Consider the following 120,896-nt stretch of genomic DNA (forward strand, 5'->3'; position numbering starts at 1 on the left):
ATTCAGCACCAGCACAACAGCTGGAAGGGCACCAGTTGCATACAGGGAGTACATGAAGTGACTGGAAACAAGGTGAGAGCTGGACAAACACCCAGAAGCCAGGCAGAGGCACTGTCCCCTCTCTGAACCCTTTCCCCACATAGAGCCACAAAAAGGTGAAGTGGGTTGCCCTACCCTGGCAATTCCCTAAGCCTCCTGCCCACACAACATACAGGTACCTTTTCCACAATAGGCCATGCAACTAAGACAGGGAGTCAAAGCAGATCCACCTATGACACAGAAACAAACCGAGGGAGGCTGCCAAATTGAGGAGAAAAAGAAATATGGCCCAAATAAAAGAACAGAATAAACCCCCAGAAAAAGAACTAAATGAAATGGAGATAACCAATCTAACAGATAACTACAGTTCAAAACACTAGTTATCACTGAACATCCTGATACTAGTTATCAGGATGTTCAAAGAAGTCATTGAGTATGACAACAGCTTAAAAAAAAAAAACAAGGAAGAAATGAAGGTTACATTGAGTGCAATACAGAAAAATCTACAGGGAACCAACAATGGAGGGGATGATGATGAGACTCAAATCAATGATTTGGAACATTAGAAAGAAAGAAGCATTTAACCAGAATAGCAATAAGGAAAAAGAATTAAAAAAACAAAACAAAACCAATCATAGTATAAGGAGCCATTGGGACATCTCCAAACATAGCAACATCTGAATCATAGGGATGCCAGAAGGAGAAGAGAAAGAGCAAGAAAATGAAAATTTACTTGAAAAAATAAGGAAAAAACAAACAAACAAACAACCAAAAAAACAAAAACCACCTTCCCTAATTTGGCAAAGGAAATAGACATACAAGTCCAGGAAGCACAGAAGAGTCCCAAACAAGTTTGATCCAAAGAGGACCACACCAAGACACATCATAATTAAAATGCTAAAGGTAAAGATAAAGAGAGAATCTTAAAAGCAGCAAGAGACAAGCAGAGAGTTACCTACAAGGGAGTTCCCATAAGACTGTCAGCTGATTTCTCAAAAGAAACTTTGTATGCTAGAAGGGACTGGCAAAAAGTATCCAAAGTGATGAAAAGCAAGAACCTACAGCCTAGATCACCCTATCCAGCAAAGCTAACATTTAGAATGGAAGAGCAGATGCAGTGATTCCCAGACAAAGTGAAGCTAAAGGAGTTCATCATCACCAAGCCATTATTACATGAAATACTAAAGGGACTTATTTAAGAAAAATAAGACCAAAACTATGAACATTAAAATGGCAACAAATACACAACTATCAACAACTGACTCTAAAAAACAAACTAAGCAAACAACCAGAACAGGAATAGAATCATAGGTATGGAGATGATTAGGAGGGTTATTAGCTGGGAGGGGGAAAGGCGAGAGTGGGGGAAAAGGAGCAGGGATTAAGAAGCACAAATGGTAGGTATAAAATAGATGGGGGTTGTTAGGAATAGTATAGGGAATAGAGTAGCCAAAGAATTTATATGTATGACCCGTGGACCTGAACTAAGAGGGGCATAGCTGGGGGGAATGGTGGTACCAGGAGGAAGGGGACAAAGAGGGAAAAATTAGGACAACTCTAATAGCATACTCAATAAAACATATTTCAAAAAAACAACTTGCTAACATGGCTCTGGCTGGGTAGCTCAGCTGGTTAGAGCATTGTCCCACTATGCCAAGGTTGTGGGTTTGATCCTTGGTCAGGGCACATACAAGAATCAACCAATGAATGCACAAACAAGTGGAACAACAAATCAATGTTTCTCTCTCCCTGCCTTTCTCTCTCTCCATTTTGAAAATTTATTTATTGCATTTAGAGAAACATCAATTTGTTGTGTCACTTATTTACTTATTTATGCTGATATTCTTTATAAAAATTAAAAAATATTCTATTTATTTTAGATGGAGGGGAAGGGAGGGAAAAAGAGAGGGAAAGAAACATCAATGTATGGTTGCCTGTCATGTGCCCCCTACTGGGGACCTGGCCCACAACCCAGGCATGTGCCCTGACTGGGAATCAAACTGCAACCCTTTGGTTCTCAGGCCAGTGCTCAGCCAATGAGCCACACCAGCCAGGGCTATGCTGACATTTTTTAAAGCCTCAACATTCAGAGGCTGACGGCAAAAATGCAAAAAATGCTCGTTACTGTCCGGTTTTATTTTTTTTTTAGAGAGTCAGTATTTCATGTCAGTTCAAAAATATAGGCAGGGTATAAAGGGGAGACATGGTAATGGAAAAAATACTATAAACTATTAAAAATAAATAAAATATCCACTCATTTACTGATGGGCACTTAGGCTGTTTCTAGCACTTGGCTATTGTAAATAATGCTGCTATGATCATTAGCGTCCATAGGTTCTTTTGAATTGGTGTTTCAGGAACTGTGGTGCATTTACACAATGGAATACTATGCAGCAGAAAGAAAGGAGCTCTTACCCTTTGTGACAGCATGGATGGAACTAGAGAGCATTATGCTAAGTGAAAAAAGCCAGGCAGTGAAAGAAAAATACCATATGACCTCACCTATAAGTGGAACCTCATTGACAAAACAAATAAGTGAGCAAAACAGAACCAGAGACATGGAAATAAAGAACAAACTGATAGTGACCAGAGGGGATGAGGAGAATAGGAGAAAGAAAGGGAAGGGTCAAGTCAAGGAACATGTATAAAGGACCCCTGGACAAAGACAAAGGGTGGGGCCGGGTGAGGAGGAGGACTGAATGTGAGGTGGAGGTGGGTAGGGCAGGGGAGAGTAATGGGGACAACTATAATTGAATAACAATAAAAAAAGAAAAATAAAAAATGGGAACTAAAATATATATATATATACTTATAAAAGCAGCCCCAGAGAGATCACTTGCCTCTTCTGCCATGTGAGACACAGTGAAAAGATAGCTTAAACCAGGAAGAGGGCCCTTATCAGACACAATTTGATTTATACTTCCTAGTCTCCAGAACTGTAAGAAATAAATTTGCTTTATATATGTGGGTGTATAAACACACATATACTCATATTTATGTGTAATATATATACACATATATTATGCAGATACATATGTACATATAAAAATATATACATATATGCATATACATATATACATTCCTGATTACTTGGGGAGGAACAGTAGGACCTTCTTAACCCAATATCTGTTTAGCCAACAGAAAAATCAGCTACACCATTATATAATCTGTTCAGCAGGCTAATAAACTTTGCACTTGACTTTTGTCTACTTACAAAAATTAAGACCCTGACCCATTAACTCAGTTGGTTGGAGCATTGGATACACCAACACTGCAGGTTTGATCCCCTGTCAGGGCATATGCAAAAATCAACCAATGGTTGCACGAATAAGTGGAACAACAAATAGATGCTTCTCTCTCTCTCTCCCCCACCTCTAAAAATCAATCAATAAATACAAAAATTAAAAACTCATTTGGTCACTAACAAATACAAATCCAGTTAACATTGTATTTAAATATAAACTGTTTTCCCTCTCCCCAAGAAGGATCCATTGTCCAATATAACATACCTTCTTATACTCTCTGTATGGGATGAAGAAACATGTAGAAAGTTATTACATTCTTTCCTGAATCTGAATGACTTAAATACAAAGGAAGGCAGTTCTGTCTACCAAGATTCGCCTTGAACAGCTCTTCTCCAGCTGCATTTGAGAGTAAATCTTGAAGAAAATACCAACCCTTGCTGCTGAATATGCAAGCTGGAAACACTGGCTGGAAATGCTTTTAAGAAAATTACTTGTATAGGCCTCTTATAGGTCCATTCTCTATGAGAACACAAGCCTCTGCTTACACCTAAAAAAAAGGGTGTGTGTATTGGGGTGGGATGGGAAAAGGGTAAAGGAGATGGAAGGCAAACAGAGCAACTTTTCTTCTACGCTCATGGCCTAAACTTATTCATATACTGATCAGCTACTATTTTCATAGTTGGTTTAAATTTTAGCTCTCATTAGGCACAAACTTAATTCCTAGTCAAATCTGGCCTTCCCTTTATTTATGCTAAGAGTTACAATTTATGAGCAAGTTGGTTGCCCTGGCCAGGTAGCTAAGTTGGTTTGAACATCCTCTGATAGCCAAGGTTAGGTTTCTGTCCCAGTCAGGGCACATACAAGAATTAACCAATGAATTCATAAATAAGTGGAACAATAAATCCATATTTCTCACTCTCTAAAAAAATCAGTTAAAAAAAAAGGTTTTTTTTTCCTTGTAAAATTCCTAAGGCCGCACCTAGGGCAACACCAAGAAAGAACGACAGAAGCTGGAAACAAGATACGAAAAAATTCGTGAGTTGTGAATTCCTTAAAACTTGTCGGGCTCCTTTTCCTTTAGAAAAGAGGCAGGCGAGAAAGAAAAACCAAACGAGTTGAAAATTGTAAGACTACGTGCCATTGTAAGTAGCGATGGCGAGGGGCGGGCAAGCGGCAGCCAGCTCCCGCAGCAGGGGTTGGGAGACTTTACGTAACCTCTCGAGTGGGAGGGCCAGAACCCAGGGCAGCCGCCAGCTTTTCTCGCGCGCCCGCACCCGCCTAGACTACGCCGGACGGTTCCGGTCCACGTGGCCGGCGCAGGCTCAAAGTCCAATGGCGTCTCGGGGCGTCGGCTGCCACACAGCGGCGGGAGTGAAGAACTGGACAATCACTCTCCTGCCGTCGGCACCCTTCTTCCCCAGCCCTTCAGGGGCATCGGTCGGGTACCTACACTCCAGGATCTCAACTGGCCCAACGCACCACCGGAATCCAACTGAGGGACGTCTCGCGAGATCTCGGAAAGGAAGAAGGTTGGACGAGCGGTGGGGACATGGCCAATGAGAGACTGGGAAATGTGTGATGGACGGTCCTCGGGGCACCTCCTTCGAGCCCCGCCCGGCTGCGGAGGTCCGGGTCACCGCCCGCCTGCCCCTCCTCGTATTGCCCCGCTCTTCTTTTTCCGCCTAGGTTGGCGGCTCGCCTCCCTCTTTTCCAGCTCCGCTTTACCTCTGCTCCTGACTTCCCCTTGGTCTCGGGGTCTGAAACCGGCCTGAGGTGCTCCCCCCGCATCCACGGAGTGGCCCCATAACTACTGGCCCCTAGCATCCTGTGCTTTCTCCTTTCTCTGGGCTTCTGTCTGCGCCTGGCCCGCCATGAATGAGGAGTACGACGTGATCGTGCTGGGCACCGGCCTGACGGTGAGTCCAGAGTTTCTGGCGGCGGCGGCGGCGACAACAGCGAAGGAGCCGGGGAGGGCGTGCAGGCCTGGTGCGAGGGAGGGGTGGCTGGGGACCGGGCCGCGTGAACCCCGGTCTGCTCCTCAGGGTCCTCTGGTGGGTATAGTATCTCCCCGTCTTTTCTTGTGTGTTTGGAGGGGAGTCGGGGAAGAGCGTTGGACTGGGTGCGAGAGGCATGTTGCACGGCGTATGGGCCTGCGGGACGAGTGGGTGATCTTTAACTGTGGAAGGAAAGACGAGGAGATGCAAAACCAAGTCAAGTATGTGACTTATTGAGCAGCGACGGTGAAATAAAGTGGATGGAAAATGAGTTTCACTCTGCTACAGAAAAGACCCAAAAAGCCAGGTTTGAGGAATTGCTCTTCCACCTTCCTTATGGGTTGATGATGGCCTCTCCCGTTTCCCGAGTGGAAACGGAAAAGGCAGAGTGGGGGAGGGTGGAAGCCACACTCAGTTGCATTTCCTATTTAGCCATCAACCACTACTAGTCAGTCTTTGGCTGCCAAAGATAGACGATTTTGTGACAAGTCTTGGATAATTATTGTATTGTAATTGTTAGAGTTTGAGTAACTTGAATTTTTGAAGAACCTTAGTGTTCCTATCCCCCTCCCCCACTCCAAATGAGAAGCATTATCCATTTTTTTTAACCACCCTCCAATTTCACTTACTGAGCATCAGCAAAATTGGAAATGAGTTTTTCTCAAAACTTGCCTATCAAATGTTTTCTCACCTAAACTTTGCCATCTTCTTTTGTTTGGTCTATTACTTGCCTCCATTGTCTCCTCTCAATACTGTCCCCTAAGAAATGATTGGTGATGGATTGCTAGAGGTCAAGTTCTCTACTACTTTGCTCACTTCAGGGAGTTAGAAGTTAAATCAGTAACAGCAGAGAATATAAGCAGAATGTGAATGGCGCGTATTCCTAATACCGTGGTAAATTTATTTTCTTGGGTGTCTGCTTAGAGACCTTATGAGATAATAGTATTCTGCAAATAGTGCAGGGAGGTGTGTTGTAGCTTGTACTTCTCTCTCTTAAAAAAAAAGACAAGACTAAGACTATTCATCTTGTAAAAGAATTCCATTTTGAAGAGAGGACCATTTTCATTATCTTTTTTTTTTTTTTGAAATTTGTCCTGACTTTGGGCTACTTCATTTTAACAAGATTAACACTGATGTTTATCTTGTCTATCATATATAATCTGACTTCAAAGTCCTGAATCATTTAATGTAACCCACCACTTCAAATTTGATGAAATATGTTATGTCTCAGGATCAAATTTATATATATATATATATATATATATATATATATATATATATATATTTTTTTTAGGTAACACCCCAAATTAACTGTGTTATGTTTCTCTAGACAAGAGAAAACCATTGAACTTCTATTTGGCTAATTTTTTAAGAGAAAGTTGTTAGGAACCAGAATGGCACTTGTCTGGCCTGTCATTCCTCTGTTTATAGTGATTTGTGGTGATTGTTGGAGAATATTCAATTCTGAATGCTTCATTATGTTTGACCAGTCCAGAAACAGATTTGTGCTGGCTAGTAGCTAGTACCAAATAGATAAGGTTACATACCTAGAAAGCTATTTAGTCATTTTAAATGTGAGATACTAGGTTGAATTTCAGTTTTGGTGGTGAGTTGGAAGACTGTTGAATGCCTAACTGGATAGGCCTAACCACTGCAGGGTTTTGCTTTTTGCTTTTTTTAAGTGCATAATTGGGATTTTGAGCTGAGTTTAGTAGTTTGTGATGGCTCTTGCCCATTGGCAGTATATTGTAAGAGCCAGTTAGTTCCACAGTTTTTCTACAGTATTGCTGATATTTCAGATTTGCTTTTGATTAAGGTCAGTTGAATGTGAACAAATGAGTGCAGATTCATCGTCATGCAGGCTTCTACATGCCTAGTTAAGAACTATTACTTTGGATCAAAGGTGCACAGTCTTATTGTGCAACAACCAAATTAAGACAATGCACTTTATTTAGATTTCCATTTGGATTAATTGATGAGTGGTAGATGCATACTTAACTAGAAATTAGACCAACGTTTTTCTGTCACTTTATAGCTGCTATGATATTGATATTAATATTAACCCCTATAAACCTTTCTAGATTGTTTTAGGAGATATTCTTTGAGAATTGTATCAATTCAGAACAATCACATTATTATCATCATGGGTGGGAGTAGTGGTGATAGGATGATTTTGATAAGTCTTTACCTTCATTTCTACTAATAGAAGGACTCTGATTACTTAATGATAAATTAAGAAACCAAGTTAAAAACCCTCAATTTAAAATTACTTTGCATGTTTGAAGTGAACATACTGTTTACTTTTACTAATTTTTATTTTATAAATATTTAGTGCCTGAGGTTTACGAATCTAAAAACAGACATATGCTCTCAGTTATGAGTACCAAATAGTACATGCTAATAGCATGTCAACTACTTTAATGCAGTTAACTTGTTACTTTTAAAATAAAATGTAAGGAAGTATGGAAATTTTTTTATTTTGCCTAGTGTTATGGCTTTGTACTGGTTGTTAGGTAAAAAATAAGGAAACATTATTCCACAGATATTGATAGGAAGTTTAATGAAGAAAGCATAAAACAATTTGGTATAAATTAGAGCAAAATTTTTATTTTCTGTCTAGGAGAAATGAAATATTGTGTAGAGTAATTGAATTTTCTAAGGAATTGAGGATTATCCCTTTAAAAAACCACAACTTTTAGATAAAAGCTTTTCCAAATGATATCACGACGGTTTTTGACCAAACTGAGGAACATAATTTACTTGATAACTAAGATTTCACACCAGGAGGATTAATCACTGTGTTAAGCTGGAACAGTGATTTTCAACCTTTTTTATCTCATGGCACACATACACCAAAAAATATATTTTTTGCCAATTAACAACAGTGAAAGAAGAGTATAATTTTGATTCATTCACACCAGATGGCTTTTGTTGTGCTGGCTGTTGACATATTTTTTTGTTTGATAATCTAAGGAAAAAGAGGTCAGGTATTGCATGTTTTAAAAATCCTGTGGCACACCGGTTGGAAACCCACTGTGCTACAACATAAAGAAGCCACTGAGATCCAGTGAGGAACTTGCCCTCCTTAGTAGTCTCAGATTGCTTGGCTTTATGAATTCTTCAGTCTGCTGTTCATTTCCTTCTTTGCTTACTTTGCTGTTAGGCTGGCAACTTTCACTCTTCTTTGATTTCAGTGTGTACAGACAGCCTCTGAATAGCTTAATTTGCTACTTCTGATTGACTTGGGGCTTGGCAGTAAGTTCATGAATTTTCTTACAAATAGTATATAAAGTAAGGGTAACTAGCTTCACAGCTATTTGTGCTCTCCAGAAGTATTTGTTCTACATAGTAATTCTAGTAAGGAGTTTTGAATAGAAACGTACACTTTAGTGATATTTAGCTGTGTTAATCTCAGCATTATGTTTGAAAAATTGTGTTACATCTCAGACATACTTTTCCCCCTTCCTCTTCATTAAAATTTTGTGATTTCCAAGAAGATTTTTTTTCTTGATTTAAAAATCAGGTTAAAAACCCCTGTAAAAACCCTGTAAATTGCTTTTTAGATTTGCTTCTTGAAAATCCTTGACATTGCTGTGTTAGACTTCAGTAGGCAAAGGACTTTATCCGTTGTGTTAGTGATCTGAGCCTTTATGTAAAAATGTCTTACTTTTGGAAGGTATAAAATATCTGTAGGTAGTCTGTATTTTTAATCAATCAACCTTATGCGTAATGTCCCCAAAGAAGAGAAGTAAAATCAGACATTTTAGCATAGGTAGTAGTGAGACATTTAGTTTGAAGGACCACTTGGTAAATGTTTTGGCTCACATACATTATACTCTGTAATATAGGCATACCTCAGAGATATTGCAGGTGGATGGTCTTTTTGCCTTCTATTTGTAAAAAATGCACCATCTGCGAAGCACAATGAAATGAGGTATGTCTGTATCACTATCTCCCTTCTTATATTTAGTGACTGATTAAAGATTCTTGCTGGAGTAATGACTTCCCCAAATTGAATTATTTAAAATACCTGTGGTTTTTGTGATCCTTTATGGGCAATAAAAAGGTAAGCACACCGTTCTGTAAGTGGCTCTTCTTGTAGGGGATTTACTATAATGAATTAATATGAGAAAATACTAAGAGCCATTGGAGAGATACACATGTGAAAATTCAGACTAGGGAATCAGGAAAACCTTCATAAAGAAAGGGAGCTGGCTTTTAAAAATATTGGTAAACTCTGAATGTGAGGAGGAATGATTTTTTAGGCAGAGAGCAGTGTAAGTCTGCGTGTGTATAGGTACATAAAATAGGGGTTTATTTTGCCTGAAACAGGAGGTATGAAGAGGCATAATGGGAAATAGGGTTGGAAAGAAGGCATTTCACAAGAATGTTGGAAATACCAGGGTAAGAAATTTGAATTTTTATCTTATAGGCAGTGGGAGAGGATTTTGAGCAGGAAAAATATAATCAGCCAAATTTCAAGAAGTTATCTTTTGACAGTTTTTAATGAGATGCATTAGAGCAGGGGTGTCAAACTCATTTTCACGGGGTTGGTGGGGGGCGGGGGGCACAAAAAGGGCCGAATGTAATTTTAGGACTGTATAAATGTAACTACTTAACAAGGGGCAAAGAGCTTGGCGATGCCGCCAGGTAGAAACAAAGTGCCAGCTGGAAAAACAAGGTGGGGGGCTGAATCCACAGGGCTTAGCCACCTGTGCATTAGAGGAACAGAGACATTTAAACAAACACTTATTCTGCTGAAAACTAAGTCATTTTTTATGATGTTATTGTTGTAAGACAGTGGTATGAGATAAGCTGATTTAAATTTTTTCTATTAATAGTTAATACATTTTCCTCATATTTCTAGATAAGTAGCTTTAAAAAGGCACTTTTGTTTAATATTAGTTATTATGCACTTTGTCTTCTTAGTCACATTCTTTCTGCATTTACCTTTTTTCTTATAACCAAATTTAAAAATGAAGTAGACAGCATGGATGGACAGATGAGTGTATTATCTTCTGCTGGGTAAAGTCAGTCAGAGAAAGATATCATGTGATTTCTCTTATGTGGACTCTAAACAAAAATAAAACAAAATGAAACAAAGTTGAAACAGACACAGCTGGTGGTTGTCAGAGCAGAGTTGGGTTGGGGGAGGTGGGTGATGAATGGATTAAAAAGTATATATTGGTAGTTATAAAGTGTTGACGGGGCTCCAGGGCTCCGGCTGGTGTGGCTCAGTGGATTGAGCACCAGCCTGTAAACCAAAAAGGGTCAAGGTTTGACTCCCAGTCAGGGCACATGCCTGGGGTGTAGGCCAGGTCCCCAGTAGGGGGTGTCCTGGAGGCAATCACACACTGATGCTTATCTTCCTCTCTGTCCCTCCCTTCCCCTGTCTTAAAAATAAATAAATAATTAAAATCTTCAAAAAAAAAAAAGTCACAGGGATGTAAAGCAAAGGGAATATAGTCAATAATATTGATACAACTATGTATGGTGCTAGTTGGGTACTAGGTATATCGAAGGGAATGCTGTGTAAAGTATATGATTGTCTAACCACCAAGCTCTACACCTGCAATCAATACAAAATAAAACTGAAAGTAAATTTGTTAAAAAAAAAAAAAGCTACCATATGATGCATTAAAAAAAGAAGAAGAAAGTGGATTGAGCTCCAGCCTGTGAGCCAAAGGGTTGTGGGTTCGATTCCCAGTCAGGGCACATGCCTGGGTTGCTGGCCAGGTCCCCAGTTGGGGAGTGCACAGGGGGTACACATTGATGGTTCTTTCCTTCTCTTTCTCCCTCCCTTTCCTTCATCTAAAATATTAAAAATATATTTTTTAAAAAGGCGTATGCTGCCTCCACTTTCCACTGTTCAGTTTTTGATGTTGACAAATCTCTAAGATTCTTTTTAAAATTACAGTAGAATTTAGAGTTTTAATGGGTGTTTAGTTTGGTCACTTGGAAGATTTATCAGAATATTAATGTATGCTGGCTTTATTCTCTCCCATGTCTAAGTTGCTCTCTAAGTAGGAAAAGTGTGGTCATTAACCCTCGGAATACTATAGTGTGCTGTTTAGTGCCATTGGACTTAGAAACACCATCAGGTCACTTTAGTACATAAGAGATATTTGGTCTAATGTGTTTAGGTGCTGTCCAAATGAGCTATTATTTGATTATTGCAATTCTAGTGTTATGTGTAGGATGCTAAAGGGAAGTGAATTTAAAAGTTATCACTGATAATGGTCCTCCCCCCTTCTCCACATATCTGTACCTGAGCTTGAAACATTTTATCTGGTTACTTCTTTTTTTGTTTTTTAAGATTTTATTTATTTATTTTTAGAGAGAGGGGAAGGTAGGGAGAAAGAGGAGAGAAACATCAATGTGTTGTTGCCTCTCTTGTGGCCCCCACTGTGGACCTGGCCCACAACCCAGGCATGTGCCCTGATGGAATTGAACTGGTGACCCTTTGGTTTGCAGCCCACACTCAATCCACTGAGGTACACCAGTGAGGGCTAAACACACAATTTTTAATAAATAAATTACATTTTTAGGGGGATCCTCCCTCATTCATATGTTAGTGCTTCTTTAGATTTTTTAATTTATTTTTTGATCAAGTGAATTACTTTTTTTTTTTTTTAGATGGTATTAGAGTTGGTTTGTATAGGTAAAAATATATTCAGATGTTGATGGCGTATCAAGACCAATTAGTAAAGTGAAAAGGCAGGCCACACAATGGAAGAAGATATTTGTAAAACATGTAACCAATAAAGGACTTGTATATATTCAGAATATATAAAGAACTTTTATATAGCAGTAAGGAAAAAACCGAAAGCCCATATTAAACATGGGCAAATAATTTGAATAGACATTTAAAGAAGAAGATAAGTGTAATTATCAGTAAACTTTAAACAAGTTCTCTACCTCAGTAGTTGTCAGGAAATGCTAGTTAAACCACATCCTAATTAGAATGGCTAAAATTAAAAGGGTAACAATATTCGTCAAGGATTTGAAATAATAGGAACTTTCATACACTGTTGACAAAAGTGTAAATTGGTATAGCCCTTTTGGAAAGCTGTTTGACAGTGTGTCCTGAAGTTGGACATATTTATATATCTGTCCAGCAAATGCATACATAAAAGACATGTAGAGACTGTTTATAGAGCTATATGTAATAGTCAAAAACTGGAAACTGTCTAGATGCCCATCAATAGTAGAATGGATAAATTGTAGATTATCTGTGTGGTGTATGCATTCATCAGAAACCTCTGCAGGTCTACAGCCATACCACTCTGAACGCTCCTGATCTCGTCCGATCTTGCCTGATCTCGGAAGCTAAGCAGGGTCGGGCCTGGTTAGTACTTGGATGGGAGAAACCTCTACAGCTCTGTTAGTTACACAGTGTGTAGTCCCCTGATCAGCAGCTTCTGCAACACCTAGGAACTAGAAATTCAGGTTAGGTCTCACCCAGGATATATACTAAATCAAAATCCACATTTTAACATGATCTCCAGGTGATTCTTCTGTTGAAATAAGAGTTGAACAACACAGCTTTAGTAGTTCAGTGGTTCTTGATATTGGTCCTGCAGCAGCAGCACCTGGGAAGTGATGTGAAATGCAGATTCCCAGGTCCCATCCTCAGACCTGCTGTTGCAGGTGCTCTGGGGGACCTAGCAATCTCTTTTAACAGTCCTCCAGATGATGAGGATTCAAACTGAGGTTTGAGAGAATCTGTTTAGAATATATAGTTCCAAGAAGTTCATAGGCGATTCCAGCTGGAAAGCACAGTTTTGAGATTCACTGCTTGCAGGATTAGCCTAACCTTCTGTAAAGGTCTAGATAGAAAATATTTTAAGGTTTTGCAGGCCATACAACCTTAACTGCAGGCACAACTACTTCAAAAGCCATAGACAATATGTTAATAAGCGAGTGTGGGTGTTACCAGTAAAACCTAATTCACAAAAAGCCTGCAGGCTGGACTTGGCTCATGTACTTTGGGGACCTATGTTCTGTAGCAGTGATGATAAGATTTTTGAAATTTTTTGTATTTTATTTATTTATTTTTAAGTATTTTTATTGATTATGCTATTACAGTTTTCCCAATTTTTTCCCCTTTATCCCTTCTCCACCCTTCCACCCTGCCCGCCTAACTCTCCAGCATTCCTCCCCCCCTTAGTTCATGTCCATGGGTTGTACATACAAGTTCTTTGAGTCCTCTGTTTCCTATACCATTTTTTTTCTTTCCCCGTCTATTTTGTGCCTACCAGTTATGCTTCTTCTTCCCTGTACCTTTTCCCCCCATCCCTCTGTTCTCCCTCCCCACTGACCTCCCTCTGTGTGATGTCCATTTCTCTGATTCTGTTCCTCTTCTGGTTGTTTGCTTGGTTTTTGTTTTTGTTGTTTTTCTTTTCTTTTAGTTTCGTTTGTTAATAGTTGTGACTTTGTTGTCATTCTATTGTTCATATTTTTTATCGTCTTTTTCTTAGATAAGTACCTTTAATGTTTCATATAATAAAGGCTTGGTGATGATGAACTTCTTTAACTTGACCTTATCTGGGAAGCACTTTATCTGCCCTTCATTCTAAATGATAGCTTTACTGGATAGAGTAATTTTGGATGTAGGTCCTTGCCTTTCATGTCTTCAAATATTCTTTCCAGCCCCTTCTTACCTGTAAGGTTTCTTTTGAGAGATCAACTGATAGCCTTATCAGCATGCCTTTGTAAGTAACTATCTCCTTTTCTTTTGCTGCTTTTAGTATTCTTTCTTTACATTTAATCTTGGGTAAGTTAATGCTGATGTGCCTTGGTGTGTTCCTCTTTGGGTCTAACTTCTTTGGGACTCTGGGCTTCCTGGACTTCCTGGAAGTCTTTTTCCTTCGCCACATTGGGGAAGTTTTCCTTCATTAATTTGTTCAAGTAAGTTTTCAGTTTCTTGCTGTTGTTCTTCTGGCACCCCTGTAATTTGGATATTGGAACGTTTCAGGTTGTCCCAGAGAATCCTCAGCCTCTCTTCATTTTTTTGGATTCTTGTTTCTTTGTTCTGATCCAGTTGGATGTTTATGTCTTCCTTTTGTTCCAAATTGTGGCTTTGAGTCCTGGTTTCTTTCTTGTCACTGTTGATGCCCTAAATATTTTGCTTTATTTCATTTTGGGTATCTTTTATTTGTTTTTTCATTTTTCAACTAAGCTCAATCAGTTTTGTGAGCATTTTGAGTACCAGGGCTTTAAATTCTCCATCAGATAGGTTGGCAATCTCCTCATCGCTTAGTTCTGAGGTTTTGCTGTGTTCTTTCATTTGGGCCATATTCGTTGTCTTGGCGCACCAGTCTGGTTGTTCTGGTTGATTTTTTTTTTTTTTAATTACTTGGTTGTTGGAGTTCCATGCAGTTTGATTTTTTGGCATTTTTGGTTGTTTATTGATTTTAGATTGGTGGTTATCCTCCTTTTGGTTGTGCGAGGAAGCGAAGGGTTTCTACCTATGCCTCCATCTTGGCCAGAAACATGATAAATTTTTGACTACACACAAAACATGGATGAAGAGGATCCAAGATGGAGGCATAGGTGGTTGCACTGTACCTCCTCGCGCAACCAAAACTAAGGACAACAAGAATTTACAAACAACAAACAACCAGAACAGAGAAATGAACCGAATGGAAGTCTGAATACCATACATCCAGCCCGGTAAGGAGGGGTGGAATCGGAGGCCTACAGAGAAGGGTTGAGGGGTACCAGCAGGAAAAATCGGTGGTTGGCAGACGCGCGCAGACCGCAGTTGATGGACCGGTGTCAAACCCTGGGTGTGGAAGGCAACCAGCAGGCCCAGTGAGGCGCGCAAGGCAGCTGGCTGTCCACAGCTGCACATTCGCACACAGAACTAAGTGAAAACGGATAGCGCGACACAGACTGCGCATCCCAGGGACCCAGCGCCGGGAAACAAAGCCTGAAGGCACCGACTGAAAACACCCGTGGAAGTTGAGGCTGGGAGATTTTCTCAGCCTCACAGGAGGCTCCTTGGAGAAACCCACAGAGTCCGAGAGAGTGCACAAGCTCACCCGCCCAGGAGCCAGCACCAGAGGGGACAAATTTGCTGGTGGGAAGCGGCAAGCAGGACGCGAGTCCTGGTGAGAGCGGAGTGGGTGCCATTGTTCCCTCTCGGACCCCACCCCCACATACAACGTCACAACCCAGCCACTGAGGTGCTGCGCCCTGGTGAACACCTAAGGCTCCACCCTTCATATGTAACAGATGCAACCAGACCAAAGGAAAAAAAATAAAATAAAAAAGATGGCTCAAACAGAGTTAAAAGCCCCAGAGCCAATTTTTTTAAACAATCAAGAAATAGCCAACCTATCAGATGCACAGTTCAAAGCACTGGTGATCAGGATGCTCACAGAATTGGTGGACTTTGGTCATAAATTAGATGAAAAAATGCAGATTACAATAAGCGAAATGAAGAAAATGCACACGGAACCAATAGTGATGGAAAGAAAACTGGGTTTCAAATCAATGGAAGGGGACAGAAGGAGGAAAGGAACAACCAAACAGAAAAGAATGAAGAAACAAGAATTCAAAAAAATGAGGAGAGGCTTAGGGACCTCCAGGACACCTTTAAATGTTCCACTATCCGAATTATAGGGGTACCAGAAGGGGAAGAGGAAACACAACAAGTGGAAAAGTTATTTGAACAAATAATAAAAGAGAACTTTCCCAATCTGGCAAGGGAAATAGACTTCCAGGAAGTCCAGGAAGCTCAGAATCCCAAAGAGGGTGGACCCAAGGAGGAACACGCCAAGGCACATCATAATTACATTACCCAAGATAAAAATGAAGGAGAGAATTCTAGAAGCAGCAAGAGATAAGGGGACAGTTACCTACAAAGGAGTTCCCATCAGAATGTCAGCTGATTTCTCAAAAGAGACCTTGCAGGCAAGAAGGGGCTGGAAAGAAGTATTCCAAGTCATGAAAGGCAAGGCTCTACATCCAAGAATACTCTATCCAGCAAAGCTTTCATTTAGAATGAAGGGCAGATAAAGTGCTTCTCAGATAAGGCCAAGTTAAAGGAGTTCATCATCACCAAGCCCTTATTATATGAAATGTTAAAGGGACTTATCTAAGAAAAAAGAAGATAAAAAAATATGAACAGTAAAAAAAAGACATCAAACTCACAGTAATAAGCACACCTAAAACAAAAGCAAACTAAGCAAACAAAGAGAACAGGAGTGGAACCACAGAAATGGAGATCACAGGGAGGGTTAGCAACAGGGAAGTGGGAGAAGTGAGGGGGAAAAGATAATAGAGAATAAGTAGCATAGACAATAGGTAGAAAATAGGGGGAGGGCAGGAATGGTGTGGGAAATGTAGAAGTGAAAGAACTTATGACACATGGACATGAACTAAAGGGGGGAATGTGGGTGGGAGGGGGTGGGCAGGGAGGAGGGGAGTGAAGGGGGAGAATTGGACAACTGTAATAGCATAACCAGTCAAATATATTAAAAAACAAAAAACATGGATGAATATTGAATAAAAGGCATATACAAAAAGTATATATGTCATGAATCCATTAATTCTGAGTTCAAAAACAGGCAGAATAAATCTTTGCTCTCAGAAGTCATGAGAGTGGCTGGGGTTAGGGGTGATGATGACTGGAAGAGAGCACAAGGTTGCTTTGCAGGGTACTTACAGTGTTCTAAATGATTTAAAATCACTTAACATAAAAATGCTAAAATGAGTAGATAGGGTATGTGTGAATTTTAAAAATAAAGTTTCAAAGTCAGACTTCTAGGGGACAAGTGGATTGTTCTTCACCGTCTAGGGTCTTTAGGATAAATTTCAGAAGCACTAAGAATTTATAAAGATACATGCACTTTTCTTTGTCTTTTTTAAAAAAATAAAACTCTGATCCCCCAAAACCCTTTGGTATAACAGTGGTGAGTGAATGTGTATCCCAACTCTGTGTTTCTTCTGACTAATTGTATTCTTTCTTGTATTTTTCCTCCTATCTTGGTACATCTTAGTATATCCATGCATTGTTTACCTTTTTTCCTGAGAGTGGTTATTTATAATACTCTGTTGATTGTCAGTTTATTAGTGATTATCCTGGATGCTTTCTTTAGGGCTCTAGTTATCAAACTCTTTGGTGTCATGATCTGTTTACACTCTTAAAAACTGAGGACCCTGAAGAGCTTTTATTTGTATCTATGAGTATTTATTGTATTAATAATCAACACTGAGCAATTTTTAAAAACTTACTAATTCACTTAAAGATAACAGTGATGAACCCATTAGATGTTAACATGTATAACATTTGATGAAGTATAGCTATATTTCCCAAAACAATAACTTTATGAGAAGAGTATCCTTGTTTTCCATTTTCTGCACATCTCTTTAATGTCTGGCTTAAAAGATAGTTGGATTCTCTTATCTGCTTTGGTGTTCAGCCTTTGTGATATATTTTCTTAGCCGAAGTATATGAAGAATATCAGGCCTCATACAGATGTGTAGGTGGAAGAGGGAGAGAAGTGTTTTAGTAGCCTCTCAGATTGTGAATATTCTCCAATTCACACCAAAACACAAGCAACAGCTGTTTTTTTAATATAAATTGCACCAAAAAATCTGAAACCACATCAGCAACCATTTCCTATTCTATTACATTAAAGTCCATTAAACTAGCTTGTACTTTGAATTCCTCTTTTATCCCTCAGTGTGATTTTAAATATTATTTCATTGGTCATTTGGAAAATACTGGTTTACTAAGTAATGCAGACCTTCTGAATTGTTGACACATTTTATTATACAATACCAGCAACTCATATTTGTAGATATCATCACTGATATTTTTTAAGTATTGGGAATCTCACACATATAAGAATTAAAATTTTCATTCAAAATTTTGACTTTTTGTTTTTGGCAACAAGAAATACTGTTAGTTATGTCCTTGACATTAATATTTGAGAAAACGTTTAAGTCTGAGTAATCATAGTTTGTTGGTCCGTGGTTCTTTAAAATAAAAATGATGGTTCATAAAAAGAGTAGCTAGTTCAGCTTATAAATCAGCCATACAAAAGGTTTTCCTCTAGCCAGAGTGGCTTTGTGTGTACATACAATAGGGACCGTATTTTTTGGACTGTAAGATGCACTCCCACCATTTGGGAGGAAAATGGGGTATGCATCTTATAGCCCAAATGTAGCTTATGACTTGCTGTGGGCAGGGGCGGTGGAGCAGGGTCACAGGTTATTAAGTATGTTACCACATTTTTTGCTTCAAAAATTTTTCCCCTATTTTCCTCTAAAACCTCGGTGTGTCCTATGGTCCTACAAATATGGTAATTTGTAATGCTTCATCAAGGACATTAAGTGAAATTGGCCTTGTTGTTTGAAAGTGTGAGTACTTGGCAGTATAGAATATAATGGCTAGTGCAGTTAAGAGCCACTGCCTTAATCCATTTTATCCAGTAGTGATCTTTCTCTACCAGTGCTAATGTCAGCACAGTGGAAAGTTGTGTTATTATAAAAATAGTTTTAACATTGGGACCCACAGGGATCTATAGACTACACTTTGAACCCTGCTTTAGGGCTTTATCCTTAAAATACATCATATATTTCATCTACATGTGTTAGTTACTAAAATAATGTGTCATGAGAGGCTTTTTAAAAAAGCATCTGTTTGAAACATGCTTTAACACTTTCCTTCTTTTGAAGATGCTTATGCTTTCCTTGTAGGAATGTATCCTATCAGGTATAATGTCAGTGAATGGAAAAAAAGTTCTTCACATGGATAGAAACCCATATTATGGAGGAGAAAGTGCATCTATAACACCTCTGGAAGATGTAAGTATTAGAATAATTAATATGCCTTTTATACTTTGAATCTTTTATTCGTGAATCTCATCTTTACTCCTTAGAGGTAGTTTTAATTTTTAATTAACTGGAGTAGCTGTAGTATCATAATTTTTAGGAGCTCCTTATTTGGGGCTTGTAGAAATTGAAATTGTGCCCTTTGTTGCCATCTGGAGCAGTTATCTCTCAGAGTTAACAGAGGTACAGACTTTTGATGACAGACTTTTGATGACTGGGCCAGGCCCAGTACCAGTGCTTTCCGCATGGTCTAATTTATTTCCCCAGTCACTCAAAGAGAAGTTTTTATCCTCATTTTTTCAGACAAAGTAGTCTTGGTGGGGTTAAAAATGACAGAAGTGGGTTATGCACCTAGGTTGTATGACTACAAAGCTCAGTTCCATTTGCTGTACATGTGCTCTATTCCCTACTCTTTTAGAACATGAGCACATGAAGCATTTCCAAAGTGTGTTTTACTAAAGATATTTTTCTCTATGTAACATTTGTTCAACATGCACATGTATGGATATGAACTGTATTGTGTTTTTTAATAGGTGATATGTAGATATCAGTTATTTCTTAAATAATGACTTTGATGAAATAGATTAATATTTATATTAAAAAGTTTTTTTAATACTCAAGTATACCTAAATGTTAAAAGAATACTACTGAATCAGAAACTTACATCTGGATTTAACAGTTAACATTTTGCTGTATTTGCTTAATGTCTTTTTGTGTTACTAGTATTGAACCATTGACATTAATAGACAGCATGGTACTGATCGGAATATTTCAGATTTGATCTGCTAAGAATAACATTCTCTTATATAATACTGTTACAACATTTACGAAAATTAATAATATCCAGACCATATTCAAATTTTCCAGTGATTTCCAAGAATGTTATTGTTGTGTAGTAGTGTTACTGTTTTCAAACCAGTTTAAACATTGCCTTTGGGTTGTTTCTCCTTATTCTCTTAATCTACCGAAGTCTCTCCGCTTTATTTCTTTTTTCATTTGAAAAGTCCAGGCTAGTTTTTAATAAAATATTTGTGGGTACTTCACATTATATCACATCAGCATGGCACCACCGTTGATGATAGTAAGTTTGACCCAGGTAAGGTGATTACCATCAGAACTATTCATTGTGAGTAGTCTGTGGAGTAATATGTTCGTACCATTCCTTTCATGCCTCATGCATTTATTAGTTGATCTTGAGTAAGATGAGTAAGCTGTCTTCTTTTCCTTTCTTTTTTTCTTTTTTTTGTGAATATATGCAAGGACTTGGGGATTTTTATTAAGTAATATGTACCTACTTCACTTATTCTATTCCACCTTAGCAATATGTGAATTTGAATATTCTCAAATTTTAAATGACAAGCGTACACCTAGAGCTTCTACTTATCTCATACAAATTATAAATTATCTGGAACTAATTTTAATTATCTTTTCTGATATGAAGAATCCAAAATTTATTTTTAACTTCTTATATAACTACAGAAGCAAAACTAAGCCTTAAACTATTGAAGTTTTTGATAACTTTCTGTTCAGGGGAGAATGAGTTTAAATGATTTCTACAAATAATAAGGGAGGTATCTGCAGAACTGGTGTGTTACTGACAAATTGTTTCGTATTCTTGCTTTTCTGCTAGTAAAAACAAATACCACCTTTGCAATACTTACTTTAACATTCATTAATTTAGTATATGTACTATTTAGTTTACCTGTGTATTGTAACTTCACTGACACTTTTATATGATTAAAAATGAAATGCCCTTGTTATATTTTACCTCATGTAGTGGTATTATCATATCAAAATCATGTTATCAAAAAAACAGTTGCACAGTATATTGAAAATTAAATTTTGTTACATTATGGCTATTTTTTGTTTTGGTTTCAGTTATACAAAAGATTTAAAATACCAGGAGCACCACCAGCATCAATGGGGAGAGGAAGAGACTGGAATGTTGACTTAATTCCCAAGTTCCTTATGGCTAATGGTAAATCGTCCTAATTTAAATTTATGACAATCTGATTTAAAAGTAGAAACTAAGTCCTGATGGTATTATTCCAGGTATGTGGAGATGGATTTTTTTTTAATGGTTACAGCATGGTGAGTAGTATGGTGCATTAGAGGTGTCTGGAAGCAATAAAAATGGAGGGAGCCCTGGCTGGTATGGCTAAATTGGTTGGAGCGTTGCCCTGTAAACTGAAAGATTGTAGGTTTGGTCCCCAGTTGGGCGTATAGGGTATGTATGAGAGGAATCTCATCCGTGTTTCTCACATGTTTCTCTGTCTCTCCTTCCCCCCTCTTCCCATCTCTTTAAAATCAATAACTATGTCCTTAGTGAGGATTTAAAAAAATGGAGGGAAATGGGGTGACTTACTAATTATTGGTTCTCAAGAAAGAAAATTATGATGTGGCACAATACAACATATATATCAAAACTGTAAGGATTTATAACAGGGTTTCCTCTTGATGCTTTGGTGACACTTAGATAATTTGGCCTTCAGAAATAATGTCTTTCTAGTTTGTAGGCTTTTAAAATTGTTTTTTAAAATACTTTTTCCTCATTTTTAATCAGAGGAACTAAGTATCTTTTGAGATTGCTGTGATATTATATTGTTTGTTTCTGAGATAACATTGAAAAACTAAATTGTTAGTATAATGGCCACTAAAATAAAGTACATGCCATCACCTTTTCCTTTTTTTGAGTTTATATTCTGTAATTTAAAAAAAAATTGATTGATTTTTTTAGGGGGAAAAAGACAGCGAGAGAGAAAAAAAAAGACACTGATATGCTGTTTCACTTCTTTACGTACTCATTGGTTGATTCTTGTGTGTGCCCTGACCAGGGATCAAACTCGCAACCTTGGCATATTGGGATGACACTTTAACTTACTGAGCTACATGGCAAGGGCTGTAATTTGTTTTAATGCAGAGATCTTATTTGAATTTTTTCCGAAATAATTTAATGTTAACTAAATTGTTTTGAGGTGAATTGTAAACTCAAAATTTTTTAATGTAAGTAATAAAATTACTAAAATTAGAAAACATAGAGAAACAGAAAGGAAATAAAATTTATATAACTGGAATTCACAATCTAGAATTATGGTTAATATTTTGGCATATAACCTGCCAGGCCATATATATATTTCTTTTTGTTTTGTTTTTCTCTCTAATCAGTATGTTTTTCAACAGATGAACTGTGAATTTCTGAGGGAGAGTTTGTGTGATAAATCTCATTGTATACTCCTTGAAGTGTATTATAGAGGATAAAGGGAATGAATTCGTAAGGCTTTTCCTTTATATTGCTAATCACCAGTAGACTGAGATTGTCCCTTTCTCAGTATCTTTACCAAACCCAGATACTCAGTTTAGTTTTTGTCATTTTGTTGTACTGAAAGACAAAATAATGGGTTTTTAAAATATCTATTAGAGGGTAAAATGATTTCTAGATGTTTATTGGCTTTTATATTATTTTAGTGAACTGTTTAGCCCTGTGCTTTGCACATTTTTCTGTTGAAGTTTTGTGCTTTTTCTTACTGATGTAATGAGCTCTTTATAAAGGCTATTAAATCCCCTTTAAAAATATGTTGAAAATATTTTTTCCAGTTTGTGATCAGCTTTCTATATTACTGCTGTATTTGTGTGTGTGTGTGTACAAAAGCTTTTAAATTTCATGTAGTCATTTAGGTTGATCTTCCTTTCATTATTTTTGATTTGAAAGGCTAATGCTTAAAATTTTTCTCTTTACCTTAAGGTTATAAAGATACTAATATTTTGCTGTTTTAAATTATTATTGTCTTTTATTCCCATCCCAGCCCACCCCTCCAGAATACTTAGCTTTAAATAGTTTTATAGTTTTATTTTTTCACCTATTTTTTATTATAAATTATCTATTTTGTTTTCCTGTTTGAGACTGAATTTTTTCAAAATGGCAAGTCAGTTGTCCTTCAACACCATTTATATTTTCCACTTTGATTTAAACTTTTATAATGTATTAAATTCTTGCATGTGGGTCTGTATTGTTTTTCACTAATATGTGCACTAATAATATAACTGTACAGTATACTTTAACATCTGGCTGCATGAAGTTCTCATTATTTCATGTTCTTAAAGAACCTTTTTATTTTGACTAAGTGTTCTTTCAAATGAGCTTAAAATAATTTTATTTGGTTTTTAAAAGAATGCATAACTAAATGGAACAATAAATCAGTGTTTCTTCCTCCCCCTCTCTCTAAAATCAATTTTTAAGAAAAATAGAAATAAAAGTACATTTACTAATACTAATGGCTTACCAGTGTTTTCTTAACATTGTCCATAACTCCTACGAAAAGTCTCCAAAGTCTTATTTTATTATTTATTTATTTTTGTTTTATTTATTTATTTAACTTTTTTTGACCAGTACAAAAATTTATTTAACAAAAGTTCAATGTGAAAATGTATAAGACTCAATTTTTATATTGTAGTATAACAGATGTGGAGAGGGGATTTGGAAGCAGTTGGTTTCTCTGGTGAACACGCCCATTCTATAGACCCGTTCTAAGGCTTCTAACATGATGATATTGCTGCCTTGTGTTACCACCGTTCCAATATTGTTCTGTTGCCCACTAGGTGCCATCTCCACACATTCATCCATTACAAGATTCATAAAAGGGTCAAATTCCTACAAGATTCCTTGGATATGTCTGCCACTATTTAATTTCAGTGATAGCTTCTTGTCCATAAATTTTTTTAGCTCAGGGAGGGGGTGAACTTTGCTCATGGTGTCTATTCAGTAAGCTCAAAGATACCTCCAAAAGGTATTCTTCACCGCTTACCCAAAGTCTTATTTTAAATGAGGCAGTCAGAATGCATGCCTAGTTGTTAGCATATTTAGAAGTATTTTTTAATGTTTCAGTTTCAAGATTAATAACTTCATCAACTTGCTTTTGTAAAAGCCACACAATAATTATTACAGGTATGAGATTCAGAATTATAATACTACTTCACATAGGTTGGGTTTCTTTAAAGATTCCATTATATTTTAAAGAGAGGCAACTCAGGCAAAACTTTTGAGGAGTTTGTGCTCCCCTTTCTTTTCGTTCATTAAATCTTCACCCGAGGAATGTTTTTAAATTCATTTTTAGAGAGAAAGACAGAGAGGCAGAGAGAAACATCGATTAGTTGCTTTCTCTATGTACCCCAACCAGGGATCCAACCCACAGCATTTAGGTGGACAAGACAGTGCTTCAATCAGTGGAGCCACCTGGTCAGGGCTCTTTTTGACTTTAGAGAGGAAGGGAGAGGGAGGGAAAGAGAGATAGGAACATTGATTTGTTGTTCCACTTACTTCAACTCATTGGTTGATTCTTATATGTGCCCTGACCAGGGATTGACTCCACAACCCTGGCATATCAGGACAGCACTAACCAACTGAGCTACTCTGCCAGGATTATTTCTTCTAGTTTTTAAGGGTAGTAGGATATAGGTTACAGTTTGAATTGTGTGACTTTTATAGGTCAGCTGGTTAAGATGCTGCTTTATACAGAGGTCACTCGTTACCTGGACTTCAAAGTGACTGAAGGGAGCTTTGTCTATAAGGGAGGAAAAATCTACAAGGTTCCTTCCACTGAAGCAGAAGCCCTGGCATCTAGTAAGTAATTTTATTTTATTTTCTCAGAATGTTAAGATTTCACAACGGAAAATGAATCTTAGGGATTAAATTTAATGTGCCTTTATGTCACCCATCATCCACTCATTCAATCAACAAACACTAAATGTCTATTATGTGCCAGACAGCATTCTCGGCATTTGAGAATACTTCAATGAATGGGATGCTCAAAATTCTCTACTCTTTTGAAGTGTAAAGAGAGGTTAAATGACCATCTTTGTATCACGTAGCTTGTTGCTTGTGAATCGGAGCCTATCTAGGTCTAGAAATGCTCTTTTATTATTATTTATTATTTGTGTATTATAATAATTCATAAGAGCTTTTTTTGGTTTCCTGTGTGTTAGGCTTTGTGCCAAACACTTACTTGGCTTTTAAAACCACCTTATGAGGTAAGTTTTTATTTTAACAGAGGAGGAATCTGAAGCCTGAAATCACATAGGTGATTTAAGTAGAAGGATGGGAGTTGAAACCCTGGTAGGATTGCTCCAGAGCCCTGTATTTAATCACTGTGCTAAGCTGATCTCCTAGCCTATGTTATCCAACCTCCTGAGAAAGAAAAGACCTCTGGTCTGGCAAAACCCATCTTCTGATTGGTGGTGTTGTTATTTTCCAAAATCTCTATTTTTAGGAATTTCCAGTAAGTATGGAGTGACTTTATTTTTTGCCCTAAATATTTCCTCCACTGGGTCAACCAAAGATCCCTGGTTAACGTTTTCTATTCTGATCTCTCTTTTAAATAGCGAACACCCCTAGAAAAGACCTCTGCTCTTTAGAATGTTGTAGTTATTGTGCAGAGCATTTTGAGAAAGAGCAAATTTGTATAACTAAAGGGTAGATGAGTTTTATATACTAAATATTTTAGGAGTTTAGAGGAGGGAAAGGTTTGGTTGGGAGAATAGGAAAATAATTGATAAATTCCATTAATTTTATTTTGGCATAAGTATGGAAAAACGTTCTCATTTATTTTGGCAATTTTTCTAACTCCATTTATTTACTTTTTGCTATTAGGGGAGAAAATACTGGGCCTAAAATGTTGAAAGACACTATAGCTGGATAGTAAAAAAATCCTAGTAACAATTAGTTAGAATTGACAATTGGGGGAGGAAGGGAATGGTTCCTAATTAAATTGAAAGGAGTTAGTGGTGTAATCATGGGTTAGAAAATATTTTAAGTCTTTTAAATGACAGTGAATTTAATCCAATAAAATGTCATAGAAATAGTTCAAGAATTTGAATACAATCTTTTTAAACAAAGTTTATGCTCTTTCATTTTTTTCTCTTTGAGCTCTTATTTATATATCATTAAATTTATTTTTAATTATAGGTGACATGCAGTATTACCTTAGTTTTAGGTGTACAACAAATGATTAGACATTTATGTAACTTAAAAAGTGGTTACCACAGTAAGTCTAGTACCCATTGGGCACCGTACATGGTTATTGCAATATGATTGACTATATTCACTATGCTGTACATTATTTCCCCCTGACTTATAATTAGCAGTTTGTACTTCTTAATACCCTATACCTTTTTTGCCCACCCTCTACCCCCTTCTACCTGGCAACCATCAGTTAGTTCTCTGTATTTGTTTGTGTTTTATTTGTTTTTTTAGATTCCACATATAAGTGAAATCATAGAGTATTTGTCTGTCTTTGATGTATTTCACCTCTGGGTCTATCCATGTTGTAACATGGCAAAATGTTCTTTTTGATGGCTGAGTAATATTCCTATGAGTGTGTGTATGTGTGTATATGTGTGCATGTGTGTGAGGGTTAATCTGTCTTCCATATCTATTTATCTGTTAATGGATACCTAGCTCACTTTCTTGGCTGTAATGAACACAGGGTTACATATCTCTTCAGATTAGTGTTTTAAGTATCTTTGGATAAATACCCCAAAAGTGGGATTGCTGGGTCATATGGTAGGTCCTATATTAATAGTTTTAACTACTTCTTCAATTTAACAAAAATTGAAGGACTTAACTTTCGGCAGTTGTGGTTTTCCCTTTTTAATTTTTTCAAATATATGAAATATTTACATAACCTGAAAGTCAAAATTACATAAAAAGATATATTTAGAGTGTAATTCTTATTCTTACCTTTTTCACTCCATTCTTTCTAACCTGATAATCATTTTTACTTGTTTCTGGTTTATCCTTCCTTTTGCAAAAGTAAGCTAATATGTTAACGTATGTATTTTTAAACTTAGGTTTACTGAGGTATAGTATTCATACAGTAGAATTTACCAGTTTTAGTATACAGTTTTATGAATTGTTACCAATAGCCCACATTTACTGAACATTATGTGCCAGCATGTATGCACTAAGTACTTCATATGTGTTATCTAAATTTATTTTATATAGTCCTTTATTACAACTCTGGGAGATGTGGGTGCTATTATGTGTATTTTACAGTTGGGAAAACTGAGGTATGTTGGTGTGAAAGGAAAGCACAAAGTAGTGTTAACTGCTGATTGGTAGAACTGTTAGGAAGTCAGATTTATCTGACTCTAGACCCCTGTACTCTTACTACTGTACTGTATATAGTCTGGAAATACAGTTTTTTAAAAATGTGGGTTTTTTACAGATTTTATTAAATTTTTTTAGTGTGAAAAGGGAGGGAGAAAGAGGAAGAGCAACATCCACATATAAGAGACACATCAGCCAGTTGACTCACACACCCCCAACTGGGGACCTAGCCTTCGTTGCAACCCAGGCGTGTGCCCTGACTGGGAATTGAACTGGTGACCTTTCAGCTCACAGGCTGGCACTCAGCCCACTGAGCCATATCAGCCAGGATTTAGAAAATATTTTAACAAATCACATAGTTTGATTCTCTTTTTTTGTGCTAAACATTTCTAGTTACTGAGGTTGTTTTTCATATAATATGCTATCTTGATCTCTTGGCCACTTTTTTGGGGAAATTCTCTGATTTGCCAGACCAGACATAGTACTCCAAATGTTGTTTGGTTGGTATCAGTGGGACTATTACTTACTAGGAAAGTAATATAGACAATATATTTCTATTAATAAAGCTTGCTACTGTTGGCTTTTTTTTTTAGGAATGGTAGACACTATTACTTCGTGTGATAGATAGTTCATGGTACCAACTAAAACCCCAAGTCTCCGGTAAATATTTGTTTCTTGGGCAGATGTTATTTTTGTCAAATAAATGAGAGATGTATAATGACCTCTAGAGTAGTGTTAAAATCAAATAGTATGTTCAGAAATGTTTTGAGGCGTTTTCATGAGTAGCTTTGAAGTGTGCCCAGTAAAATTTTGTGTCTTTAAGTTAAATCTTTAGTTTGAGGCATCTATTTTATCTGGAGCACCTTGACATCAAGTCACCTTTGATAAAACAGATCCAAGTGAATCCCAGGGCTTGTGGCATTCTGAGGAGCTGTGTTTGCTGCAGCAGCCAGCTGCTCATCTGGAGTAGGTAATTTGGGTCCTTCATTAGAATTCTGTGTTATGTGTTGTGTTGTATCTTAGTTTTTGTATGATAATAATTCTACTCCAATTTTTAAAATTCTATGGTCAAATCTTATACCTGTTAGTTAATTGGAAAGCTTCTATCTGTTCTCTTACTGAAACTGCTCTGGATTTTGTAGGTTTTTTATTTCAAAAGTCTTGGTGTGTTTTTGTTTTGTTTTGTTTTGTTTTGTAAGTAAACCTCTGCAAGTGAATGAAGTAAAGTCAACCAATTTGCAGTGAAGGTAAGACTACTCAGGGGGCTATTCTGAAAAAGATTTTATTTCTAATTTTATTTAATTTGAATTTTTTCTTTCTATATGGTATATGCAGTATATGAATAAACTTATTTTATGTTTGTTTCTACCAGATGTTAATTATATGGATTGAATATTTATTGAGCACTTGCTATGTGCCAGGTACCCTTGTAGGTTTGGGAATAGGGAGGGTTCAACAGAAGGATGAAAGTAAACAAAAAATGCTTTCCTAATGAAGTTTACATTAGTGGGAGACAAGCTATAAATAAGGAAAAGTATGTCATGGTGGTAATAATACTGCGTAGAAAGTTGAGAGCAGGAGGGATTATGGGGGGGCAACAGTTTTCGATAGGAAGGCATAATTATAGAGGTAGCTGTTACAAAAATTATACAGTAGGAACAGTATAATTTGAACTCCTTCAAATATGACTTGCTGAATGAGCACTGGATCTCCAAAATGTTTGTAGTTGCAGTGGTTCTGTTTCTAATGCCATAAGCGCTAGTTGGTACCATGCATGGCAACATGAAAGGAGTAGAGAAGCTGCTGGAGCGTCTCTTTTTCTGTGAAACAGGTGTAACCAGCAGGGCTGATTCTGTCCATCAGGCATAAGGATGAGGGGCAGGAGGGAAGGAAATAAAGGAGAGGAAAGAGAAGGTTAAGAAAACATTAAAGATTTTTATTCTGACTTTTAAAAAAGTTACGCAGTAATCCCCAGTAAACTGTTGGTGGTAGCTGTAGGTTCCAACAGGCACTGTCCACATGATACCTGAGTTACAAGTGCATTGTAGTAGTGACTCATGTTTCTTTTTGACTGCCTTACTCGTACCACTGACAATTAAGCTTGTGTCTTAACTATGGTGCTGATGTGGTGATAGAATATTTAACCTTATGCCTTTTCCTGTGTGTACAGTCTGTCCATTTTTTAAAGCTGGGCTGTAAGTATTTTTTTAAATGCAGCCAGCTGTCATTAATAGCCTCCTGATCATTTGAATTTTCATTTTTGTTGGTTTCACTTACAGTCTTGGGAAATGTTAAAAATATCAAAACATTAAACCGTCAACAGATACAAAAGAAACGTTTGAGAGTTTGTTATTTTTAAAGCTATTGTTGTTTTTGGAAGTAGCTGTACAGTTTAGGAAAGGGGGAAGGAGGAGACTGTAAAACCAGAATAATTTCTTTTCCTTTGCCTGTGTCTTTCTGCCAGCTATATACCAGTTGTAGGAAAACTGACTAGTAGGAAGTGCTAAGGATTTATTGTGTGGTTGTTCATAGCTGTCTACTCATCTGCTTTTTAAGTGTGCAAAGCAGTGAACTGATTATTTAGGACTTCATTAAAGTAAGTGACTAGCAGCCTAATCAACTTCTAAATTTCTTTGAAATCAGTTTGTTTTGGTAGCTAAGTTTCTTTCCCATTAAATGCTGGAATGTATCTTAGTATACAGAAAAAAGAAAAGGAAGAGCATTTAGAATTTTAGGCAGTTGACTGATTATCGATCAGAGTAGTTAAAACAACATTCAGCTGGATGCCTTTATAAATAATAGTTTTGTAAAGTCATGTTTACCGTGTACCTAATAAGAGACATAATTAGATAGATATACTGCCTTTAATTACTTGTAATTATACTGTAAAATTGAAGACCTAACTGATCTTTTGTACTTATGTCAGTTTATTTTAAAGCTGCCCAGACTCTCATACCTTAAATTGCACATTGTGCTAGAAGAGCGTCAGACAATAATATGGCATATTTAAACTTTTTCTTTCACTCTTTTCTCCAGTGTCCTATTGTGAGTGTGTGCTTTTTGAAAAATTCTGTTTTAGGTTTAATGGGGCTGTTTGAAAAACGTCGCTTCAGAAAATTCCTAGTATATGTTGCTAACTTCGATGAAAACGATGCTAGAACTTTTGAGGGCATTGATCCTAAGAAGACTGCAATGCGAGAGGTGTATAAGAAATTTGACTTGGGCCAAGATGTTATAGATTTTACTGGTCATGCCCTGGCACTTTACAGAACTGATGAGTAAGTTTATTTTTAGATTTATATATTTTTTGGAATGCTAACTGAATTGGCTCATTTTCCAATGTGGAAATTCTAACTAAACAAATATATAGCACTGTTATGCAATGAAAGAAGAGGCTCTGGTTGCAAACTAATGTTAGAACTTTTTAAGTAAAATAAAAAGGTATTGAATTGAAATTACTTCAGAAACAGATTTTAAATAGAACACAAGAATGAAAACTGAAGCCCTTTTGTAATATTTATTTCCTCCTCTTCAGCTATTTAGATCAACCATGTTGTGAAACCATTAATAGGATTAAACTTTACAGTGAGTCTTTGGCAAGATATGGCAAAAGCCCATACCTTTATCCACTGTATGGTCTTGGAGAACTGCCACAAGGATTTGCAAGGTAGGAGTCCATATTTAACCTGTTTATAAAACCCCACTGATTTTGAATCTTACCTTCAGTGGCAGTATGAGATACAGTTGTGAAGAATGAGACAGGATATGCCTGTGAGTGATGTGATCTTTTTTATTTTTATTGAATACATTCAGTGAAGCCACAGATCCATAATAAAAATGTTGAGTTTGATAAATGTATAAACTTGTGTGATCAAAACTAGAATCAAGATACAGAACATTTTACTTTAGAAACTTCCCTTGTATGACCTCATAATCAACCATCCCCTACACCTGTCATTTCTTTGGGGTGTGGGAATCCAGGAGTGGGAAGTGTTTGCTGATATGGCAAGTGTTTAACTTCATAAGACACTGTGAAACAACTTGAGAGTGGTTGTACCATTTTACAGTCAGCAAAGTTTGAGAATTTTAGTCATTCCTCATCCTTGTCAAAACTTTGTGTCGTCAGTCTCTTTAACCACCCTAGTCGGTGTGAAATGCTATTTCATTAAATTGCATTTCTCGGGACTGATATTGATCACCTTTTCGTGAGCTTATTGGCTGTTTGTATAATTTCATGGTGTGATTATTCATGTCTTCTACACATTTTTAAAGATTGGGTTGTCTTTGTGAGTTTTAGGAGATCTGGATGTATCTTGGCAGCAAGTTTTTTGTCAGATATATTAATTATGTTTTTCTTCCAGTCTGTGACAGAAGTTTTATATTTTTATATCTTTTTTTACTTTTTTGTATGTTTAGTGCTTTGGGGGTCCTATCTATGAAAGCTTTGCCTACCTCAGGAGCACAGATGTTCTTTAATGTCTTCTTCTAGAAGCTTTATAGTTTTAGCTTTGTGTTTAAATCTGTGACTCATCTTGAAATAATATGCTAGTGTTTGGGGTGAGGTAGGGTTATTTACAGTGTCATAGTAAGTCTTGAAATCAGGTAGTGCAAGTCCTCAACTTTGTTCTTTTTCAAAATTGTTTTGGCTGAGGTCCTTTGCATTTCCATATACATTTTAGAACAGGTTGTCAGTTCCTAGAAAAACTTGCTTCCTGGGATTTTGATTGGGGTTGAGCTAAATCTATAGATCGGGGGGCAGGTAGCAAAGGTCAAAGGGAGCCAAATATATGGTGATGGAAGATTAGACTTTGGTTGGTGGGCACTCAATGCAGTGTACAAATTATGTGTCATAGAAATGTACACTTGAAACCTATGTGATCTTACTAACCAGTGTCACCCCAGTAAATTTAATGAGGACATCTATAGCTCATTTTGGGGGAGAATTTTCCAATCCGTGAATGTGCTCTATCCATATATTTAAATTTTCTTTGTCAGCAATATCTTGTAGCTGTCATTGTAGAGATCAAGCACTTTTTTTGTTCAAGTTTATTCAAAGTGTTTGGTTATTTTTATGTTAATGAAAGTTTGGTTTATCTCAGTCATTTGCTGTGAATATACACAAATAAACTGATTTGTGTATACTGAACTTACATCCTATGACCTTGTGCTTATTAGTTCTACTAGTTTTATAGATTTCTTAGAATTTTCCTTGTACACAATTACACAATTATTTCATCTCTGAGCAGAGAGATTAGCTTCTTACAACTTTCGTGTTCCCCGCCCTCCTAGCCTTCATGCACTGGCTAGGAGTAGCACAAAAATGATGAATAGAAGTGGTGAGAGTGGACATATATTTTATTATTAAATATTTTGTATTATGAAATATTTTTTCTTTGTGTTAATTGGTAATTCCTCTTTGGATCACATTTTCTTGTTTCTTCAACTTTTGATCATATATTGGACATAATGTACTGATACATTGTAGAGATGCTAGAGTCTTTCTCTGAAGAGTATTATTTCATTTGAATAGGCAGATAAGTTCACTTTGAACTTTGGAGGCTTGATTTTACACTTTTTCGGGGGGGGGGGGGTCTTGTTTTTGGCTAACTTCTTAGTCTTGGCACAATAGGTGTGTGGTCCTAGGGCTTTTGTGGGAAAGTCCAGGGTGTCTGCCAAGCTCAGCAAAATGAAGCAATTTCAAATTTCAGACTCCTTTGTCTTTATGACTGACTCGTACCTAGCTGTAAGCTCTGCTCAAGTCTTTTTGTTTTTCAGCTATTGCTTTTTGCCGGCTTCCTTGTAATCTTCCTCATGTACAAACTCTTCTGGAGTTAGTTAAGGATTGGAAGAGATTTTACAGCTTTGGTGGCTTCCACTTTAGGATTTCCTCTGGCAATTTTCATCTCTGTTAACAACCCCAAATTCTGTCCTATGTCATTTTAAGTCAGTAAGATCCCAGAGTTTTTGCTTCTTTTCTAGGTGCTCCATGTTCCCTCAGGGGAAGCAGCATCCATACAAATCACATAAAGATCTCATCCCCTTGTCTCCTTTCAAGTCTCTTCCCCAGTGCCCGACAGCCTTGGGTCACTCTGCAGTGCCTCCTGATAGTTTCGTTTATATGCAGGAGTCTATTAGACCCATTTAAAACTGTTCCTCCATTAGCAGTCTTTTTTTGGGGGGTGGGTAGATTTAATGTTAGTAACTGAATATGAGAATCACTTCATAGTTTTGATTTTGTTTTATAATTGATGTTTTAATGACTTAAACTAATGCTTTCTAGAAGGCAAATGCACAAATATATAATACCTGTAGCTCATTAAGATCTAAGAAAGGAGACTTTAATAGCTGAAACAATTATAAAGCACCAATTGTAATTTTAAAAATTTTCTAGGCTAAGTGCTATTTATGGAGGTACCTACATGCTGAATAAACCAATTGAAGAAATCATTGTGGAAAATGGCAAAGTGATTGGTGTTAAATCTGAAGGAGAGGTAAGTAGCTTCTACAACTTAAATGTACTGTGTTCGTGTGAAGAAAACTTTATTATCTAGTAAGTACTTTATTTGGTCTGGACATTGATGCTAGAATTCAGACTATATGTGATTTCTTATAGTAAACCGATATTCATTATGACTAAGGACTAGTTACCACAGCCCGGTTTTAAGAAAACACATAAATACTTTGTATAGTGTTGATTGTTGCTTCCTCTTAAGACTAAAATATGTAGTATTTTAGTTCTACATGGTATCCTGTATATACAGTGGGTTGGTGCCTGTTTCTCAAGTTTTCATTTAAATTTAGCTTTATTTGTACCACTTATAATTTACTGGTTGAAATTGGGCTTGGGCAATACTAACCATTTTGTTATTATTAATAAATTGTTAAAGATTAATGTTAATTATTAACGTTTAATTTGGGGTTTAGCTATGGAGCTGCCTAGGTGGAGTTTTGAACAGTGTTTCTCAAATTGGAATTGAATATAAATCATTGTTACTTTTGTTGAAGGGTATATTCTGATTCAGTAGTGGTCAGAGGCGAGGCTGCATTTTCTTGTAAGCTCTCAGGTGATGCCAGCGATGTTAGTCTGCAAAAACCAGATCATTTCTCTTCCATCAACTCTTAACAAATAGAACTGCTCAAAAAGAAACTCAAGAACTAAGTTTAAAAAAATATTTTGGTCTTTCTCATGCTACTCCATGAGTTAGGACTATATAAGCAACACTCACTAGTTGGCTTTCTGAACTTTCATTACTGTTGCAGATCTTTTGTAACTGCCTACTACTTTCAGCATAATGCATGTTTAGGAAATACAGATAAATGTTTTAATTTGATATCTCAAAGTCCTTTTTATTGCAGTTTTATCCCATTCTTTGTGTCACACACAACTGCTTCTCCTTAGGAAGTGTCAAGGCTTTGATATAACGAGGAAGAAGATTATTATGTATATTTTACAACTGAAGTTTTACTTAGAGACATAGTGTTAAAATGAGAATGGTGTTGGTTGGTTTGTAATACTGGTACTAATTATAGAACATTTTACTCTTTACTTGGTATATTCTCATATAATGACAGCCCTTAATTATAGGGTTTCATTTAAGGCTAAAAATTCTTTGAGATTGCATAGAGCTAGGATTTGAACTCTGGTCTTACTTAGTTCTGAACATTGTGCAACAGTTTTCCTAACACTTGAATAGGATTTAGAATTAATGGATCTGTTCCAGGGAAATTTGTGGAGATTGTTGGCAAAGCTAGTTTTAATAGTTACCTATAATTCAATAAATGCGGTTAACTTTATGAAAATTATATTATATTCAAGAGATGGTGGCTTCAGATACTGTCTAAAAACATCGTGGACACCGAAGATTATAAAGCCTTTAAAAATATTTTATTACAGATTGCTCGCTGTAAGCAGCTCATCTGTGACCCCAGCTATGTAAAAGATCGGGTAGAAAAAGTGGGTCAGGTGATCCGAGTTATCTGTATCCTTAGTCACCCCATCAAGAACACCAATGACGCCAATTCCTGTCAGATCATTATTCCGCAGAACCAGGTCAACAGGAAATCAGGTGAGTTTGGAAGATTGGCAGATGTTTATAGAATTTTGTTAGACATCATTTACGTTTTTGCTTGATCCCAAATTCCTAATTTTATCTGCTCTATTAAAGAGGCCTTAGTTTTTAACACACGGGAAACAAAGTGTGATAGATCCCTCTTAGCTGAGATCCTAGATCATCACATTGAATGGACAAATTAAATTAGCCTAGGAGTCCTGCCTCAGCCTTGCATCCACTGCTTTGGACCTCTAATCAGAGGTCATCTGTAGAACTCAAGAGTCTGAGCTAAGATGAGCAGCCCAGTCTCTCCTGGTTCCAACATTATGTGCCTGTGAATGTTTAGCTTATTAGTGACCTGACTTCACTATTTTGAAATGATGACAGTTATTTTTAATGTCATTATTTGTCAACTTAATACTTATATTTGATTTTAAAAGTGTGCTAGAATACAACTTAAATTTCTCTAAAGATCAGAATTTATCTTTAAAATGGTAATTCCTAATCTGTTTATTTTAACCAGTAGTTTTCATCTACAACCTCTTTCTGAAGTCCAAAAAACTTCAATCAAAAATTCAACTTAAAAGGGGGTATTGGCTTTTAAATAGTTAAAAGCTATCTGTATTTTTTTTCCCATATAGGAATCCAAATCCCCGATTATTACTAAAACAAGGGACTTGTACTATAGTAATATGTAAAAAGTTCCCAAGCAGACACCTGGGTGTGTGAAAGTCAAAAAGGGGAAAAGAGAACCCAGGAATTATTTTCTGTATTGGAAATGATGTGGTTACTTAGTGGTATACATGCAAGAGGAATCTATGGAATTATGAGTTTAGTACACCAACTCAAGAATAGTTTTTGCTGATTTGTAACTTTATATTAAATAAATGAAAAATTAGTACAGAAGGTTCCCACTTAATGATGGTTCGACTTGACTTACGAATTTTCAACTTTAGGATGGTATTAAGTGATGACAGTATAAGTGATGACCATCATATAACCATTACTTTTCACTTTCAGTACAGTGTTGAATTCAATGAGTTTTTGACCATCTGTAGGCTAATGTAAGTGTCCTGAGCTTATTTAAGGGGTGCTAGGGTAAACTATGATGTTTAGTAGGTTAAGTGTATTAAGTGCCTTTTGACTTAATGATGTCTACTATGGGCTTTTCAGGATATAATACCACCGTAAGTTGAGGAGGATCTGTACTTAATAAAACCTTTCTTAGTAATTCAAAACCTTTCTAAATGCAGAATTCAGACAGACAGAAGACCTCAGAACAGTTCATATGGTTTGCCAGGGTTCCATAGTTAGCTGTGACAGAGCTGGGAAGAGAAATCTCATTTTCAAGTCCAGCAGTTCAACTGCCTTCATCTCCAAAATGCTAAATGTTATTGAACATTTGCATATTCTATGTATGATCCTGTTTGCCTTCATAGACATAAAACTTAAAGCTTACAAGGTATTGTCTATTCCAATTAATTTTAATTCACATCTCAAAGAAATATGAGACTTGAATGTGCCCACAGGCCCAAGGTTTAAGACTTTGGCAGTGAGTTGGCATTATTTGTTCGCAGATATCTATGTCTGCATGATCTCCTCTGCACACAATGTGGCAGCACAGGGGAAGTACATCGCCATAGTCAGTACAACTGTGGAGACCAAGGAACCTGAGAAAGAAATCAAACCAGCTTTGGAGCTCTTGGAACCAATTGAACAGAAGTAAGTGATGTGTTCATTTTTATCAGCTAAGATCCTAGATTGATTTTGGCTCCATGGTGGGGCAAACTCCATGAGAACAAAGAAAGCAGCCATTGTGTCCACCAGTCTCATCCTTTAGGATCTGCACTTCAGGGGAAGCAGTGAGTGGGTGTGGGGTCAGCTCACCTGCTCACTGAATTCTTTTTCTCCTCCAGATTCATTAGTATCAGTGACCTGCTTGTACCAAAAGATTTGGGAACAGAAAGCCAGGTGAGTGTGGTGATCTGAAAAGGGTATTATCAGATTTTATTGGGAGACTTCCCTAGTTTCAAGTCTTTCTCATTTTTATTTCCAGATCTTTATTTCCCGTACATATGATGCTACAACTCACTTTGAGACAACCTGTGATGACATTAAAGACATCTATAAGAGGATGACAGGAACCGAGTTTGACTTTGAGGAAATGAAGCGCAAGAAAAATGACATCTATGGGGAAGACTAACAGCAGTCCGTGTTACCATTTAATTAGGACAAACTTTAAAATTTGGCAAATAATGCATATTGTATGAAATCAATATTGTAAGGCCTGCTTTTGTAATCCAAACTGAGAGATTGCAGAGCACTGCACCAGTAAATACAACTCCCCTTTCTAATATTGTGTATTAACTTGTTTTCATGGAGTGGCTATTCAGAATTGACAGGTGACCACATTCTGTACTGTTTAACCAATGCTCGCTTTTTTTCTAGTGAAGGGTAAGTTTTAAAACAACATTGTGATACTGATACAGAGAACTTGATACAGTATTTGTATCTTTTAATCAGTGTAGCCTTTGCAGTTACGTGCTTCTGCTGCTCAAGAGCTGGATCAATACAATTTGCGTGCCATCTGTCCTCTTGACATTAAGGAAATCTGAAATCAAATATTCCATAATTTGGGACAGCATCTCAAAGTTTTCCCTATAGCTTTACATTTTGTGTCTTGTCAAGTATTAGGATAGTGCCCATATAGCCTGGCCACAGAGATGGGTTTATGTGGGCCTAAAATTCTAACTGAACTCCAGACTTCATCATTTTGGAGGAAGCCTGTGTGTGGTGTTTTAACCTGATAAAACTGGTGAGAGCAAATGAAAAAGAAACCTATCATAAAGCAGGTAAATGTAGAAGCTTCTTTTGTATCCCAGGTATGGCTTCTTCAACGGACCAAGCTGCAATGAAATGCAGTATTGATTTGACAGAGCCTTTCATTCAATGATGTCTGCCTCAAAATGGCTCCAGATGATTTCTGTACTGCAAAATAAAGCCAAACTCGGGAAACCAATTCCCTCTCAATGAGTCTGTGTGTGTCCTGATGTTTAAGAGCTACAGAAGTACTGTGCCGGCTTCGACACAGCTGTTTATTTCCTTTGGCAGAGCTGAAACTGATGCTTAGGAGAGATGCTGGTGAAGTGTGTGCTTAGTCACTGACAGCTTGTGAGGATTCAAATGTGGATAAAAAGTCTGTTTACCTGGCTTCACTGTGAATAGACCCCAAATTACATTCTTTTGACTCAATATAACCAAAACTCTTAGAGATTCTTATTGGTGGTTTACAACAAGTATTGTTTTCCATACAAATGCAAGTTACTGGCTTTGATAATTTTACTTATAATATCATGAGAATAAGTGAATTGTCAGGTGGAATAGGAACTTCAATATTTTTGCATAATATAAATTTTAGTTAGACTGGTACCTCCTTTCCCTTTGATAGCATATACAGTGATAGCTGTCAGATGAATGAAGACAACCGTATTCTTGTAGGCTGAATATTGATTCTTACAGTTAAGCCTGAAGGGCAGATGACTAAGGTAATCTGTTAAAGCAATTAGGGTAATAATTTAGATTATTATTCAAATTGTCTGATTTACCTTATTATTCAAATTGTCTGATTTACCTTAGTTTCTAAATGTCATACTACCCATTTTTGGCCAGAAAGTTCTTTGTTGTGGGGGACTGTCCTATGCATTATATGTTTACTGGCATCTCTGACTTAGCCACTATATGCTAGGGACACCTCCCTAGCCCAAGAACCAGAAATGTCTCTGGATTTTATGTTTCCCAGGGGACAAAATTGCCCCAGGTGAGAACTTCCAGGCTTTATGTGAGAAGATGATCTAAAATCCCAGCAAGTCTTTTTCCCCTTCCCTACCTATATTTTAACTTGTCAACTATTCATGCAGGCGGATGTACATGCTGGACTAATAAGTAGAAAGAAAAAATACCAGCACTTTTGCATGTTCCTCATTTAATTATACTACTTCTGTCCCAGGCCAATGGGGTAAAGATGACGAAGGCACAAGTTCTGGAAGAGCCTATAGTCCAGATTAGACCCATTATTCTGTGGCTTGGTTAAGTGTTAAACTGTAGAAAAAGTGGTATGGAAACTGATGGCCTTGTGGGTAGAATGTTGGAAGGGTTTTCAAGCAAAGGGAGCTGAACATTTGAGGTACAACTTGAAACAGGTGTTGTTGGGCAGACAGCACCTGACAGGTGGTAGTACATACTCAGTAAATGTTTCCTCAGTGTACCAAATATGGTTATGGCCCTCTTATGAGAGTCTTATTCCTGGGGGTAAAAATAAAATGGGTTCCCAAGCGAAAGCCGTGTCAAATAAATGTTATTAGTTCGTCTTGTGAGAAAATAACAAAGAGTGAAACTGGTACTTTTGTTTGGGTAGGAAGTACACAAAGTAGATGAATGGCTTTTGAAAGAAGTTTCTGTACCTAACAGCCCCAGAAAAGGGCCAGGTGAAAACTCTTGTGGCCCCGGCTGGGCAGCTCAGTTGGTTAGAGAGCACTGTGTGACACACCTGGGTTGTGAGTGCGATGTCCAGTCAGGAGGATGCAGACAAGAAGCAACCAATGGATGCATAAAGGAGTGGAACAACAATGTTTCTCTCATCAATAAGTTTAACAACAACAAAAATTAGCTGAAAAGTCCTGTGAATGTCCTCTTTCTGTAGTTTCCTCCTCAGTGCACATAGGAACTGTAGGAGCAGAAGGCACTGGGCAGGTCTCTGGAATGAGACGGATCAAGGCCAAAGTGATAAATGTGGGAGGAATCCTCTGGAACCTAGTTGTTCCTGCCAAGTGGCCTAAAAAGTGCTAAAACTTCCCTGACAAACTCCAATTTTTGCTATAAAGTCATTGCAGAAACAGTTGGTTTTTTTTTTAGTTCTCTTTATTTAAAAATTAGTTACAAAAACCTTTGTTCCAAAGAGATGCTGTATCTTACAAATGTTTTTGCTTGGTTTTCATTTAAAGGTAATGAAGTTATTTCTAATGTCATAAATAAGTGATTATTTCTTCTTAGAGTTGATTTCGTAGTTCACTCTTTACAAAATAAGTGAAAAATGAGTTTATAAATTTGTATCATTTCGGAAAAAAGGTTAACTTTATGTAGTGTTGTTTGAGTAACAGCAAATAAAACATGGCTGTAGTTTTCACAAGGGTGGTAAAACCTTTAATAGACAAACATGCAGTGTCTTGCTGATATTAACATGCAAAAACAAAGCTATTGGTTCAGACTCATTTTTGCTACAGTTGAGTAAATTGTTTCTAATTATTTTAACAGTTCAATTAATAGCTTTAAATTAAAATAATTTAAAACAAAATATTTAACACCTCAACCCAAAGCTAATGGACAACTACTATGTCACTGTGAATGACGTCAGCTGTTTTAATACCAACCCCCCCCCCCCCCCAAAAAACAAAAAAGCAAGGAAAACTGTCCCGTAAGTTGCAGAACATTGATTTTTCAATTATAAGAAGGGAAGACTTATGTGTCTTGAAAGTTTTTTAAACAAAAGGGAAAATACTAATCTGTTGTTGGCATCATTGATGTCTAGGCAAGCTGCAGTTGAATCATCCGGGTAAACTCAAAATTGACCATTCTGTCTTTGAAACAAAATAACCAACAACTATTTTATAAATGGCATGCTACCTAATGGGGAACACTTCTGTGCATTCTAAGTTGCATCATCAAAAATGCACATTATAGAGAAAATGGGTAATTCAAAGGAGGTTGGTTATTTCATTCATTAATAAATACTTTACAACTTCCACCCCTAAGTTATTTTTAATTTACAGCATAATAACATGTAAAGAACAGTTTTGGACAACTGGTTCTCATAGACACAAATGTCAGAGCTATCAACCCTCAACTCCAGCTGACATGGGAGAGTTACAGAAAAAATGTGCTTACCAATAGCTACTCCTAAATGGAGCTGCTACTTTTTGTATATTTTCAATAAAGTTATTTACACCTGTAATGAGGATGCCACTATTTTCAAAGACTTCTCTGGAGACAGCAGGCTTTTCTGTAGAAAGAAAACTATCTTTTAGTGAAAAATTCATTAATGTACTTTTTAAAATGTGTAGTTGACATACAGTATTAGTCTCAAGTGTACAGTGGAGTCACTCAACATATTAAGGTACCTTTTTAAAAGTAGCAGATACTCCATTTAAAAAACTTTTCTGAAACTCATGGGGGGCAGGGGTGGTGGTGGTGCTGAAAACCACTGATAAATGACAATTATAGTTATTCCTTTAGTAATTTTTAAAGGTTTGGTGAAGATTCACATAAAACATTAAAAATTAGGGATAAGTACAAAACTAACTTAGTACTTGTAGGAGATGAAACTAGTAGCAACTGTGCTGGAGGACTATTAATTAGACAGTACCCCTCACCTAGCATTTATCAGGGTAACAGCTAATCTGGGATATATCCACATGTATCTTATGGCAGGGGTGTAAGCTCATTTTCGCCTGCACATCAGCTTCACAGTTGCCTTCAAAGGGCTGAAATAATTTTAGGAGTGTATAAATGTAACCTCCTTAACAGTTAAGGAATTGAAATTACATTCAGCCCTTTGAAGGCAATCACAAGGCTGATGTGGCCCCTGGTGAAAATAAGTTTGACACCCCTGTTTATGGTACCCAATGAATCCACTTGCAAGGACATTAATTTTAGAGTTAACCTATTTTGGCATTAACTGATGATGACATGAAACTGATGCAGAACTAAGGCTGTGTGACTTTACCTGTTAGGAAGACAGCAAACCTGGCATGGATATGCTGAATTTGCAGGTTTAGGAGACATTTTAAATGTTCTGCTTTTGTTGATGACCGAGAGTCACACTGGTGATAATGAAGCAACTCAATGATATTTGCACTCTGATATGACTTCAATATTAAGTTCTTCTTATATGCAATTGAGTCCACTCTGAAAATACATAAACGTTAAATTTAGGTTCAGTGTAAGTTTGTGAAAGTTTATTTTTAACTATCACTATCTTCATTTTGTTGTTTTATTTCTAGATCTTCTCTTGCCTTTACTTCTAGTTTATGCACTTCTGATAAAACCAACTCCCAAGATCCTTTGTTCCTGTTCTTTTCCACCATACACTTGCCTTCCCAGATGTCACTGTCCTGATGTGTTCCATCAAAACATAGGTGTACTGCTTTTGCAAATACAGATTTTTTAAAAGTAGCACCCTCGTTCCCAGAGGGACATTTACACATTCATCTACTACTACTTCTAACAATGTTGCTAGCAAGTGGCCCTCTAAACTGCAATGGCTCCAAACCTTTTAAGTCTCTTCAAAACCTCTATACTTCTGACTAAAACTATTTCATGGCTAGATTTTCCTTAATTTCTCACCTTCTTTTAAATCTTACTACCACCTTCTTCCTCTTTTAGAGGCAATTAATTGTTTAACATCTCTACTTCTGCTCTTGATTCCATTTCTCTAGTCTTCCCTAGCACGCACTTCTACCTTCCTCCAGCTTTCTGGAGAAAGCCAAAATTGTATGTCTCCCCGCCCATTCTAGTGAGTGACAAGTACTATTCATATCATGATGATGAATTTCCTTCCAGGCTTTACCTTTTGTACATTTCAATTTATGGTTGGCATCACACTGTACATAGTTTTAAGATACCAACTTTCCTGTTATAAGTTTCTACTTACTGTATTGTTTTGTATGGCATTACTTTGCAAATATTAAAGAATTAATAAAATTAGCCTAGAGGTGGAATTGAGGCTGGATTCATAGTTACTGATAGCTACCCATGGCTATAAACACCTTGGTGGTTTTTAAAAGGTAGTTAGTTTGTTTTTAGTTTTAGATAAATTCCCACAAAGGTCAAAGGATATGAGTTTTCTGATGAGCTCTCATTACAATAGCTCAGTACTATTTGAAGAACATATGGTGCCAATAGTGATGTTATTTCTCTATCCAAAAATTCTGTGAGTGCTAAATAAACTTATTCTTACTAATTTTATAGATCTGCTCTGGCACCTCAGTGCTTTGGGTTGCCTCTCTCATTATTCTTTAGTTGAACCTTCCTCTAAACTGCTGTCTAATTCCCTGTGAACTTATGGTCACAGCCTTGGACCCTGTTAGCTCCTGGTTGTCCTTTCCTAATGCCTCTCCTAAGTATAAGCCTTTCCTGAACTGTTAAGTCATGTTTCAGCATTTCATGCACACCCACAATTTTGGCTGTTTTCACACCTAGGTTTGTATTTCTTTGAAGAAAGCAGTATATGGTAAAACGTAGTAACGGTGATAATAGAGACAATCCTTCTAAGGTAGAAGCCTAGCTTCACAACTGACACTATAGTCAGGTCTGTTCTGTCCTCCCCCATGCTTCAATTTCCATATCATTAAAGTGGGTGTTTACTATCCATCTCCTCTATATAAAGTTAGGATGAGATAATTGAAGTAAAACACCTAACAGTGCCTGAAACAGTCATTTAACAAATGCCTCTGTTAAATCTATTCCTTTCCCAGTCTGTCTCCGAGCTCCAGATCTTCCTTTCCCAGCTTCACTAGAACCTAGAGGCACCGTTGGACCCCAAGTCTCCTTAGCTGAGGAATCAATACTTCTCTTTAAAAAAAATTCCAGCTCTACATAGAGTTTTGCCTGTTGGTAAGCTATTGTTTAAGGGTAAAATTCAATTATGGATATAGTCTCATCTCAGTTTTTCCATCATACTTATAAATGAGGCAATTTAAAAAGCATTAATGTCGCAAGCCCATACTTCAATTTATTTTTTACGGTTCATGGTAGTAGAGCCTGAACTTAACTCCATGGACATTTTAGGACCCTTACGTCTGACTTCTTTGCTTCTGTTGGTCTACACAGTGCTACTCAAAGTATATGCCTGTAAACTTTCTGTCTTTTTAACCCTAACTTGAGAATATATTTATTATTTGAGCATTGATCAGTGCCTCCCATACACACCCTGACTGGGGATCGAACCTGCAACCTTTTGGTGTACAGGATGACACTCCAACCACTGGCAACTGGCCAGGGCTGTGCCTATACACCTTTGACTGCAACACACAGCTTCTTTCACTGAAGGCCCTGCTACAAAAACATAATCCAAAAAACCAGTCAATCGAGCTAAATACTGTGTTTAGTGACAGATGATTTCCATTCCAGCACAAACTTACCTTGAGTACCAGTCCAGAGCATGCTGAACATTTCAGGGTGACTCATGTGTCAAAGGTAAAGGCAGGGAAAGCGAAGGGAAGGAACTCTTCCTATTCCTACCTCCCCCAAGCCCTCGCAGAATTCAGGCCTTACCGTACATCTTCCTTTAGCTTTTTACTTTCCCTATAGTGAAGGAGCCACTTCCACCTTCCATTTCCATTTAGTTTCTCCAGGATTTTGACAATTTCCTTTAGTTGAACTGCAGAGTAGAAAAAGTTGTGTTTTAAGGCTTTTGGCTTGTCGACTTAAAGTCTAGAATTTATTACTTGTAAAAAAATAAAACCCATGTTTGAGTGTACACTATCATTGCCACTTTGCAGAAGGGCAGGATCCCATACTGCATTTCAAAGATATGGCAACTTATGGCACCTCATTTCAGTCCTACCTACTCATATTGCAGTAGCAGAGGACTGTATAGAGAAAGAGCACTATGATTACCAGCAGTTAAAGCTGTGAATGTAGTACAAAAATCACTGAACCTCACATAGAAGGTTTAGTTGTAACAGCAAAAGTCTAGGTTTCTAAATACAGAATGTACAAATATTTTTCAACTTCAGTTTCCATGCACAATTCATGCTTGTTAATAAGGTATATCCTCCTGATCCTCTAGCCCTAGAAGTGGTGTATCGGCATTTAGTTCTAATGTGGCAGGTTTTGATCATACATAAAAGTGTCTGCCCTGTGCTCTGACAGGCTAGGTCCATTCAGTGCCCTGAGAGAAGCAGATTATACAGTTGACCATTGTGCAACATGGAGTTAGGGGCACTGACTGCCCACCTAATGGAGTAATTGTGTATAACTTAAGTAGGTTCCCTGTATACACAGATACCAAGCCTCCAGTTGACCCTTCTTGAACAACATGGGTTTGAACTGCTCAGGTGAAGTGTAAGCAGATGCATGTAATTCAAAATCATGTCATTCAAGGGCCAACTATGTGTTAGTGTTCAAGCAGATGACTGACACAACTTCCAGTAGCCATTTTTTAAGATTTCCATATCCACAAGATGGTAAGGGAGACAGCAACAGGTATGGAAGAGGGCTGATTGTAAACAAAAAAAATTCTGTAGCTGACTTGATTTGGCACTCAAAGAAGTCAAATGTTAAAAAACCTCAAAATTGTATGACTGTTTTAGCCACACTTTTGAAAGAAGGAATTTAGGTTTGGTGGTGAAGACAATTAAAACAAGAGAGGTTAAGAGCACGTACATTGGGAATAAGAACTATACAAAAACTGTTCTTTTCCATGCAATTATTTGGGTCACTGGGTGAAGAGAAACTTATTTGCCTATATTTCAAAGAAAGAAATCAAAAGACCAACCTAATGTTAAAGTTTCTAACATTCTGTCATCTGATACCACAAAACCTCCTGTCCGAAACAGCTCTTGGAAGGTGTAATTGAGAACATCTTCAGGGCTGTCTACTCCAGCAAAGATGACACTGGGAAAATGCTTCAGCTTCAGCAGAGAAGGAATCTGTTAAACATAAAAGGATCTCAAATGAAAATAGGTTCACTGGGTCACTTCTGTCACTTTTATCCAAAAGTTTCAAGATTCAGGACAGCTAAAATTACTTTTAACCTTGATGACTGATAGGTAATTCTACCACACATAAGGAATATTAACTCAATTCATCATCAATGCTACAAACTCATTTAAGCTAGTTAATTACAAAGTGGTCTCTACAACTCTAGAAGTTGGAGGTAGTAAGGGCAGAGTGAGTATACCTGAGGTTTCGGAACCTGTAATCAGGCAGGTAACAAGCTAACACCATCACTCCCTGTCTCCAGCTTCACCAGTGTTGGTGCTGTAGGGATGGTCAGTTACTACCTCCTGACAGCAGGGCTGTAGCTATGCCGGTAAGTTAGATCTCTTGGGAGAAGCAGTCACCTCTATTCAACTGAGTAAATATCCTAAGAAAAATTCTGCAAGTCCTTTTAAAGCAAGATTTATTCCTATTAGATGAAAATTTACTAATGTCTTTATAGTTTTCCCTTAGTTACTATGAATTTAAAGAGGCAATGACAAGTCTAATAATTATAAAATAACAAAAGGCCTGGAATACATTTCTTTGTAAGAAAGTTACTTCCAAACCTACCTGATGCAAATGTGATGAGATATCTTCATTTTTGATGATGACCATTAGCATATCATTCTCTCTGTGAAAAGCTTGACAGAAATGCTGAGGTTCAATTTCTGTGTGGCCTCCTTTCCTCAGAATATTCTGAAAGATTTACAAGTAGCCATTACTAAAAAAGGGATACTTGCACAGAACTACTTTTACTGTTTACTGAGAATTAAAAATATATCCTATTTACTAAATTATGTCCTAATAAGGCAACATAAATGGCAGTTTGTCTTACTACTAGGTTAGATTTCACCTGTGAAAGAGATGACTCCTCAGTATCACAACAGCTGAGTATAGAAGTTTATTTCAAAGGCAAAAAACCCCAATATATAATAAAACTCTAATGTCCATAAAGTATCAAAGGCTGATTCTTTCTATTTATTTTTTTAGAGAGAGAGGAAAGGAGGGAGAAAGAGAAACATCGATCAGTTGCCTCTGGTATATGCCCCACCTGGGGAACAAACCCACAACCCAGGCATGTGCCCAGGCTGGGAATCAAACTGGCAACCTTTCGTTCTGCAAGACAATGCCCAACTAACTGAGCTGAACTGGTCAGGGCAAAAGGCTGATTCTTTTTAAACATTAGACTAATATATTGAGAGTCACCCTCTTCAAGGGAATTGCAAAGATGTGCTAAAAAAAAAAAAAGTGCCATCTCCAGTCAAAACGTTTCTAGAACTCTTGAAAATAATACCCATAACAGATAAGCATTACTCTGAGTATCATTAATGGAGGCTTGGATTTGAACACTATGAGAGATGCATGTTAAACTGTGCATGGTAGTTAGGCACTAACGTACACAGAATAGCACTGATATAGCCTTATTGGAAGGGTGAGTTTATGTAATTAAAGACATCCTTTAATCTTGTCCTCCTTTGTGATTTTGACACTGTTTCTGTCTAAAAGATGCTGGAGGTTTCCATTGCACACCTGGATATTCCTAGTCAGACCAAAAACACTGTGTCTTATGATCACTTGTTTCCTTTATAAAAAATAAAGTGTTACTTTTGCCAGTCTCCCTTGGATCTCAAAACAACTCAAATTTTGATGATTCAATTCAATTCAAATTTTGACTCTTGTATGGCAATGTATTTTCAAATAAATTCCTATAGGCAACATGTCTTTTAACAGAGACCACTAAAATATCTAAATCCAAATCTTTAGCTCTTACTTATTTTAGTAATAAACTATTTGAGTAACTACATTTTATGTTCAACATTTTCATCAAACCCTATGCTGTCCTGGGCTAGTCTATCATACATTCTGAATTTTGACAGTAATAAAGGACCTCACAGATCTTCCTCATCTTAACAAATAAATGGGGGCCTGACATGCCATCACTGACAAATGCTTCAGGACTCTCCAGGAATGAAAAATTATAGGGATAGCTTTCTGACCTTTGCTTTGACAAGACTTCCTTTATTCCATTTACTTTATGTGTCACTTTTCTCACTTTCAGATTAGTTTTACCTCTGCACACTATTTTCTGTTGTAAATAGTGGCCACATGATAAAATATTATGAAACAACACATTCACTATTGGAACAGGCATGGTATCTTGATGTAGTCCTACCAGACTTATGATCTGTCTCCTGTATGAAAACGAGTATTGTCTGTGCTCTGTAAATGGTGTAAGAAGTAAGATATTGCACTGTTGCTTTTGAAAAGATGGAAGCAAAAAGAAATCAAGTTTTCTGCTCACTGTGGCAAAACAGCAACAAGGCCATGATGCTAACTCAATCTCAGACTTATTTTAGCACAGGCCTCAGGGATAGTTAGACAAATAAAATTAATTCAAGGTTAAAAAAATTAATTTCCAGGTTACTTTTGGCAGCCAACCACCTTCAAGTAGACTGGAGGTCATTTAATGCTTTTTCAACTACACTGCTTACCAAATGGCATGAAATTGGGACAGAAACTATGGGGAGAGAGTATAGGGACAGATCTGGCAATCATTTACGAAGAACCCTGGAGAAGAAAACAATCCTCAACAAGAACAAAAAATCTGTTATACAAAACGATCAAACTCTGTAAATTTGGAAAAAGCCCTAAATATTTTAAGATCATATTTAAATGATACAAAATAGGAGCCATAAGTTATCTTCAGGAAGAAAGTGTGGATAGCTTCAAGTTAAATCCTGTTATCTGTCATTTCTCCAATCCATTCTCCACACTAGATGAAGGGCTCTCTAAAATGCAAGAAAGATGCCATTCACCTTTTAGAAATCCTTTTCAGTACCTCTCGAATGACCTTAGGGTAGTCTAAACACCTTAGTGTGACTTCTATTAAGGCCCTTCTTCCTAACATGGACCTTTCTTACATCTCTAGACATGTTTCTCGATAGTACACACTATGCTCCAAGCATACTGACTGGCCCTCTTCACTGTGCCCTTGTGTACCCCTCTGACCCTTTTGGAAACCCTCTCAGGGTCCCCTTTTCTTCCTACAGTGCTGAACCTTTGACTGAAACTGCCCACTGTCTCTTGGCAGACTCCCAAACCTTGAGGACAGTGTCTGTGCTGTGTCCACTGCATCCTCCACACCAACAACCTCATGTTTACCAGCTTCACATCTGCTTCGGGGAAAAGCAGGGAACTGCCATCCAGGCCTCATCAGCATCTATCTAATGTGCCTTCTGTGATGACTGTCACACTCATCACAAACATCTCCAAGTGTCTAATATTAGTTACTCAGTATTTCAACCTTTATGGATTTATCATATGGACTCCATCATGTGACAGATACTCTGGAACTGACATAGGACTTCTCAGAAGTACTGACAAAGTGAACTCTGCAGCAAATCTAGTTATTTAGAGCCAGAACACTTATTAGTCCCACCGACCATAACCCATTTAAGAGGTCAACCTTGCTAACTTTCTTTACTTTTATTTATTTATTTTTAGAGAGAAGAAGGGAGGGAGAAAGAGAAATATCAGATTCTTACACATCCCAACTGGGGGCCTGGCCTCCAACCCAAGCAACATGGCCTGACGGGAATCAAACCTGTGACTTTTCAGTTTGCAGGCCAACACTCAATCCACTGAACCACACCAGCTAGGATTAGCCTCACTAACTGTAGAAAAATGTCCCTGACTTTCCTGGCTATGCCTATAGCCTTCAAAACAATATTGAAGCGCCTGTACCATTACACTTACCATATTTTTATATTTATTTCTATTTCTTTTATCAGTGTTTTTCATTTCCCCTCGTCTGCACACATCAGAGCTCTAAAACAGACACTAAGAAGGGCTGCTGTCATTTGAACTGGCTACTGCTGCAAGTGTGGAGGGGCCCTGCTTTGGGCTGGTGCTCCAGGCAGGTGAAGGTGGGGCTGGCATGACCGAGGCTGAGCCAAGCAGAAGGTAGACTGAGGGCAATGGAAGCCCTCACAGCTGGAGAAGGAAGCTGCCACTCTGGCAAAGGTCAGGACAGACCTGGTGGTGTTGGACTGGAATTGGAAGGAGCATGCATCCATTTATGTTTTCAAAACAAACATATACATATTACTTGTACATTTACCACAATCTGTTTTTTTGGCTGTTTGCTGGTTAGATGTAGACACAATGATATCCAGTGACACTCAGGTCACCCACTGCCCTGTCTTGATTCCAAATGCTATTCTTCACTAAAGAGAATCACAGCTCCTGGATCAGGGAATATACAAGATAAGCCTACATCATCATATTGCACCAAAAGAAGTGTCGGAAGAATTATGGACACTTGTCAAAAGGACACAAGCCAGCTTAAAGAGACTCCCACTAACTAGGTCTGGGACAATCTGAGCATTAACATAACCAAATGGTAACTCTGAGTAAAATAATATGGAACATGGGTACACAATGATAATAACTGAGCAAATGAATAAACAAATGAAAGAGAATGGAAAGATCTACCCTACAGCAATGAACTAATGAATGTACAAGGAATGATGGAATTAGAATATCAGTATGTGGAAACCATCACAGTGATTCAGGTAAGAATCATCAATCTGATAGGTGACAGTCTCACAAGGAATAGGATATTTACAAGTCCTATTGTATTTCCCACTTACTAGTTACTATAACATGTTTATTAATTGTACATTGGAGGAACCTGGCAGAAACCATTTTGACCAAATGAAAAATGTTAATACACTAGGAATCTGACAAAAACTGAGAGGCTTGACAAGCAAAGACAATATGTGATGTGGAAGTAAAGGTGGAGTCTGTGGCCTGGATAAGCATGGTACATTAATGCTCAGGTCCTGATTTTTAGGGTTGTATTGTGATCATATAAAAAAAGCCCTTGCAGTAGTCTCGTATGACACACTAATGTATTAAGAGGTAAGGGGACATTGTGTCTGCAACACATTTTCAAATGGTTCAGAAATGTTAACTGTGGGGTATCTGGGTGAAGGTTACCATTTCCGCAATCTTTATGTGAATTTCAAATTATACTTTAAAAGTTAAAACAAAAGATAGCTCTGGCCAGGTATCTCAGTTGGTTAGAGTGTCATCACAATACACCAAGGTTATGGGTATGAGCTCCAGTCAGGGCACACACAAAAACCAACCAATGAATGTATAAATAAGTGGAAGAACAAATAAATAAATACACTATTTTTAAAAAAGTTAAAACAAAAGAGAGAATGCTCCCCTTTCCAAAAATAAAATATAAAATTTGAGGATAGAATGAGGAAGCTAATGGTGAACTGAGACAGATTCTGGCTCCTGTGAAGTTACAATTTTACCATGGTTACATCATTTAAAATTTAGGACCATGTCCTCACCAGAACGTAAGTTATCCTAATATTTAAAAAAATATTTTCTTTAGCCATGCAGAAGCTTTATATTTTAATGAAATCCTATTTGTTTATTCTTTCCTTTATGTCCCTTAATATAGGGGACACATATATATCAAAAGGGAAGGGTTGTCAAGGAATATATTTAAAGGACCCATGGACAAAGCCAAAGTGGGAAATGATTGAGGGTGGGGAGTGGGAGTGGGTGGGGCAGGGGAAAGTGGTGGCAGGAAAATGGAGACAATTGTACTTGAACAACAATCAATCAATCAATCAACATATCCTGCTTCTGGCCAATCTGGAGGCATAGGTGGATACACTTTGCCTCCTTGCACAACCAAAAGAAGGATAACAATCAATTTAAAAACCAAACCAAACAAAAAAACCCAGAACTGCCAGAAAATTGAACTGTATGGAAGTCCAACAACCAAAGAGTTAAAGAAGAAACATTCATCCAGACTGGCAGGAGGGGCAGAGGCAGGCAGCTGGGGTGGAAAGAATACAAGGCAAGGCAGTGGCTGGTGGACCAGGCAGTCCCACATTTGCATGCAGATTTACCAGGACAACTGTGGAGCAAGACAAACTGCCCAACCCAGAGTTCCAGTGTGGGAAAATAAAGCCTCAAAACCTCTGTCTGTAAAAACCTGCGGGGATTGTGGTGGCAGGACAAACTGCCAATCTCATAGGAGAGTTCACTGGATGGGCCCATGGGGTCCTAGAATGGACACAAGCCCACTCGACCCAGGAATCAGAACCAGAAGGATGCAATTCATTTGTGGGTAGCAGGGGAAGTGACTGAAAGTGGACGACAGCTGAGCAAGCAGCACTGTTTCCTCTTGGACCTCTCCCTTACATACAGTGCCATAATGCAGCAATAGGTTGCCTCGCCCTGGCAAATACCTAAAGTTCCACTCCTTACAACATAACAGGTATGCCAAGACAAAGAAATATGGCCCAACTGAAAGAACATATTGAAACTACAGAAAAAGAACTATGCGAGGAGGAGATAGCTAACATATTGGATGCATAGTTCAAAACACTGGTAATCAGGACGCTCACAGAAATGACTGAGTACAGCCACAAAATACAGGAAGATGTGAAGGCTAAATAAAGTGAAATAAAGAAAAATACACAGGGAACCAACAGTGAAGGGAAGGAAATTGGGATTTAAATCAACGATTCAAAATGGAAGGAATAAATATTCAACAGGAATAAAGAAACAAGAATTCAAAAAAAAATGTCTGGGACAACTTTAAACATTCCAACATCTGAATCAGAGGGGTGCCAGAAGGAAGAGGAAGAGGAAGAAATTGAAAACTTATTTGAAAAAACAGTAAGGAAAACTTCCCCAATCTGGTGAAGGAACTAGACATGCAAGTCTAGGAAGCTCAGGGAGTCCCAAAGAAGTTGGATTCAAGAAAGAATACACCAACATACATCATGATTAAGTTACCCGAGATTAAAGATAAGGAGAGAATCTTAAAAGCAGCAAGGGGAAAGGAGACAGTTACCTACAAAAGAGTTCCCATAACACTATCAGCTGATTTCTCAAGAGACCTTACAGGCAAGAAGGGGCTGGAAAGAAGTATTCCAAGTCATGGAAATCAAACACCCACAACCTAGATTATTCTATCCAGCAAAGCTATCATTTAGAATAGGAAGGTGGATAAAGTACTTCTAAGATAAAGTAAAGTTAAAGGAATTCATTATCACCAAGCCCTTATTATATGTATGAAATGATAAAGGGACTTATCTAAGAAAAAGAAGACCAAAACTATGAACGGTAAAATCTAACAAACTGCTAACTATCAACAACTGAACCTAAAAAACCCAAAACCAAACCAAACCAAGCAAACAACTAGACCAGGAACAGAACCACAGAAATGGAGATTACATGGAAGGTTATCAGTGAGAAGAGAAGTCGGAGTGGGGGAAAAGGTACAGGGAATAGACATAATTGGTAGATACAAAATAGACAGGGGAGATTAAGAATAGTATGGGAAATGGAGAAGCCAAAGAACTTATATGTAGCACCCATGGACATGAACTAAGTGTGGGGGATGCTAGAGGTGAGGGGAGGTGCAAGGCAGAGGGGCATAAAGGGGAAAAAATGGGGTGACTGTAATAGCAAAATCAATAAAATATACTTAAAAAGTAAAGTGATGTATGAAACCAAAAAAGTTCCTTTTCAACAATCCATATTAATTAAGAAAGACAGGTAGTAATTTTTTAAAGTCTCAATTTTACCTTAAGAACATTTGAATTTAAATATGTCTATACTGATAACTTTTTTGAAAATGAATAACTACATTAATTCTGGAATATCATACATATCTTCAAATACAGTACCAAAGGCAGATAGATCCTTGTAATATAACATTTAGTATGTGGCTAAAAAATTAGCTGAGAAACTCAAATACCACCTTCCTGTATCATCTGTTTCTGGAGCCAAGAATGCTAAACTTACTACTTTTAAAATAATCTAAAATTAAACAGCAAACAATATAAACTATAAGGAAAATCTGGCACTTTACCTTTGTTCTCACAAAGAATGACTTGTCTTCTGTCTCAACGAGGTAGAACAGAAAGGTGCTTTTGCAAGCCTCTTTCACGACACTTTTTAGTTTGACATGCAAACTGGTACACATGTCTGTAATCATGTCTTCATAGGAGGATGACCTTCTTGGGAAAGATGAATACATCTCTTGAGATGTGGTTTCTTCAGAACTAACATTTGACTCTTTATCTCTGAAAACAACTTGTTTGCTATTCATCACCACCTTGTTGAATTCTGCATATTCATTCAGAATACGGGAGATATCATTCCGAGATTCCTTCAAAGTACTATTATATTTCAGTTTGTTGAGGTGGAAGTTAACAGTCTGATTTCTTTCAGAATTTGTAAGATGATTTCTCTTGCGATCGTGTCTTTCCTCCCAAAAGGATGAACTGTCCAAATTGGTGTGCAGGTGGCCTCTCAGGGGTGGGTTCTGTTCTCTGGCATCTGAGTGCATGATAGTTACCATGAGGGGACTTCTGCTCCGGAATGGAGGATGGAGAACTGAAGACTCGGATGTTTTTGGCAAAGGGAAAGCTCCAGAAGCAATTTGGAGTGGTGGCTCCTTAAGAAAGACTGTGGAAAAGGCAGAATGCTGAGAACTGCCACTCTTTACAATTTGTTTCAGTTTCTGTTCAAAGCGCAGATATTCTAGATCTAAAGTGTTCTGTGTAAGGTCATCTGCCACCTGCCAAGTATTTGTCCAGGAGCTAACCAAGCCATGTTTAGCAGTGAAATTTGAATGCCTCCTCAGGCTGTGCAAAGTCCTTTTAGTATCTTTGAGCTCTTTAGTTATAGTAAAGTTAGTATAAGTCCTGGGGATACCATGAAGATCTCTGATTTGTACATAACATGGCACACACTTATCTTCTTTTTTTAATCCAACAGACCAGTTTCGGGGAGGTATGCTGGTCTCCACTGGAACTTGATTAGAGTAGGCCCCATCTTCATTATCACTACTGTTTGGGCTCAGAAAAGAGTCATAACCATCTTTTGAAGCACCTTCTTTCTTGTTGTGACTACATTGCAAAGTGCAGGAACCCTCCATGTCTAATTTGAAATTTCTACAATCACCAAGAGAGTCTTGATCAGAGTCTCCAGAAAGTGGTTCATAATGGATGTCAGAATTCACACTAATATCCATGTCTTCACCCAGGGCTTCAGAGTCCTCCTCGGCCCTGACATGGTCACCAGAGCTTTTATTTTCCATCTGTTCTTTAGAGACTAAACAAACAACAGGGGCACAAGATTTGGAAACAAAAAAAGCAGAAGGCTCTTTACTGACATTTTCACTGGTGACTGATATATTTTGGTAAGAATCAGCATATAAATACATGGGGGAAAGCCTGCCATTCAACAGATCCTTTGTTTTGCATGTTGACGTATCTTGTGGCATATAGATGTTCTGCTTGCCTTTTGGAGACATGGTGTTTGATCTAGAGCTAACACAACCTAGATCCATGTTTTTTTCATGTAACTCAGTTTCAGCTTCATTATTCTTAAGCAAACTAGCCATTCTGACTACTGATATTTCCTGTGTTTGAAACCCTGCCTCTATGTTTATGGGTCTTGTACAATAGGTTAAGGTAGTGCCATTTAAGTCTGAATGCATTTGTACCTGTGTATTATCAGCTCCATCAACTGAGTCTGAGCTCAAGGACTGAGCTTGCATGTAATCACATTCATTTGTTTTGATATCACTGCTAAAAAGATTCTCTTTAATGCATTTCACTATGTCACTTGGAGCACTTGTAGAAACAAATGTGTCAACCAAAGACTTATTTTCCATAATCTTTCTAGGACTAAATGGAGGCTTAGTGGTCTCCAATGCAAGTTGATTTAAGTCTGAATTTCTGTTCTCTAAACTGGTTGGCTGTAATGGATTTCCTGACATTACCAATTTTTCTGGACAAGTCTTGAAATCAGTTCTGTAAGTGGCAGTTGATGCAGGCTGGTTTAACTCTGTATGGCAGCATGGCACCTTTTCTGAGAAGGAGAAACTCTTATCATACTCACTTTGGACAATTTCCTCAGTTACTTTACCCAGAAGTGTTAAATGTCTATCTTTTTTTCCTGGAAGATTATTTAATACTAGAGGTATTTCAGCAGAAAGTTGTATTTGTTGTACCCGAGTTAAGTTATCTTGTCCCACTGGATGGATAGGACCAACATAAGAATTTTCTTTTTCTGTTAAGGCCAAATCTAATGATGTAATCTGAGAGAATTTTTCACTTTTCTCACACTGTGTATTAGGATGTTTTAAACTAAATGGAAACACAGCCTGAGATGGTTCTATTTCTTCATCTGGTGCCTGAGGGTCAGGACTAGAAGCTGGTGATACTTCCTCAATTAAAGAACCAAAGGGAAAGTCTGAGGTAACATTAACTTCCTCTGTGAGCTCAAGGGCACAAGTTTCCTTAGGAAGCATTAAAGTAACCACTTCTAAATTATCATCTCTTTTCTCCTTTTCTAATAGTTTCTCTGATACTGTGCGAGGCATTGATGTATATTTAGCAGAATTCACTTCTCTGTTTTCTATGGAAGTCACTTTTTCTGGCTCAGTTATGTCTTTATCCATATCCTGGAGTTCTAAATTTGATAATGGGGCCTCCTGATGTTGCTCTGTTTCACCAGCTGGAATTTCTTCTCTGGGACTTGTAGGTGGTGATATTGTGAGAGTTAGGTCAATGTCAGAATCTTCCTCTAACTCCAGGCTTACATCCTCTCCATTTATAGATAGGCTGGTTTGTTTAGCAAATGTTGAATTAAATGATTCAAAGTTCCTATTTTCACCATTTAGACCACTCTTGCCACCCTTTAATTCTATAGAGCCATTTGATGTATTACTTCTTGATGGAATGCAGTTAAGTGAGTAATTTTTTTGCAGCATGGCAGAGGCTGATGATGAGGCTTCTTCAGTCTGTGATGGCTCCAAAATCTCTTCTGAAGATGTGCTTATGAGACTCTTAGGCTGCAGAAAAAATTCTTGAGAGAGTTTCGTTTCTTCTTTAGGTAATGAATAATTAGACCTTTTAACCAATGGTAATGCCTCCTTTTCCAATGAATTATCAGATGGCAATGATGTGCCTGGAACAGGACTCTCTTTGTGTAATGAATATGTTTGGTTATTAGCTAGTGTCTCTCCACTTACCGATGAAGCACAGAAGTACTTAGTACCTTTCTCTCCTGACGTTGCTAGAGACAGAATGTCCTTAAGACTTTGTGTTTGTACCTTTTCAAACGTGGACACAGGAAGTCTAAGACTTGAAGCAGGTGATACTTGTTTAATCAATTCCATATTAAAGGTCACAGGTTTATCAGCTCTACTTACAATTTCTGTCTGTATTGGTATACAGGCATTTTTTTCGAAAGTGAGAGTAACTGGTTCCAGATTAATCATTACATACCCTGTATCATCCTTCTTTTTCAATGAAGCTTGACAGTCTTTGGTTTGGGGGTTAAGGGTCTGTAAACCATTTGCTTTTGCTTGCATTGTTGCATGAAAAATATCAACTTTGCTCTCAAGGGTGCTATACACAGGTTTTTGACAAATCACTGACTGCTTGCTAATCCCATCACAAGTCTTGGTGAATGTCGTTTGTGTGACAGTATCATAAGAAGTCACTCTTGTGCTATCATGTAGCTCAAAGGTTTTCTCTTCACCAGGAGTAGAAGGTCCATTAGTTTGGGTACTTCCAATGTTAGAATGCATCAGATTAGAAGTCTTTAGTTTATCTGATGATTCTGGTTTGGCATTCTCCTCAGTTATCTGAAATGACCAAATTAAAAAAACAACAACAAAACACACACAAAAAAAGAGTCAAACAGATTTAAAAACACATGTGAAAAACAGAATAGACAAGGATTAAATTTAGTTTTAGTCTTTTGAGTCTTCTAATCCATAAGAACAAGACAGGGTAAAGATCAAGAAAATCCCTCTCTTTTAGACAGGTTTAAAATACCCCACAAATAGGAATTTGTTTTCTTTAAACATACAACACACCGATTGTATATCCAAAACTTTTAAATTACACAGTCCATTTTTTTAAAGGACTTTTAGGAAGGAAAGTGGCTAGACCACTGACACTTTAAAGCCTTGAAAATCCAGCTTGTTTGCTAAACAGCATTGCTTAATTTGGAAATGCAGCTCTAGAAGAAAAGTACTTAGTTAATTTTCACTATTTTTAGTAAAATTAAAAGATAACTTTTTAAAGCAAAGAACAACTTTATTTTGAACACTAGCTTTTAACAGACTATAAATATACTGTCATCTGGAAATTTCCCATAAGAACACCGATTAATTACTATTTCTTGTACATAGAATATAATGGTATCAGTATCCATTCTGGTAAATGAAAGCCCCTTCAGGGGGCTTTCAGCTATCTTCTTTGTTTATAACTGGAGGTAATTTCTCACTTACTATTACCTCCTACTCAACAGAGCAAAAGTGCAGTTTACATGAAAAAACTGAACCAAAGAGACTGATGGTCAATATGGATCTAGGTTAAACATTGCTACCTCTAGATAATTTTGATAATCTCATACACAGGTTGTTGTTTGTTTTTTAAAAGCTGAAGCATGGTCTTGTACAGAACAGGGTAAATGGACTGATTATACAATTGACCATACACCTGTAATTTTCGGAACATTATGGTCACAGATTTCCTGCCATGTGTTGAGACAGCCCTGTTAGAAGTTAGGACCCGTGTTTCAAACCTCACTAAAAAGGTTTCTATCTTAACTCAAGACACAGAGCTGAGTAATTGGCAGGATAGAGCTGAGACTCAGAGTTTAAGAGAACATGACTGGACAGGCACAAACACAGAAAAATCTTAATGCTAAGCGTCATTTGGAGAACATTTCTGTGAACCTCCCACCTAATCACACTGTGACTGTTAATGTTTGATCAAAGTCCTGAATCTCACTGTGCCTGTAGTCTTAGGAAAATGCAAATTGTGATAATCTTGATATGTTTTGACTGATAGGTGAAGTGTAATGTTTCTAAAGCAAAGTGTGATCATTTGAAAAAACTGCAGACTTAAACACACAACTAAAAGAAACATGCTATTGGTTTCTAATACCCATTGTGCTAGAATTCTTTTGGATCCTAGTTTGCCCACTTACAGAATAAGGGACTGGTATAGCACATGCGTGTGTTACCTTTAAAGTACAGGTACAGTATCCAGGAAGATGATGGAAAAAATTTTAAGTATATGCAATAGAAAGGTTTAGGAATCATTAATTTTAATACTCTTCCTCCTTCTTAATATTCTATTTCATGTTTGTAAAAGACCGTTCCTAAAATTAGTACTGATGATAGTTAATTATATATTACCACAACAAAAAAATACTTTTTAAGAATATTGTGTGTATGTGTGTATTAAATTTAGCCTGACTAAACCATATTTTCTTATTCTAGGGTAGTAATTCTTAACTGAATTTTAAGAATCTCGTTGATTATCAAATACCTATGAACCACATCAAGAGAAAAATCATATGCATACATAAAACATATATATGTATACACATGTAAACACACATGTGCACACTCTGACATTAAGAAATAATTGGATTGCCTAGATTTGAACTCTCGCTTGACAATTTACTATGTGACTTCAGATAATTTCCATACTCCTTTATGCCTTTGTTTCCTCATCTATTACAGAGGGGGGAATGGTCCTTACCTCATTGGATTTTGTGAGAATTAACTGACTTAATATGAGGCAAGGGCTCAGACCACTATCTGGCCTATAGCACTCCATCAGTCTTCATTTTGATAATGAAGATGAGCATTTGGAGGCATTCACAGACACTTGGACCTACAAATCCCCAAGTAACCCCAGGTATAGAAACACTGTCTGTTCATGTGAAGCCAGGAAAGACAAACCCATGCAAAATTATTCTGAAATAAATCTGGGCCCAAAGCTTAAAAGGCAGGTATTTTGTCAATCTATTTACTTAGAATCTTAATACAACTTTTTTATTTGCTCAAGTTAAAATTTAATTATCTGCCTGGCTGAACAGCATTTGAGAAAAATAGAATGAAGCAAAGTGTATTTAGTTATCTATAGACTTATGGGAGGTTTGGTATTTTATTTACTGTTCTAGTATTTGTTTTTGAAAATAATTTTAACATATTCAATTAATTTACTTTAATGTTTATCAAAGATTTCTAATATTATCATATCTGATCCTTAAATACCATTCTGGGTAAGACATATGGGTATTATTCACCTCTTTTATAAGAAAAAAAGGCTCGGAGTGAACAGGTAATTTGCCCTATTAAGCAAAAAACAAGTGACACAATTATGGCTGGCTTCCAGATCATCTGGGCCCCATGACTTTTTACTTCTGTTTCTTCAATCAGAAGACAAATAAGCTCTACCTGCAAACTATCTAGAGAGACCAAAAAACGAAGTTTTGGACATTATAATCCTTTACAAAAACTAGAGGATCTGCTTTCCTAAAAGAAATGAGTGCCTTGTTTTGGATGTGATTTTACATACAAAGGGGGAAAAAAGGAAAGAAAATGTTTTCAAAAGTAATGTCAGGATTTGTAGTACTCAGCTTTACTTACCTCATTATTGTAAGAATACATAAAATTCTGGTTTTCTGGGGTATCTGGATGACCTTCTCTTGCAAAAATTTCTTTCTGTTCATTCTGTACCCAGAGCTCCAAGCCTCTTGCAGGTGGTGGTTTAATGAAAGGAAGCAAGGAGTTAGTGTCAGGGAAGGATGCTTCAGCACTATGGCCTCTGGGAGCTTTCTTTGTCTCCAACAAAGGGGCTACAGAACATCTTTCCACACTGGGGGACTCCTCAATTTCACTGAATTCAAAAGATTCTATTATGCTATTTATAGACACATATTTGGCGGGGTTGCTGTGCTCTACTACTTTTCGGGATGATCGTATGACTTTGTTTTGATTGCTGTAAAACAGAGCTACCCACGTATGAAGTAAAAGCTTCACTTCTTCCACGTTATCAGGTAAATCAGTGTTCCAGGGCCTGAGATTGTAAAGAAAAAACATACAAAAATCACTGGAAACGGTTATTTTAGATGATTGTCTTCTAAGCAAGTGCCTTTATTATTATCCTTAGTTTTTGTGTTATGCTTAGTTTTTGTAAACTTAGTGTTCATTTTTATTGTAAAAATTACATGAACATGCAACAATGAATAAAAGAATAATAATGAAGTTGATTTAACAAGTAATTATGATGAATCTAATCTACTCATTTTACATAGACAGAGAAGGGAACTGAAGATCAAAGCTTGAAGTGACTTCTTTCAAATTACAAAACATGTAAATGGTAGAAAACATGATCAAATATTAGGTCTCCTAGCTCCTAGCCTCTAATTTTTTTTTGCTAACATGCAAAGTCTCCTGGACACAGTGTACCTATTATATGGACATTGGTTTCAGCAGTTGCCCAAATCCTCATTTCCTTGCTTTTGCAAAGTCTGGCTTATTCATTTCCACTTTTGCATTTCTCTTCTAATAATTGGGAAAGTGTGAAGATTAAATTATCTCTGTGGGTAATTCAGCAGAACTATACTGTTTTCATATTACAGTTCTAGAAAATCTCCTGAAACCAAAAGGGGAGATACAAAACAGTTCTGGCCACTGCCAGACAAAAGGATAGCAAAGAGCTGGATTGGGATGAGTCAGAGGGTCTATAGAACTAGGTTTCAGTTAAACAGGGTTAAGGCTAAGATTTGAAATGGCCCTCATCAGTAGATGGGCACATAAATATATGTATGCTCTTCTGAGTGTAAGCTCATAACTGAATCAAGGAAAGAAATCTGACACAAAATTTAGTCATTCACATATCCAATATTCCACTAATAGGTAGCTCAATGTCATATGATACAGCTAATGCTTCCTGTTGATAGTAATGATACTATTCACTAGCATGTGCCAATCACTGCACAAATCCCCAATGCATATATAGTCATACCTCAGTACTTGTTGGCTTCAGAACTCGTCAAGCCCTGTACTCATCACATTTTGACAAGAAAAAAATATGTCATCACTCATTGCTTGCTCGGTACTCGTCAGTTTCAGCACTCATCACGAGTTCCAGAATCAATTAACGATGAGTACTGAGGTACCACTGTTAACATCCTCATACTGTAGCTACTACTAAACTCACACTTAAAAGTGTTTAATGCTCCACTGGCATTGTCTGGAAGTTTGTTAGACATGTAGACTCTCAGTCCCTATTCCAACAGACTGTCAGAATCTATAGTTCAGAGAGATCCCTAAATGGGTTGTACACATAATGAAGACTGAGAAGCACTGTCTTAAAACATAGGGACTTCTGGTCACAGAAGCCAGGAAGTGGAAGAGTCTAGATCAAAAGCTGCATTAGTCCACACTCCAGAGCCCATGGAAGATTTACAAAACAACCCCTTGTAAAACCTCTCACTCATAGCAATATGATCAACTTCACAAGTTAGAAGTAATTCTTTAAATGTTTCTTGTGAAATTCAGTCTTTAAAGCATTATTTCTGCATCTCACTATTTTACATTAAGCTCTCATGTAAATATAATCCAAAGACTACAAAACCTTGTGAAAGAACATCTCAAAGTGGAAAGTCATTTACAGGGCTAAAGTTACCTTGCAAAAGTTCTGCATGTGATCACTGATAGATAATAGTAGAACCAGCCTCACATTCTTTAGCATCAGCAAACACAACTGCTTGATATTATTATTGACTCACTGAATTTACATACAACACTGCCTTCTCCTTTCCCAAAGTTTGGCACAAGTATTTCTACTCAGTACACCTATCTCAATAGGAAATTCACCTCCGTTTTCATCAAGTTTCACTCCTACTTACCCATGTAATGCTCTTAGGATAGTTTTCTCCAGTGGGTTGTTGGTGTATTTGCTGTCTAAGCTGAATACATAGTTTGCTTCACATTTGAAAGTGACCTTGAAGGAGCCATTACAGCTGAACACAGTGTGAGAGCAGTAGAAGTCTCTTAAGCTGGAGGAAAGCAATCTGCTCCTGCGCTTGAGTACCGGGTCCTCAGAAAGCTTTTGAAGAGGAGAGATGTTCTGCTGATGCCGAAATGGCATTACTTTCCCCACTGGGGTTCCTGCCTCAGGGCCTTTTGTGCCATTCTTGGTGAAGGCAGGGCCAGGTACCCCTCTCTGCTGTAGCAGCTTCTTTGAATGTTCTGCAAGGAGCAGGGCATAGGAATGTTCCACAGCAACAAAAGAACTCTGGCTCACAGCAGAAGTTTCTAGTGTCTCTTCAGGAAGTGCTGACTGGATTTCAACAGGGCCCTGACTGACGGGAACCTCCTCTTGGCTGACAGTGGAGTCTGATGTCAGATTACTCTTCCTTTCAGAGGAGGGCTGAGGTAACGGTCCACCTTTTTGACTCCTAACTCCTCTATGATATTCATGGTCAGATGTACTGCACAGAGAATGTTCTTTAGAAAGCAAAACATTGTTTTGTGGCAATTCAGAAGAGCAGGGAAGGTTTCTGGGCTCTGGTGGTGGTGTAGTAGAGGTAGCAGCGCTTAATGCTAGATCAGCTAACAGATTTAGGGCCTGGGAGTCACAACTGACAATGGAGTTCTCAGCTGGAGCTTTCTGAGCCACTGTGGTATTTTCTGGTTGAGTTGTATTTATATTATTAACATCTTCTTGCCCATGTGGTGAAATTTTTGATTGAAGCTGTGAAACAGTTTCTCCTTTGGCTTTAGTATAAAAGAAAAAAAATACATAGCATTTGATTTCCATATAATTAAATCTTTGCCATATATATTCCTATGGCCTAGTGAAAATCAATGGTTAAGTCAACACATTCAAGAAAAACCTCTTGACATGCTACATAAATGGTATATTAAAATTTTACTACAAGACTGAGGTCTTTTCCCACTCTCCGATCTATTATAATGTAATTACCAGAGAAACAAGTCCTAAGGAATGTGCTATTAACAAATCACCCATCTAACTACATACAAGGGATCCTGCTCAGCTGCCCACCCAAAATACCAGTGAATATACCAAAAGCAGAAAACAAGAGTCCTGCCCTGAGAGAGCTTACAATCTAGTGCAAATATAGGAATCCTTAAGTTTGAATTGTATGTTAACATGCTTTCTTAGAAATCATTTCCCTTAACAAGTGATTAATAACCCAAGTTCAAGAGAGATGATGATTTTAACCATATTGATGTTTTGTTAAAATATGCAATGATATGAATAAAAACTTTTAAAGTCATGAGTATTCAGAATAGCTAACCGATTTAATCACCTTTTAAAACTTTAATTTTGCACTGAAAACATTTCCTCTCTGTCTGCAAAATAGCAAATCTCCTTGTCTACTGATAATACTCTCTGTTGATAATCAAATCTACCTAACCCATTTGCCTTTAATTAGACAATCTCAAGTGGTTTACTTGCATTGTTAGGACACAGATTCAGCCTTCTCAAATGCAGTTATCATGAAAGACAAAATTCATAATATTAGACAACAATTCCCTGTAGCAAGTGGGTAGATGGACAAAAAAGCTAACTGTGCCCCCTTTATAATTAACAGCAGCAGGTCTGGAATGAATTATTATTAACCTCCCTGCAAAGGCCAACGATGACTTCTGGTCAAGATGGTGGCATAGACAGACATGGCTTGCCTCTTCACACAACCACATCAAAATTACAACTAAAATATAGAACCATCACTCAGAGCTACTCAAGTTGAATAGAAGTCTGACAACTACAGAATTAGAGGAACCATATCCATCCAGACTGGCAGGAGGCGCACAGACAAGGAACAGGCTGGTCCCACACCCACTTGTGGGGGATAAAAATTTGGGAGGAATATTTCAGAAGTGACAAGTCCCAGTCCCACATGAGGCCCATCAGCCCAGGGTTCCAGTGCCAGGAAGATAAGTCCCCACAACTTCTGGCTGCAAAAACCAGTGGGAATTGGGTTGGTGCAAGAACCTGCTTAATCCTTAAGCAGTTCTTCTTAAAGAACCCACACACTGACTCACCTACTCAGACTTACTCCCCCTGAGCTCCAGTACTGGCGTTATAGCTTGAAAGGCACCAGTGGAGGAACTGAAGTGTTTGCCATCAATGTGAGCAGAAGCCATTGTCCCTTTTCTAAATCTTCCCCTCCCCAGAGCCAGTAAGCTGATGCCGTATCTGAAACTCCATTAACCTGGCTAACACTGTTTGACCCTCTTTGGAGATTCCCAGAGATTCTGCCCACCCAAAATACCAGCCCACTCAAGCTATTTTTCTATGTGAATGGCTTGTCTTGGCTCACACTCCACAACTTCATAAATCCTATCAACATGCAATAGTTTGGCTTCAGTGAGCCCCAGGCCCAGCACTAGCAGCAGTCAGCTTAGAGTCACAGCTTGGCTTCACCTGGGAATCTTCAAGCCTAGCACAATTAGCAGCCAGATTGTTTTAGAACTCAGGCAAGGTGGCCCCAGGCAAAACACAAGTGGGGACTGACCTTAGCCTGCACCACCCAGGAAACCCCAAGGCCTACACACTCAATGGATAGCTACAGACCACACCACCACCCTCCCTCTGCATAGGTGATCCTCTACGAAGGGCAGAGGCTGGTGGTCAGTGGTCACAGCCAATCCTTGCAGCTGACTGGGCTTGGTAAATTCCTCCCACTGATCTGCCAACAGCAACCAAGGCTCAACTACAAGAGGAGGGTATACTCAGCCCACATGAAAGGCACACCTCAAGTCCCCAGCCTGGGTGATAGAGGAGGCTGTGCTACTGGACCTGCCAGGATGCCTACTACATTAAGCCACACTACCAAGACAAAACAAAATCAAAGTACAGGGAAGCGGCCAAAAATGAGGAGACAAAGAAATATGACCCAAATGAAAGAACAGATCAAAACTCCAGAAAATGAACCAAACAAAACAGAGATAAGCAATCTATCAGATGCAGAGTTTAAAACACTGGTTATAAGGATGGTCAAGGAACTTAGGACATCAACAGCATAAAAAAGTTTCAGTCAGAAAGGAAGGATACGCTAAATGAAATAAAGAACAATTTACAGAGAAACAGCAGTAGAGTGGATAAAGCTGAGAATTAATCAATGATATGGAACATAAGGAACCAAAAAACAACCAGTCAGAGCAGCAAGAAGAAAAGAGAATCGAAAAAAAAAAAACACATAAGGATAGTATAAGCAGCCTCTGGGACAACTTTAAGAAGTCCAACATTCTCATCAAAGGGGTGCCAGAAGAAGAGAAAGAGCAAGAAATTGAGAATCTATTTGAAAAAATGGTGAAAGACAACTTCTTAACTTGGTGGAAGAAATAGACATACAAGTCCAGAGACTCCCAAACAAGATGGATGCAAAGAGGCCCACTCTAAGACACAGCATAATTAAAATGCCAAAGGCTAAGAGAAAATCTTAAAAGCAACAAGAGAAAACAAGTTAGTTAGTTACCTTCAGGGGAGTTCCCATAAGACTGTCATCTGATTTCTCAAACTTTGTAGGCTAGAAGATATTGGCAAGGAATATTCAAAGTCATGAAAAGCAGGAACCTACAGCTAAGACTGCTCTACCAAGCAAAGCTATCATTGAGAATTGAAGAGTAGATAAAGAGCCTACCAGACAAGAAATAAACTAAAGGAGTTTATCATCACCAACCCATTATTACATGAAATTTTAAAGGGACTTATTTAACAAAAAGAATATCAAAACTCTGAACAATAAAATAGCAATAAATACGTAACTATTAATAATTGAATCTAAAAAACAAACTAAGCAAACAAGAACAGACACACAATCATGGATACAAACATTTTAATGGCTGCAAGATGGGAGGGGGGTATGGGGGAGAATGGGTGAAGTGGTGAGGGGATTGAGAAGTACAAATAGGTAGTTACTGAATAGGGGATATAAAGTACAGTATAGGAGATAGAGTAGCCAAAGGACTTACACGCATGACCCACAGATATGAATAATGGTGGAGGGATTGCCTGAGGGAGTAGGGGGGCAAAAGGGGCAAAATCAGGACAACTGTAATAGCATTATCAATAAAATACAATTTTTAAAAAAGCCAATTACTGATACATTTAAAAAGAGGAAAACTCTGATCTAAGTAAAAAAAGTGTGTATGATAGGGAGGGTAAAATTAATCAATCACTATCCAGTTTTTATTTAAAATAGCAAAACCCAAAGGGATCAGTGGAAGAAAGTGACTCAAAGCCTAGAACTGTCTCATTAGCTCCATGTGTATTGGAATCATAAAATTCATTTTATGCTTTTGACACTAATTTATTGAGACTAATTTCATTCTATGTTAACAGTATGGCTCTTACACAGAATATCGCCTGCAAATATGGTCAAGACAAAGAATACTGTACTAACGTCAAGAAAAAGTGTTTGAGTTAATGAATATGCATAGTCTCAGGTAAACCGTTTAACTACTGACTTGTTAGAGGTTCTCAATTGAAAATACAATACTGATAATCTATCTTAAAATATACAGGTAAGAGAATGCCAAATGAATTATATAAAAAATATAAAGAGTTCTGTAAATAAAAACTATATTGAAAACTTTAGAAAGGACAGAAAAATCATTAGTTTTAGTAATAAAATGACTGAACCTTCTTAAACTCTTTATATTTCAAGCATAGGAAATGAAATAGATTAGTACAGATGATTAAGAAATAAAAGAAAACTTAAGAGATTATTTAAAAGGTGGCAATCTTAAAACTTTAACTTTGAAAGTGGCTGCACAATATATATAGACATTTGAAACACAAGTCAGCTTATTTTTGCATATACATTTTGAAAACTTTTTTCTGTGCTCACTTTTCTGCCAATATCCAATTGCATACACCTTTTTCCATTAGTTAATTAGTCTACAATTATCTGAGAGCCGATTTTATAATGCATTCAAATGACATGGCTAAGAACATAAATATTATATACGAATATATCCTCATGTTACACAGCCAATGATTGGAAAATAAGTTATGAATTCCATAATGTTCTCCAAAACCCAAAAGGAAATAAGACAAAGGTGAGAGATCGGTGAAGATCAAAGCAGAAGGAAAATGCCTCACTATGGAGGCGACTTAGGGTGAGCAGGATATGGAGTGGTGGAGGGGAAGGGCACTGGCAAGAAAGGAACATGTTAGGAAAAAGCAGGAAAGAAATATGGACCCTAGGGGTAAGAGTACATAAACTGCCTTGAAAGAGATGGAGAGATTTTGGTCTGGATTCCAAAATTGCAACACTATAGGCCTGACAATATGATTAGCTTTTAAAAATTATTCAGTCATCAATATTAAAAAAAAACTTAGAAAACAAAAACCAAGCTCATACCTAATGCCATCACCCCAACAAAACCATAGTTTCTTTCTCTAAAATCTCACTAAATACAGGATTTTTTTAAAAGCTAAAAATACATTAAGGGAGAAAAGAGATTAGCAAGATTAGACAGAGAATTGATAGGAATATAAAGGTATAAAACAAATTTTAAAAAACATACAATAGGTCTCAATACTGGAGATAAATAGAACTGCACTATGCACAGAAAGGAAAGTTAAGAAGGGACATGGACCTGGAAGAAGAGTGGGTGTGTGTTTAGTTTCAGAGGTAAAGTCTGTGGAGACGATGGCTCTTTCATGTAAACAGGCTGTGTTTTGCAGTTTGAAACACAGAACTTAAGCAGTCAGTTGTTTGTCCATATAATTAAGCTTCACTATCCACTTAGCAAAATTAAGAAAGTAAAGCTGCTTTTAATATAAATGTAATGCCTTTTAAAACCAAATACAGAATTCTGTATTACTATTTTGAACAATCTTTTTACAATTCCCTTGGACAAATGAAAGTTATAGCTTACATTTTATAACTGATATGGTCCACAAGAATAGTGCCAGATACTACTTGCTTGTGCATTTAGTCATAAAAACGGCCATTTATGACTCTTGTAGACAGTTCATGTTTAGGCTTTATGCAAACTAAAAAATAGGTCTATTTTGTGATATTTGAATCCTTTGCACTTTCCTAATTTAGTTTCAATAGAAAATCAAGTTACTTAGTCCCGCTAGTGTCTGAATTAAAGAATATAACAAGAATTGTTGAAGATTTTTAATTGTTCTCTCATTATTTCAATACACTATCTTACAACCCTGATTATTCTGTATGTGGTGTTTAAATTTACAGGAAGAGTATTTCTTACCAGGTTGTGGCTGCTTTCTGATTCTGGGATTCTGATTGCCTTTTACTATAGTTACCCTCTGTTTTTGTGGAGATTTCTTCACAGGTGGCTTAGCCCTCGGAACAGTTTTGACTGGAGATTTCTCTGGTTTCCTTGCCCTTTTAGCATTCGTAGCAACTGGAACATCTTTGGAAATAGGAGCTTCTTGGTTTTTCCTATCCAATTTGGTTGTCTGTACAAACAGTGCAGTCAGCACTTCAGCACCTTATGTAGAAAAAGGGGCAGGGGGCTCAGATATTTATCAGGATAGCTTTTCCTTTTTTTTAGGGCATAACTTTAGTAATGAGGAATAAAATATAAGTTTTTGGATATTTCATTAAAAGATTTTTTAAAGAAAACAAGAGTTCGAAGTTCTCATATAAATATAAAACTATGAATTTGCTAAGTGTCAGTCTATGTCCCTATCAATTGAAGAAGAAAAATATCAAAGTAATAACTTTAAAAACAAGGCATGACTTAATTTTTCTAAAAATTTCCATAATTTGCCCTGACCACTGTGGTTCAGTTGGTTGGGCATTGTCCTGCAAAGCAAAAGGTTGCTGGTGTGATCCTGTTGGTGTGTGTGTGAGAGAGGCAACAGTTAATGTTTCACTGTCACATTGATGTTTCTCTCCCTCTCTTTCTCCTTACCTTCCTCCCACCTCTAAAAATAAATAAAATCTTTAAAAAAGATAAAAAATAAAAATCTCCATCTTCCCAAATATGGCAGGTTAAAGCTGAATATGCTAGTTCATAACACTGGGAGATAGGTAATGCATTGTACACAAAAGCAACACAGCCCCTATAAGGTAATGTGGTTGAAACTATAATCACACTTCATAGAAGAGATTGTACATTTATAAAGTGCCATCTTATATACTTCCCTTTACTAGTCCCAAATATCTACGTCTTAATACCGCCCCCCAAAAAACATTTTAAAGACAAGACAGAAAAGAGCACACTAAACAAAGTCTTCACCTGATTTAATTTCCTACAAATGTATTATAACTGCTATCTCTTACAAAATGCTCAGCTTTGCTTCTCACATGGAAGGAAGAAAATAGCTAAAGATGGAGGCACAAGAGGAAAACACAACTAGTGACCACCTGCTTATTGAACACAGTATAAAGTGTTTTAACCTTTTATGAGTTGAAAAGGTACAGTAAGTATTCCCTTTGGACACTTATTAATACATTTTACTCATTGACTTTATATAATTTCAGTTGTTTCCCACCAAAAAAAATTAGCCCCAAAGGTATCATATAAAATAATCATACATAAAAATGTTGGCAAGTATCAATATTTTAAAATTACATTATATGGAAAACAATATTTCTAATTGAGAACAGAAAACATGATATTGAACAGTTAAGAAACTGTGATGATTGCTAGTGAAATGTAGAGAAGAGACCAACTCATTTCATTTTTCAGGAGGGGCAGTTAGAGAAAGGAGTGGTTTTAAAAAAGCTTTAGAAGCTCTTCATGTTGTACCCTTATTAGATCGCATGTCCCTGGGTCTAATTATTTCCCTCCCTACTAAATAATAAAGCAGCATTTTTTTAAAAGGAATAAGACCTATTTTTCATCCAGTTACAAATTTTTAGCATAAAGAAAGGAATGTAAACAAATTAAGAATATAAAGCAGGAAAACAGTTAAGACTAAGAAGAAAGAAAATAAGATGAGATGACCAAGACCTAGGTGGAAATTTTTAACATATACACAACAGGGAGGGAAATCTCTCACAACCCAGATCCTGGGAAGAAACACTGAAACATGAGAAAACAAGGTTGTCCTGCAGGGACTCTTCTGCTTATTTCTATCGTTCAATGCCATGGTTTTCAAACTGCATGCAATAATCCACTGATAGGTTATAAAATAAATACAACTGGTTGCAACCAGATTCATTCTTAAATGAAACAGAATGGTATAGAAAATATCAGATTGTATTACACATATGGCAAATGTCTTTTGAAATTTTTGTTTCAGTCATGTGTGAATTTGTATGTAACTCGACTACAAAACAGAACACATTTCTTATAGTGGAAGAAATTTAAAATATTTGAGAAACAGACTATATATATATTGAATTATAGATAATTTATTTAACATCTTAAAGTAAATTGGTTCATACACAGCAGAAACTCAATACGGTTGGCCTGAAATTTATTTGTAAGTAGCTGTAATGTCTGCTTCGCTGCTTTCTATTACCATACTTTCCAGCATGCTCCTAAACACATACACAAACACCATTTTCACAAACTGTGAAAGGCCAAGAATAACTATTTGTTGAACCACAGGGTAAAACCCTAATCATCTAGAATTCTGGGGCTCTACATATGCCTGATGTTTCTTCTCTAGGCACCAAACTTTCTAGAATCAAAATAGTACAGATAGGGCTGACACACCTTTTTGTGAAGGACCAGACAGTACATTTTCAGCTTTGAAGGTCCTACATTCTTGGTCACAACCACTCACTTCTGCCAGTGTCATGTGATGTAGCCAGAGACAACTGGTTGAGGGAGGGCCCTTTGACCACACTTTGCTGATCCCTTCTCTAAGATGTCACATAGTATACAGTGCCCTACTTTTCAACAAAATATACCACCTATAATCTGAGATGGCTCTAAGGCCAAATCGTGTTGTTTGTTGTGCTATCTTCACTAAAGTACATTTAACTACATACTAAATGTCTCTAGACTCTGATTCTCACTCAACTCTTACAAGGCAACAAAACCACTTATAGAACTGTTTCAACATATAGGTCCCTAGGCCACTAAACATTCTGTTTCAATAGGTGTATGGCAGGATCCAGGTCACCATTTTTAAAACCTGACATACATAAAGGATTAGAAATTCTGTCCCAGACTGTTTGGAGGTTCCAGGCATTTCTCCTCCCCTCTTTATACATGTTCAGGCTAATGTTGGTTATTCCTTTTTGCTGCTATCGGTATGCCTGATTATAGAAAATTCTCTTCCTCCACTCTTGCTTGTCTGAGGATAGCTTAGAAACAGAGTAACCATCTTTCTAGAATGGCACATAACTGATGGCTCGAGCACTTTTAGAGTGAAATATAGTTTTTGGTGGGTGGGCTTTTGGGGCGGTATCTTAGAGTTTTTCCTATTTCTTGATTTTAATCTGTCGTCTGCTTCAATGCTTCTCAAACTTAAGCATGCAGACAAATCACCTGGAGAGCAATGTTGACATTTTTAATAAACTTCTAATACTGTGAAGCTGAGGTCCACAGTGGTCAGATAGGAACAGTGTTAGAATACAACACTTATAACTCATTTAACAGTCCCCATAAGTCATGCTTACCTCTTTTTCTTTTCTGAGGAAACTGTCCTTTAACTAATTTGAGGGTTGCTGAAGAGACTGAACCCTTGTTCGCTCCAGCAGGAGTTCTTTTGGGGAAGGGACGGCACAAGTTCATTCTTTTACTTTGCCCCACAGGCGGTGTGCTGGCCTTTCTCTTCGGCTGAACTCTAAGATTTGATGCTGGATTTAATGGAACCACAGTTCTCTTCCTAGCTTTAAATGTTTCTTCAGAATTCTTTTTTGTTTCAGGTTCTCTTCTTACTTCTGCTTCTGAGTCAAGAAATTCAGAATCTGGAGTCATAACTAAAGAAAATCCAGCATCACAAATTCCATCTGAAATACAAGGAGACTGAGGACGCTCTGCCAATAAATCTAACGCCGTAGATACTTCCAAAACGTACCCACTAGGATCTGAAAAATAAGACTTCAACTGAGTTAAAGACTTTAAAGAGCACTTTTCAGCTGGAGGAACCAAATCAAAACTATTGGACAATCTGCCAGAAAATGCAGTCTCTTTCATTCCATCCTGAGAAGTGGTAGTCAATGGACTTCTCTCCATCTTGCAAAATTCTTGGAAATTATGTTTTACTAATGTGTTTAGACAGATTCCTTCTTCAGTAAATGATTTCTTTGCTTCTAGCAGGGCACAATTAAGGGCAGGTAAAATAGGTACCACCTTCAATGAGATGTCATCTTCAACTTTCAAGTCTTTAAGCCCTAAAATATATACACACACATTAAAAACCTAAAATATTTTAGCCTTTATTTTACAAAAATGTACAGAAAAAAATGCTTTAGATTATAAAATCATAGGATGGTTAAATATAATACAGTGTTCCAAATAGATATTAAAAGACTTACTTAATGAAAAAATATATATCTGTGCATATGTAATCACGTGAGAGAGAAAGAAAATGAAGACTGGAAAAGAAGCATTCAAATGCAATCATCAGGTCAGAGTGAAGAGGGATGATCTGCCTCCAAGTTCAATCTAATCTGACCAGGAGCCCAACATCAGCTCCATGTGCCATTAGAGCAATAGCACTGGCATTTAGAGTTGGCAGATTTACTATTCTACTTTTTAATTATCATTTTTTGCTTTTAAAAGGTCTTATTTAGCTCTACCTTATATAATTTCAAATTTTTGTTAAAAAATATTTACTGATTTTTGGAGAGAAAGAGAAATATTGATTTGTTGTGCCACTCATCTATGCATGTATTAGTTGATTCTTTCATGTGCCCTGACCTGAGATTGAACCTGCAACCTTGGCATATCAGGATGAATCTCTAACCAGTTGGTTACCTGGCCAGGACCATTAAAAAAAGAAGTTACAATGCTAACCAACTGAGCTGAAAGTAGTAAGAACCTTAAGTAACCGCCAAATTTCATCACCTTCTCTTATCAAGTAAAAATTTTTTTAAAAAATTAAGTAATTAAGTCAAGTGGTCTGTTTTACTTCCTCTCACTTTTTGAAATGCTCACTTTTGTCAGCAAATCAATAACCTTAAGAGAAAAGAGGGGGATAAATAAAAAAATTTAAGAGTTATCATAATAACTTAAAAACATAAGAGTTATCAGATCACTGAGAAGTGGGTAATAAAGTCCTAGAAACTTTATATGAGTTATCAATAATAAAGACCCACAGATAACAAAAGACTTCTGGTACCTACTAAACTGAATTATATATTTTTAAAGAAAAAGTAACTGCAAAATTAAGAAAACATCAAATCAGTCCTAGCTAAATATATCTGCACTTGAGTATGTATTGTGAAAAAGAATAAAAATACAAATATGAATAAACAAAAATGTGGCTAAACATGAAAAATTCCTTTCTTTACAATTTATCATTTAAAAAGTAACAAATAAAGAAAAATAAAATATAAATAGGTTGTTGCTCTAGCCAGGTGGCTCAGGTGGTTGGAGTGTCATCCATGCACCAAAAAGTTGCAGGTTTGATTCCCAGTGTGAGCACATACCTAAGTCGTGGGTTTGATCCCCAGTCAAGGTACATACTGGAGGCGATTAACCATTGTTTCTCTGCCCCTCTCTCAAATCAGTAATCACATGCTTGAGTGAGGATTAAAGGGAAAAAAAGGTTCTAATGTACTACCAACAGTTCATACTAAAGTAGCATTTTTCCAGACAACTTCATTATTTCAAGAATTTAGAGCCCTGGCTAGAGTGGCTCAATTGGTTGGAGTATTGTCCCATAAACTGAAAGGTTGCGGGTTCAACTCCTGGTCAAAGTACATGCCTAGGTAGGGGCATGTATGAGAGGCAACCAACTGATATTTCTCTCTCACATAGGTGTTTGTCTCCATCTCTCTCTCCCTCCTTTCCCTTTCTCCTCCCCCCTCTAAAGTCAGTAAGCATGCTCTCTGGTAAGTTTAAGAAATTTTTAGAAAGGCAGAACCCAAAATGATCTGTAATAGACTATTATAAAATCTATGAAATAGAACTTTTTAGGTCTGCTAAGCAAAGTGCCTATCAATTTAAAACAAATAACCTTAGTTCTGACCCTCTGAAAAACCATATATAGAAAATGTCTTAATGAATTGGAGGGGGTGCGCACTGCGATATAACTATCCAATGTTTATTCAAACAAATCCTGTGCTCTTAAACACCAAATGGTACAGGCAGTGATGTTTCTTATTTGAATGGTAATTTACATTACAAATTTTTTTTTAAAGATTTCATTTATTTATTTTTAGAGAGGGGAAGGGAGAGAGGAAGACAGGGAGAGAAACATTAATGTGTGGTTGCCTCTTGCACACCCCTTACTGGGGACTTAGCCTGCAACCCAGGCAAGTGCCCTAGACTGGGAATTGATAGAACTGATGACCCTTTGATTTGCAGGCTGGCACTCAATCCACTGAGCCACACCAGCCAGGGCAGTAGTTTACATTTAAAAATAAGAATGAAGTCAGAGATCTGACAGAAGACGGAGGAGTATTGGAAAGGAGTTAGAAGCCAGCTCGAGAGTTGGTTGTTTGACGATGGGCAAGTTTAAGTCTCTGTTCCCTCATCTTTGAAATGATCATAATAAAAATACCTATTTTAAGGGCTGCTAAATCAGTTACTGCATACCTACCACAAAACCTGACATGGTAAATGCTTGAAAGTACAAACACCTGTTGCCATTATATTATTATAATTGGTAATGCATTGCTTAGTCGAAAAAAGTGATGCCAAAGAACATGTAGTTCTCTGTTTTGAATAATGGAATGTAATTTTATGAAATCAACTTTAAAAACATTTTTTGTATTGGTTGTTGCTCTATAAATCTACACACAAATTTATGTTTAGAATGTGATTATAAGGCAAGGAGGACAATTTCCTCAGACAATAAAAAGAAATGACTCATTTCACTTTACTTGCTTGTTGAGCAAACATTTATTATTTTTTATGTGCTTGGCATTGCTAGGCAGTAAGGATACATAAGGGTACAAGAAAGGCAGGCATTTAATCATATACAAATAAATACTTAAATTCAATGAATGATAAGCCTAGGGTACTCACTGAGGTCAGAGTGGTGATGGGGAATCATAAAGTGATAATATTTAAACTGACACCTGACAGATAACAGACCAGACTAGGTCAGAGCTTCTCTTGATTTTATTCATTTATCCAGCTCCCCCATGCCAAGAACCTTTTTAGACTTCATTTCCTAACTGCCCTCTAAAATTTTAATACCACAGATAAGTTGTATTATCTATTTATTTACTGTATTAGTAACATTTTTTGCACTACGGAGGTAATCGCCACCCAATAAAAGGGAAGGACAAGTAGTCCAGACAGAGAACTGCATCTGTGAAGGTCATGAGTCCTACTTATTTGGTAGACTGACAAAAGTACCTCCTAGCTAGTATTGTTTTTTTTTTAAGATGAATTTTTATTTATTTTCAAATCACTTTTAATCATAGTTGACATAAAATATTGTATTAGTTTCAGGTGGATAATGTAGTGATTCAACATTTCTATGCCTTACAAAGCAATCACCATTAAGTCTAGTAACCACCTGTCACCATACAGAGTTATAACACTATTATTCCCCCGGCTATTATTGTTCAAAACCAAATAAATTCAGTTTTGAATATGCTGAATTTGAGGAACATCAGAGACATCTTAACTGAAAAAATTGTTAGGAGGACATCTGGGTATGAAGCTCAGAGGGAAGAATAAGCATGAAAAGGGGAAGAATTGACGATCTCATCTGACCTGGGAGGTTAAAGGAAGGGTTATTTAAAAGAATACTTACTAGGGTTTACAGGTAAAGTAAGATGAGGACAAAAAATATGCAACAGATTTAGTGAAATGGAAGCCACTGTGCCCTTACCTGTTGACAGGGATGAATGGAATAAATGTAATCCATGCACAGCCATAAGCTCATCTCCAAAATCTATACAGAATGAGAATCAGAAGACAAGTTAGGTTGCTGGCCTTATGAAACAAAAGGTAAACATACTGAAAAATAGTTTTTTAAAAAAGTTGTCCTTACTTGTTTCTGATATTAAGGCTGATGATGTAAGTAAAATGAAAACCCCGCGATCTTCTAAGCATTTGATGAGTGCCTTGAACATTAAAAAAAAAGAGAAGATTTAGTTCCTCTCCTCCCTCAACCACACTCAAAATTCTCTGAAAGCAAAGTAAATGTAGGTAAATAAATAAATATCTTGAAATATTAGTGTTTATGGGAATCAGGAGAATTTTGCCCCCAGTATTTGGAATTGCAAGTCCCTTTAGTGCTCAATTAATCTTGGCCCAATTAGAGCCAACTAGAACATCAAGGGTTAGTTTTAGGATAATGACAAACTCATCAGAAAAGACTTTTTCATTTTTTTCATTGAGATTTTAACATTTCATACTGCTAAGTAGCAGATCTATTAATTTAGCTACTACAAATCCAAGGTGAATTAGATCTATGATTAGCAGCTTAAGCTCATATTTATACACAACATGTCACAGAATACTGAAACTAGAAAGACTAGAAGATTCTATCTAATAAAAGAATCCTTTCCACAGCATTCAGAGATGGAATAATAGAAAAGAACATAATTAGCTCCTGAGGCAATAGAAAATGCAGATGAAAATAAATTATTTCTCTCCTTCCCCCCCCACCAGTCTTCGGTGGAATCTTGAGCTCAAAACAAACAAACAAACAAACAAACAAACACAAAAGAAACAAACCTTGACATTTTAATGTTTACGGCAAATTGGGGAGTTTATCTAAGCACCATCATTCTAAATCATAAAAATAGTTAATCTTTTCTGTTACTCACCATTTCTAAAGCCTATATACCCATAACAAGGATAAAACCCAAAGCTTATATGATAATTTTCCATTTAAAAAAAAAAAACTAAAGAAAATACAATGATAAAATATTCTACTTTAAAAATTGATGGGTCAGAAGCCTAAAACTATGGCAAATTGACAAATTAATATTTCAAGTATGAAAAAATATTTTTCTAATATTTCTTAGTTCTAATTACTATAGCAGAACTCAGTTTTGACACTGGTAATTCATTCACATAAAAATCATCATTGTGAGTTTCCATACCCTTCTATTATAGCCCCTACGCATTTAATAGTTTACATCTTTGTCCCCACGTCTTCAAGTTCCTTGATGGGAGGAACTATTTTTTACTTTTGCCTCTGGCACATAGTAAGCACTCAAGAAAGAATTACTAAATAAATATATCAATAACTACATATACCCACAGCTTTGGTATCTATTAAATTACAAACAGGTATAGTTCTTGTTTCATTTTCTATTGATGTAAAAAAGTGACAATAATTAGTTTTCTACACTGTTCTGCATTTTAGTTTTGTAAAATAGATAAAAGCAAAATCCCTATCTACGTGAAACCATACCTATCTTCAAAAAATATGCAAATGAAAATAGAAATATGTAGTATAAATTATTAGACTCTCATATTATGTGTTGACAGGGCTACATAAAATTCCTATTTTAAACTTTATGGGAAGAAATCACAGAAGTTTTTCAATGTGTACTTCTAGATGTTTACACACAAAAAATATCTAGCCACACATGTGCTTAACTCCCCTTTAAAAAGAGACCTTGCTCTGTACTGTTCTTGAAGTTCAGTGTTCTAGGTACAAGCCCACACACAATTTATTCTAGGGTTATTTATTGCTCATCCACTATATACCAAGGTGTCAAAGATGTTTAAGACATGATACTTGCCTTCAAGAAACTCAGCGTCTGACTGAGAAGACTGATATATAAAAATTATGCGTAATATATGAAGCAAGAAAAGTATGGAGCACTGAAGAGGACCTTAAGTGATGTGTAATTTCTATAACTAGTATTACTTAACAGGTTTCAAAGCCAAGTTCTGCACCAAGTCTCTATTACTTTCAATACTATAAGCACTCACAAGTAGTCCCTTCACTGATGTATTTTTTTAAAGCATCTTTGGACTTTATTCCTCTAACTTCCAAAAATAAAATCAACTATGGTTCTTCAAATATTATAGCCTACAATTCTATAATAGATATTGAATAGTTATCCAGTCAGCATCCAATGTTGCCCATTCCAACTCCTTACTACAGAGAGACAGTTCTCTGCTGTGGAGTACCACTGCAGTTTGGGTGGGTCTAACCTCATACCCGATTTTGGAAGGTGAGCTCTCAGTGGTTAGAGCTAATTAGTGTAATCCACTTCCTTTGCAGTTACTGAAGATGTACAGATCTCTCTCCCCACCCTCCCTCCCTCCCCCTTCCTCCCATCTTTCTTTCTCCCTCCCTTCCTTCCCCCATTTTCCCTTTCCATCTCGGCCTCTCTCTCTCTTTGAAAACGGAGAGCAGTAGCCCTGACTAGTAGTCTCAGGGTGAAACTATCACACAGATGAGGGTGGAGCTGAAAGAGAAAGTCCTGAGCAAACAGTAGTTGAACTTGCCTTATCACCTAGAATTGAAAAGTCAAGCCTGTTAAATCTCTTTATTGTTTAAGCCAGTTTGGATTTCTGTTACAAGGAACTTAAAGTATGTTAACTGACACTATCCCTAAGACAGCTTACCTTCACAGCTTCTACACACTTTCTACTTTAATTTATTGATTTCTTGTTACTTACTTTGGGGGACAGTCCATCATGTCAGTAAAGGGCTCAGAACTTGTTTGATCACTGCCCTAACACTTATACCATCTCCTTTGGGAAGTTTAGGAATCACTCAGTAGAGAGTTAGCGACTACTTCTACCCTCACACTGAGGAACCCTGGTTAACATAACAGAAGTCTTTGGATATTATCTATTCCTCAGTAGAGCATCACTTTCTACACTAGAAAATAGTAGAAGCAGCAATGTTTTCCACCCACCTGCATCCCGCCCCTTATAAACCTATGGATGGACACAGGTCACTTTTAAAGAACTGTCTCACAAGTGGTCCTTTGATTAATTCAAAACAACTAGGGATCTACTCAATTCTTTCGTCATAGAGCAAACAAAAAAAAAAGGAATGAGAAAAATTGTCCTTTTATTCTTAAAAATCAGTAGTATAAACTGACTAGTGAAGTATAAACTAAGATGCAAAGAAGATGAAAATGTCAGTCCATAAATGTCAATAATGTCAATAAATATTAAAGGATAAAAATCCTTTCAGCAAGCTAAAATGATTTAATTTAGGCATAACAACTATTAATTAGATATCAAATTCTTAATTTAAGAAAAAAATAATTATTTTAAATTGATCATTCTTACCAATTGCTTATTTTTAATGACTTCTGTTACTTTATCTATTTTTTCCCCTTGTTTGTTTGATAGTTCAACTTCATACATATTGAAGCACATATCTTGGCAACAGACTGGACAAAATCAGAAAAACAGAACATTTCTTACTTTAAAATGTTATTAGGCTTTTTTTATATTCAATTTATTCATTTTATATAGTAAGACAAAAGAAAAACTAAAAATATGATTTAAAAAAATTATCACCCAATGTTCATTATAAAACACCTTAATAAAATTACTATATAAACTATTTGAAAACAATTCTTTCATTTATATAGATACTACTATAATAAGGCAAATAAAACATTATATAAATAATATATACATCAATGTTCAGTGAATTAATCTGAATGAGAGAGACACTTCCATTTCATTCTTTCTGCTTTTTCCCTCTCATTTAGAAGTATGTAACTAGGATGATGAGCATACAATGCACTATATAGGTGATGTATATAGGTATAGTACATTTGAAACTTATATAATCTTATTAACCAATGCCACACCAGTAAATTTAATTACAATAAAAAGTATATACATTAATAAAAACAAAAATCATAAAAACTCTGTTCTCCTCAAAAGAAATAGTTATGAGTCTTCAACTATTTGTAAGCATATCTGTTTACTTAAAACCCTCAATACTCTTATTAAAGCTAGACTTTGCAATCTTAGACGAAACTACGTTACATACTTTCTAGCTGGCCTCCAGGGAACTGAATCACATAGCAACTCTGCAACTTTCACAAAAGACTTAAATTTTAAGAATCACTTAAAGAAAAACAAAAAATTTAGTGTATGCATAAGAGGGGTAAATAATTGGAACAAAGCTCCAGACATACAGTGTATCATTCATTATATTTGAACTGACCTTTTTGCTGCTCCAAATAATTCTGTTTTCTAAAGGCAGCTTCTGGTAGTCTTTTTTTCAAAGACGACACTTTCATTACATACGTAAAATCTAGTTCATGTGGTCTAAAAAACAAAACAATATCATGCAATATAATAAACATTGAAACTCTCTATAGTTTCATACACAATATTTGTTTTTCTACTATAAATGCCAACAAAAATATTGTAACCACAAAAAACAACCTTTAAATTGGTAAACTCCAGGTCAAATTATATATATATATAATAGATTTTCAAATATATGACACCATAAACCACGGTCTGCAAATTTGTTCATATTTTTCTAAATATATGTATTTTTGGTATAAACAAAATACTCCAATGTGTGGAAGAATTATGCATACTGTAATGAGAATTTTTAATGTACCGATTGAAAACTTTTGCCAATATTTCACTGCCTACCATGCAATGTAACAGAACAAACCACACCAAAACTTTTGCATAATTTCACCTGAATTCTTTTTCCTTCTTTAAAACTAATTTTGAAATACTTACAGGGTTACAGATGCCCTCTTGCTCCCTAAATACGTCTCCAAGTTTCCTTAAAAAAAAGGACATTTCCCTATACAACTACAAAACGATTAGCAAAATCAAGAAGTTAACAATGGTATAATACAATTAATTAACCTATAGACCTTATTCAAATTTTGCCAACTGTCTCACTGAGGTCCTTTATAACAGAAGAAAAGTTTTTTATTGACCAGGCTCCTATCAGGATTACACTACATTAAGGATATGTCTCTTTAGTCTCCTTCAAACTAGAAGAGTCTGTCTGTCTTTATCTTTAATGACTTTGTATTTCTGAACAATGTACACCATTTATTTTGCAGAATGTCTCTCAATCTTGGTATGTCTGTTTCCTCCTGATCTGAGTGGCAGGAATACCACAGAAATGATATCATGTTATTCATGTGCTTCCTGATGTGATGCACAAAAATACTAATTCCATTCCTGACAATGATAAGTGCTTAGTTAAGATGGTATCGGCAGTTTTTTTTCCCACTGTAAAACCTGTATTTTTCTCTTTGTAATTAATAAGTAAGTTGTGGGAAAATACTGGGAGATAAGTATATACCATCAAACTTTCACCTACTATTTTAAGTATCCACTGATTGCCCATGATTGCTCCAACTGGTGTTGCCCATGGTGATTTTCTAATTCCATCATTCTATCTACACTTATTAGTTATATTCTATAGTAAAAAGATCTTTCCCTTCTTTGTCATTTATTCATTCACAGAATACTTACTTTATTCTATGGATAATATCTCTCCCTCTCCTTAAATAAGGCCAATAAAAAATTAATTCAAATAGCACATCAGTTTCATCTTATATTTCAATTAAGTTAAGTCTACTTTTCAATGGTTTTCATTACTAAGGACAGACTAAAAATATTTCATAAGATGCCCTTCACTGTTCTCCAAAGGAAAATATAATTCATTATAATGTAAATACACAGCAGCTACTCTAATACTATACCAGTCTAGGAAAATCATGTGACTATTAGAAAATCAAATACTGCAAATCTTAATAAAGACTCAGTAATATAATTAAGTGGCTATAATATGCTGTATCTACTATCTAGGCAAATTCAATTTTGGGGGGGAAAATCCAACTTCTAGTATCAAATCATTTTCCCATGAATGGATTAAAATACTAAAATTTAAAGAGTGAGTTGTCAAAGGTTATAAAACACTTATTTTAAGGCCAAGGTCAGAATTTAGATATGAATTTATGTCTCCTGTGTCATGATCCTAGATACTCTATGTATCTGGGCCAGAAGTACTCTAATCTAAAACCAAATACAATTGCTATATTTCATACCAGTGCCAACAAGCAAGAATTAAAAAATCAGAATTTTAAAAATTATACAAGCATTAGTAAAGAACGCAAATTCAGTACTTACAGTTGTGTTGGAACCACTATACCATAAGAGGACCACAGAGTTATTTCACACAACAAACAGCCTTGAATAATTAATTTTCCTTTCCATGGAGAGATGAGAGCTTTAAGAAACGAGGGTAAGAAAAAAATAAATTATTTTATTTATGAACAAAATATTTACTTAAAAAACTTAAAAGAATCAATTAAATAATTCCTTACCATTTTCACTGAGTTCAAGTCTAGGGGAAAAAAAGAAGCAATTTTATAAGAGCAAAGTAAACAAATACAGTAAAACAAAGTATGTATGTAATTACTTACCTGCTTTTATGAGTTGGTGCTGCCATTTTTTTAGGTTCTCTGTACTGAAAAGCAACAATTACATAAGGATGAATTTGTCTAGGTCGCTCAGTAACAGTGCTGCCTGAAAGTTCATACAGGTAATACTGAAAGAAAAAAGAATTATAATCAGGGTAGCACTACAGAATTCCTTATGTATCAAGCTGATGGCAACCCACCCAGTCCTGAAACTGAACACATTAGACACAGAAATGTACCTTAAAAATGATTTATACCTGACTCAGTTCAAAGGCACGAAAATGACTTGTCTTGCGAGAAACCTTGTTAGTATTTGCAGCCACGTGGCAATCATAGCCAGAAGATGGGCTAATATAGTTAGCTGTATAATTCTCAGATACAAACTTGACTTTTCCCTAGAATGAAAATATTATAACTCATCAGATGTATTCAAATAGCAACAAACCTTACTCTAGGATTCATTTACAAGCAGCTGAATAAAGATTTGGATGTATATGAACTAACACACAATTAACTGTGTTAAGAGCCAGAACTATAGTTGCTGGAAAATTATCTTTAAGATCAACAACAGTTTTAATTATTCATGAACCCCTTAAAATTGTATTTAAAAATTGTGTGTGTTTGGGCCTCTGAGGCAGCTGTCCACTTTTTTATTTTTAATTGTATTTTTTTCCATTACCAGTTAGTCCTCTTATACAGTGCCCCAACCCCTGCAATCACCACAGTTATCCATGTCCACGAATCCTTTTTCCTTTCTGCTTAATCTCTCCACTTCTTTTATCATGGTATCAAAGGAATACATGAATTATCCCATATTCAAGAGAACCATTTCTTTAAAATAAAATTTATATAGCTTACCAAACAGATTGGTTATTCAATGACTATAATATAGAAGATGACAAATAAAATCTAAAATTTCTAAAGATGAATTTCCAATCTGAATATTAAGTTATCAATTGTAAATTACAGACCAAGATACATCTATTACACCAGGACCTATAATTCATCAAGAACAAAATACATAGTAAAGTGCTTAAGAGACCATTGGCTCTGATTTTGAAACAGCCAACAGTAGTTCCCCGTAAAGACTTATCTTTCTCAAGGGTTACATATCTTTCAGAAAACAAAAACAAAAACAAAAACAAAAACAAAACAGCAGTTGACCTTAACATATCATGAAATATTATGCACTGATTTTTAAGGCTATTTTGAACAACATAGTGACATAGATGGGAAAAATTAAAATAACTACAAAATGTATACCAAAATGAGGTATGAGACTGCAACTTTTATTTTTATAAGAATTTAATTATTTAAAATGTTTTTTAAGATATATTTTATTGATTAGACTATTACAGTTGTCCCATTTCCCCCTTCACTCCCCTCCACCCTGTACACCCTCTCCCACCCACATTCCCCCCCTTTAGTTCATGTCCATGTGTCATAAGTTCTTTAACTTCTACATTTCCCATACTATTCTTTCCCTCCCCCTGTCTATTTTCTACCTACCATCTATGCTACTTATTCTCCATACGTTTTCCCCCTTTTCTCCTCCTCCCACTCTCCTGTTGCTAAGCCTCCATGTGATCTCCATTTCTGTGGTTCTGTTCCTATTCTAGTTGTTTGCTTAGTTTCTTTTGGTTTTGTTTTAGGTGTGGTTCTTAATAATTGTGAGTTTGCTGTCATTTTACTATACATGTTTTTTTATCTTCTTTTTCTTAGATAAGTCCCTTTAACATTTCATAAAATAAGGGCTTGGTGATGATGAACTCCTTTAACTTGACCTTATCTGAGAAGCACTTCATCTGTAAATGCAAGTTTTGCTGGATAGAGCAATCTGGGATGTAGGTCCTTGCCTTTCATGACTTGGAATACTTCTTTCCAGCCCCTTCTTGCCTATAAGATCTCTTTTGAGAAATCAGCTGACAGTTTGATGGGAACTCCTTTGTAGGTTACTATCTCCTTGTCTCTTGCTGCTTCTAGGATTCCCTCCTTTATTTTTACCTTGGCTAATGTAATTATGATGTGCCTTGGTGTGTTCCTTCTTGGGTCCAACTTCTTTGGGACTCTGAGCTTCCTGGACTTCCTGGAAGTCCATTTCCTTTGCCAGATTGGGGACGTTCTCCTTTATTATTTGTTCAAATAACTTTTCCACTTGTTGCTCTTCCTCTTCTCCTTCTGGTACCCCTATAATTTGGATGTTGGAACGTTTAAAGATGTCCTGGAGGTTCCTAAGCTTCTCATTTTTTTGAATTCTTATTTCTTCATTCTTTTCTGGTTGTTTGTTTTTTTCTTCCTTCAGGTCCATTGATGTGAGACCCCGCTTTCATTCCATTACTATTGGTTCCCTGTCCATTTTTCTTCATTTCACTTATTGTAGCCTTCATTTGTTCATCTAATTTGCGACCAAAATCAACCAATTCTGTGAGCATCTTGATCACCAGTGTTTTGAACTGTGCATCTGATAGGTTGGCTATCTCTCCGTTGCTTAAAAGGATGGGTTCTGGGGCTTTGATTTGTTCTTCTGTTTGAGCCATCTCTCTCTCACTCTCTCTCTTTTTTTTTTTTTTTTTGGTTTGGTCGAGCCTGTTACAGTAAGGGGTAGAGTCTTAGGTGTTCACCAGGGCGGGGCACCCCAGTCGCTGGGTTGTGACGTTGTATGTGGGGGCAGGGTCAAGAGGGAACAATGGCGCTTGCTCCGTTCTCTGTGGGACCTCAGTCCCTTCTGCTGCTTCCCCCGAGCAAACTGGGCCCCTCTGGTGCCAATTCCCATGTGGGTGGGCTTGTACACGCCGTGGAACCCTCCAAGGACCCCTCCTGTGAGGCTGGGTGTCTCTCCGTGCACCTCAACTCCCACAGGTGTCCTCAATCAGTGTCCCCAGGCTCTATTTCCCAGCACTGGGATCCTGGGTTATGCACACTGGCTTGCTTTACAATCGCCACCTCACTGGGTCTACCGGTTGCCACCCTTTAGCCGGGGTCTGCCAGCTGCCCCTTGAGCACTCAGGGTCCACCCGCTGCGGTCCTTCGCATCCCGGATGCCTTATGTGCCCGGTCCCAACTCTCTCTGCTCTCCATGTTTCGACTGGTGCCTGGCTGCCGGACTCCGCCCCTCCTACCGGTCTGGACGATCGGGTCTATTTCAACTTCTTGGTTGTCCGACTTCCATTCAGATCAATTTTCTATCAGTTCTGGATGTTATTCTGTTTCTGAATTGTTGTTGTCCCTATCTTGTTTGTGCATGGAGGCACGGTGTGTCCACCTATGCCTCCATCTTGGCTGGAAGTCCTAACATACATTTTTTGTTTTGTTTTGTTTTTTTGCTGTTAAGGTCCTGCCTCTTCATTTATAGCACCACTGAAGGCAATTCTTTGGTTTAAGAAGCCAAAGAATGTAAACAGTATGTACCACAACCTGTATCTGCTCTCCATCAAACATCTTACAACGTTGAGCATGGCTGGCTTTTGAGTAGTAAAGTAAGGAGCACTGAGAACAAGTAGGCAAAAACTAAATAGCAGTATCCACCAGACATGATGGTATACAGGGGCAAGAAACCAAGGGCAAGGCAATCTGACATAATTAAGAAATCAAACATTTGTTATCTAAGCTGACAGGCATACTTTCTGTGGCAGAACTATAGTACTTATCACGGAATAGGAGAGGGAGGACTGAGAGAGGAAAAGCAGTGACTGTGCCAGTGCAATGTTACTTTCCCTCCAGTTCTTGGGGACAAATTGTGAAATATAAAGTGTTTATACTCTTTAAAAAAATCAATACTGTTAGATTTATAATTAGAAAGCTAAAACATAAGCAAAAACAGCAAAAAGACCACAGAATATGTCCTCAAAAAGCCCACCAACCTCTAAAATCAGTGTTTTCCTACTACTTGAGAGAAAATTCTAATTGCAGAACTCACTTGTACTGTACTATTAAAGGGTATTTAAGAATTTCTGATTGCCCCTCAGTGAACAAGTGGTTCACAAAATATGGTACATCGATACAGTGGAATACTACGCAGCAGAAAGGAGCCCCTACCCTCTGCAACAGCATGGATGGAACTGGAGCATAATTTCATTATGCTAAGTGAAATAAGCCAGGCAGTGAAAGATAAATACCATATGATCTCACCTATAAGTAGAACCTAATCAACAAAACAAACAAACAAGCAAAATATAACCAGAGACACTGAAATAAAGAACAAATGGACAGTAACCAGAGGGGAGGGGGATAATGGGGGAAAGACGGGGAAGGTTCGTCAAGAACATGTGTAAAGAACCCACAGACAAAGCCAAAGAAGGATAAGATTAAGGGTGGATGGGAGGTGGGGGTAGATGGGGTAGAGGAAAGAGGTGGTGGGAAAATGGAGACAACTGTACTTGAACAATAAAAATAAATAAATTAAAAACAAAACAACCCTGGCTGGTGTAGCTTAGTGGATTGAATGCAGACCTGCTAACCAAAGCATTACCAGTTTGATTCCTAGTCAGGACACATGCCTGGGTTGCAGGCCATATCCCCAGTATGGGGTGTGCTAGAGGCAACCATACATTGATGGTTCACTCCTCTTTCTCCCTCCCTTCCCCATCTCTCTAAAAATAAATAAATAAAATCTTAAAAAAACAAAACAAAAGAATTTCTGAGATCAGTTAGTTATAGGTGCCACATGAAGCTATAAACAAGGTCTGGATGTTTCAGGGATAAAGAAAATAAAGATTTCTTATTTTGACATTTTAAAGCAAACAAATTCTGTTTTCTAAATTAATTTCTTATAACTATAACCATATTGTTTTACAAGCAGCTACTTGTTTTCTGTTATGTAATGTCTAAAAAGCAGCACTGTGGGACAGGAGTGAGAGGAACACTTTTCACTGAGTACCTGTTGTATTACTTCAAGGTTTTTAAAAATGTATTCATAGATCATCTGTACATAAACAAATTTTTGTCTTTAAAGGAAAGCAGAAATACCAATTGCATTTTCTGACTTTGAACAGCTATCTTTGATGACTATGTTTAGCAAATGATCTACAAAGAACATTATCAGAAAGAAATTATACAGAAGCACATTTACACTTTACCTTAATTAGATTAAAAATTACAACATAACCAGACTTTCCATGATACCATGGTCTTGCATGAAGACAGTCTGAGTATTTGGAAATGTATACACCTATAAAAACATAAAATATAGATTAATATACACTGTTAGAGATTATTTACACATACACAATTCTCATGTAGGACTACCTTTAACTGAACAAGACAACACAAAAGATAAATTAAAGTCAACATTAAAAACTGTTTTGAAACTGCTTACTTTTTAAAAACTATTTGAGGTATTCTAAAGGTACAGAAACATTACAGCTAAGATAAGACAGAACATACCTGACTGACAACCAATTTTCTACTAGGGTCTAAATTGAAAAGGGATAAAGTTTCACATTCTTGGAAAATTCTAAGTTTTTCTGTATTTTTTACCCCTCCATGCAATCATCCTGTGAAAAGATCTATGGTAATCTGATTCTCAAGTTATTTTTTGCAAAAAATAAGGGATAAAACATTTTTATCCCTTATCCACAGGGGATACATTTCAAGACCCTCAGTGGATGTCTGAAATGGTAAACAGTACTACCCTTTATATAGTATTTTTTTCCAGTACATACATACCAATGGTAAAGTTTAATTTATAAACCAGGCCAAGTAAGAGATGAACAATAATGACTGATAATACAATAGAATTATGACAACATGCTATATTAAGTTATGTAAATGTGGTATCTCATCTCTCAGAATATCTTACTGTACAGGCATACCTTGTTTCATTGCACTTTATTTTTTTGCTTAACAGATATTGTGTTTTTTACAAATTGAAGGTTTGTGGCAACCCTTCATTGAAAAAAATCTTTTGATGCCATTTTTCACAATAGCATTTTCTCTTTGTGCCTGTGTCATATTTTGGTTAATTTTCACAATATGAGGTGGGGGTAAAACTAGTGCACAGTTGTGCATACACAAAAAACACAGAAATCATTCTTGCATTATTTATTATTGAATTATTTTACATAAAATCAACTGTAAACCTACTTTGCCCCACCCTGTATTTCAAACTTTATTATTATATTTGTTGTGTTTCTCTGTGATCAGTGATGGTTGATATTACTATTATGACTGTTTCGGGGTACCACAAACCATACCCTCATAACACAGTGGACTTAATCAATAAATGTTTTGTGTTCTGACTGCTCCACTGAGCAGCTATTCCCTCCCTCCCTCCCTCTCCCTCTCCAGGCCTCCCTGTTCCCTAAGACACAACTATTTTCAAATTAGCCCAATTAATAACCCTACAATGGCCTCTAATGGTTCAAGTGAAAAGAAGTCACATGTCTCTCACTGTAAATCAAAAGTTAGAAATGACTGAGCTTGATGAAGAGGCATTTCAAAAGCAAACATGGGCCAAAAGGTAGGCCCATTGCATCAAACAATTAGCCAAGTTCTAAATGCAAAAGAAAAGTTCTTGAAGGAAATTAAAAATGATACTCCAGTGAAAGAAAGAAATTAGTCTTACTGCTCTTATAGAGAAAGTTTTAATGGTATGGATAGATCAAACTAGCCACAACATTCCCTTAAGCCAAAGCATAAAGAGCAAGATCCTAACTCTCTTCAATTCTATAAAGGCTACGAGAGGTGAGAACGCTGCAGAAGAAAAGTATGAAGCCAGGAGAGGCTGGTTTGTGAGGAAAGATGCTGTCTCCACAATATAAAAGTGAAAGGTGAAGCAGGAAGTGCTGATAAAGAAGACACAGTTAAGTTATCCAGATCTGGCAAAGATAATTAATGAAAGTGGCTACACTCAATAGATTTTCAGTGCAGATGAATCAGTCTTTAATTGGAAGATGCCATCTAGGACTTTCCCAGCTACAGAGAGGTCAATGCCGGGCTTCAAAGCTTCAAAGGATGGGCTAACTCTCTTGTTAGAGGCTATTGCAGCTGGTGACACTAAGCTAAAGCCAATGCTCATTTACTAGTCTGAAAATCATAGAGCCCTTAACAATTATGCTAATTCTACTCTGCCTGTGCTCTATAAATGGAACAAAGCCTAGAAAACAGCACATTTTCTGAGAGACAAATAAAAACACACATCTATACAAAACTTGTGAATGTACACAGCAGCCCTTTTAATAATAGACCAAAAGTGGAAACAATGTCCACCAACTGATGCATAAAAACAGATGGAATAAACCATACAAAGGAATATTATTCAGCCAAAAAGGGAATGAAGTACTGGCACATGTACAACATGGATGAATCCCAAGAACACTAAGTTAAAAAAAGTCACAAAAGATCATATATGACTCCATTTATATGCACTATTTGGAACAGGCAAATCCACAGAGGCAAGAAGTAGAGTACTGACTGCTTGGGCTAAAAGATAGTGGGGAATGGGGAGTGCTAACAGGTACAGGATTTCTTAGGGTGATAAAAATAGTCTAAAATTGATGTGCTGCACAATTCTGCAAATATACTAAAAAAACATGGAATGTACACTTTAAATGGATGAATTGTCTGGTATGTGAATTTTACCTCAAAAAAGGTATTTTTTTAAAAAGGGTAGCAAGAACCTTGCCATGAAGCTCAATTTTTCTCAATCTTCATCTCCAAATTCTGCAGCACCCAACATAGCTCAATAGCCTTCCATAGATCCTCCCTTTTTCTACAAAACTGTTTCCTGATTCTTCATTCACTGAACTGCTCTTTACTCTTCCTTCTACACCTCCCTCTACCCCCACCCCTTGGTATAGAACGACACAAAAGTTCTGTTCTTTGCCATCTTTGTCCTTCTATACTGACCATGTAACAGTATGTTTGGCTTCAACTAATACCACCTCCCCACCTTGACCCCCAATCTTGATTCCTAATTCCTTTTCCAATTAATTTTACTACCACTAGGGTATCTTTCAGAAACACTTCTGAAGATCTCATTATTTCTCAAATTTAACTCATGACAGTAGTAGAGTCCATTTACTAAGAGTTTACTAGGTTTGCACTGTGCTTACCATTTTAGAGTCTCACGTATCCTCATAACATATATAGAAGACAATTTTATCTATTTTACAAATGACAAAACTGAAGCTTAAAGAAATTTAGTGCTAATCCATATTCTTAACCATAAAATTACCTTTTCTCTTTTATCAGCTTCCCTATAGATCTCCTTTCCTTCTGTGTCCCTTCTCTACCAGCAATATCACTGCAGTGTAAGGTTAAATCCTTATCTTTGATTATTTCCTTTCTCTTGCTCCTCACATTCCATAGTTGCCAAGTTTGGTCAGTTCTATCTGTTCTCTATTCCTATTGTCATTATGATGATGTAGAAGAGAGCCTCACTAACCCTGGGTGTCTATAATAATCTCTTGGCATCAAAAGATACCTTCAGTATCTGCTCTAGTCCAACCAACCTTTGAAAATAAGTTCTGACTGTGTAACTTCTATTGGAAAACCTTAAGTCTTAGGCTCAAAGCTCATTTATATTATCAAGTTCTGATCCTAAACATTATTCATCATTAACGAAACTCGCTTTTGATATGGGTACTTTAATGAAATAAACTATAACTTGCTTCATCTTGTAAAATAAGAGATTCTTTATTCTTACCTTTTGCTGGGTCACCCAGAGTGGTAATAGCACTGCTGCCAATACAGAGTCCACGCTGACATACCAATTTTGCCTTTAAACAAAATAATAGTACTTTGCTTATCGTATTAGTCTGGGAGAGGTAATGAAATAACACTATAATCTATAGGTCTTCAAATAAATACAGACTTTTTACCGTGTGTGTGTGTGTGTGTGTGTGTGTGTATGGCACAAAGCAAGATTATATAAAGCAACTGTATTTGGTTAATAGTTCAAAGTTTTTCATGAAATTTACCATTTCTGTTAATAAAAACATCACCAGTTTTTCAGAGAGAATCAAAATAAATAAAAATAAATAGGATTACAGACAAGTCCTCTCTTAAAGATATCCTTTTCAAATATAGCTTTGGAAATGTCTTACTCCCAAATGTGTTTTGTAGTATGAATCTACAGCATATCTTATTTGGAAGCAGATGATTAAGCCAATAAATAAACTTTTCTGGTATTACTATCTTTATTATATACTAATACTGAACATTCTTTAAGCAAATCTACTCTTGTTCTTTAAAAATTATTAACTCAACCAAAACATTACCTTTGAATTGTGTTAAAATTGTATCTAGGTGCCAAACACATCTTTGGAAACACACCCTGCACACAGTTTCCTTCTTGCACAAGTTAGATACAAGCAACAATACGGTTGTTTATGAAACAATTTCAAGTACTGGTAACTAGAATGCTGAAAATGTTCATCTTACCCCCAAAACTATGTCATTTAAACTTGAAAAACCTCCGTAAAGAATGGAAAGTATCACCCTGGCTGGCGTAGCTCAGTGGATTGAGCGTGGGCTGCGAACCAAAGTGTCGCAGGTTCGATTCCCAGTCAAGGTACATGCCTGGGTTGCAGGTCATGACCCCCAGCAATCGCATATTGATGTTTCTCTCTCTCTCTCTTTCTCTCTCTCTCTCTCTCTCTCCTTCCCTCCCTTCCCTCTCTGAAAATAAATAAAATCTAAGAAAAAAAAGAATGGAAAGTATCTATGTAAACAATGATAGAATGGAGAAACATCCACTCATTCCATTAAAAGGCATTACCAATACCTAAGAAACTTGTATTAATCCAAATCTCACCATGAGAGCCTACAAATGTATCTAAAACTAAAAAGGACCTATAAAAAGTTGTAGAAATCAAATCTCTTTCATAACTAGCTTTCAAATGGCATTTAGATTGTCAACAAACTAAGTAATAAAAAAAGACAGATGAACTGGTAATTTTACAATACTTATGTAACTAAAACACCAGTATTTAAGTTTAATGATACATTATTAATGGATATATTAATCCACAAAATTAATGTTATACAACCTAATTCCCTTACCTGATTTTCAGTTTCAAAGAGAAGAAACCCGTAAGTTTCTTGAAGTTCTTCCTGAGTATAGTTACTTGCTTTTTTTTCTTGGTAAAAAGTTCTGTACTGTATAAAAAGAGAATAACCAAATGCTATATGTCATTCTGCCTTGCAAGTTAATTTTCAGAAATGTATCATCTGAATTTCACCTGCTAAAAAACTAATAAAATTTATTATTTTTCTATTCCCTAGAATAAATATATTATTACCTTCCAAGTGACTGTTTCCAAGGATCTTTTATCTAATCTGAAAAGTAATAGCTTAAAAGAACTAGGCTAATATACTATAAATGATGGTTCTTTAAAGCTAAAAATAAAACTAACACACAGACACAGTGTGTACCAAGCACCTCACCTCATTTAAGAAAATGTCATTTTTCACCAAAGTCACTTGACTGTACTGAAAACCATGCTCAGATGCAGAGTCCAAGTAAGAAGTATGGAGAATTGAAACTGCCCTCTGGAAGACAGAGTCTGAACTCAAGGACACTGTCTCAAAAACTGTAAAACACAAACAAAAATAATGCAACTGTTTAAGATAACCAAAGGATGGCATTAAAATTGGTACAATAAATATCACTGAAACTTGATCTATTTTCTTCCTGTGTAACTAGGAATTTCACAATATGTTTTGGCTGTCATATCTGTACTATCTTAACTCAAAAGACCTCTCATGTGAAGAAAATAATGTAAATGAATTATGATTGAGGGGGAATTACTTTCAATACAAGAGTAAATGTACCCTGCCAGATCCCTTATGGCTTGTGGTTTAAAGCTGGGTGCTGAAATGGCAACTGGTAAAAGCAGATGTGGCTGTACTCTCAAGTTGATGGCCAGCAATCACTCAGCCCCATGTTTCTCATCTTTACGATTTTTAAAACTTATGCCATATTTTGATAAATTCACTCTTCCCGTCTTCTCATCAAATCCCCAAGTCAGTCTGTTAAGTTCTTTTTAAGGGACCTACTCAGCAAACACATTAGAAATCATTGCTATCTTTGGGGTTTCTCACTCATTTAGATACGTCTATTGAACTTTACTTCTTCTGGTTTTTATTGTAAAATCACTTTTTTCGTTTTTACAAAAATAAAACTTTATTTTTTTTTAAAGTACCTTTTTCAAACCATACCCATGTGCCACCCCACATTATTCTGATATGCCCTTCCCCTGAGAGGCATGTTTCCTAATTGAGAATTGCTGACTGAATCCAATAATTCTCTTGATGTTGAGCCTTTGTGCCTTTTGATTTTACAATTCTTTAGCAAGAACCAAGCCTAATGAATTCTCATGACGTTTAACCATTTGATTTGTTTACTTCCTTCTATTTTTATCCTCTCTACTTTCTTTAACAAGGAAGGGGAGGGTGTAAAAACTGATAATTGATAAATAATAAAGAGAATGGAATAACTTATATAGCACTGTATGTTTTACTCATATAGTACAAATAAGTACATTAATATGGCTTCCTACTCTTACCAGAACTCTGCAAGGTAAAATTTAAAAGTTAAAGACAAAAACCGTATTATTTAAAATTAACTTATGAACAACAGGTAAGAAAAAAAGAAACTAGACTCCCCCAGTAATGAAAATAAACATTTCAATTAAATTAATCTGGGCTAAACTGTCCTAACACTTCAATTATAAAGGTAGCTTAAAATGCTTTAATAAACAAAACTTCCCCTTATTGATAATGAAAGATTATAAATAGCAAGGAAAGAAAGAAAGGATAAAATACTTAAAAATATTTTCAAGTGGTACATCGGATCCATTACAATTCTGTTTTACTTTCTCTCAGTTTTACTTTCTCCTTCAATATCAGTATACCAGTGCTGTACAAAATAAAGATATTCTAAAGAGACTAAAATAGCAAAACACCTGTGGTAATTAAAATTCTGCCTTTTGGTAGCTATGTTACTCAAAACAAACTGGGAGGCCTATGCCTTTGTAAACTCATCTTACAAATAATCTGCACTGCTAGCTCAAATATAAATCAGGATTATTTTAAAAAATTTAATTTTGGAAGCCTTGTATTTAATATTTTTAAAAAGGCAATATGATATTAAAAATATAAGTATATTCTGAGGCTCGATATTTGAGAAATATATTGCTGATGGTGATAGAAACAAAAGTTATCACAGCTTTGAAAAGGAACCTTCTATGATTATCAACTTCTCTAAATTCCACAAGATATTAATAGGTGGGGGCCGGTTTTATATTTTAGAAGCACTAAATACTACATATATCTCTATTTTTGAGTATCAATGTACAATAAACTTAAAACTGTAAAAGTAGTGTAACAAAAAAAAAACCTGTCTAACATAGTGTTTCCCTAATACGTGTGGTCACAGAACACTATACCAGTGTGTAGAAAACTGTTTCCAATAAAGCTATTAATAAAGATAATGATTTAAAATAAACAAGGAGAGTCCTGACAGTGTGGTTCAGTTGGTTGGAGAGTTGTCCTGAAAACTGAAAGGTCACAGGACCAATTCCTGGTCAGGGCACATGTATGGGTTGCAGGTTCGGTCCCAGTTAGGGCGTGTGCAAGAGGCAACTGATGGATGTTTCTCACATAGCTGTTTCTCTCCCTCTCATCCCTTCTTTCTAAAATCAGTAAGCATGTACTTGGGTGAGGATAAAAAAAAAAAAGTAAAAAAAGAAAAGAAAGAAAAATTTTAAAAAATAAACAAGGAGAAACAAGTAGAAAATAAATTACTTTGTGCATATGTATTTTTATTTCTAAAACCATTTCTTTATGGTTAAAAATGCTTTCCTTTTAGGTCAGCATCCCCTAAATAGCAATATATTTGTAAGAGTAATCATTTTACAGTTAGAAGGAAAAGTATTTCAAAAGCCAAGTTGTTGGGAAACCAGAGTAAATATTGAATCTTTCATGACTTTATATTAAATTACTTCAATTATACTCTCAAGAAAGCACAAGTTTCCCGCTCTATAAATAAGGAGGCAGATGAGAATTTTACTGATAAGTTATTTAACATTGTTCATTCTTACACAATGTACTTTTATTTAACAGTCTAACTAGAGTACAAAACAATCTGAGCACTAAATAAATTAATGACCTTATTTTTGCTCAGCAATACACATGCTTTATTTATACATTCAGGGTTATCAGAGTATTAGGAGAATGAAGAGGGGATGACTGCAAAACAAAAACAAAAACAAAACAAAACAAATCCCACCTAAAACAACATCTAAAAAGGTTACTTGAAAAGTACCTATCTGTAAAGTAGAAAAAGTGTCTCTTAGGGCTTAAGTGACCAATAGAGAACACATGGAGAAAATTTAAGTCCAATCACAATGACTCTGGAAATTGAGTTAAAATGCTTTCCTATAGCACCTGGCTTTGGGCACACTTCTCTATTTGTGGGCTCAATCTGAAAAGTTAAGTCAAGCTCAACACAAAGTGGGATCTGCTTAACACACCCTGCTATTCTCCCCTTTTCAAAATTCATCACAGAGACAGAATATGTCTGGTTTTGATGCTTTTCTCTTTTAACTTCTAACGAAAGGGATCAGAAAATAATAAATCAATTTCTGATTCTATGTCACAGGCATCTTTTTCATTCTATAATCATCTGGTCTGAAATCAAATAATGAGATGAACTAGTGCCAACAACTCAAGTGTCACAAAACTGAAAAAAACCAACCACTTCTACATCTCCCAGGACTTTCATGACTACATCTCCTATTTGTGCATTAAGCAACAGTGCTCATTATCAACATAAACACTCAAAACCAACAATATCTGCCATTAAAGGCCCTTATAAATATTCCCTACAGATGGACTGCAAACTACATCTGCTAATATGTCTGTACATACTTTATCTAGTCTAAGCAGGCCATTTGATAGTTGTTGAAGGAATAGCCCATTCCTTAATTATCTAGTCCTAAAATATATTACCTTTATTTTTAAGATATTAAAGAATTACCAGTTTAAGATAGAGCACCATTTGGCAGGGCCTAACAAAAACTTAAATGTGCACAATGAAAAACCATTCCATTTCTTAAGATCTATTCCTCAGAAATCCTAGCAGAAGAGCACAGGATATACATACAAGAGTGTTCCATGCACAAGCATTGATAAGAGCAAAAACACAGGAGATAGCCTAAATTGCCATCAAAAGGGATACTGTTGCATTGCATCTACTGGAATAAATCTGCATATATTGACATATGAAGATGTCTTTAATAACATGCATTATATCATGGCATTTTGGTTTAAAAAATACATTACAAATTACGTGTTTAAAAGTATGCAGATAGAATCCACCAAGAAGACATAAATATTGTAAATATATATACACCCAATATAGGGCCACCCAAATACATAAAGAAAATCTTAGAGGACTTCAAGAAAGATATTGACAGCAACACAATTATTGTGGAGGATTTTAACACCCCACTATCAATATGGACAGATCTTCCAAACAAAATATCTACAAAGATATTGTGGCATTGAACAATACCCTAGATGAAATGGGCTTTACTGATATATACAGAACCCTCCATCCCAAAGAAGCTACATACACATTTTTTTCAAATGTACATGGAACATTTTCAAAGACTGACCACATGATAGGACACAAAACAAGCCTCAACAATTTCAAAAAAAATTGAAATCATACCAAGCAATTTCTCGGATCACAAGGGACTGAAACTAGAAACCAACCCCAAGGGAAAAAACCCAAAACACTCAAATTCATGGAGATTAAATAGCATGCTATTAAACAATGAATGGGTCAAGAATGACATTAGGGAAGAAATCAAAAGGTTTCTGGAAACTAATGAAAACGCAACCCAAAACTTATGAGACACAGCCAAGGCAGTCCTGAGAGGGAAGTTCATAGAGATACAGGCCCACCTAAAAAAGTTAGAAACATTTCAAACAAACAACCTAACCCTACGGAACTATTAGGGTTCAAGAATTCCAGGAACAACAACAAAGACAGCCCAGAGCAAGAAGAAGGAAGGAAATAACCAAGATCAGAGCAGAATTAAATGACATACAGACTAAATGCACAATTCTAAAGATCAATGAATCCAACAGCTGGTTCTTTGAAAAGATAAACAAAATCGACAAGCTTTTAAGCAGACTCATCAAGAAAAAAAGAGAGAAAACCCAAATAAACACAATCAGAAATGAAAGAGGAGAGATTACAACAGATACCACAGAAATACAAAGGACTGTAAGAAATTACTACGAGGAACTGTATGCCAGAAAATTTGAAAACCTAGATGAAATGGAAAAATTTCTAGAAAAATATAATCTTCCAAAACTCAATAAAAAAGCAGAAAGCCTGAACAGACCAATAACAACAAAAGAAATTGAAGCACTAATCAAAAAACCCCCAACACACAAAAGCCCTGGACCAGATGGTTTCACAGGAGAATTCTACAAAGCATTTAAGAAAGAGCTAACCCGTATCCTTCACAGACTATTTTAAAAAATCCAAAAAGATGGAAGACTCCCAAACTCTTTTTATGAGGCCAACATCATCCTAATTCCAAAACCAGATAAAGACACAACAAAGAAAGAAAACTTCAGGCCAATATCGCTGATGAACATTGATGCTAAAATCCTCAACAAGATACTGGCAAACTGCATCCAACAGTACATTAAGAAGGTCATACACCATGACCAAGTGGGATTCATTCCAGGTATGCAAGGATGGTACAATATTCGCAAATCAGTAAATGTAATACATCACATAAACAAAAGCAAAGACAAAAACCATATGATATCAATAGATGCAGAAAAAGCATTTGATAAGGTACAGCACCCATTCATGATAAAAACACTCAGCAAAGTGGGAATAGAGGGAGCATTCCTCAACATAATAAAGGCCATATATGAGAGACCTACAGCCAACATTATACTCAATGGCCAAAAATTAAAATCTTTTCCACTAAGATCAGGAACAAGACAAGGCTGTCCACTTTCACCACTTCTATTCAATATAGTACTGGAAGTTTTAGCCACAGCGCTCAGACAAGAAAAAGAAATAAAAGGAATCCAAATTGGAAAGGAGGAAACAAAACTGTCACTGTTTGCAGATGACATGATAGTATACATAGAAAATCCTATAGACTCCACCAAAAAACTGCTTGACCTAATAAATGAATTTGGCAAAACAGCGGGATACAAATTCAATATCCAGAAATCAAAGGCATTTCTGTACACCAACAATGAAACAGCCGAAGCAGAAACCAAGAAAAAAATCCCATTTGAAATAGCAAAAAGAAAAATAAAATACCTAGGAATAAACCTAACCAAAGAGGTAAAAGACCTGTATTCAGAAAACTACATAACACTGAGGAGAGAAATCAAGGAAGACACAAACAAATGGAAACAAATACCGTGTTCATGGATTGGAAGAATTAATATCATGAAAATGTCCATACTACCAAAAGCAATTTACACATTCAATGTAATACTTATTAAAGTACCAATGGCTTATTTCACAGACATAGAACAAACACTTCAAAAATTTATATGGAACCATAAATGACCCTGAATAGCTGCTGCAATTTTGAGAAAGAAGAGTAAAGTAGGAGGGATCACAATACCTGACACTAAACTATACTACAAGGCCCCTGTAATCAAAACAGCCTGGTACTGGCATAAAAACAGGCACATGGACCAATGGAACACAACAGAGAGGCCAGAAATAAACCCAAGTCTCTACAGTCAATTAATATTTGACAAAGGAAGCAGCAACATAAAATGGAATAAAAATAGCCTCTTCAACAAATGGTGTTCGGAGAACTGGACAGCTACGTGCAAAAAAATGAAACTCGAGCACCAACTTACACCTTATACAAAAATAAATTCAAGGTGGATAAAAGACTTAAATATAAACTGTGACACCATTAAAGTCCCAGAAGAGAACATAGGCAGGAAAATCTCAGATATTTCACGCAGAAACTTTTTTACTGACATGTCTCCTAGAGCAAGGGACATAAAGGAAAGAATAAACATATGGGACCTCATCAAAATAAAAAGCTTTTGCACAGCTAAAGAAAACAGTATCAAAATAAAAAGAGAACCAACTGTATGGGAAAACGTATTTGCCAATGATACCTCAGACAAGGGTTTAATCTCCAAAATATATGAAAAACTTACACGACTCCACTCTAAGAAGACAAGTAACCCAATTAAAAAATGGGCAAAGGACTTGAACAGACACTTCTCCAAGGAGGACATACAGAAAATTCAAAGACACATGAAATGATGTTCAATATCACTAGCTATCAGAGAGATGCAGATTAAAACCACAATGAGATACCACTTCACACCAGTCAGAATGGCCATCATAAACAAAGCAACAAACAAGTGTTGGAGAGGTTGTGGAGAAAAGGGGGACCCTAGTGCACTGTTGGTGGGACTGCAGACTGGTACAACCACTATGGAAAGCACTATGGAACTTCCTCAGAAAACTAAAAATGGATCTGCCTTTTGACCCTGCAATTCCACTGCTGGGACTATATCCTAAGAACACTGAAACACCAATACAAAAGAACCTTTGCACCCCGATGTTCATAGCAGCACAATTTACAGTAGCTAGGTGCTGGAAGCAACCTAAGATGCCCATCAGTAAATGAATGGATCAAAACACTATGGTACATTTACACAATGGAATTCTATGCAGCAGAAAGAAAGAAGGAGCTCCTACCCTTTGCAACAGCATGGATGGAGGAGGAAAGCATTATGCTAAGCGAAACAAGCCAGGCAGTGAAAGACAAATATCACATGATATCACCTTTAACAGGAACCTAAACAACAAAACAAAGAAAGAAGCAAAATATAACCAAAGACACTGAAATAGGGGACAGACTGACAGTGACCAGAGGAGAGAGAAGAGGGAATTTCAGGGGAGAATGGGTAGGGTTTACAGGAACAAATTTAGAGGACACATGGACAAAAATTAGGGGTGGGGGGTAATGGGGGGAAAGAGGGAAGGGTTGGGTGGGTGGGCTGGAATGGGAGTAAGTGGGAGAAAACTGTACTTGAACAATGATTAAAATAAAATAAAAAAAAAGAAAATATTTTATACATCAAAAATTCCAAACTCAATAGGTTAACAGTGGCTATAGTTGGATAAGAGAACTTTTTAATGTGATAGCATTTTGGGAGAGAAGAGGAGGCTTTTACTTTTTTTAATTAAATATTCCTCATGCTATAAAAAAAAAGTATGCAGATAAAAATCTAGAAAAATGGGAAACGAAATGGTTAACAGTGTTTAAACCAGTGATTACTGAAATTGCGAAGTGGATAAAAGGGGAATTTACACTGTGTACTTTATACATATAACTACAATTTAGGTTTTTCCTACATAAGCATGTATTACTTCTATTTAAAGTATCTTAATTCAGAATCAAGTAAAATGAATCATAATTTCAAAAAGATACAAATAGGGAAATGTGACAATTTTCCTTAAATACCTTTTGTGATGCAATTTGAAAACTGAATTACTTATCACTTATGGACTAATGATTATAAGAACTTTGTAGCCATTGGAAACTATAATTTTTTAAAAGTCCTCCAATTTAATCTGATCAAAATTAAAATTTTAAAAGTTTTATTGGTCTACTTTGAATTCATTACTAATAACTTACTGCATTTAGTTTAATACCCACTCTTTTCTGATATGAACCCTGTCTTGGTCTTCTCTAAGAGAGAATGTAGCTGGGAGGGTGGTCTTAATTCATTTTCACCAAGTATACCCCCAGAGTTCTTGACACAGTTCTGTTCTCTGTTAATGTCATAAATGCTAAAATGAAAAAAGAAAAAAATTAAAGCATAAAGTGAGTAGTTGTATTTATAACATATGTAGTATATAAACAAATGTTTATCGAACATCTAATTTGCATTAGGTACTACTCTATAATGTTTACCCTCTTTGACAATTCTACAAAATTAAGAGCTAAATTTGCTCTATGGGCAGTAACACAAAAAAGGAAATGCCTTTCCTCCAATATATTTTTAAAAAATATATTGAATATTTTGTCCACAGAATTAAATTATGCTAATAGGAATCCCATTTGCCTCACTGGAGTGTTCAGATTCAGTCTGGACTTGTACCCTCTAATACTACTGCCTAGCTTTGTGACTACTACTGACTACCTTTGTGATCTTGCTGGGGGATGCTGAGATATAACACTGACCAATAGAAGTTCAACACAATTCCAGTTTGTGGAAATTGATTACCTGATTCGGAAACTTATGTGGGAATTCAAAGGAATTATAACAGCCAAAATAATTTTGGAAAGGAAGAACCAAGCTGAGGAACTCATCACCTAATTTCCAGAATTACTACAAAGCTAAAGTAGTCAAGACTGTTGTGTTGATGTAAAGATAATACATACAGATCAACAAAACAGAATAGAGAACTAAAATACTGATTTTCAGCAACAATGTCAATATAATTCCATATGAAAAAGCCTCTTTACAACAAATTGTGCTGTAACAACCAAAAATGGAAAAATCCACAAACCCCAACCCCTAACTAAAACTATAAAATTCAACTGAAAATGAATCAGACTTAATATAAAAACTAAAACTATAATGTTTCTAAAAAAGATCATAGAAAAAAACCTTCTTGATGGTAGAGCATGTAACGATTTCTGAAAGGCACAAAAACCAGTTACCATAAAAGAAAAATGGAGACATTAGACTTTACACACATTAAAACCTTCTGATCTTCAAAAAATATTTGAGAAAGACTTGTGCCCAAAATATATAAAGAACTCTTAGACATACTTCACAAGACATAACGAAGTACACAAGAAAATGGCAAACATTGTTAGTTGTCAGAGAAGTGCCAATTAAAACAATAAAATACTACTCACCCACTAGAATGACAAAAATTAAAAAGACAGAAAATACTAAGTGTTGATAAGGATGAGGAACAACTTGAACTCTCATACATTCCTGATAGAAATATAAAGTTATACAGTCAACTGGGAAAATAGTTTTGCAATTAAACATACCCTTACTATATTGCCCAGAAATTCGATTCTTAGGTAGTAATCCAAGAGAAATGAAACATATGTCTGTACATGAATGCTCTGTACATGAATGTTCAGAACAGCATTATTCATAGTAGGCTACAACTAGAAACAACCTAAATGTTTATCAATAGGTGAGTGGATAAATACACTATGGTACATTCATGCAATATACTGGTACTCAGCAATAAAAAAGAAAAATTGATACATGCGTGAACCTCAAAAACATTAAACTGGGCAAAATAAGCCAGACCTAAAACAGTACATGCTGTAGGATTCCGTTTATATGAAATTCTAGAATAAAACTAATCTGTAGTGATAAAAATCACACCAGTGGTTGCCTGGGGTAGAGGACAGAAATACAGAAACTGACTGCAACTGAGGCAGGCATAAGAGAACTTTCTGGAGTCTCACTGAACTACATACTTATAACGTGTTCAAGTACTAAATATTGATACTATATAGAACACAATCTCTGACCAAAATCCAGTAAAACTACAATGCAACCATAAAAAATTAATCTTAAGAGCCCATGTTTGGAATTGAAGAAAAACCTTTGAAAAATCAATGAACTAAAGAGTGAATTCAAGAACTTAAAAAACAGAGAAACAGTAAGTTCAAAGAAAATAAGAGAAAGAAACAAATAATAAAATCTGAAATAAATAGAACAAAAAAACACAGAGCAGGGGCAAAAGAGGATATTTGAAAAAATAATGTATCATCAAATTATTATTCTCTTAAAGATTTTATTTGTTTATTAAGAAAGGCAGGGGAAAGAGATGGAGAGAAACATCAATGTGTGGCTGGCTGCCTCTCCTGCGCTCCCTACTGTGAACCTAGCCCACAACCCAGGCATGTGCCCTAACAGGAATTGAACCAGTGACCCTTTGGTTCACAGGCCCACACTCAATCCACTGAGCCACACCAGCCAGGGCTTATAAAATTATTTTTTTAAAAGGCACATAAAACATTAGAAATAAAAAGAGGTGTGATCTATATATACTATAAATGTGAAAAATAGAAATAATTATATGACAAAATGTGAATTGATAACATAAAAGAATTCCCTAGAATACAATTTATCAAAACCTACCTAAGAAAATTAGGAAACCAGAATATACCTATCAATGTTAAGTAACTGATAACAGTTGTTTAATTGTTATAGGCATGTAAGTGTCAGGCCCAGAAGTTTTCAAAATAAAAATTTTTCTCAAGAACAGGAATCAGGAACATATTATTTTATAAGGCTAGCCTAATCTTGATAGAGAAACCAGAAAAGAACAGTTGACCCAGCAATTCCACTTCTGGGTTTTTATCCAAAGAAAATAAAACTACTAATTGGAAATCATATATGTACCCCTATATTTGCTGTAGCATTATTTACAGTGGTCAAGATATGGAAGCAACCTAGGTGTCCATTGATAGATGAATGGATAAGAAAGAGGTGATATATATATATACATATATATATATATACACACATATATATATATATATATACATACATATATATATATATATACATACATATATACATACATATATATATATATATATATATATATATATATATATATATATGCACAATGGAACAGTACTCGGCAATAAAAAATGAAATCTTATTTGCAACAAAATGGATGACCTAGGCAAGGGTGTCCAACCTTTTGGTGTCTCTCTAGGCTGGACTGGAAGAAGAAAGAGTTGTCTTGGGCCACACACTAAATACACAAACACAAACAAAAACTGATGAGCAAAAAAAAGGTTTTAAGTAAATTTACAATTTTGTGTTGGCCCGCATTCATAACCATTCTGGGCTGCCACGGGCTGCAGGTTGGACACCTGAGTCCTAGAGTGTATTATGCTAATTGAAGTCAGTTAGGCAGAGAAAAAAGAATACTGTATGGTTTCACTTATATTTGGAATCTTAATATAAAACAAACAAAACAAGAACAGTCTCATAGAAACAGAGACCAAAGGAATAGTTACCAAAAGAGAGGGGATGAAAAGGGGAAGGATGACAGATGATTGACTAGAATTAGTGGGGTAATCAAATTGTGAAGTATAAAAATGTTGAATCACTGTATTGTACACCTAAAACTAATATAACCAATATAAGACTGTGTACTTAAATTAAAAAATTAATTTATAAAGTGTAAGCCCTGGCTGGATGGCTCAGTTGGTTGGAGGATTGTCTCATACCCCCAAAAATTGCAGGCTTGATTCCTGGTCAGGACACATACATACCTGGGTTTCAAATTCAACCCCTGGTAAGGATGTATATGGGAGCAACTGATTGATATTTCCCTTACATTGATGTTTCTCTCTCTCTCTCCTCCACCCCTCTTCTCTCTCTAAAATTAGTGAATATGTTCTTTGGGTAAGGATTAAAAATACAAAGTATAAAAAAAGACCATTTTAAAGCAATGTCACCAACAAAAATAGATACTGTAACATAAAAAGTACTTTCTTTAAAGTTAGAAAGACAGTGATCTCTAGTAATACCTTCTAATTAATGCTAGGTTTTTAGTGGTCAATTCCTTGACTGAAGTTTCCCTTCTCATTTACTGATCAACTAAAGTTTGTCTTCCAGTTGTTTTCCCAAGAAAAACTCATATAAAAAAGACCTGAAGCCCTAAATGTTCAAAACAACCCATCAATAGTCATTATAACCAAAGGCCAGCTTGGCAGGACAAAAAAAAAAAAATCCTTGGCTCACTTTTCTTTGAGTATCTTGCATGTGGTTCATCAGTTTTCTGGTGTTGTGTTCTGCCACCAACTTGCTTTTCTTTCCCTTACAATATGATCTTTTGCCAGTCGAAAATATTTTACCAGGATGTCCCAGTTCTGGGCCAGTTTTCCTTGGAATATGATGTACCCTTTCATTAGGAAGATTCAAATATGTATATGTGTGTGTGTGTGTATTTTATTGCAGGGTTTTGATTTTCTTCTTTGGGTGCTCCAGTTTAGGGTATTTTGGAACTATTTTAGCCATCTCCCATATCATTATCTCATTATTTGCTTTTTAAAAATGTTTTTATTTCTGTCTTGTTTTTAAAACTATGGCAAAATATACATAGGATTTCAATTCTACCTTTATGTCTTCCATATGTATCTCATCATTTATTCTTTGTTTTTGAAAGGGTTTAATCCTTTTCTTCCCTTTCTTTTCTGTTCTTCCAGTTCCCATTTTATATCTTCCTACTGTCTGGCTGCCTTTTTCTCAACTTCTTGTATTTCTGCTTTGTGATCTTTCGTCGTAAGTTCTATGCTTCATTAATTTATTTTAACATACATAATTAACATAGTATGCAATTCACCTGTTTAAAGTGTACAATTTGATGGCTTTTAGTATATTCAGAGGTATGCAACCATTACCACTATTATTTTTAGAACACTTTCATCCTCCTGCAAACCCCTGTATCATTTTAGCTATCCTCCTCTCCCCTCATTACTCCCTACCCCTGGGCCTACGTCACTAGTAATTTACTTTGTCTCTAAAGACTTGTCTATACTATACCATTACATATAAATGGAATTACACAATATGTGGTCTTTGTGACTGGCTTCTTTCTCTTAGCATGTTTTCAAGGTTCATTCATATTGTAGCATGTACTTCATTCCTTTTTATGGCCAAATAATATTTTATTTTATGGATAAACCACATTTTACTTATCCAATCATCACCTGATGGACACTTGGGTTGTTTTTACTTTGGGACTATTATGAATAATGCTGCTAGGAATATCTGTGTACAAGTTTTTAGGTGAGCATGTTTTCATTTCTCTTAGATATATATGAGGTCTGTCCAGGCAAAGTCCAGCCATTGTTAATGTAGCAAGAATAGTTTGTGCAACATCGGTGTAACCTGGCAGCCAAGGAGAGGACTGGAATGCACAAGTGAACAATGACAACTTCAGTGTACTAGTCAGTGGAGGTAGGAGACACAGCTGAGTGAGCATGTGTGCTGTGTAGCTGTCGCACTCAAAATGACTGAGCGAGTAGAGCAATGAATCTGCATCAAATTTTGCATTAAGCCTGAACATTCCTCTGCAGAAAGTATTCAGATGATACAGACGACCATAGCTATGGGCAAGTGGCGACTGGCAGCTTCATCATGATAATGTGCCTGCTCATGCATCATGCTTCTGGCAGAGTGTTTTGGTGAAACATCAAATCACCCAGATGACTCAGCACCCCTACAGCCCAGATTTGGTGCCCTGCAACTTATGGCTTTTCCCAAAACTAAAATCACCTTTGAAAAGGTAGAGATTTCAGAATGTTGATGAGATTCAGGAAAATACAACAGGGCTGTTGATAGTGATTGGGAGAACTGTGTGAGGGCCCAAAGTGCCTACTTCGAAGGGGACTGAGGCATCACTGTTCTTGGTGCAATGTTTCTTGTATCTTATATGTTCTTTAATAAATCTTTATTTTATATATTACATGGCTGGCTACCTTGTGAACAGACCTTATATATAAATTTTTGTTGCTGTACAGTATTTTTTCCTTTATGCATTATTATTTTTGCCATACTTAATCTTAAAAACAAAATTAAGATATTCCCAAATAAAAGAAAGCTGTTCAACACAGAAAAATGTCCTGCCATGAATTGATTCAGGGAAAGAAAAGCATGTGTGTGTGTGTTTCTCTGTGCACATGCACATGTGTGTGGTCTTAAAGAATATACACCACAATTTAAACAGTAGTCATCTTGCCCTGGCTGAGTGCTCAGTTGATTGATGCACCATCCCATACACTAAAAAGTTGTGGGTTCGATTTCTGGTCAGGGCACCTATCTATGTTGCAGGTTCGATTCCCAGTTGGGGTGCATACGGAAGGCTACTGATCGATGTCTGTCTGTTTGTCTGTCTCTCTCAAATCAGTAAGCATGTCCTTGGCTAAGGATTACAAAAATAAATACATAAGTAATGATCATCTTCTGTACAACACTTACCAATATCTGATATTTTTGTTTATTTGATTATCCTCCCACCACCAGATTAACAATTTCATAAATACAGGCAATCTGTCCTTTTCCATGCTGTATCTCCAGTGCCCAGAATAGTGTCTAGTACACAGTAAAATTTCAACAAACATTTATATAATGAATGAATGAATTCATTTTCCTGATCATTTCTCTACTTAAAACCCTGAAGTGGCTTCTTTTTGCCCTCAGATGCAATGCACACTCCTGCCTCAGCCATGTAAAATCTAGCCCTCGCTAACAAAATTACTATTAAGTTCTAGCTACACTGATCTTTCCAATTCAAGCTCTTTCATCTCTTCAGGCTTTTGTGCTGGTTATTTCTGACTGGAATGAGTTTTCTCCCATTTTGTCCATGGCTTAACTCCCTCTCTTCCTTTAGTGTAATCTAGAAGTTACCCTTCAGATAAACCTCTGATCACCTAAAGTAGGTGTTTTCTTAAAAGCACTCACTGTAACTGCAATTACTTTATCAGTTTACTTTTGGGGGGCCTACCTTCCCCACTAGCATGTAAGGTCCATAGAGGTACATCCTCTGTCTTATTCACCAAAGTCCCCCAGTGTCCAGCAGAGCACCTAGCACCACAGCAGGTGAGTATAGGTAATTTTTCTAACATTTTTACAGCTTTATGTATTATCATTTGAAATGTCACATAAGCATAAAATATAATCTGGGGGAAGTAAAGTTATTTTAATTTTGGAAAACAAGATCTCCCATAGTCCTAAGTAGTAGCAAGTTAGTTTACTAAATGAAGACTAAGTAGAGAAAAGAAATGGAAATCGTGTTTCCCATAAGCCAAAACAGTAATAGAGACACCCATAAAACAAAGTGTCCCCATTAAAAAACAGAAAATACTATAAAATGAGAAATCTATGATTTTCATAAACATTTGAAAATGTTTGCCATATACAAGTTTTAGAGTTTTCTAATGTCAAGATAATCATGTACAGAAAGGAGTAAAACCCAAGATACTCCTTGCTGTTATATGAAGTGCAAAGCCCATTTAGAATCAGTTTTAAATTTCAAAAGATGATCTAAAATACTGTTAAGTCTACACGCACAGAAAATGTGGAAGAAGTGACGCCATCTCTCTAAGAGTTCTGCATGGGTTTCCCCACTACCATACTCACAGAATCCAATGAGTTAGGAGCAAAAATACTCTGTAAACCTTTAAGTACCATAAAACCGTGTGTGGGGTGTGTCATCACCCGTCTCATCTCTGTGGCCCAAGTTACTCCCTAAAGCCCCCTACACACAGTTGGACACCTAATCTGTCACTTCTACCAGTCTCCTCTTCGCCCTGTGCTCTGGTAGGCAATTCAGTCCATTTAGGTGCCCCAGGCACCAGAGGGGAGCCAGAGTTGGGGGTGGGGGCCCAGTGGCCCCCCTTACCTCATGGTGTGTGGGGGAGGGGGCTGTGCCAATGCCCTGATGGCCCCCTCCCACCAGCGAAGGCCAGTGCGGCCGGCACCGCACGGGCACGCGGAGGCACGCGGGGGCACGCGGAAGCGCCTTTTAAAACTCAAGGAGGGCCGTGGGTCTCGAGTTAGCAGATGCAGGGGGGTTTCGTGGAAGCTGCAACATGGTCTGAGGGCAGGAAAAACAAGCAGAGTGACTTTGGTCCTCTGTTTCTGAAGTCCTCTAATACCCAAAAGTGGGCTTTTTAAAAAAACCGTATTTTTTATGGTTTTTTTTTTGGGGGGGGGGGGGGGAGAAGGGGAAAAACATCTATAGGCTGCCATAACCCAGGCATGTGCTCTGACTAGGAATCCAACCAGCGACCTTTTGGTCGGAGGGAGGAAGTACAACCAACTGAGCCACACAAGTTAGAGGAAGGTGGAAGGTTTTATGGCTATTTTACAATGATGGCTTCAAGCTTCAATTTCCTGGAGGGTCCGGTCCGCAGGTAACCACTAACAAAGATCAAATTGTAAATCCCAGACCTACTTGGAAATCCATGTCTCTTCACTTAAGGTGACTCCAAATTATTCTAACTCATTGTCCCTATTAGGCTTTCCCATTATCTTCTAGTAAACTCACCGGAGTCATAGGCTTTGTTGTATAAACAGAAGGCTGATTGAATATCGCTTTGGATATTCCATAGATCCCCAAGAGATCCTGGTAACACCAGCACAAGGGGTCATGATGGGGGGAGGGGGGGCTAGTCCCTCCCACTAAGCAAGGCAGTCCTAACAAAACTCATCAAAAATAAAATTGAATGGGGAACGGAGGGAATGAACTTATTTGGTATGACCTAAGGACATCTTTACTTTTGACTCAGGTTTTAACCAAATAACCTAAGACATTCACATGCATTTCCTGAACTGCACCTGCATTTGCAAGAGGAAATTTAATCAGGAGAGTGTGAAGAATCATTACTGCTCCTGTGATGTACATACGGAAAACAGGAAAGTCTGAGTTCACAAAGCAAATTACTAAAATACATACAGAATCAAATTAATTATGTGCTATTTAAAAATAAATTCACTTTGGGTAGTTAGTATATCCAATGGGACAAAAATTGCGTTTTAAAAAATATATATTTGGGGGGAATTATATCCATTGTGCAAAAATTAGTTATACATTAGTTATCAGTAATATGTTTTCAATTAACTGTGACCTATTTACTCTTAGATTTAATATTCCATTTTTGAAGATTGTTTTAACCTTCTCAAAATACAATTCAATTGCAAAAAGTATTTTTGCATATCAGATGCTTATAATCTTGTTTCTGTCAAATTTAGTTTTCTTTTTTTGCAATGCTGTATAAAAAGTCAACAGTTCCTTTGGAGATCACACATTCCATATTCAAAATTATGTACCTTTTAGTAGAATCACTTCAAAGTTATACTGTAACATTTTTAGACATCTTTATAAAGTAACTGACTTTTGTTCTGGATCCTCATCAAACTTGGTTTATTAATTTGTGCTTTAGCATTCAACTATCAGTCTGCAATGAAATAGCTGCATTAATGTGTTTATTACAAAGATATTAAGTAGTTCTGTCCCTATTACAAGAAAATCCTAAGAACGAATTTCTCTCACAATTATACTTTAAGACATGCTTTGGATCCTTTTAATTATTACATATGACAAAAGAGCAAGTGACATCTAATCCATGGCATAATGAAGTTTTGTTTTGTTATCCCAATTGCAACTACCCCTAGACCTATCCTATCTCAAATGCCCTGGACAAAGAATAGGCCCGTTCACTTAAGAAGGCTCACAAAGAAGTAGGGGATAACCGCAAAGCAGGTGCTTACACTGGTCAAGTCAGGCTTCATGAGTTGGAGTTTTGAAAATTCTTTCTCCTAATGGAGGAGCAGGTGTACCCAAAGGTACTAAACAGTGTCTGTTTTACCATGTCAAAAGAGCAGCGAGTCTTCACACAGAATGTTAGCCAGGGATTTTGTTCTCCAATTAAGTGTCATTAAAGTATTAAGGGAAAATAGAAAGTATGCCCCAGATGCATTTCTTACAATAAAAAAAGTAATTTTAAAAAGAGAAGCCCAATTTAAAAGTAAAAACAACCTGATGACCACTTGATATAATCAATAGAAACAAAAGTTGGTTCTTTTGAAATACATTAGTCTTTTAGCAAATATAATGAAGAAAAACTAAAAATTAAATATTGGAAATTAAAAGGATATAACCACAAATATAGAGAAAATATTCCTAAAATTATAAATTATATACAATTTATACCAGTAAATATGAAAACTATAAGGATATAATTTATCATCACTGGGCTAAATCTAAGAAACATTTGAATAAACCAATTGTGATGAAAAAAACAGAAAGAGTAATCATAGTCCTACCCCTTCCCCCAAAAAAGACAAATCCTCGAGTTCTATTATCAAGTTTCACTTTTCACTTATCAGATTATCAAAAATCCACAAGTTTATCATTCATTCTTTTGAGGAAGCTACGGTAAATGAAGTGAAAAGGAAAGCAAAATACCAGCAGAAACATATACTATGTCATTTAGCAAAGATTTATTTATACATTAAGATAGATAAATCAATAGAATATAAAAATGGAATTATGAAGCCAATGAACATACTTCAAAACACCTTCAATTTACAGATTTAAGAAGCCAAATAATCCCAAGCAAGATAAATAAGGATATGTATTTCTGTGAAACATCAGAAAACCAAAGACAAGATGAAAAAAGCAGCCAGAGAAAAAGATACTGAGAGACTGACAGGTGACTTTTCAATAGCAATAATGAAAACCAAAAGACAGAGGAATGAGAACTTCAGTGTACTAGAAGAAACAACTGCCTTACTAAACTGCTATATTCAACAAAACGATCTCACATAAATGACAATGAAACAAAGAAATTTTCAGGTAAACCGAGAGTTCGTCACAAAAATTAAGAGTTCATCATCAAAAGACCTTCAATAAAAGCCCATTCCACGGATGTACTTTAAGCAGAAGGCAAATGGCCCTAGATGGATGGTCTAAAATATAAAAGAAGCAATGACTAATACAGAAAGCAGTAAAAAAAAATGTGGGAAATGTACACAAGCAATGACTGTGAAACACAATAATTCTAAACAGGTCTCTCTCTCATGGGTAAGAATATGTTTTTTTAATTTAAGTATATGATAGTAACACTTGACTCATGAAGGGGTTGAATGAAGTTAAACTTCTAAGGTTCTTATATTGTGTAAGAGAAAGGTAAAAATATTGGTTATTTTTAGATTTTGAAAAAATCAAAGATGCATGACTTTTCTAAAATTATAATAAAAAGAAAAAAGCACAGGATCTCCAAACTAGTACATAAGAAAAAAACGGAACAAAAAAATTATTAAGTCAATATTTAAAAAATAATCAAAAAGAAGAAAGAAATATATAGAATCATCAGGACAAAGAGAAAGCACAAAATAAGAGTAACTGTAGTTACTGTATTTTTAAAATTGCATCAAAAAATTCCAACAGGTGCTCTTTAAGAGACATCTAAAACATACAAGTGTGTATGACTCTAAAGCTATCTCAAAATAACCAATTTTTTCTTTTTTAACAGAAATATTTTACAGATAACCATAAAACGAAAAAAATTCACTGATATGTGAATTAGAATTAGATCAGTTAGAATTAAAGGTAATTCTAACTGATATGCTACACACAAAATGAATTAACAGAAAGGGGTGAGGGGAAACAGGAATAAAATATTCAATATCAGAAATAAAGTAGGCATAATTGCACATGCTTCAGACAATAATGATAGTAAGAAGGCACTTTTAATGACTGTGATAAGAAATATTAAAAATTTAGACAATATGGACATAGAAAAATCTTAGTACAACTGACAATTTTTTTTTAAATCTGAGTAATCCTGTAACCATTATATTTTATATCAATTAGCCAAAAATCTCCCACTAGCAAAACTTCAGATCCAAGTGGATTCAATGGTAAATTCTACTACAACTGGTTATCCATATGAGAATAAAGCTAAATTATATTTATATTCCAAACTATACATAAATAACAATTCCAAGTATACAGACATAAAATGAAAATTTTTAAAATCAAGAACTTTTGCTTACCATAACAAACATACAAAAAATACCACAAAAAAGAAAAGGTATGTGCAACTGACTTCTAATTACACAGCTGAGACCAAATCTTCTTCATACACTTGAACCAAAGCAATATATTGCAAGATTGAATGCAGAAGCAGATAAGAGACTGCAGTCACTACAGATGTTTGCAAAAGAGTAAAACAAAGCCACCTTTGTCACTATTTTTTTTTGTTTTGGAAAAGTTATTTTTCATTAAAAATGTTATTATGTTAAGGTGTAATAGGTTTATTATTATTTTTAGAGGTACCAATAAACATATAGTATTTATAGTATTTAGAGATTACAATATATATTATCTTCACAGTTCGGTGCTCAGTCCACTAAGCCACACCAGCCAGGGCATACAATATATATTATCTTTACTGGTATATTTAAATATAATTAAATAATTTAATTAATTAATTAATTATATTTAATTAAATATAATTAAATAATTATATTTAAAACTGGCCATTTTCAATGCCTATGATATAATTCACATAAACAAAAGTCCTTTGGAGTCCTGAATAATTTTTAAAAGTGTAAAGGAGTCCTGAGACTGAAAAATTTCTGAATTGCTGAAACACAAGCACATGCTTCAACAGGGATGAATCTCAGGAACATGTTTAATACAAGTAATTCATAGAATATACCATATGATTCTATTTAAGTAAATACAAAAACAGATGAAAGTAAACAATATGATAAAACTGTAAAGAAAAATAAGGGAGTAATTAACCCCAAATTCAAAATGAGCATGGTGATGTGGCAGGGAGTACTTTGCTTCTGGGAAGAGGCACACACTAAAGGCTTCTAAGGTACCATATTTTGTTGCATATAATGTGCTCCTGTGTATAATGCACACCCTTGGCTTTGTGAGCATTATACATGGGATTATTATTCCCATGGTACATAATCATTATACCCATGTATAATACACATCCTCATTTTTCCCTAAAAAATTTGGGTAAAAAAGTGAGCATTACACATGACACAATACAGTATTTGCAATGTTCTATGAAGTTGAGTACACATATATTTTTTACAGTACACATAAATGGTATATTTTACAACAGATATTGTAATAGAAGAAACAAGGAGACATACCTATTCTCCTAGAAGGAAAAACTCAAAAGAATGTTTCTTCTCAAATTAATCTATAAATTCAAAGCAATCACAAATAATATCCCAACAAGATTTTCTATAGAACTTCAAAAGTTGATTCTAAATTTCATCTGGAAGAAAAATGCAAAAGAAGAGCCCACAGCTTTTTTCAAAAGAAAGCACCAAAATATATTATAAAGCTTTAATAATTAAAACAGTATGGCAATAGATTAAATGGTTCAAAGAAGAGTTCAGAACCACCTCCCCCACCCAAATAAACAAGTAAAGGATATGACCTGGCCAAAAATGTTTAACTTTCTGGTTACCCAAGTAAGATAAAAAGTAAAATGGGTTATTTTCAATTATTAGAAAATTAGTAAGATATTAAAGAAATAATGTTACCATCCATTGCTAGCTAGCAGGAAGATTTTTTTTAAAAGCCTTTTGAAGAGAGTAAATAGAAAAGGGTAGAATCATTTGAGGGCAAGTTAACAGTATTATTATCCAGCATTCTCATAATGAATCATTTCTACAGAAATACTATCACGAGCATATGAAGCATGACTTATATTAGTAAAAAATATCATCACTGCAGCATCGTTAGTTATAGGGGAAAACTTGAAAATAAAAATCCATTCATGGAGAAATGAAAGCTCATTCAATAAATAGATGCCTTATCTATTTAATTATTCTAGATAGATATACTGCATTTATTTAGCAAATTACTGTGTCTCAGGCACGTTTTTAGGTACTGGGAATTTTAATTCACTTAAGCAACTGTGTTTGGATTACAGGAGATGCTCATGATATAGCTCTTTTTAAAGATAACTGGTAACACTTGGCAAATGTTCTGAAAACACAAAATTTCAAAGAGTGTTCTTTGTCATTCCTACAATATTTGTGTAAAAACAGTGCCTTTTTATTTTTCTCTAGTTGGGAAAACTATTTACTGACGTACTGAACATATTGTATAGTGTTATCCAGTTCTAGAAGGCGGTTTTTCAACATGGGAGTATTCTTACGCTATCAAGGATTATCTGCTTTATTATAAATCTCCTGAGTAGGCTTACTACCAATCTCAGATCCAACAATATTACATATATATACACCCTTTTCCTTTTAATCGTTTTTCAGGGGAACATTTTGGGCCCTTAGAGAGCTAATATTACTACAATAACACCATAAACTTGTACAGCACTTAAGTGTGGAATATATTTTTACAAGCTTTATCATTCTAATTTTACCTTACAGGGAGAATAAAGAAGGGTCAGGGAGGTCTATATAAATTTTTGGATTTCAAACAAATAGTGATTAAATAAAACTTGAAGATTTTCAAAGTATCTTCCTCACGTTTTGAGGTTAATTTGCAAGTTCTCCCACAAAATGCGGCTTGGTGCCACACTCAAACAACTGGGTTGAGGGTACCAACCTAGCATGACATTCCTTTTGCGGTACTTCAATTGTTCGCTAAATAACCTTCCCTATGAATGGATCTCTTCCTTTAATACGGAGGGAGGGAGGGAGGGAGGGAGGGAGGGAGGGAGGGAGGGAGGGAGGGAGGGAGGGAGGGAGGGAGGAAGGAAGGAAGGAAGGAAGGAAGGAAGGAAGGAAGAAACGAAGGGTTGGGTACTGACATTCTCTACAAAAAGAAATTTATGGTTCAGGATTCATAGAGAATAGAATCCTTATAAAACTAAACAGCCAGTCCAAACCAAATGACCAAAACTTTAAGTATTTCTCATAATGTCCATAAAGATGGAGCTGTCCTTTGACAAGCAACTCAAAAGAAATAACTTAAACCGTTCTAGACTTTCTACCTTAAAAGGGGGAAAGATAAATCTCGAAGCCCCATACCAACCTGTAAAATGCTGACTTCCTAGCAACAAATTAAGATGTAACTGAGAATGGCCACAAGTGGTAAAAAGTGGAGAAATTTAAAAAGCAGCAGAGCAAAAAGGATTCTGACAACCACCGTTCCCTTCCACCCAACTCACGCCGGAGCAGGACAAACAGGCAAGAACGCGTTAGTCATTCATCATTCATAAAAAGCATGCAAATTACAATTTGAAAAGTTTTAACTATAATAGCGAAGCTACAAACACCCAAACAGCTACACCATGCACCTCAATTTTGGAGGACAGGATCTCTGATTCCTTTCAGGTGTCTACAAAGGTCCACAAACTAAGGTCCCCACACAGGGGAAGTTTTACCTGTTCTTTGTGCAGTCGGCACCCCCGAAAATCTGGGATTATTTTTCAATTTCTTCCCCATGCTTTCATATGTTGTCCGCTCCTCCACACACGCGCTTCCTTCCTCCTGATCCCTCACAGTCAAAAGTGACAAGAGATACTTTTCGGACCTTGATAATAAGTTGTTTTTGCCTCCTTCACGGCAAGGGAGCCCTTGAGTTGTCTTTTTGCGGGACCCCCTCCACCCGGATTTTTAATGGGTGGCCTTGGTTCCCGGTTAGCACAGGCTCGTCAGAGATGCTCAGGATCCACCACGTCGTAGCTCGTCCTTCCTCCCCGCCTCTGTGCCAAAGGCTTGGGGAAGGAGGACTCGGCCTTGAAGGGCGGGCCTGAGGCGCAGGCGAAGAGAACGCGGCCCGGCGTCCAGGCTCGGAACCCTCAAGCCCCGCCGCGCTAGTCAGCCAAGCACCGCCCCTCCCTAAGAAGACACAGAAAGAAACAGAACCCAAGAAGCTTCGCGGCCTGAAAGAACAGGTCGACTCTCAGTGACGGAGCTGGCAACCGGAAGTAAAACACAGTAGCCTCAGGAAGAAGGGGGAAGAGAAAGTGAAAATTGAACTGGGGGCGTACCCAGCAAAAGGTAGAAACCAATTACTGAGGAGAAGCAAACGCGCAAGCGCAGTCTGGCTGGCGTCCACGCGGCGCTCGCTTTTCCCTTCTGCGCAGGCGCGATTCCGCAGCGCGCTCTGGGATTGGGTAACGGAATAGGCTTGCGCAGCGTTCTTGCGCAGCGTGTAGTCGCGCAGGGCTGGCACGTCGTCGGAGGCTTGATACGGCCACCCGAATCCACCTAGACGGCGCTCGGGCGGGCTTGCGCTGGCTTTGGGAGCTGGCTTGTCGTAGGTGTGCTGTTCTGGTTTCGTCGCCCACTGAAGATGTCCCAGTGACCCTTGTTTTGTTTTGGTCAACAGTGTCATTTATGAAACCTCACCCATGTTTTAATAAATGGTAAATCCATGTAACACTTTTTTCCGTTCTAGTTCGGTAGTAAAACACCTCTAGAAGTTGATAATCTATGCAGAAGGCTGGGAGGACCGCAAATAGTGTTAATTCTACCAATGAAAGATATTAAATACTGTGAACAGCTTGAATTGGGTCCTGTATCTCATGGTGGGTAAATCTTTGAAAGATTTATTTATTAAATACTGGATTGACCAGAAAGTCTGTTTAGTTTTTCCTCTAAAACATATTCTTCATTTTTACAAATAACTTTATTGATTTGGATATTTTGAGTGTATCAGCTCTCTCTTGCTATTGGCTTCTGGTGGATAGAGGCCAGGGGTGCTCCTGAAATTCTTCCAATTGGTGAGACAGCCCCACAGCAAACAATTATTTGTCCAGACTGTCAATAGTGCCAACAAACTTAACCACTTTTGACACTTCAATCACTCACAGCACCTTCTTCATACACTGCACAAATCTTTTTATTGTTTCAGTTGCATTTTAACCTTTCTTTAAAAAAGCATAATGTGCTGAAAATGTTACTTATTTTCTTCCATCTTCAATATTAAAATGGCTGCACAAAAATTCACCAAGTTTGATTTCAGTTTCTTTTCTAGTGCACACTATATGACAGCTGTCTCAATACAATGTAACAAAATTATTTTGAATGAAGTTAAAGAAAGCACTACTAGAGCCATCATCTGGGAAAAAACTAACAACTTTTTGGCCAACCCAAAAGCATCTTTTCCTGTTTACTGTGGCCAGATGCTGAATTAGTCACTATGATTACAGCAGTGTACAGGTTAGACAAGGATCCTTCACATAATTAAACTTATTCTAGAGGTAGGTGACAAACAGGCATAAATTACCATCACCACCACAACAAAAATAGAATTTCATTTAACAATGCTGCTATGGAAACAAGCTGGCTGTGCTGGAAAATGTTGTTGGAGGCCAGGGACAGAACAGAGACATACAATCTCAATGAAAAGGACATTTCAGGTTAAACGTCAATAATAAAAACAGATCAAACTAGTCCTTGGAAGACGTGCAGGAAGAGCTTTTCAAACAGAGGACAAGACAAGTTCAAAGGCCCTAGAAGTGAAATTAAATGTGCTCAAGAACTGAAGAAGGCTGGTTGTAGAAGCAGAGAATGAAATAGAACCGATATTTTTAAATATACAAAACCAAAATCTCTAATTTTGTACAAATCTCTAATTTATCGCAAAACAAATATTTGTGAAAATGCCAATCTGGTCAATAAATAGAACATTGTCAAAAATCCAGAGCTCCCTCTTGTGACACCTCCCAATCAATACCCACCTCCTTTCCCTATCACCAAACCTAACCACTACTCTAACTTCCACTGTAATTTCTTCTTTACTTTTCTTAATAGGTTTTGTGGGCCCTGAGAAAGAAGGTACCTACTGAAAAGGGCTCCTGGTTTCTTAACTGGGTTCAAATTTGAGAAAAAGACAAAAAAAAAAAAAAAGCGCCAAGCAGCCATTTCTACACAGGTGCCTACACAGGCGCCTCTCACTCAAACTGCACTTCAGGGAGAAGCTTGCGCTGAACTACCTGCCACTGGACTGAAATGCTTGCTTGCACTATTTATGCCATCTGAGCTAGCTCATAGGAAGGAATTCCTGGAATGCTATTTCAACCAACACTGTGGCTTCCCCATCCATCTGGAGCTGGTGCAGCTGTATCTCCATCAGTTTTTTCACCCATCAACCAAAATGACTGTATTCTGACGAATCGGGACAGTGCCTTTTGAACCAATCAAACTGCAAAGATTTGGAGTTCTCATTTGCATAATGACAGATCAATCAGGGACCAATGTGTCTGTAAAAGTTAGGTCCTCTCTGGCTCGAGAAATGCACTCTCCCTTTCCTTGGCTGAGCTGAAACATGGAACATCTTTGTCCAAGCAGAGCAGAACAGTGAGGAGCAGGGCAAACCATGAAGGAGCAGAACAGAGCTGTCTAGCTGGAGAGATGCCTGGCTCCAGGGCTGCCTGATAGCTGCACTGTACCACAATTGAGCTGTTTTTCATGGAATAAAGGTTCTTTCTTCACTGCACCTCAAATTGGGGATTCCTGTTGGCATGGAATTGGCACCAATGACCATCCCTAAACTTCATCATTTAGCGGTTTTGTAACAGGGTGCAGCCAAGGGGGTGGGGGCAAATAGGGATTTGGCATGGGGTCCAGAACTCAAGGTGCCCAGGAAATATTAGGATGTCCTCACCCCTTTCCCCCACAGGTGTGAGTTGGGGGAAAGGACACATGGAGCAGGGCCATTGAGAGCTGTTTTGCATAGCAACAGCTTTGCAGCTAACCTCTGGCATGATCATTTAACATATCTATAACATTTAACTGGTTTCATAGGTATGTTAAATAGCTGTGGCCATGTTTTGAGCCAGGGGGATATAATTGACTTCCACCCAAGACATAACTGAGAGGCAACTACTCCTGTTTACAGCGCCTGTGTGAGAGCTTGGAGATGACTGGCTCCACGCCATGAGGCCACGCCTCCCCAGACTCACTACAGCAGCCCAGTAAAGCTGGGAGGATATGGGAGTGCTGGCAAGAGTAGCCGATTGTGGGAGGGGTCAGAAATGGGGAAGAT

General features: G+C 36.6%; 2 protein-coding genes and 1 pseudogene across 5 annotated transcripts; 1 reads left to right on the top strand and 2 right to left on the bottom strand.

Moving 5' to 3' along the window:
- The first annotated feature begins 4,938 nt into the window (after positions 1-4,938).
- GDI2 (GDP dissociation inhibitor 2) lies at positions 4,939-38,308 on the top strand. The gene is made up of 11 exons (XM_045857852.1): positions 4,939-5,200; positions 18,992-19,099; positions 21,005-21,104; positions 24,609-24,743; positions 30,307-30,505; positions 30,763-30,894; positions 33,619-33,718; positions 35,122-35,293; positions 36,856-37,000; positions 37,195-37,249; positions 37,335-38,308. Exons 1-11 carry the CDS (start codon positions 5,156-5,158, stop codon positions 37,479-37,481), a joined length of 1,338 nt encoding a protein of 445 aa, XP_045713808.1. The 5' UTR covers positions 4,939-5,155; the 3' UTR covers positions 37,482-38,308.
- On the bottom strand, positions 23,538-23,873 carry LOC123831046 (annotated as a pseudogene).
- A 142-nt stretch (positions 38,309-38,450) lies between the features above and the next one.
- TASOR2 (transcription activation suppressor family member 2) lies at positions 38,451-117,812 on the bottom strand. 4 transcript variants are annotated; one of them, XM_045857848.1, is made up of 24 exons: positions 109,797-109,863; positions 102,049-102,182; positions 93,746-93,891; positions 93,362-93,457; positions 92,004-92,076; positions 88,435-88,526; positions 83,617-83,754; positions 83,363-83,487; positions 83,264-83,283; positions 83,067-83,166; positions 81,121-81,224; positions 80,226-80,329; positions 77,005-77,077; positions 76,843-76,905; positions 72,506-73,222; positions 69,171-69,413; positions 62,819-63,689; positions 60,552-60,981; positions 53,952-57,743; positions 46,607-46,732; positions 45,831-45,984; positions 44,606-44,711; positions 42,057-42,238; positions 38,451-41,333 (listed from the first exon to the last, which is right to left on the bottom strand). In XM_045857848.1, the coding sequence occupies exons 1-24, from the start codon at positions 109,799-109,801 to the stop codon at positions 41,215-41,217; spliced, it is 8,013 nt and encodes a 2,670-aa protein (XP_045713804.1). In that variant the 5' UTR covers positions 109,802-109,863; the 3' UTR covers positions 38,451-41,214. The 4 variants fall into 4 exon arrangements, with proteins under 4 accessions (XP_045713804.1, XP_045713805.1, XP_045713806.1 ...); XM_045857849.1 differs by lacking the exons at positions 102,049-102,182; positions 109,797-109,863 and adding an exon at positions 117,286-117,812; XM_045857850.1 differs by lacking the exon at positions 69,171-69,413.
- Between the last annotated feature and the right edge of the window lie 3,084 nt (positions 117,813-120,896).

Source organism: Phyllostomus hastatus, unplaced genomic scaffold, assembly GCF_019186645.2.
Source record: "Phyllostomus hastatus isolate PE091 unplaced genomic scaffold, TTU_PhHast_1.1 phas_scaffold_1674, whole genome shotgun sequence".
In the NCBI taxonomy this organism is placed as follows: Eukaryota; Metazoa; Chordata; class Mammalia; order Chiroptera; family Phyllostomidae; genus Phyllostomus; species Phyllostomus hastatus.

Bases quoted from the DNA above. Each gene is read 5' to 3' on its own strand.
- TASOR2 (XM_045857848.1), bottom strand. The intron at 83,167-83,263 runs GTAAGGAATTAT...CGTTTCTTAAAG, and splicing joins ACTTGAACTCAGTGAAAATG to CTCTCATCTCTCCATGGAAA. The intron at 60,982-62,818 runs GTAAGTAGGAGT...TTACAATCTCAG, and splicing joins ATCCTAAGAGCATTACATGG to GCCCTGGAACACTGATTTAC.
- GDI2 (XM_045857852.1), top strand. From the start codon at position 5,156: ATGAATGAGGAGTACGACGTGATCGTGCTGGGCACCGGCCTGACG. The intron at 19,100-21,004 runs GTAAGTATTAGA...TTTTGGTTTCAG, and splicing joins CTATAACACCTCTGGAAGAT to TTATACAAAAGATTTAAAAT. The intron at 33,719-35,121 runs GTAAGTAGCTTC...ATTTTATTACAG, and splicing joins GTGTTAAATCTGAAGGAGAG to ATTGCTCGCTGTAAGCAGCT.